The sequence below is a fragment of the Nycticebus coucang genome, chromosome 5, assembly GCF_027406575.1.
Source record: "Nycticebus coucang isolate mNycCou1 chromosome 5, mNycCou1.pri, whole genome shotgun sequence".
Taxonomy (NCBI): domain Eukaryota; kingdom Metazoa; phylum Chordata; class Mammalia; order Primates; family Lorisidae; genus Nycticebus; species Nycticebus coucang.
The window spans coordinates 111,938,581-112,082,759 of record NC_069784.1 but is presented as its reverse complement, the minus strand read 5'-3'; the positions used below and the strand labels follow the sequence as shown (position 1 = coordinate 112,082,759).

At 35.8% G+C, this 144,179-nt stretch overlaps 1 protein-coding gene and 2 non-coding genes across 5 annotated transcripts; 2 read left to right on the top strand and 1 right to left on the bottom strand.

The window, feature by feature from the left end:
- Window positions 1-35,967: 35,967 nt before the first annotated feature.
- On the top strand, window positions 35,968-134,859 carry HBS1L (HBS1 like translational GTPase). Of its 3 annotated transcripts, XM_053592754.1 has the most exons (20): window positions 35,968-36,201; window positions 41,962-42,027; window positions 50,613-50,738; window positions 54,820-55,014; window positions 56,208-56,423; window positions 86,245-86,382; window positions 93,653-93,761; window positions 98,206-98,459; window positions 98,887-99,052; window positions 102,225-102,342; window positions 105,582-105,728; window positions 107,780-107,854; window positions 108,442-108,559; window positions 116,367-116,435; window positions 119,158-119,262; window positions 122,979-123,069; window positions 123,468-123,576; window positions 130,012-130,112; window positions 132,820-132,964; window positions 134,221-134,859. In XM_053592754.1, exons 1-20 carry the CDS (start codon window positions 36,159-36,161, stop codon window positions 134,230-134,232), a joined length of 2,403 nt encoding a protein of 800 aa, XP_053448729.1. In that variant the 5' UTR covers window positions 35,968-36,158; the 3' UTR covers window positions 134,233-134,859. The 3 variants fall into 3 exon arrangements, with proteins under 3 accessions (XP_053448729.1, XP_053448731.1, XP_053448730.1); XM_053592755.1 differs by lacking the exon at window positions 56,208-56,423 and having other exon boundaries at window positions 36,014-36,201; XM_053592756.1 differs by lacking the exons at window positions 56,208-56,423; window positions 86,245-86,382.
- Window positions 52,943-53,049, top strand: LOC128586939 (U6 spliceosomal RNA). Its single transcript, XR_008380395.1, has one exon. It is a non-coding gene; the product is annotated as a U6 spliceosomal RNA (small nuclear RNA).
- On the bottom strand, window positions 54,478-54,614 carry LOC128587040 (small nucleolar RNA SNORA61). The gene has a single exon (XR_008380471.1). It is a non-coding gene; the product is annotated as a small nucleolar RNA SNORA61 (small nucleolar RNA).
- Window positions 134,860-144,179: the final 9,320 nt, after the last annotated feature.

The following is a 144,179-nucleotide window of genomic DNA, read 5'->3' as shown; positions in this document are numbered from 1 at the left end:
GCAGGGCACAAGTGTGATTTGGGGACAGCCAGTGGAGGATATGCCTACTGGGACCTGCTGTGGGAGAGCCTCGCTGCTTCAAACCCCAGGCACAAAGCTCACACTAGGGGGCACTGGTTTCTCAGGTTTACTGGGATGGGGAGGAGGAGGGCCTGGATGTGTTCTGTCATCTACACCACATGGTCCAGCGGTGTTACTCTCCCCATCAACTGTCCTCATGTTTAGCTCACAGCACTCCCACTAAGTTTCATAAAGGGATAGAAAGTTCTAGGTCTTCATTCTTATGACCACGCCATCACCATGCCAGTAGAAGCCAGTCTTTCTACACAGTGAAGTACCCTGCTCTGGCACATCACCACTGTCCACTATCACAAGCAGAAAGAGACTCTCTTGATACCGATGCCACTTGCGTATTAAGTATATTCTGTATACCAAGTAGCATAGTTCAACCTTCATGCTGTCATCCTTGCAACAATGACATGAGGAGGTGTCATCTGCCCTTTATACATAAAGAAATTGAAATGTAGTGATATTAAGTAGTTGAATAAAACACACTTACCCAGTAGAGGTGAACCTGGGATTTGTGTGTGTTACAGTCTTTCTACTATGCTAAAATGACGTTTTTGTTTCTCTGGGTTTTCTTTTCCTTTCCTTTTTTTTTCTTTCCCCTCCCTCCGTCCTTCCCTCCCTCCCTCTTTCAGTCTCGCTCTCTCCCCCTCCCTCCTGCCTTCCTTCCTTTATTCTTTCCTTCCTTCCTTTTCTTTCTTTCTCTTTCCTTCTTCTTTCTTTTTCTTTCCTTCAACTTGATCTAGTCACTGTGAAGAATTTGGAAGAAATTATTTGGTTGCTCTTTTTTCAAATCTCAGACTAATTTTCTCTAGTTTCAACCATGAAGTAACTTCAGTAATAATCAAGAGATGCAGTTCAGACTAATTCTTCTTGGCTTCTTGTGTTGCCAAGAAGTGGTTGAAGTTAACAAAGGTGCTCTTATAGGCCACGTGTAGTGGCTCCTGCCTGTAATCCTAGCACTTTGGGAGTCCAAGGTGGCAGGAACACTTGAGACCAGGAGTTTGAAACTAGCCTGGGAAGCATAACTAAATTAAAAAGTTTGCTAGATGTAGGGGCATCTCCTCGGGAGACTGAGGCAGGAGGATCTCTTAAGCTCAGGAGTTTGAGGCTGCAGTGAATTAAGATGATACCACTGCACTCTAACTTCAGCAACAGAGTGAGACCCTGTCTCCAAAAAACAACAGCAAAGTGCCACTGTTTTTATTTTTTAACGTATCGTTTAAGTATAAAGATCTTTAAGGATTTTGAGAGCCTTGAATATTAAGTGAAAGTTACTCTTGTTGAGTTTTTGCTGATGAAATATTTTAAACAGAGCTGCTGAAAATGACTTACAGTAACTATCTTTGAGTCTTTAAAAACCGGAGAGTGTATAACCACAATAGTAGTAACAGACACAAGGTGTGTAATATAGAAACACAAAGTTCAGAGACGTTACCAAATTCATATAAATTTAGAACCCAGTCAATCTGGAAGAAATTATTACATAAACAAAAATAGAAAATACACAAGAGAACGCCCTTGTGTGAAGGCAAAGTGAAAGCAGTTGAATTTGTCGTTCTGCAGTATGCTTGTGTGTGCAGGAGCACTGTAATGCATCCAACTCAAATTAGTTGATCTTGACCAAGTTCATCCCTAAGGTCAATCCTTGGCAGCACATCAGTCTGTGTACACAGCCGATGATGACTCCAGCAAGAGGTGTGGCAGAGACGACAAATGGCCATTTAGACTCTGCTGCTGAGGGACTTCCCTGTTGCCCCCAAGAAATAGTAAAGTAGATCCTATGGAGTTGGCTAGAGGTTCCTAGGCATTAGCCAAGAGCTTTATTTTTAAAGTCTTCGAGACATTGAAACAGACACAAACCTATTGTTGTTGGTATCTTTTTTTCCCATTTTTCAATAATTGACTACAGACAGGTGCATTTCTTGTTATACAGATCATCTACTAAACAATTCCTTTAAAAGCTTACATTCAGGCTCAGCACCTGTGGCTCAAGCGGCTAAGGTGCCCGCCACATACACCTGAGCTGGCAGGTTCGAATCTAGCCCGCCCTCCAAACAACTATGATGGCTGCAAACAAAAAACAGCTGGGGCGTTGTGGTGGGCACCCATAGTCCCAGCTACTCGGGAGGTAGAGGCAGGAGAATTACTTGAGCCCAGGAGTTGGAGGTTGATGTGAGCTGTGATGCTACTGCATTCTACCCAGGGCGACAGCTTGTGGCTCTGTCTCAAAATAAAAAGCATACATTCAAAGTAATTTGATTAAATTTCTGCGTTCAGTGGAAGTAATTTTAAAGTCTGACTTGTGTAGTTGGGGATGTTGACAGCTTGATTCAAAAGCATGTACCAAAGTTACCATTCTAGAAATGAGCTGTAATCATCATCCTTCACCTCTTATTTACTCTGGATAGTCTTTGCTTTGACAGCCCAAAGACAGTCACAGGTTCCTATTCTTTTTTCTTTTTCTTTTCTTTTCTTTTCTTTTTTTTGAGACAGAATCTCACTATGTCACCCAAAATAGAGTGCTGTGATGTCACAGCTCACAGCAACCTCCAACTCTTGGGCTTAAGTGATTCTCTTGCCTCAGCCTCCCAAGTAGCTGGGACTACAGGTGCCCACCACAACACCCAGCTATTTTTTCTTTGGTTGGAATTGTCACTGTTCTTTAGGGGGCCTGGACTGGGCTCAAACCTGCCAGCCTCGGTATATGTGGCTGGTGCTCTACTCACTGAGCTATGGGCACCAAAACTAGATTCCTTTTCTTTAGTAGGGTTTTCTTGTTGAAATATTTATAACACATACAATTTTTAGAAAAAATTCCTTTAAGGGATCATGTTTTATGTGGCTCAGTGAGTAGGGCGCCAGCCCCATATGCCGAGGGTGGCGGGTTCAAACCCAGCCCCGGCCAAACTGCAACCAAAAAATAGCTGGGCGTTGTGGCGGGCGCCTGTAGTCCCAGCTGCTCGGGAGGCTGAGGCAAGAGAATCGCGTAAGCCCAAGAGTTAAGAGGTTGCTGTGAGCCGTGTGACGCCACGGCACTCTACCCGAGGGCGGTACAGTGAGACTGTGTCTCTACAAAAAAAAAAAAAAAAAAAATTTGCAGCATACACGATTCCATTCTTAATAGGTTGTGTAGTGTGAAGGTTGAATTTAAGAATCCATCTATCCACTGTAGCTCAGTCGCTAGGACACTAGCCATATGCACCGGAGCTGGCACGTTCAAACCCAGCCCAAGCCTGCCAAACAATGACAACTACAAACAAAAAATAGACAGTCATTGTGGCGGGTGCCTGTAGTCCCAGCTCCTTGGGAGGCTGAGGCAAGAGAATAGCTTACTCCCAAGAGTTTGAGGTTGCTGTGAGCTGTGATGCCACAGCACTCTACCAAGGGTGACATAGTGAGACTCTGTCTCAAAAAAAAAAAAAAAATCTATCTTATTTATTTGTTTTTGCCATTCTTTACCAAATTTTGTTTTCCTGTATACAACTAATACTCTAAATAATACTTTTCATTAAGTTCTTATGACTATTATAGGCAAAATACCAGATCTGACAAGTTTGCAAACCCATTCTAGAAAAAGTGCTATATACCTCATTGCTGAATATTGCTATGATCACCTTTGAAGGATTCCCTTTGGGAAGCTGTGAACTGATACCTGCACCTAGTCCACCCTTCAAAGCAGTTTTAGAATTATTTTTCTGGAATGACCACCAGAGCTATCTTTGTATCAGGTCAGATAATTAAGTTCCTGAACTTGTCACCCTGTGCTTACATTGGCAGCACTATACAAACAACTCAGTAAGGTTGCATAACCTTGGTATATCCGTGTCTCACAGCTGTGTTTGTGTTCACGTGTGTCTTGCTGAGTGGCATTCATTATTGTTGTGGCATGTTTTTGTGTGCCATATGACAACAGCTCTGAGGGTCATTCCAGAAAAAGAGTTCCAAAATTGCTTTTAAGGATGGACTAGGCACTGGTGTTGGTGCATAGCTTCCCAAGTGGAGTACTTTGAAGATGACAGTAAGGATATTCATCAATGAGGTTTGCAGCAATTTTTCTAGGATGAGTTCATGAAATTAATTGTTAGACTTCATATACTGATTTTTAGTAAGTATTTATTTGGGACTTGATTTCTGAATGAATGAAGGGTTGAGTAGTTGTGAGCATATCCTGCAATATATTTAAGGAAATATTTATTTTTAAATCATCATACTTATTGAAATTAGCTAGTTATACTAATTAAATGTATGAGAACACTCAACAAATTTTTAATTGTAGATTTCCTTTATAGCAAGCACCAAACCAATATCTTTGTTGATTAGATTGAAGGATTACTTTGCATATTAGCCCAATGCAGTTGATCTTTATTTATTTATTTATTTTTGATAGAGTCTCACTTTGTCACCCTTGGTAGAGTCCCATAGCATCACAGCTCACAGCAACCTCAAACTCTTGGGCTCAAGCAATTCTCCTGGCTCAGCCTCCTGAGTAGCTGGGACTATAGGCACCCACCACAATGCCTGGCTATCAGTTGATATTTCTAAGAAAGGACACCTTATAGTTGGGATTGTTGAAGAAGGTAACTTAGCACTAGTAACTAAGATACTAAGGAGCTAAGTTAACACAGAATTGCAGTTAATTCCTATATAAATTCTTTGGTTCATGGCAAAGTATGGGGGAAATATTATATTATAAAATATTTCTGAGAATTGACTTTAATTGTAGGAATTCAAGACACTGTAAGCAGATTAAGAAAATTCCAGGCAAGGGGGTGTCAGGTAAAGAAAAAATAAAAAGGGCTTTATTATAATTATAGATTTTTTTTATTTTTTATTTTTATTTATTTATTTTTTTTGTAGAGACAGAGTCTCACTGTACCGCCCTCAGGTAGAGTGCCGTGGCGTCACATGGCGCACAGCAACCTCTAACTCTTGGGCTTACGCGATTCTCTTGCCTCAGCCTCCCGAGTAGCTGGGACTACAGGCACCCGCCACAACGCCCGGCTATTTTTCTGTTGCAGTTTGGCCGGGGCTGGGTTTGAACCCGCCACCCTCGGTACATGGGGCTGGCGCCCTGCTCACTGAGCCACAGGCGCCACCCAATTATAGATTTTTTTTAAATAGAAGAAGAATCAAATAATCATCTGTTTCCCTCAGTGCATGCTGTATGTTCCTCTCTAACGAAGCCAGACAACACCAGCTTGAAGCCCTATTTGAAGCATTTTGTTACTGCCCTGTCTTCCTTCTTTATCTGATGCTTGAAATGATTTTTTGTAAGAGCTTAAGCCATAGTCTCTCCGGTTAACGACTATGCAAAAGTGGTTGACTTTTTGAGCCTCTTTATGTCTTTGTATGTTTTTCTCTCTGCCAGGTCCTTAGGATAGTAGTTGTTCCAAGAATCTGCTGTAAATCATTCCTTTCATATGTCAAGTCTTAGGAAGATAATCACAGTACGTTGTTGATGGGCTTACAGAAGATGTGACCATAATACCCCTTTACCATTTTTACTTTCACTTTTCATACGAAAGTATTTGTGCATATCTCCAAGAGGTAAGAAAATCTAATAGCTATACAAATAGATGCTTAATGTGATATGGAGTGATCCAATGAATAATTTCAGATTGCATCCCATACTGAAGGTATGTATGAAAGAACATGGTGGAAAGAGATAGGTAGAAATTGTGGTAATCTGATAATCTCTATCAAGATAATGTATCTTCATTTTTGCTTGTTTGTTTTATTTTGCAAGGAAATAATAGAGGAGTGATAAACAACCGAGTTTTTAAAAAGTGAGTAGTAGGTTCAATAAATACATTGAACGAGTTCTGTTGCATAAGTTATTAGAATTTTCTGGCAGTTGAAGAAGAGATATTGAGTATCTGTAGCTGCATGCCCATTATGCAAATCTGAAAGGACTGAATATTTGTTTTGCAGACTGTGGATAACTTTTCTCATAGGAAGACAAAGCTTTAGAAAAATGGTTCTACTGAAGAGGAAAAGATCGTTAAACTTTTTTAGTTTTCAGCAAATATATGATCACATCTGGAAATAAAATATTATTTTGGTGTTATATAGTCTTTTGATGAAATAGTTTTTTACTGTTAGTCTAAGAAACCTATCCCATGCAGCTTAAACATAGAGGGATGTACCACCCGTTAACCACTCACCTGTTGGTGATCGTTCACTTCATTTCCAGGCTTCCACCCTTACACATGAAGACTGCAATCAACATATTTGCACATAAATCTTTATACTGGCAGTGAGTGAGATTGCTGAGCTACGGTAAGACTGTCTCTCTCTCTCTTTCTACACACACACACACACTCTCACCATGTATATGTGTGTGTATATATTTTTTTCTTTAAGAGTCAACATCTCAGTCTATTTCCCAGATTGGAGTGCGATTGTGCAATCATAGCTCACTGTAACTTTGAACCCTTGTGCTCAAGCATTTCCCTTTCTTCAGCCTTCTGAGTAGCTGGGACTACAAATGCATGCATCATCACTTCTGGCTAAATTTTTAGAAAACTTTTTTGTAGGGATGGAGTCTCACTATAGTGCCCAGGGTGGTCTTGAACTTCCAGGCTCAGTTAATCTTCCTGCTTTGGCCTCCCAAAGCTATAGGATTGTGGGCATGAACCATTGTGCCTGGTCTTGTATATTTTAATTTAAAATTTAATAGACCTCTTAAAACACTTTTTAAAAAACATTTTAATAATTCATATTTCCAAACACAATTTCCTTGCATCCCCTTCAGTATTAAGCATTAATACATTTAAATTTTAGTCTTATCTGAAAGGGTAAAATGAAATTTACAAAATACTGCTGGAACTAGTAAGTGAATTTATCAAGGTCACAATATACAAACATCAATGGAATGAACTGAATTTATGTTAGCAATAAACAAGTTGAAAATAAATAGATTATAATAGCATACAAAGCTTAAACTATTTGTGGGTAAATTTAACAATATATTTTTAATATATATAATGACAGCTACAAATCAATTCTCCTCAAATTGATCTATACAGCCAATACAATCCCAAATAAAATATTAACTTGATGGTAGTAACCAGAGTTAAATCATTGTAAGTAATTTATCACAATCAGATTGTACCAGAATGCTAAAACATAGGATCTAATTTGCCCTAGAAAATTAGTAGCAAAATACGAATACAATGCAAACTAAGTTGATTGTTTAAGATATTTTTTCTTTCTTTTTTTTTTCATTAAATCATAGCTGTATACATTAATGCAATCATGGGGCCCCATATGCTGGTTTTATATACAATTTGAAATATTTTCATCAAACTAGTTAACATAGCCTTCCTGGCATTTTCTTAATTATTGTGTTAAGACATTTATATTCTACATTTAGTAAGTTTCACATGTACTCTTGTAAGATGCACCGTAGGTGTGGGCCTATTAATACCCTCCCTCTACCCATCCTCTCCCCTCCCCTCCCCTTCCTTTCCTCTGTCTCCTATTCTTAGGTTATAATTGGGTTATAATTAATTTCACATGAAAGCTATAAATTAGTTTCATAGTAGGGCTGAGTACATTGGATACTTTTTCTTCCATTCTTGAGATACTTTGCTAAGAAGAGTATGTTCCAGCTCCATCCATGTAAACATGAAAGAGGTAAAGTCTCCATCTTTCTTTAAGGTTATATAATATTCCATGGTGTACATATACCACAATTTATTAATCCATTCGTGGATCGATGGGCCCTTGGGCTTCTTCCATGATTTAGCAATTATGAATTGGGCTGCAATAAACATTCTGGTACAAATATCTTTGTCATAATGTGATTTTTGGTCTTCTGGATATATACCTAGTAGAGGAATTGTAGGATCGAATGGTGGGTCTAGTTTTAGATCTCTAAGTGTTCTCCAAACATCTTTCCAAAAGGAACCTATTAGTTTGTATTCCCACCAGCAGTGTAGAAGTGCTCCCTTTTCCCACATCCACGCCAACATCTCTGGTTTGGGGATTTTGTGATAGATTGTTTAAAATACTTTAACTTTTAGGCCGTTTGCTACTATAAACTCAGCACTCTGGGAGACCAAGGCAGGTGGATTCCTTTAGCTCAGGAGTTCAAGATCAAACTGAGCAAGAGTGAGACCTATAAATAGAAAAACTAGCCAGGCGTTGTGGTGGGCACCTATAGTCTCAGCTACTAGGGAGGCTAAGGCAAGAGGATCTCTTGACCCCAAGAGGTTGAGGTTGCTGCATGCTGTGGTACCATGGCACTCTACTGAGGGTGACAAAGTGAGACTATCTCAAAAAAAGACAAAATAAAATAAAATACTTAAATTTTTAAAAGTAGAGCAATTTTATGTCCTAGTTAGCCAGGGACAGTCCTACCGTATACCTTTTATTCTGATATAATTACAAGTAATGTCCTCTGTCACCCTTAAAGCTACTCTGATTTGTATGATAAATTATATCATCTTACCTAATAAGAACTCAGTGGCCTAATTTCTCAACTGTAAGCCAGAAAGATGAATGAAATATGTTAATTACATGCTTTTGTGTTAAATTGGTATATTCTTGTATAACATTTTCATTCCCTATTGTTTCTTTTATTATTTTGTTATTTTCTTAATAGTTGTACCCCAGTGATTAAAAATACCATATAAAGGTAAAACAATCTATTCGTATTATTGGTTAATTTAAATAGCATACAATATGTTTGCTCTAATATAGCTCTATTCCCCCCTTATTGTGCTATTATCATACAAATTACATCTTTATAGATTATAAGCCCATTAGCACAGTATATAATTTCTGCCTTACAATTGTGTTTTACATCAAATAGGAGAAAATAGAGTTATCAAAAAAATGCATGTATGCTACTTTATTTATTTATGTAGTTTTTTCCAGTGGTGCTTTTATTTCTTCACATAGAGTTGAGTTATTGTCTAGTGTTCTTTCATTTCAGGTTGAAGGTCTACCTTTAGTATCATTTCTTACATTTTGTTTATGATGTAAAGCCTTAATTTCTTCATTTTGGAAGGATAGTTTTGCTGGATATAGAATTTTTGGTTGATAAGTTTTTTTCTTTCAGCGCTTTGAATCTCATCACACTGCCTTCTAACCCTTATGATTTCTGATATGCTATTCTCTTTCAGGACACCTGGTACATGTGTAGTCACTTTTTTTTTAAATTATTAAGTCTTTTGTACATAGATCATAAATACATTTATGCCTATTTCAGTGTGTAGTCACTTTTATCTTGTGCTTTCCAGATTCTCTGTCTTTGACAATTTGATAATGCATATTTAGGTATTGATCTCTTTGAATTTTTCCTACTTGGAGTTTATTGAGCTTCTTGAATGTGCAGATTCATGTTGGAAATTCTTGACAAACATTTTTTCAAATATTTTCTGAATATTTGTTCTTTTTTCTGTCTCCTTGCTCTCTGGTATCTATATTATGTTTGTTTGGGACACTTGATGTTATTCCACAGGTTTCTGATGCTCTGTTAATTTTTCTGTATTATTTTTGTTCCTTAGGCTGGATAATCTCAGTTGATGTATATTATGATTCACCGATTCTTTCTTCTGGAAGTTCAAATCTGCTGTTGAGCTTCTTCAGTGAAACTTTCATTTTAATGATATTGTACTTTCCAACTCTGAAGTTTCTGTTTGGTTCATTTTAAAACAATTTCTACCATTTTATTTTTTTCTTTGATGAAAGATTTTTCTTGTAATTTCTCTTAATTATTTAGCCATGTTCTCCTTTACTTTTAAATGTATTTCTAATAGCTGATTAAAGTCTTTGTCTGTGCAGTGCAATATTTATAGTTCCTCAGGGACAGCATTTATCGACTACTTCTTTCCTGTGTATAAGCCATACTTTCCCATTTCTTTGTGTGTCTTGTAATTTTTCTTTTGGTCAAAACTACACATTTAAAATACTATGATGCAGCAACTCTAGAAATCAGGTTGTTTGCCCCCAAAGGTTTGTTTGTAGCTGTTGTTTGCTTGTTTAATGGTTTTCCAAACTAATTCTGTAAAGTCTGTAATTTTTTTGTTGTGTGTGGCCACTATAGTCTCCACTTGGTTCGTCCTCTTAGTGGTCAACTCATGATTGGTCAGTGATTTCTTTACTGCTGTGTGTTTTCATCCTCTGCTGAAGGGCTGTGTGTGTGTGTGTGTGTGTGTGTTGGGGCACCCTTTCAACTCTCAGGTGGAGAATGTTTATTCTGTAAAAAAGGAATTTCTTTTTCCACCAAATATCTCTTGTTTCGTAAGTTAAAAACAATGTAAAATCCCCAAAACATTTTTAAACAACTTAACCAACGCTGTTTCTCTCTATTCTCTGCATAGTATTTGTTTTCGAATTAAAATAAAAAAAAAGACTGCCTTGCTGTGCTCAGACATCTTCAGCAATATGTAGCAATGCTTACAAACACCTTCTTTTCACAGTAAAATACTGCTGTTCACAGAAATAAATGTGTCAGGCTTACATTAGACTTAGAGTGTAAACAATTGAACAGGCAGAAGTCTTGAACAGACTGTCTGCTTAAATATCATCGTTAGCAGAAAAAATGTTACAGTGAATCCACACATCCAAAAATTCACTAGAATACTGCAATATGGGTTCCGGCATATGGAGTGGCAATATTTCAGAACATTTAAAACATTCTGTTATTAAAAAAAAAAACATTCTGTTATATTTGATGTCTTTTTGTGTATACCCTGAAGCATGATTAAACATTTAGTGTTCTTTAGAATTAGTGAAACTTCTAAATACAAACTATGAAAAGCATCCATAAAGGCTTATTTGATCTAATTTAAGATTAAAAGGTTTTAAGGAAAGTTCATGGTTATAATTTGGTGGCACGGTGTCTACATTTCTTTTTAGAGATCTTAGCACACCACTTTTTGTAATAATAGTGAAACATAATGCTTAACGTAAGAAAGCTGCTGGTTTTCATGGTTCCCAACCTGAGAGAGGAAATGGGAGAATAATCTTCTGAAAAATAAGGGATGTCATGAGTATAAGCACAATGTTAAATTAGATGCTAAATTAGTATTATATTATAGAATCAAATTATATATTAAATATTAAATTAGTCTTCATATTTGTGACTTGAACTTCCCATATCTCACATAATTAGTAATGTTTAATTCAACTAGCACATATTTTACCTGAATCAAAATTTCTTACCAATAATTGGATTATTAATGAGTAATTATAAAGGATTTTGAATCTTACTTGAGTCTGTTATAAACTGAAAATATCAATAGCTGATCAATGAATACCTCACTGAGAAATCCAAGTGTAACTTCACAATCCATTCGTATGGTAGAGAATGGTGAGGGAAATATCTAGAACTTGTGCAGAAACTTATCTTCTGATATCTCTACCTTTAATTCTGTTCCTATTGGACACTTGCTTTTTATGATTTTCAGCACTGTGTGCTGAGCACCACTATATACATTTGAGCTTTTATTGTGACAGTGTGACAATGTGTGTATCTCTAAAAAGGTGGTACTCATTTCTACAATTTGTGATGAGCTTTGATGTCGGATGTAAGGAACATCCCTAGTGTCTTATGCTTTACAAAGACCCTCATGACAATAGTGTCTTAAGCCTGTTTACAGTCTCTCCCCCCAACCCCAGTGTTCATAATTTATCAAAGACACCAGGCTGGGAATCAAATGTCATATTGTGGTCTTTATTCTCCAGTCTTTCTCCCTAGACATTTGGTCATCCAGTTCCTTTTTCCGAAGCCCCAAAACCTATATCCCCATCTCTGAGCTAAAACAAAGAAATAAGCAACTAGATAAACAAACCACCAAAATAATAAATAAATATATCAACTTATAAAAATTGATTTCTCTTGGGTCAGTCACATGGGCTTAGTAAATGAGCTCAGACACTCCTGGGCCACAGTAGTGGACACGGTCAAGACTGGAACTGAGAGTCCTTCTACACTGTACCAGCTGGGCAGGGGCCCTCTTCAAGGCCTGAGTCCTTCCTCTGGATTTCTAGGTTCTGACAACCCACACCTTCCTTTTTCCCCTCTTGGTGGTAGTTGCTTCCTGGAGTTACTCATCTCTGTTACTCAAGTGTTCCTTGTCTCTTTTTTTTTGATTATCTAACACCTGATCGATCTTTCATTCATTATATTACATGGCCTCTGTTAATATACCTAGTGTAGTTTCCCTGGTGGTACCAGCATAGGGGCATTATAAGGCTGACCCTAGGAGTCCTGGCAAAGGCGGGAGACATTACGTCTACCAGCCTGAGGGACTTCTGCTGAGAAAGCATGAATGGTGCAGGAAACAAACAGAAAGGAGGAGATTCTTCAGCTATAGCCTTCCTGCCTTCCTTCAGCGTCTTCCATTGACCAAGCCCAGCAAGGTGCCAGATGGCAAGGGAGAAATGTGCTTTGCCGAGTATCAGCTCTAGCATCACAAAACAGATGGGTTTGGAGCTAAGAGACCATAGCTTCATAGTTGGTACATGTGCCTTTGACCTTTGCTGTTAAATTTTAGTGACTTCAAATGGACTTTTGATGAATGCTGGGGAACCAAAAGAAGAGAAGCATTTTACAGTACTCAAAGCATTAATTTTTTTGGTATATAGAAATGTACTTTGTTATTTCTATCTTTTTTTCATAGCAGCCTACCTTTGAATATGTCCTTTTTCTTTTCTTTTTATTCCAAAGATGGTGTCCTGCTCTGTCACCCAGGCTGGAATGTAGTGGGGGAGTTAGAGCTCACTGTGTCCTTCAACTCCCGGGCTCAAACGATCCTCCTGTCTCAGCCTCTCTGGTAGCTGAGACTACAGATGCGCACAGCACGTCTGGCCAATTTTTGTTATTTTGTGTAGAGGTTAGAGGTGGAGTCTCACTGTATTGCTCAGGATGATCTCAAACTCCTGGGACCCAGTGATCTTCCTACACTGGCCTCCCAAAGTGCTGGGATTACAAGTGTGAGTCACTGCACCTGGCCTTGTTATCTGCTTACTGATAGTAAAGAGGAAAGTGTGACTATGTGCCCATACTTTCCAAGATAACTTGATACTTAAATAATCTAAAACTAGGAATTAGGGCGGCGCCTGTGGCTCAGTGAGTAGGGCGCCGGCCCCATATACTGAGGGTGGCAGGTTCAAATTGGCCCTGGCCAAACTGCAACAAAAACAATAGCCGGGCGCTGTGGTCCCAGCTGCTTGGGAGGCTGAGGGAAGAGAATCGCCTAAGTCCAAGAGCTAGAGGCTGCTGTGAGCTATGATGCCACGACACTCTACCGAGGGCAACAAAGTAAGACTCTGTCTCTAAAAAAAAAAAATAGCCGGGCATTGTGGCAGGCGCCTGTAGTCCCAGCTACTCGGGAGGCTGATCGCCTAAGCCCAAGAGCTGGAGGTTGTTGTGAGCTGTGATGCCATAGCACTCTACCGAGAGCAATAGAGTGAGACTCTGTCTCTAATAAATAAATAAATAAATAAATAAATAAATAAATAAAACTAGGAATCAGAAAGTAATGAAGATGGAATTGTAGAACTTTCATTGTAAAATAGAGTGGCACAAAGACAGCAGGCAGCACGTTGTCACAGGGGAGTCATGACATTATCATATTTTTATCTTTGCCCTAAAAATATTTTCCTAAAAATGTTACTCTACCTGTTTATTAAGGTAAGGCACCTACAATGGACCTAAAATGGGCAAGGTGTTGAGGATATGGTAGCAAATGAAGTCAAGATGTTTCCTGGCTTTAAATCCCCAAAGATAGACATTAAGCAAGCAATGCAATAAAATTGTGGGATGAGGGAGTGAAGAGGAAGGCGGGATGGTTGTGAGTGAATTGAGAAGGAGTCAAGAGAAGGAAGGGTGGAGAACAGAATAGATCATATTTAATGTCAATATTGTTTTCTCTGGACTATGAACTCTTGTTGTATCATTTTTAAAATTATTATTATTTTTTTATTTTTATTTTTTTGCAGTTTTTGGCCGGGGCCGGATTTGAACCTGTCACCTCCTGTATGTGGAGCCAGCGCCCTACTCCTTTGAGCCACAGGTGCCGCCCTTTAAAATTATTTTTATATTATTTTTCCTTTTCCCATTTTGTGTCTCCAGTTCCTATTGATAGACTTGTCATATGGTAGGTGTTTAATAAAAATATGAAAACTGTATGAGTGAATGTGTTCTTCCTTTTCCCAAAATACTGAAACTTGTTGATTTTTCTGGAAACTGAGGATCCAACTAGAAGGCATTTATACTTTTAGGTTCAGATATATTGGTTTTAGAAAGCTCAGTTTAAAATCCAAAGATCCAACCCCCAACCTCCCAAAAGAAATTCTGCATAGACTCACATGAAGTCAATACATAGAAAATTTTGGGAAAATACTAGTGTGTGAGGTTCACTGAGGCACTGGAGGTCAAGGACATCTCAAGAGAAAATCAGATATTATTTTGTTGGGCTTTGCTTAAAACATTCAAATATAAAATATCAATAATATTTGCTGTGTTCTCTAAAATGAAATTAGAAAGCATTCATTTAATTTATTTAGTATTTTTTATGTTCACATATTAAGTGGCCATTGACAGGGAAAGCTCTACCCTGTAAGCTGTCGCCCTGGGTAGAGTGCCATAGCATCACAGCTCACAGCAGCCACAAACTTTTGGGCTCAAGCAATACTCTTGCCTCAGCCTCCCGAGTAGCTGGGACTACAGGCATCCGCCACAACGCCCGGCTATTTTTGTTATTGTTGTTGCAGTTGTCGTTGTTTTAGCTGGCCGGGCCTGGGTTTGAACCTGCCAGCCTTGGTGTATGTGGCTGTCACCCTACCCACTGAGCTACGGGTGCCACCTATACATGAATTTTCTAATAAAATTTTTAAAGAGGTGACACTTGATTTTTATTAATATAATAATAAAATAGCATGTGAGTTATTTCACATATCTATAGTCACATCCTAATTGAACTAAATGAAGAAGCACAAACACACAATAACCAATATAACAAAAATGTTAAAAAACAAAACAAATGTTTTAGGTGAATTTCTAACTTCTTAACTAAAGTAAATAATGAGAGGGATAAAAGGAAGGAAGAAAAATAGGCAGGAAGGAAAAATAATTTCTATTTCTGCCATCTAGCGTCTTGGGAAGGTCAAGCCAAGGTAAAGCACTAGTGAGAAGAGTCGATTACCATTTGCAAAGTACGAATAGAGATCCTCATTTAGCATGCAGTACTTAAAAGAAACTTCAGGGCCAGGAGAGATGGCTTATACCTGTAATCCTAGCACTTTGGGAGGCCAAGGTGGGAGGATCACTTGAGGCCAGGCATTGGAGGTTGCAGTGAGCTATGATAATGCCACGTCACTCTAGCTCAGGTAATAGAGTGAGGCCCTGTTTTAAAAAAAAAAAAAAAAATTAAGTTCTGAGACTAGCAGAGTACCCTGACCAGTATGTCAGATAGTCTAATACTCTTTTGTTTGACTATGCGTGCAATGATCTTGTCTGTGAGGTAGGGAGGGACTGGTCAAATTAATTAGGAAAATGAGAGCTAGAACTTACAAATTTTCAAAAATATTTCTACCTTGAAATTGTTGAATTGGGTTTGTGAAATTGGACATAGTTAAATTAAAATACCCTAATGAAGTATTAAAGAATGGATAAAAATCAGCTTTCATTTTCAATTACAGGCCATTGAACTTGACCAGTGGTTTTTACAAGTAAAATCATATTACAAATACATTCACAAACAACCAAAGTCTCTGGGGCAAGAAAATAAGGAAAACTAGGAATGGTAGGAGGATAGAATGCTATTTAGGCAAGTAATGTTAAGAGACAGCCCTTCCTTTCTCCTAGTACACAAAATTGACTATGATGTTTGAAAAAGTTAGAGGTATGTTCCCCATTTTATTTAAGAATAGGTCAGTGATTGTACGGTGTGTACAATCACATTTTGAAAATAATAAAGGTCAAAGTAAATACAATTTTCTTAAGATTTCTTATTTTTTTCAGGTAAATTGAGTTTGTCTCTTTGTACTCATGTCATAATGTCTGAAAAAACTCATTAGACAATTTTTTTTTGTCTGGAACTTTCTTTTAATGTTTCTTCCTTTCATTTTGTGGCTAATGTTTTTCTATTATCAAGACTTTGCATGCTTTTTAACACCCACCCAGCCACATTATATATATATGTGTATATATATATATATATATTTATATTTTTGTTGTTGTTGTTGTTGAGGTCTAAGTGACAAGTACATTGATATAACAACTGAATCATCCTTCTGCAGGCATGTCTTTGTTGTCAGATTGGTTTTCAAGTAGATTTAAAATTTTAAAAGTGCATCCGTTGAACAAGATTAGTCTTTGCAAGATATGACATTTATCCTGCAATGGGTGACAGAATTTTTATATTTTCGACATGTGAACCAAACTAGATAGTAAGCTGACACATTGTTAAGTAGTTCTTTTCTTCCTGGTTATCAGATTAAGCCACTAAAAAGAAGCTGAAAGAGTGTTATCATGGAAGTTATTGGATGAGGGCCAACTTCCCACCCTCCTATGATGCCAGGATTTTCCAACAACCAAAAGCCAAGTTAGGTCTTGCCTTGATATAAAGAGAATTCAGAAAAACTGACAACTGAGAGGTGAAGTAAAGAAGCAAGCAGAAGTTGACATTTTCTTGGATTTCTTTGGTGAGCTTTAGAAACAAACATTTTAAAAACAACCATACAAAATATAAGAAAAACTGGAGAGATGCATTATATCAGTAATTTCGAGAAGATGTCACATTGCTATATAAAAATAATCCTATTAAATTATATTCCTTAATCATGGTCCTTCATAAATATTTATTAATAATGTAATAAATATCCAAAGTGTTATTGCTGGGAAAAATGCTAACATCCAAAATTTGAAGAGCCTTTTTAGAGGGATATAAAGAGTCTGTGGCTGTTTAAAAGTCTAAGAATCACATTATACCACATAGTGTTGCAGGAAGACGGGGCCCAATGGAGAGAAAAAGCACCCAAACACAGTGTTTAAAAGAGGAAGGGCTTTGTTTCAGCCTGTGGAGCGAGGCACTGAAGAATTCGAAATGGCTGCTCAGCCTGACTGCCTCAGTCTTCGCCTTTTTATCTCTAGTCAAAAAGTTCTGGCCCATGGATACCTTTCTCACTGGTCAGTTTGAATCAAGCTGGAGAAACAGGTCCTGGCTTTTACAGAACCCCTGGGTTACGGAACCAAGGGCTTTTACAGAAGCAGAAGCAAGTGTCAGTTTCCAGATCCCAGGAAGTCAAGTTTCTATAAATTCCTAAGAGCTGAATCACCACTGGGAGGACCTCACAGATGTATCCTTGGGGTCTTCTTGAGAAGACCTTAGACCTTAGGTTCTCTTAGACCTTATTCTTTTCAGGTATCCTGTCAATAGTATAATAGTACAAATACTTCTAGACATGTTTTATTACCTTTTAAGAAAGCGGAGTGAAGTATGACTTCCCTCAATTAAACAACAGAGGGTTTAGGTAGGTAGAATGAAAGTATTTGACATGGAATTTAACTGGGATGTAGGGATATTAGCACACCTTCCCCCTGAAGTAGTATAATCTTTAGTAAGTACAGATGTGTACTTCATCTTGGTGAAGTAATATAGATCTTTTGAAAGTTCTGTCTCTTACCTTCACACCAACTCTTCACATTTCCCTTTCAACCCATTTCTCTCAACTTTTCATCTTCCTCTCTATCCCCTCAACACATCTTATTGACATAAATTACACACACACACACACACACACACACACACGGTCAACAATTTAGCCGACATCTTTGTCTTTTCCCAACTAACTTGCTATAATCTCAACATCAATGGATGGCTGTCTACTTTTAGCATTGTGCATGTTTTAAAATCATTAGCCACATTTTACTAGGAGAGCTTATCAGTTTTGTGATTTGTTTTCCATTTAATCTGTCAACTTCCTGTTGTATTTTGGATCAAGTCCCCAACCTTCATCCCAAAGGTCAAGATGCTTTGTTATGCCTGGCTTACTCTCTTTACTGTAAGATGAGTAAAGTTCTTTCCTATCCCATACTCTCTTTTCTCCTCAATTCCCCATGGATAGATGATTATTTTCCCAATGCTAAGCTTTCTTTCACTCTCTATTTTGTGCTTAAAATGTTCCCCTGCTTTTATTTTATTTAAGTAAAAAGAGAATTACAGACTAGACAGAGGTGCATTAACTCTTTTTTTTTTTTGAGACAGAGTTTCACTTTGTCATCCTTGGTACAGTGTGTTGGCATAGTAGCTCACAGCAACCTCTGATGCTTGGCCTCAAGTGATTCTCTTCCTTCAGCCTCCCAAGTAGCTGGGACTATAGTCACCCACCACAATGCCCAGCTATTTTTTTAAAGATGGGGGTCTCACTTTTGCTCAGTCTTGTCTTGAACTCATGACCTCAGGCAGTCCACACGCCACAGTCTCCCACAGAGTGCTAGGATTACAGGCATGAGCCACCATGTCGTGCATGAACTCTTAAAAGGATATCTGATCTAATCTCTTCCCAAATGAAGAAATATTCTTAAAATTTTCTCAACAGGATACTTTCTATAATGGGAAATTTAGAATTACCTGTGTGCAGGAAACTTTGTTTACATTGTCCTCATATTCAATTGAGACTTTTGTCCTTATAAAGCCCACCCTTCTAAGACGACGCAAAATAAAGTGATTCTATAGCTTTCAGGACAGTTCTTAAAACATTTGATAATAGCTGTCATGTCATCCTTTGGTCTTCTCTAGGCTAACTTGTGACCAGTCATTTAACCATCATTTTCTATAACATGGTTTCATCTCTTATATCATCTTGGTCCCTAACTCTCCCCAGTCTTCATGCCCTGTGAGTATAATCACCTGATTCTTGTGGCTCCCAACCATAGTCCATTCAGGCTGCCATGTATAACCAATATATCACAGATTGAGTGGCATGAACAAAACTAATTTATTTGTCACAGTCCTGGAGGCTGACAGGGTCCAATGTCATGGTGTCAGCAGATCTAGTGTCTGGTGAGGATCCACTTTCTGTTTCATAGATGGCCATCTTCTTCTTGTGTACTCACATTTCAGAAACAGGGCTGGGGAGCTCTATGGAATCTCTTTCATAATGATGTTAATCCCATTCATGAGGGCTGCACACACATGACTTAATTACCTTCCAAAGGCCCCACCTTCTGTTACTCTCAGATTAGGGGTTAGAATTTTATTTATTTATTTATTTATTTATTTTTATTTGAGATTGAGTGTCACTATGTTGCCCTAGGCAGAGTGCCATGACATCACAGCTCACAGCAACTTCAAACTCTTGCGCTTAAGGGATTTTTTTGCCTCAGCCTCCCAAGTAGCTCAGACTGCTGGTACCCACAACACCCAGCTATTTTTCTGCTGCACGTTGTCATTGTTGCTTAGCTGTCCGGGGCTGGGTTCAAACCCACCAGCCTTGGTGTATGTGGCTGGCTCTGTAACCATGTGCTATGGGCACTGAGCTAGGGCGTTAGAATTTTAATGTGTGGCGCCTGTAGCTCAGTGAGTAGGGCGCCGGCCCCATATACCGAGGGTGGCGGGTTCAAACCCAGCCCCTGACAAACTGCAACAAAAAAATAGCCGGACGTTGTGACGGGCGCCTGTAGTCCCAGCTTCTCGGGAGGCTGAGGCAGGAGAATCACTTAAGCCCAGGAGCTGGAGGTTGCTGTGAGTCCTGTGACATCATGGCACTCTGCCGAAGGTGGTAAAGTGAGACTCCGTCTCTACAAAAAAAAAAAAAATTAGAAAAAAAAAAAGAATTTTAATGTGTGAATTTTGAGGAGACACAATCAGTCTATAATGTTTCCTTTTATCAGCTTCCCAGCTTCCCAGTAAGCATTTATTTTACCATTAACATTTATTTGGCTGTGTCTATGTTTTGAATGTATTCTCCAAAAATTCATGTGTTGGAAACATAGCCTCCGCCATCACAAACGGATTAATGTATTTATGAGGGTTCTGCCCTCATGGATGGATTAATGTCACTATCATGGGAGTAGGTTTGCTATACAAGTGACCTTTCTCTGTCTCTCTTGCTCTCACCATGTGATGCCTCATGACACAGCAAGAAGGTCCTCACTAGATGTTGGTGCCATGCTCTTAGATTTCCCAGTCTCCAAAATGTGAACTAAATGAACTTCCTTTCTTTATAGATTCCCCAGTCTGTGGTATTCTGTTATAACAACTGAAAATGGACCAAAACACAGTTATTTTACATAATTTTTTTTTTGTGTGTGTGTGTGTAGAGACAGAGTCTCATTGTACCACCCTGGGGTAGAGTGCTGTGGCATCACAGGACTCACAGCAACCTCTAACTCTTGGGCTTACGCGATTCTCTTGCCTCAGCCTCCCAAGCAGCTGGGACCACAACGCCCGGCTATTTTTTTGTTGCAGTTTGGCTGGGGCTGGGTTTGAACCCGCCACCCTCGGCATATGGGGCCGGCGCCCTACTCACTGAGCCACAGGCGCCACCCTATTTAACATAATTTTTTACATTTTATCTAACATCTACATTTGTACATATTGCTTGTAAGCAATTTTGGAACAGAGGTTATGTTATCCTTTACATTTAATTTGTATAATATGTATTAAAAGACAGAGAAAATGGGCACAATTTTTATTCTAGAATAATTATCAAGATACATATCAAAATAAGAAACATTGCATACAGCTTCCTATACATAGAAATTATAATACAGTTATTTCCTATAATCTATCAGCATTTCCTTCTAGAAAAATGAGGTTCCACTGGCATTTTGTTGGCTTTTGGAAGAACTATATTCCTGTAAGTACTAAAGCTAGAAATGTACTTGTATTTTTAGACCTAGTGAAGAACCCTACAGATGTGTTTCCTGCTTTTACATTAAAAGATGATAGATGCTATATATGCTGTGATTCAAAATCACGGAAATGTTAAACCAGAAAGAAACTTAGAGGGGATGTAGTAAAACCTGTTTAGAAGTAAACAAACAGAGACAGGCAAAGTGAGTTACTCTGAAACAAATATTACCTGGAAAAGAACTAAAGTTCCTAATTTACGACTAGATATTCTTTGCCTTGCACCAAGTTGCCTTAAAAGAAGGCAAAACAAAGGGGCCTTCCTGAGCATTTTTCATTATAAATCTTTCTTCAGCCACTGCTTATATTGGTAAGTGAAATACGTTCTGAAATTCTTCATAGCCTCACAAGGATCTAGACGCTTTCTAAATTCCCAATATATCCCTTGTTCTCTGTTGCCCAGGCTAAGACACATAAAGAACTTTTAAACTTCTCTCTTTCTGGGACACTCCTTCCCTACACATCAGCATTCCCCTGAAAGGTTCTTTTCCCTAAGTAGAATGAGAAAATCAGAAGGCAAAATCTCTACACAAGAGGTTTGGAATTCATTAAGCCAATCTTCCCAAAGTCCAGAGTTGAGAAGAAAGAGGGACCAATATAAAGACCAGTCCATGTTTGTTATTTCCAAGGTTCTTGTTAACCAAATTGTGATTAAAAATCACAATTTTAAATATAATTTTCCTCTAAAGCTTTTTATTGTTTTCTCTTTCATCGACTGTCAATAGGCTATGACTAACAGACAAAGCAATGCTTACCTATTTACTCAAACAGATTTTTGTACACTAGTATGTGCTGAGTTTGGGAACAAAATTATCTCAGCTTTCATAAGATCTAAAACCTCTGAGAGAAGATAATTAATTCTCAAGCATTTTACTGAAAGCTTAAAAATATTCTTACGGAGACTGTTCTGTTTATTCAATTTGATTATGTCTATCCTAATAACCATGTGGTAACCTGACAGCACACCTTGTGTATGCTGCTTAATTTCTTGCCCTTTTTTCTCATTCATCAACCAAAAAAAAATTAATAATAATAATAATAACTTAAGGAACAAACAGTCCTTGGGATAAGTCTGAATCACTTATCAGTGCAATTGAAATATAATAAACCTATAGTAATTTAAAAAAATCTTAAATGAGCCACATTACTGTTACTTAGGAAGAGGATATTTTATCAAAAGTTTCCTTGTTGTCATTTTTTTTTTAAAATATAAAATCTTGAATACCATATTTGTTCCTTAAAACTTTTCAGGCAATTAATGTGTTGGGTAACATGTGAAGGAGTGGGGACTACAGAATTTCATAACAAACTTTCTACTCAGAAAATTAAATCCTTGTTACATTGAGTCATTTTAGTAAAAAATTTCAATGGGATGGAACAAAAAGATCTTTTGTGATTATTTATGGTATACCTAGGAGGCAATTTTCAGAATTGTGACTAGTGACAAAAGAAAATGTCACTAAAAGCAGACTTTGTGAACTTTTATTCTTTCTCATATAAATGGTCACAATCAATAGTATTTATTACTAACTTTATTTAGCTATCCTTAACCTTTTTATGTTATGATAATTATTCTGGTTATCTATGGCTGCATAGCAAATAACTCCAAAATTTAATGGTTTAAAATAAAATAAAGATGATATTGATATTTGTTCACAATTCTGAAACATGTATAGGATTGGTGAGGACAGATTATCTCTACTCCACTGAGCACTAGTTGGTGTGTCTCAAAGGCTGGGTGCCGGGATCATCCGAAGCCTCCTTTATGCACGCATGTGGTCATAGATGCTAGCTGTCATTTCAGCTAAGGCACAGCTAGATTACCCATTTCCAGCCTTTTCATGTGGCTGTTTGGCTTCCTCACGATATGGTGGATAGTTTCCCGGGGTGAGGATCCCAAGAGGACCAGATGGAAGCTGTATCAATTTCATGGCTCAGCCTTAGCGTGCACACGATGTTGCTCCTGCTGTAGTCACAGGTCCGCCAATTTTTTGTTTGTTTGTTTCTACTGACAGGCTATCATTCTGTGGAGTAGTCCTTCCACCTTGGCCTCCCAAAGCTCTGGGATTACAGGGTTGAACAACCATGCCCAGCCTCAGTTTTAAGTGTAGGAAATATCTCTCAATGGAGGAAGGTCTCTCAAAGGAGAAAAGCCTGAACCTCTCACATGGTACTGAGAGAACCAGACCAACGCCATCTTAAGGGTTCAGCCATTTTGTTCAAAACTGATGAGTCACCGTGAATTGCTGGTTTTCCTCCTTGAGTCATCGGTGTCCAATCAGAAACTGCCTTCTGGAGTGGGCCATATGGCAGGACCAGTGGCAGCCAACCCAGAAGCAGTCCCTTTGTTTAACTTGTATACACCTACTTTGCTGTGCTATACTATAAAAACACCCCTGTTACAGAGCCCGGGGCTCCTGGCTTGGATCCATTGTAGCGGAGTCCCTGGGAGCCCGAGTTCGAACTTGCTATAAATGGCCCTTTTGCTTTTGCATCAGACTCAGCTCCCTGGTGGTCTTTGTGGGGGATTTCAGGATCTGGGCACAACAGTACGAAGATTGCATTGCATGGGATCTACTGGTGTGGATATTTTAGTAAAATGATGAGAATCTATAGAACTTATTTTCGCTCTAAGTTCTACTTCAAGAGGACTAATGCCTATTCTGTTTCTCTACATGTAAACAAAGCTATAAACCTTCCACTTACATCAGTGTGATTAAATGTGCCTTAACCAGAGTCAAAAGTAACTCTTGTCTAGTTAAGACATTCCCTAGAATTACAAGCTAGGAAATAAGGAAAATATAAAGGTATAAGAAAAAATGAGTAGTCATATTGAACCGTTTCCTGAGAGAAATGGAAAGAAAGACCCAAAATCTTCTAAATTATCATGGGAAAAATTATATAAAAAGCAATCAGTATCAAGTAGATTCTTCCCAGTATGATTTTTTTCAGAACTGCTAATGAATTTTACGGGATAGTTTGCAAATTTTGGGCTCAATAAACAGGCAGCACTGTTGTGTAACTGACCCATACCCTAGTTTTACAAGATGAGCAAAACCTCCAACCCTGTTCACATACTGCAGTGAGGAGGGGACAAGTACCTCCCTTCTGCTTTTCCAATTCTCCAACTTGTCCTTAAGATTATCTAATGAGAACCATCTCAAGTAGCTTAAGTGGTTTTGATGTAAATTATTTTACTCTTTTTCTCGAGTTTTTCTAGATTTAGGTTTGTAAACAATACATTGACACTGGAGTTCATCTTCTGGCTTTTCAAAGATGGTAGAGCATGACAGGGCGAGGAAGGGAAATTCCTCAGACAGTTCACCGTTCTACATGATTTCTTATGGTTTACCATTTCAAAGCCTACCTTTTATGTTTATGCTTTTTCTGTTTTAAATTTGATTAGCAAATTTCCTTTGCTTTGAATTTTCCCTTGGGATTTCAAAATGCTTTGCCCTTTGATTTGTCATTGATATTTCGCTGGTGCCTGGGAGCATTGTGTACTGTGGAGACACCTCTTTCCTGTAGCTATGTATGTGCCCCTGAGAAGTACAACATAGGGAGTACTCAAGATGATACCCGGAAATAGACAGTTGATAGATCCTAGATGAAGTTGTGCATACACTAGTGATCTATAGTTGGCAAGTCCGGATTCAGACCAGGATGAACCTAGGAAATAGATATTTCATCTTTTCCCTGAAGAACTCCCACTGGATTTTCTTTCTTAAATAATATTTTGTTCAAAAATGATAGTTCTTTCGACCAGAGTGGGAGCTATTGTATTAAAAATTTCTGGATGGGTTGGATAAATCTGGGAATATTGGAATCTGTGATCTGATCTTTTGAATAGAGCCTGGAGAGGCTACGAGTTCCTCAAAAAAGTCTCCCCCTGGTATGGTGCAGAATCTGGTGTTGAGGGTTGAGCAGGAGGATGGAACAGTATTAGCAGGGCAGGGATGAGAGCAGTGACTGTGAGCAGACTCACTGCGTGTTCCACGCAGCAGGGAGCTGAGAAACACTTGAGAGTCAGTCCTACCAAGGGGCAAGAAAGTGCTAAAAGCTCTGCTGGACCAAGAGACCTGACGTAAAAACTGAGGCAGTGGTAAAGCCCACGGGGATTGGTGGTGACGTCAGCACCAACACGCCAAACCAGACTCACCCCATTCATAGCATTCAAGGCCCAGATAGAACCTGCTCTGCTACAGAGGAAGTCCTTGGGGCTGAAGGAGAATACAAGTGTTGCTGCTCCGGGTGCTTTCAGGAACTAAGCCATTCAGATCCTGATTGTTTCAGGTAGAACAATTTTTGTCTTCCATTTACAGTGTGATAATTAAGGTACTGAGAAGAGAAACAATTGACCCAAGATTACCCAGATGGTAAATGTCAGAACAGGACTTGTAACCACTACAGTGACTTGCCATGGTGGCAGAAGTTTCTCCTCTGCCTCCAAGATATGGAAGCTACAGGAGCTTCTCACTGCAGCCATTTTTCTCAGGTGTGGAGTTCTCTGCCATCAAATGGACTGGATACTTATCTGAAAGAGGCTAAGTTTGACTGAAGAAGACTCTTTCTTTAAGAAAAAAAAACAACTTTATTTATATATAATTAATGTACCATACCATTTATCCATTTAAAGTATACAGTTTTTAAAGTGGGTTTTGGTATATTTACAGAATTGTGTGACCATTACCACAATTAATTTTAGAACATTTCCATCACCCAAATGAAATCCCCCACCCATGAGCAGTCACTCCCCATTTCCCTCCAACACTCCCAGCCCTTGCCTTAAGCAACCACTAACCTACTTTCTGTCTCTCCCAAGTAGCTGGGACTACAGATGCCCACCACAATGCCTGGCTTTTTTTTTTATTCTTTTTTTGGTTGTAGTTGTCATTGTTTTTTGGCAGGCCCAGATTATATTCAAACCACCAGCTCCAGTATACGTGGCTGGTGCCCCAGCCGCTGAGCGATAGGCGCCGAGCCAGTACTTCACTCCTTTTTATTGCTTAATAATATTCTGCTCTATGGGTATCCACATTTTGTTTATTCATTCATGGACATTTCAGTTGTTCTATTTTTGTGTGTGTGAAAGAGTCTCACACTGTTGCTCGGGCTTCAGTGCAGTGGGGTGATCGCAGCTCACTGGCGCCTTAAACTCCTGGCTCAGGCAGTCCTCTTGTCTCAGTTTCTCAAAGTGCTGAGATCAGAGGCATGAGCCACCATGCCCGGCTTGTTTCTACTTTTGACCATTATGAATAATGCTGTCATGAACATTCATGTACACATTTGGGTTTGGATATATGTGTTTATTTCTTTTAAATATAAATAAGACTCCTTTTAATCTAGAAATTTCTACTCCTGGCCTCCTTCCATTTTCACCCACCACCCCCCCACTCATTCCTTGCAGTTTCTTTCTCTAGAATCGTACTGGTATTAATGTCTCCCAAGTCATGAACTTCTTTTTACAAATATATCTAATTTGTATGTCATAAATGTATTTAACCATCATTCGACAAAATTTATTTTATTTATTCCAATTTTATGGCAGCCACTATACTGGATGCTGAAGATACAGGATAAACTAGAACACTTCTACCTGTAAGAAACTTATACCTAGTTGGGGAAGTGGTATTCCCCAACTTATACCTAGTTGGGGAAGAAAATTCGAGTATTATTAATATATATTATAGCAGAAACAAGCAGTATGCTTCAAGGACGTAGAGCAGGGACGCTGATTCTTCACTCAAGGAAGGTGTCATAGGATATGTGGTGCAAGTGGGGCTCTGTTGAGCAACAAAGAAGACATGGAGAGAAATGGACATAGCCAAAAGACTAGAATGTGCTCATGCCCTGAGGCAGAGAGAACATGGCTGGACTTGAAACCATAAAAGCAGGAACTGTGGGATAGAGTGCCTTGGTAGGGTGGTAGAGAGGTCAGGGGAGATGGGAAACCAGCAAGCGACTACATCATAATGAACTCTCATATCTTTGTAAGGGTTTGGACTTATTTAGTAAGTAATGGGGTTCCACTGAAAGATTTTAAGCTGGAGGACTTAATATATTATTACTAGAGCATTTAGAACAACATGAACCTTTGAAAAAGTGAGGCTCATAAAGAACTCCTGAAATATGTGTATTATTATATTTCATGATAAAGTGCTTGACAGCCAGAGAGCCTAGGATTGACTGATGAAAGAGTCTACCTGTGGAGGAAGGTTTTGCTCAGGTGTTAATGTTTTGCTGGTATTCCCCATTTAGCAGTTCATGTTTCAATACAGAGCTCTCTGACTGCTGTTTTGTTCTTGCAGGGAGTCACTCTGCCTTATGAAGTTCATGACCCTGCCATCACCTTTCTGAGGTTTTGATATGTTCTACATTAAGCTCCATAATACCACACAGAAATTAAAAATCACCCACTGAGTCTTCTTTGAAGATCTGTTTCAGCTTCCCTGAATACCTTCTTATTTGTTTGGTTATATTGTCAACGCTTCTGTCAAACGGAGAATCCCAGATGGCCCCAAGTCCTTTGGGGGCAAAGTTTTGTCTTGATGAAGGATGTGTTTACAGGATTGTGCCAATTTTCACTGAGTTGGATTTCTGCCTTGAAAGGAAAGAAAGGAAGTAAGGAAAAAAGAAGGAAAGAAAGGAAGGAGGAATATGTGAGAAAAGTCAAGGGAAATTCCATCAAGAAATACATATAAGAATATCATTATATTCTTATATAATAGAGGGTTCTAAAATTTAGAAGATCAGCAGGAAAAGTCATCTGTTTATACATTTCACAGATTTTGCCAGCAATCATCAAGATGAATACGTTTAGCAAGACATGATTGCAAGAGGGACTTTACCTAACAATTGCAATCAGTGTAACCTGGCTTATTGTACCCTCAATGAATCCCCAAAAATTTAAAAAAAAAAAAAGATGAATACGTTTAAGTTATCAACATATGATCACAAATCCTCAAAAAAAAAAATCAAGAACTCTAGAGGACCCCCAAAAAGGATCTTTCACAAATCCATCCACTGTACTACATTTTATAGTATACTTTGTAGCATAAGCCATATTTCCTAGACACCTATTTAGAACATTCTAGAACTTTTGTCATATGTCACAATTACAACTATCCTCCCTTTCTCACTCATCCTTTCTTAATGACTAAGATCAATTTCTTCAATTCATTGTAATAATTATTGAGTACAGAAGTCAGTATAATTTATTTACCAAACCTCTATGAGTATTTAAGTAAGTTACCAAGGGTAGTGCCATTTCAGGAACAACAGAAAATTTTTAAGTCTAAATGGTTAATTGTTAGAATAGAAAATAGAATATAGGCTTGGTGCCCATAGAACAGTAGTTAATGGAGCCAGCCACATATGCCATTATAAGTGTAAAATCTTATAATCTTCATGCAGGTGAGTTTATAGAACATGTCTAGGACTTTGGAAAGCTCCCTGTAGTTCTGTCCCCAAACTCATTAATATCCATCTCAAGGTAGCCACCATTCTGACTTCTGTTGTCATTGAGGAGTTTTACTCGCTCCAGAATTTCATCTAAAGCAGCGGTTCTCAACCTGTGGGTTGCAACCCATAGGAACTGTATGTAAGAATTGCAGCATTAGGAAGGTTGAGAACCACTGGACAGGGAATCAAACACTTTCTGTTTAGGTCTGGCTTCTTTTGCTCATATAACGTCTATGAGAGTCATCTGTGTTGATACGATATGTACATATACATATATAATTTGCAATGTCTGACTTGAGAGTGTAGATCCTTCAACTTGCCTCTTTTTTTGAGATTCTAGGTCTTTGCATCTCTATTTACATTACAGAATATAACTGTCAATTTCCACACACACACAAACCTGCTAGAATTTTGATTGGCATATCATTGAATGCAGATTAATTTGGGGGAATTTGATATATCTTTTATTTAACCTAGTAATACTGACTTTCCCAATCTATGAACATAGTATAATCTCTCCATTTAAGGTGATTTTCTGTATTTCCCTGAGCAATGCTTTCTAGCTTTAGTTTAGGCTTCGTACATCTTTCCTTACACTTACCTTAGGTATCCTAAGATGATTTTTTTTAATTAAATCATAGCTGTGTACATTAATGCAATCATGGGGTAATATGTGCTGGTTTTATATACAATTTGAAATATTTTCATCAAACAGGTTAACAGCCTTCACGGCATTTTCCTAGTTATTGTGTTAAGATATTTATATTGTACATTTAGTAACTTTCACATGTACCCTTGTAAGATGCACCGTAGGTGTGGTCCCACCAATCACCCTCCCTCTGCCCATCCTGACCTCTCCCCTCCCCTCCTTTTCCTTCTTTCCCCATATTCTTGGGCTATAATTGGGTTTCATGTAGGGCTGTTTCAAGTTTCATATGAAAGCTATAACTTGGTGATGATTTTTTTTGTAAATCTACCCAGGATGATACTTTTGTGCTAATGTAGCTAATTTTTTTTTATTTTTCTCTATATAAATTATATATGTTATATAAAAATCATATATGCAATTTTACATAAATTATATAATGTATAAAATATAATTTTGGGATTGATAATGCTAATTAATTTGTTAATTTTAATTGTTTAAGTGTATAGCTTTACCTTGACATTTTAAAGCATAGTATTTATAATAGCATCAAAATACATATGGAGGGAGGCCAAGGCTGGAGGACTTTTTGAGGCCAGGAGTTGAAAATACATATGGTATACTTAAAATGAAATGTTCAAATGTTGCGCAAGATCAGTGACTTAAATATAGAAACGATCACTGACAGAAATAAAAGAAAATGTATATAAATGGAGAGACATATGATATGCTTGTGTTGACTCAATGTTAAAATGTCAGTTTTCCAAAATTCATCTAAAAGTCAACAAAATACTAGTTAAAGTCCCAGAAGGAGTAATCGCAGCAGTTGATAGCCTCATTTTAAAACTTCATATTAAAATTTCAAGGTCCTAAAATAGCTTAAGAGAACTTTTGAAAAGTAGAGCAAAGTTGGAGGATTAACACTAATTTTAAGATTTATGAATCTACATTAATCATGATAGTATGGGAATGGTGTGAAGCTAGATCAGCAGATCAACATATCAGTGCATTGGGATAGCAACAGTATAAAAATAGACTCATATCAGACAAGTGATGTTTTATAAAATTCTGATGGAATTCAATGGGGGAAAGGACCTTCTTTTCAACAAATGGTGCTGTAACAAGAGAATATCCATATGTAAGAAGTGAACTTTGATCTAAACCTTTCACCATATACAAAAATCAACAGAAAATGTATCATAAACCTAAACGTAAAATCCCAAATTGTAAAACTTATTACAAAAACCAGGAGCAGAGCACTATGGTGTGTGCCCATAGTCCCAGATATTTGGGAGGCTGAGGTAGAAAGATTTCTTGAGTCCAGGAGTTTCAGTCTAGTCTGGGCAACAGAATGAGACCCTATCTCAAAAAAATTAAAAAAAAAATTAGGAGAAAAATTTAGTGACCTTGGATCAGGCAAAGAGTTTTAGATACAACAATAGCACAATTCATTAAAGAAAAAATAAATTGGATTTCATCAGAACGAAAATCTTCTATTCAAAGACATTGTTAAGAGCATGAAAAGGTAAGTCACATAGTAAGAAAAATATTTCTGAAGCATGTATCTCATAAAAGATACAGCATATAAAAATAACTTTCCAAATTAAAAAATAAGAAAACAAACCCCCATCCAAGACTCAAACACTTCACCAAAGAGGAAATAGAAATGCCAAATAAGCACATTTTTAGACCATATAGAGTGTTGGCAAAGATATGGAAAAAATGGAGCTATTATTGCTGGTAGGATTGTAAAATGTTACAACCACTTGGACAACAATGTGGCAGTTTCTTTAGAAAGCTAAAGATAACCTGTCATATCATCTAGCTGTTCTGCTCCTAGATCCTCACCCGTGAGAGCTCAAAGTTTATGTCCATACAAAGATTTGTTTATGGGTCTTCATAGCAGCCTTATTTGTAGTAGTCAAACTTGAAAACAACCCAAATATGTATTAATAGGTGAATGGAAAAATAAATTGTGGTGTATTCATAAACTGGAATTCCCCAAACAAATTGCAGTATATCCAAATAGTAGACTTCCCCTTGCAATAAAAAGGAATGAACTATTGATTAACGCACTAACATAGTTGAATCCCAGAATAATTATGTGGAGTGAATGAAGATAGGCTAAAAAAAGAAAACATACTATATGATTCCCTCTATATAAAATTTTAGAAAATACAAACATACCTATAGCGAGAGAAAAGTGATCATTTGTTGCCAGGCTCCGTGGTGAGGAGGCCATGAGGGTCAGGAGGGAGTCTTGGGTGATGTGAGATCTTATATTCTGCATATAAGGTACTTGAGGAAATGTTGGGAGTCTGGATATGTTCACTATCTTGAGCTGATCATTCTACTGGTGTATACATAGGTCAAAAACTTATCAAATTGTACCTTAATTATTTTTTTGACATAGAGTCTTACCCTATCACCTTATGTAGAATGCTGTGGTATCATAGCTCACAGCAACCTCAAACTCTTGGGCTTGAGCAAGCCTCTTGACTCAGCCTCCCTAGTATGGACCACAGGCATGCAATAGTATGCTCGGCTAGTTTTTCTGTTTTTAGTAGAGATGGGGTCTCTATCTTAACCAGGATGGTCTGGCTACCTGCCTCGGCCTCCCAGAGTGCTAGGCTTATAGGCGTGAGCCACTGCACATGGCCTCAAATTGTACTTAAAATATGTACAATTTATTGTCAATTATAGCTCAATAAAGCTGTTAAACTTTTTCCATACTGTAGTTATGCTACTTTCACTCATAATTTTTTCACAAATCAACATAAAAATGAATTATTTACACAGTTATTTATGATACTTTAGCTCTTAACAAGAGAACATCCCTATATTTCTTTTCTTTTATTCATTAATCCATTTAGCAAATACTTAAAGTTGAGACATTAGGTTGCTAGAGAAACAAAAATAAAAGTTTCTAATGAATGGGATAGAGGCCTGCCATTTATTCAGGACTTACTATGTAATAGCTACTGTTTTTAAACAGTGCTTGCTTTTTATAAAATAGAAGACATACATTTTTAGTATATCTAGTTTACAAATTAAGAAATTAAGCCTATAGAAGGTGACAACCCAAAGTAAGAGACCAAAGCAAAGATCTTAATCAATGGAGTTTTATTAAGCCAAAGTTTGGGAACACCTGTAATTTTTCTTTTTTTGAGACAGGGTCTACCTTTATTGCCCTGGCTAGAGTGCAGTGGCATCACCATAGCTCACTGCAACATCAAACTCCTGGCCTCCAGGGATCCTCCCACCTCAGCCCCTAAGTAGCTGGGACCAGAGGCACAGACCACAAAACCTGGCTAATTTTTCTATTTGTCGTAGAGTCAGAGTGTCACTATATTGCTTAGAGTGGTCTTGAACTCTGACCTCAAGGGATCCTCCTGCCTCAGCTTCCCAGAGTGCTGGGATTACAGGTATGAGCTACTATGCCCTGGCCAACCACAGTATTTTTAAAAGGAGTTGGTCTTCAGAAAGAAAAAGGAGCAGCAGGGCGGTGCCTGTGGCTCTAGGAGTAGGGTGCTGGTCTCATATACCGGAGGATTCAAACCCAGCCCTGGCCCAAAACTGTCACAAAAAAAAAAAAAAGAAAGAAAGAAAAATGAGCAGCGGTGGGGAAGGCAGTGAGGCAAATGGTTACATTCTTTGAGGCCCCCAGAAATCTACATTTTACATGAGATGAATGTTTGAGAAAAAAAGGGAGCAATGGAAGGACCAATTATGTAAATATGCTTGGAGAGATGGAAGAATGACTGATCTTGTCTGTGTTCTGTGCCTGGATAGATAAACTTGTAATCAACATAAGTAGTGTAGAATTAATAGACTTTCATTTTAAAAGCTACACTCAGACTGCAGACTTAAAGTTATAATTTATATGTCCTTATTTATGGGAAGCCAGCAAAGCATTTCCTTATAAATGATCTGTGAATTTAGTCCTGAGGCCTTTTACCTTTCCTGGAGGTCTGACTGATGCATAATGTTAGCACAGTAGAACTTCTGTAAATTGAGCACCCACAGGATTGTAACCAACATATGGAGGTGTTCAAAATAAGGAATTAGGCCTACTGTGCTGATACATACATATACTTTACCTTCTTACATAGCTTTTAGGTCAACGTAAGGAGGTGGGCAATGTAGGGAGGTCGTCACCTGTGGAGGTTCTACAATAAAAGCTATTTATTTGGAAAGTGGTATTGCATGACCCAGCTTCCAGGCTTGACCTCTTTTTAAACAAGGACCTTGAAGGGGGACAGTCCCGTGTTTTTCGTTGTTTTTTTTTTTGTTTGTTTGTTTTGCTTTTTCTTTTACAACGTTAACAAACAGAAAGCAGAAAAACTTGTACTGAAATCCAATTTTAAGGGAGTGCATTATAGTTGACCCAGAGGGAAATTAAATACTATCTCTCAGGCAGAACTAATGTCTTATTCTGGCTCCTTGGTTTACTCATGGCCAATTTATAATTCATTCACTTCATATCTCAGCAAGTTGTATTTACCCTTGTAATTGACAATTACAGTGGAGTGGAAGCTGCCATTTCTATTTTAATAATAATTTTTTTTTTCAATTTTCAAGACTATATTTTTATTATATGAGTATTTTTTTCCTTTTAATTGCGTTTATTTTCACATATACATGTGTTCATTAGGTTTCTACTTTTTGCCTTCCCAAAATTAAAAAGGCTTAAAATTTAACAGCGATAACAATAGGGACCAGAAACAAAAACCTTGCAAAGAATGAACGAAGACAAACACATTCAGAAAAGAAATCAGACGATTGCTGCAATGAAGTATTAAGCAATAATAATAATGATAGTAATGCAAAGAAACTAACATTCACATTGTCAGATAAGAGTATGTCTATTACAGAATGCTTTGACTCTGAGGTTCAGTATGGAGTCATCAATTAACTACTTATTATTTTTTTCCCAAAGTATCAAAGAATAGACAACTAATATTTATAAATAAAGACAAAAGATAATTTCAAAAAATAGATCATGCCAAATCTTATAGACAATAGAAAAAGAAGAAATACTTCAAAATCATTCTACTTAATCTGGATACACCTGATATTAAAATTGGAAAAAATATATTATTATAAAGGGGAAATTACAAACATAATTCACATATAAATGAGGATGTAGTATCCTGTATCCTAAACAACATATTAACAAGTTGAAGTAAAAGTTAATGTTTAAGTAATGTACTTTAGTCAAAATCAAATCCAATTTATGTGAGAATTAGTCACTATTTTCTTTCTTCTTTTTTTTTCTTTTCCTTACCCTCGCCCCCTCCGTCTTTCTCTGTCTGCTCACCCGTTACCCCATGCCCGACCATATCATTGATTTTCATTAATTGTCCTCATATCAATGTTGAATACATAGGATGCATACGTCTCTATTCCTGTGATGCTTCACTAAGGATAATGTGTTCCACCTCCATCCAGGTTATTACAAACCCTGCAAAATCTCCTTTTTTTTTAATAGCTGAATAATATTCCATGGTATATGTATACCACAGCTTGCCAATCCATTCCTGGGTTGAAGGACATTTAGGCTGTTTCCACATTTTAGCGATTGTAAATTGGGCTGCAGTAAACAGCCTATACAAGTATCTTTATAATAAAAGGCTTTTTTTCCTTCTGGATAGATGCCCAGTAATGGGATTGCAAGATCAAATGGGAGGTCTAGGTTGAGTTCTTTGAGGTTTCTCCATACTTCCTTCCAAAAAGGTTGTATTAGTTTGCAGTCCCACCAACAATATTTTAATAATATTTTTATGCATCTACTATGATCTGTGGTAAATCCTCTTACACAGATAAATTATTATTTACAAGTCTGAGTTAGTATTATTTTTATTTCACAAAGAAACAGCCTTTGAAAGTATAAAATAAAAAGCCACTTAAGCCATATAAAATCAGCAACTATCTGTTTTTGTATAAAATTTTGTCTTGGAGCTACATTAAAGAGCAACGATAGTGCAGAACAACCAATCGGTAGTCAGACATAATGAATGTATAAATTACAATCCAAGCCACTTACAGATATGAATTAAATTTATATTACTCTTATTATTTCTTTCTACTGTGGGTAATAAAAAGCTGAGTAAGCTTTTAATTCATTTCTGGAATTTGACATTTGCCTTTCATGTAAGTATCATTTCAAAAACACAAGCTACAACTGAGTAGTTTGTTCAGTATGTTAATGAGGTTGGTTTTATACATAGCATTATTAAGTTTATGTTCTAAGAAATGAGGGTCTTTAATACAAGGTTATAAATTTATGTAACAACATTCCTCATTGCCACCGAAGGCCAGGGCTACGTCTAAAAAGCTATATTTAATATTCAGCATGTTACACACAAATATGTGTTCATTGAACGCCTTGTGAATCCTTCTTTATGATGCTGGTAAAGATCATTTACACAGCTAAAACCGTTTGTTTACATAGCTAAGTGCTGATGACAGTTGTTTACTAGAGGTATTAATAATGCAGCACCCCACACATAAAGCCATGAATTGCACGAAACCATTAGTGATCTATTGTAGCCAACTTCTCAAATTAACTATATAAACCTATTTAAAAGTAACTTTTAAAGTATGAACAAATTCTAATATCAAATTTACACAGTAGTTTGTTGACTGTCTATGGTGAGCTAAATTTCAAGATGAAATTGGATAAAACAAGGTCCCTGCTCTTATTAAGCACACAGCCTTTTCAAAAGATTTAGAAACCAATTTGGAAAATAATCCGGGACACTGGTGTAGGTCAAAGAACCCAGCTTGCAACGTTTGGCACAAACCAATAAAGTCCAGTTGGACGACTTTCCCCAGTTTAAAATCTCCTTCAGTCAAACGCCTGTGGGCGGGGCCAGGCCTAAACGCTTCCCAGCACGCATGCGCCAGAAGAGAGGCGGCCTGTGACCCTGAGAGGTTGCCGTCGCGCAGTGCGTGGATAAGTCGTCGCGCGTGCGCAGACGCTCGGAGTAGAGGCCTGCCGGAAGCCAAGATGGCGCCTACGTGGTGTTCAGGCCGCAGTTGGCGCCTTATCGGTATCTAAACGGGGTGTTTTGGAAGGGACTGAGGCAAACGCCTTCTCTGCCGCCATGGCCCGGCATCGGAATGTCCGTGGCTATAACTATGATGAAGGTAGGTGGCAGGGACATAGCGAGACGTTATATTCACTGCTCCAGCTGGCATCTCAGCCCGTTGGCATCCACTTTGATCTGAGAGTTCCTAGTCAGTGGTGCCAGGCTGTAATTCGGAGACACCCAGCTGAGAAAAATAACCTGACATCTGAGGGCCACCCAATGGCGTTACTTTAAGTCTTAATTTCTTTCTGTGATTTTCTTGGGGGGAGAGTTTGGTGTCTTACGGCGTCGTATGGGAAGGACGTTTGGTGAGGTTGGGATCCGGTAATAGTTATGCATGTAAGCGTTGTCACCTCTTCCATTGTTTCCTCTCAGGACGGGCACTCACGTGTCTGCTTCTAGCTCCTCTTCCTCAAAATCCCTTTCAGAAATGCTTACGAAACGTTGCTTATCTGCAAAACACAGATTAACTTAATGTTTACATTCAGGTGACCTGCTGTAACTGTGAGTTTGATTTATGTGATAAATCTTTGTGCATGTTCATACACACTCGATGACAGAACCTAGCTTGAGCTAATTTATCTTTTAATGAATTTCAAATTGAAAACTTAGGTGACAGTACCATAGACACACATTAAAAAGAGCCAAAGAATATGTCCATCAGGTGATCTTGAGGTGTATACTCAATTCTGGCTGGTAATGTGGGATATAAATGTGTTTTAAAATGGAATCAAGTAGCAGTACTAAAGGAAAGAGGGAATGGAAAAGGACTTTCTGGTTTTAAAAATGAAATTAAAAAATGCATATGAACTCCACGAGGTAAAAAAAGTTGGAATTAGTTTTAGGAGGAGCAGGTCTTTTCTTCCTGCAATGGATAATTATAGGCATCAACCTTATACAAGCTAAAAATATAAACAAACATGAACTAATGCAGAAGAGGAATACATTAAAGATCTATTGCTTTGTAAAGTGCAGAGCATATAGTGCCTAGTATATTGCTGGTAATCATTGGCACCCTCAATAGATTAGTACATCAGTATGCCCTAGCCATAGTGGAGGGGATGTGACCCAGTCCTCCTAGCGCATGTTAATTTCCTGAGGTTCACTTTAAAATGGAGGCCTTTTTTTTTTTTTTGTAGAGACAGAGTCTCACTCTATGGCGCTCGGTAGAGTGCTGTGGCCTCACACAGCTCACAGCAACCTCCAACTCCTGGGCTCAAGCGATTCTCCTGCCTCAGCCTCCCGAGCAGCTGGGACTACAGGTGCCCGCCACAACGCCCGGCTATTTTTTGGTTGCAGTTGGGCCGGGGCCGGGCCTGAACCCACCACCCTCGGTATATGGGGCCGGCGCCCTACCGACTGAGCCACAGGCGCCGCCCAGAATGGAGGCCCTTTTAAATAATTATTGCAGTGGATGTGGGTATTGCACGTGGACCACTGTCACCTGAGAAATGGCTTTAGACTGGAAAATATTTTTGGAAATATGAAATAAAGTACACGATAGGCCTAATTACTAGTCATTTCTTTAATAATCTCTTATTTCTTCAACCAATCGTATTTGAGTGCTTAGTGTACTCTTCTAAGCTTTGGGAACTGACAGTAAGGTATTTGGGGTTAATATAAAAGGAGCAGCTAATACAAGTAACATAGAGATGTTACAAAAAGTACTGACAAAATGATTTGTATGACTTTGTAAATGAGAATACGTAATTCATACTAAGTTGAGGGAATTTAAACAGGGTGTCTGTGCGAAGGAATGCTTCATGGCGGAGAGATGCTAGGTTTATGTGAGTGAGTGGTAAATATCAGCTTGGTCACCTGAGATCAGAGTCATGTTTCTTTGGAACAATTGGTGACATCATAACCAAGCTGCTCCGTAGCAAAGGAGGTTCACCCTCTTTTCCTATTTATAAAAGTTCTATCTGCAGGGTTCTGTTTATTTCTCCCCTTGAGTTAGGTACTCTTTTTCTTCTGTGGATTCTCAGAATAGCAATTTAAAAATTCTCAAAAGTAATATAACTTCTTTAGGTGTTCTAAGAGCTTTTGGTTCCTGTGTTTAACTTCCTCTTTGTTTTTCTCTGTAATTTAGTCTTTACATGACTGCCTCAGCTACTAATTTAAAAGCTCCAGGAAGGCAAAAATCTATACTTTGATTTTTTTTTTTTTAGACAGAGCCTCAAGCTGTCGCCCTGGGTAGAGTGCTGTGACATCACAGCTCACAGCAACCTCCAACCCCTGGGCTTCAGCGAGTCTCCTGCCGCCGCCTCCCAAGTAGCTGGGACCACAGGCACCCACCACAACACCTGGCTATTTTTTTGGTTGTAACCATCATTGTTGTTTGGCAGACTTGGGCTGGATGCGAACCCGCCAGCTCAGGTGTATGTGGCTGGCACCTTAGCCGCTTGAGCCACAGGTGCCGAGCCCCATACTTTGATTTTATATTTACTCTAGTAGCTGGCACAATGTTCTTTAGATTTGGTAAATACTCTAAGATTTTTTGTTGAGGAAACAAAACACTTAACAAAAATCACAGGAAATATTTATTTTTTTATATTGTAGCACTTCAGGGTCAATTTCAGTATTGACAAACTGACCAAGTTAAAAAAACATTCTTTAATCTCTAAAAATATTTTGTTTGTGAATGGCCTCTCATTTATTTGCTAATAAATTATTATAATCATAACTTATGATTATGATCTAGTGATTTGTTGAATGTTGCACTGTAACTATAATGTGTTACTATTTTTATCCAGTAGTAGCACTTATTTAATATTTTTCTGCCAAAAGTGTTTGGTCGCAGCCTTTAAGCATGCATTTCTTGCTGCATGAATACCATTAGAAATGAGCTGATTCTATCCTTTGGAAACTAGATTGGGTAGTTACACACAATTAGTGTAACTAATACCCAGGTATTATATTCTGGAGATCTTTCTCTAGCCACCTCACTCAGTACTTGTCACATGCTTTTAAATTGTCTGTGTTCCTTGTCAAATTTTAGGTTTGATAAGTGCTGAATAGTGAGCTGGTGTCTTAGACATGTTTTTGTTGAATGAATGAGTAAATACAGTTATGTAAATTTATTTGTGTTCCTTTTGGATTTTTAGTTTTAGTAAGTTTGGTACATTAATTTGTAACAAAATAAATATTAATTTAGTGTCAGATATGTGCCAGGTAATTGGCTAAACTGAGTCTTACCCAGAGGAAGCTGATGGGCTTATGGAATGAAACAGATGTAGTTCTTTAAGGACAATACTGTAAATTGGAGGAATATGCTTGAAGGTAAAGGTTGGGGTGGAGGGCATGTTTGCACTTTTACCCAAAGTGGTTAGGAATGGCTTCTTCAAGGAAAGTGATTAGAAGAAAGAAATATTCTAGGAAAATCTGGTCAAAGAGCATATTCTAGTCAGTTGGGAGTGAGCACAAGGGAATTTAGGGTAAGCTGGTTTATTAGAGGTTACTTAGGTCTAAATGAAGAAAAATTACTTTCACGATCTACAGTGTGTGTTAGTCCTATGGAAGAGAAGTACTTTGGTTATAGAGAAGCACTTGAAGAAAGAAAATGGATACATGACTTATTTCAGGTTTTTGTCAACACTGGAAAGACAATTCAATGCATTTTTTTTTTAATTTTTTTATTAAATCATAACTGTATACAATGATATGATTATGGGGCATCATACACTCACTTCATAAACCATTTGACACATTTTTATCACAGTGGTTAACATAGCCTTTCCGGCGTTATCTCAGTTACTGTGCCAAAACATTTACATTCTACATTTACCAAGTTTCGCAAATACCCCTGTAAGATGCACCACAGGTGTGATCCCACCGATTCCCCTCCCTCTACCCACCCCCCCCTTTCCCACTTCCCCCTATTTTTAAGTTGTAGCTGGGTTATAGCTTTCATGTGAGAGTCCCAAATTAGTTTCATAGTAGGGCTGTGTACATTGGGTATTTTTTCTTCCATTCTTGGGATACTTTACTAAGAAGAATATGTTCCAGCTCCATCCATGTAAACATGAAAGAGGTAAAGTCTCCAGTGGAATCTCTCTGTTAAGTTGACCAACCAAGGAACTGTAACAAACTGATCAACATAAAGAACTAGGCCTATGTACTGATACATACATGTAATGCATGTCTAGTCTATGAAAATAAGGTCTTTTTAAAGAGGTGGTCAACAATGGAGGTTCCACTGTACTATTTTTCGATCACTTAAGGTGAATTTTGGAGAACCTTGATAAAACCCAATTAGCTTAGAAACTGACGAATCATGGGTTTCTGCCTGTGGATGGAAAGTCTCTCTTCCTACTGCTGTCATGTCTAAGTCAGAGTCTCCTAAAGAGCCGGAACAGCTGTGGAAGCTCTTCATTGGAGGGTTGGGCTTTGAAATGACTGAGAGTCTGAGGATCCATTTTGAGCAATGGGGAACACTCAGAGACTGTGTGTTAATGAGAGATCCTAACACCAAGTGGTCCAGGAGCTCTGGGTTTGTCACATACGCCACCTTGGAGGAGGTGGATGCAGCAATGAATGCAAGGCCACACAAGGTGGATGGAAGAGTCGTGGAACCAAAGAGAGTGGTTTCCAGAGAAGATTCTCAAAGACCTGGTACCCAATTAACTGTGAAAAAGATCTTTGTTGATGGCATTAAAGAAGATACTGAAGAATATTACTTAAGAGACTATTTTGAACAGTATGGGAAAATTTAAGTGATTGAAATCATGACTGACAGGCAATGGCAAGAAGAGGGGCTTTGCTTTTGTTATGTTTGATGACCATGATTCTGTGGATAAGATGGTCATTCAGACTTACCATACTATGAGTGACCACAACTGTGAAGTAATGAAAGCCCTGTCAAAGCAAGAGATGGCCAGTGCTTCATCCAGCCAGAAAGGTCAAAGTGGTTCTGGAAACTTTGGTGGGGGTCATTAAGGCAGTTTTGGTGGCAATGATAACTTTGGCCGTGGAGGAAACTTGAGTGGTTGTGGTGGCTTTGGTTGTGCGTGGCGGTGGTGGATATGGTGGCAGTGAGGTTGGCTACAATGGATTTGGTAATGATGGAAGCAGTTTTGTAGGTGGTGGAAGCTACAAGATTTTGGCCGTCACAACAATCAATCTTCAAATTTTGGACCCATGAAGAGGAAATTTTGGAGGTAGAAGCTCTGGCCCTTTTGGTGGTGGTAGCCAGTACTTTGCCAAACCGTGAAACCAAGGTGGCTGTGGTGGTTCCAGAAGCAGCAGTAGCCATGGCAGTGGCAGAAGGTTTTAATTATTCCCAGGAAACAAAGTTTAGCAGGAGAAGAGAGTGGAAGAAGTGACAGGGAAGCTACAGGTTACAACAGATTTGTGAACTCAGCCAAACACACTGGTGGCAGGGCCTGCCTGCTGCAAAGAAGACATGTTTAAGACAGTACTCATGTGTATGGGCAAAAAACTCAAGGACTATTTGTGACTAATTGTCTAACAGGTTATTTTAGTTTCTGGTCTATGGAAAGTGTAAAGCATTCCAACAAAGAGTTTTAATGTTTTTTTTGCACTCATGCTTTTGATTGCTTAATGTAATAGTCCGAGCATGACACTGAATAAATGTATCTTTAAAAAAAAACCAAACAAACTGAAGAGTCATGTACGCCTTAATAAATATTGAATGTTAGTAAATTACCTATTTTGTGGGTGAAATTCTTAGAATTTTTTTGGGAAAGTAAATATTCCATGTTCCTTTAATTTTGATAAATAATTAATTTTTGGAGAGATTTGAAACTTGTCAATATAAAAGGAACTTGTAAATGAATTTATCTCTTTGTTTTTATTTTAGATTTTGAAGATGATGATCTCTATGGCCAGTCTGTAGAGGATGATTATTGTATTTCTCCATCAACAGGTGAATTTTTAAAAATAATTTGATATCCTTGATTTTGATGTTTAAAAATATCAAGTAAATAATTAAATGTAGAATATCATTGTCTTAATAAAATAACTAAGAAAATGCCAGGAAGACTATGTTAACCAGTGTGATGAAAAATTGTTTATAAAACCAGTGTATGGTGCCCCATGATCGCATTAATGTACACAGCTATGATTTAATATTAATAAAAAAAATCAAGTAAATATTAATGGCATTCTAAGATTAGAGTATTCCACGAGACTGTAATATGTAACATTTACAAAGATAATTATATATTAATTTCTATTAAATTTTTGTATAAAATAATTTCTTTATCTGCAAATAGAATAGTTTTTATTCTGTCCTTTAGTTTTAAACAATTATAAAAAAACTCTGAAGACTTATCTTTTTTCAATGTTCTTTGCAATATGCAGTTAATCAAAATGAAAAATCACTAAAATCGTGATTTAATCGATAATGAAATTCTAAAATCTCTGGTGTTAGGCTGCAGTTAATTTTATATCCTCAAGTATCTTTTGAATATTAGGAAACATTGAAGTGTTATGCATAGACTTATTTTATTTTATGTTATGTTATGGTATATTTCATTATATCATGTTGTGTCATGTTATTTTATTTATGCTATCCTTCAGAAATGATTCCCTTTATATAGTACTTTAATCTATTTTAAACAGTTTGGTAAATAAACCGAATACATATAGTTCAGAATTCTGATGGAGCCCAGAGGGATTAGAGTTCCTATTTATGTATGATTCCACATCAGAGCTGCACCTTCTAGCTCTTGTGCCCTAAGATTTCTTCTCAATCACCGTACAAGGAAAACATTCATGTGTTCTTTTGGCAAAGACTGAGTCTTTGATCACAGTCTTTCTCTCCTTTCTCTAATGATATATTTGTCTGTAAATATCAGACTGCTATATATACAATTGGTAAAATGCCCTGCTAAATTTTAGAATGGTGTACAGAGGGGTACAATTTGCCTGTAAATAGGCATTGCATAAATATAAGTCATAAAACTCATTTTCCGTAAGTTTAAAGGTTAATGTAAAACATTTCCTTTAGTGTCCTCTGCTGTGGTCTGAATGTTTGAGTCATAATTCCTATGTTGAAATCCTCATCTCCAAGGTGATGGTATTAGGAGGTAGAGTATTTGGGAGTTGATTAGGTCATGAGAGCAGAGCCCTTAAAAAGGAGGCCCCCTCTCCCCTACCTGGTGAGAACAGAGCCAAGTAGGTGCTGTCTGCAACCCCTAAAGTAGGCCTTTGCTAGATGCAGAATCTGCTGTGATCTTGAACTTTCCAGTCTCTGAATGTGAGAAATAAATTTCTGTTGTACATAAGCTACCCAGTTTATGGTATTCTATTGTAGGAGCCTGAATGGACTAAGACATCTCCCTTGTTTTAATTACCCTTTATAAATTTACCTGCTTTAGTCCCATTTTTACCCTCTGAAAGCCAAATATGTTCCTCCTGACTTTTATAATTCATTGTTCTTTATAAAGGTGTAGGTGTTCTTTAAGTTGTCTTTATCATATCTATTCTGTCAGCTTTTCTCCTGTTACTTGTTTTTCTGAAGTGCATCTTGCTATTAATTTGTAGGCATGTTCTTCAGGTCATGTACTTTCCTCAGGTAGTGTAATCATCGCCTGCCTTCTCTTCCTTTAATGTTTCACTGATACAAGTCAATATTCTGTTAGATTTAACATGAAATCTTGTTAACCAGGTATTACAGAACAAAAAATGCAAAAAGGGCAACCAAAAATATTAAGAAGGTAGTGATTTCAATAAGCAGTTACCCTCCCTAGTGCTTATGGGTATAAATGGACAAGGTTGAGACCTATATTGTAGAAGTTTATGGGGGCTACTTGAACCTGGGACTTAGACCATGAGGTGAGGGTTCTGCTTTGCTGCTTTGCCTCTGAAGTTTATAGGAAGTACTGTGAGCTGAGACCTCTGGGGAGGGAGGCACTGTGTGACTGATGTAGTGCCTCTGAAGAGATGCTTTGTAGCTGGGATTCAGTCTTTTGAAGAGGGGATTCCAACCTGCTGGCTGGTCATGGTATTTGGGGCTAAAGAGGCAAGTTGAAGCTGTTTCTGGAAGTTTTAGAAAAACTGAAAACTGATATTAATTGCTATTTACAGGAACAGACTGCTTCTGCAAGGTGAAGTGTTGCTGGGGTGACACCTGAACAAGAAGCAAAAAGGAAGGACTGTGTGCCTTCCTCTTTCAGCTCTCTAGTTTTGCTTTAGCATCTCCTAATGCCTGATCCTAAAAGGGAGCCAGGTGTCAAAGAATTGTGCTTTACAGAGTCTTCACTCTGGTATCATGTAGCTGAGAAGAGAATGATAGGCTAAGAAATGGCTAAATTCCTTTAAAGTTCTTTATTCAGGGTTTCAAAAGAAGACATTTTATAGGGATTTAGAAATAAAGGTAAGTTCACATTTCCCAAGGTGCCTCCTATGTATTTGCCCTTTGGAGCTCCTACAATTCAGCATCACAGTTGACTAGATAACTTAAATTTTATAGGTGACAAAGTGAAATCTTGTAGCACTATCCCTATCACTCACATTCTAATAAACATGATAGACAGCATGGCATGTTCATGGAACTGAGAAGACGATGTGGGCATAATGTTAAATTTGAGTTTTAAAATTTACATGATGAGAATGGATTAAAAGTGGCATGTGAATGGGTGTAAGTAGACTAGTTAGGAAACTGTTAGATACATATTTATCTAAAGGAGATGAAGGTGTTTGGGGATAGTATCCTCAAAGTATAGTCCCTGAACTGTTGCATCATTCAAGAGTTTCTTAGAAATGCAGTATTGGAGGCCCCACCCAAAAGTCAGAAACTTTGGAAGTGAGGTACAGCAGCTGTTTTAACAAGTCTGCTAGAGTATGCTATGACATGCATGGGGAACCATTTGTTTAGGGCAGGAGTGGTGGCATTAGATTTAGAAATAGATTAAAGAAAATATCTGCAGGAGTTGAGGTCTTACAGGATTGGGAAGTTGGTCGAATATGGCTTGCAGAAGAGTGGAACACTTCATAGAGGGATTATACAAAGACACTTTAGTATTGCATGTTAATGTAGTCATTTATTTGGGCTTATCTGGATAAATAATGTTTTATTTTGAGTAATGAGCTAATAGCACACACGGTCAGATCTTCAGAGGGTGTTTTTCTGAAATTTGCATTTATGGCCTTGCTTTTTGGAGGACAGCCTGTTTGTGTGTCTCTCAGAGGTCTTGAGGTGTGTCTTGCATGTGTTTATCTTCAGGACAGTCTGACACTGAGTTACTTTTGTGCACATCAAAAAGTCAACCAACATTTTCGGGCGGTGCCTGTGGCTCAAGGAGTAGGGCGCCGGTCCCATATGCCGGAGGTGGTGGGTTCAAACCTAGCCACGGCCAAAAACCAAAAAAGAAAAACAAGGTGCAAAAAGTCAACCAACATTTTCAAAGTAGGAGATAAATGGTTTCGAGTTTCTTATGTAACAAACTGGAATTTTTAACAAAAGCATGTGACTTGGGATTTTTTATTTTTCAAAATATTTTAAAAATAGCAGTAACAGCAGATCAGAAACTTACTTTCCTCTTTAGTGATATCTTTTTCTGAGTAATTTTCAATAAAAAAATGAATAGTTTTAGAAGAATACTTTCTGGTCTTAATGAACCACTGTCACTGAAGAGCCGATCATACTTGTGGTATAATGAAGTCTGGTAATTGAGTAAGTTTACCAATTAACAGGAATTTCTCTACAAAATTCACCAGCACATATTTTTCTTTGAATTTATTAAGCCCAGTTTTCCTGATGGAAAGGCAGTTTCTAAATGTTAACTTTTAACATCTCCTTTACATAGATGGACTTTGATACTAAGTATTGAATCTATCTTCGAAAAGTAGGGGTAGCAAAAGAGTGTATATATTAAACTTTATTTGAATGGTTATGTATTTCATTTCAACTAATATGATTAGAAATAATTTCATTTCATTCCAATTTAGAACTTTTGTTGAACATCAACTTATGTGTAAGAAAAACCCTATTCTAATAAGTTTATAAATTAGTTTGTTGTAACATAGCTTGTTTAAAGTCTTGTTTGAATAGCTTGCTTTAGTAGTATGGTGGATGAAGAAAATAATCCTGACTAAAGTGTCTTGGAAGACTTCTGGAAGGAGGTGTGGGGTTGGGGCTGATAAATGTGGAATCAAGGATGCCATCCCAGGTAGAGGAAACAACATTGCTTAAGCAGTGACCTGTAAGTGTAGCTTGTTCGGGGAGACTCCCAGGATTAGTGCAGATTTCTGAAGGAAAGAGGGCTAGGAACAGAAATAGGAACCAAATTGTAGAAGACAGTTTTTTTTTTTTTAATTATTTATTTTTATTTATTTTTATTTTTGCAGTTTTTGGCCGGGGCTGGGTTTGAACCTACCACCTCTAGCATATGGGGCTGGTGCCCTACTCCTTGAGCCACAGGCGCTGCTGCCCCAGTGGAAGACAGTTTTTAATTTTAGTTTATAATGTCAATTTACTGGAGGTTTTTCAGTAAGGAGGTCATTAGTTTGGGCAGGTAACTGATGATGGTCTAAAAGTGGACTACAGGTAGGAAATTTGTAGGGTGGTATGTCCTGACCTTTCTTGATGCAAATTAGGTTGGAGTGATTCTTGAAAATACAAATGTCTTAATCAATTCCAGCACTACTAAATCAGAATTTTCAGGGAAAGTAGCCTAGAAAGTTTAATTTTTAGTGAGTGCCTCACATGATTTTTATATTAAGGTGTTTAGGAAATAATTTTAAGTAATTCCTGGAGTTTGGTTTTGACTTCTTTTAACTTTTATGTTTGTCAAAATTCCTAAAATTAAAAAAAATTACTATCGGTGTCCATTTTTTCATAAGGCACTTCCATCAAAGTTTGTGATTTAAAATTTTAGGGAATAACATATCCATTTATCCATTTTCTCTCCATTTTTATTATATCTCGCCTTTTTGGCTGTCTTTTCATTTTCAAACATTTGGACTATTTTGTCCCTCCCTAGATGCTATTTTTATTATTCCTTGGAGGATTTTGCCTACTATTCTCTTCCATGTAAACCCAACCCAAAAGAATAGCCATAGAATAGGTCTCTGAGTTATGGAGGATTTATGTGTGTGTGTGGGGGGAGGGGGTTGGAGGGTGGTGTGGTAATAGTAGGAAAACCCCAAAGAAACATAGCTTCTAGGAGGTAGAGTACCTGTACATTGAGAACTTCCTCTTCTCTGTCAATATTTTCTAGTGAAACTTGTTGAGGAAAGCATCTGATTTCATGCCTCTCTTAGTATTTTCATTTGTCTTAGGTTTCTTCCTCACAATTCATGCATGAAAGGAAGTTGGGGAAAGTATATTTGTAATTTTTAGGCTACACTAAGTATAATTTATTAAAATTAAAGCAATTTGTAAATCACCAGGTGGAAAAGGGCCCAATTTTTATTTTTTGGTTCTGCTACATTTTATTAAATCTAAGATGCCATGGATTGTAAGGCATATTATTTTATGGACTGCTTTAAAACAAAAGGCTGTCAATCTAAATATTAGATAATGCTAAGATGCCATTTAACTATAAGACACATCTCTAATTCTGAGATTTTAACATGTGAAAAAAAAGTGGTCCTCTTAGAAAATTTATGAAATAAGATGTCTCTTTCTGCTGTTCAGCCATGCTGACTATAATACCAATGTTACTGTCTCCTTTCCCAAGAGGGGGCAAATTAGGGATTATACAATATAATATATGCATTCCTGAAAAACTTTGTGGTCTTTAAAATTGTGTGCTAAAAATAACAACTTAAGGGTCAAAATAAGATTAGAATAGACCACTCAAACTATAGAGTACTGACAAAAATAGTAGTCATCTTAGTAAAAATGTTTGCACATTTATTAAGATACATTAACTTGTAATAGTTTAGTAAATATAGGACTTTATATTAAAAAAGGTGAATGCTTGATAGAAGGAGATGTAAGAAAAGGTTAAAACTGAATAATGTTGCAAAAGCAAAATTCTCATAGATCTTGGAGAGGCAGGCAGTAAGGACTCTCAAAACAGAGTACGTGGCTGAACTGAGCCAAGAGGAGATTGTACTACAGTGCAATTACAGCGTAATATTCCTCTGTGGTTGGGCGGTGCCTGTGGCTCAAGGAGTAGGGCGCCGGTCCCACATGCCGAAGGTGGCGGGTTCAAACCCAGCCCCGGCCAAAAAAAAAAAAAGAAAATCTACAAAGACTCTTAAAAACATAAAACATTGTTGAAAAAAAATTAGGGCGGCGCCTGTGGCTCAACGGGTAGGGCGCCGGTCCCATATGCCGGAAGTGGCGGGTTCAAGCCCAGCCCCGGCCAAAAATAAAAAAAAAAAACACAATATTCCTCTGTGGTTGTGCCTGTTGTTATTACATGGTAATGTAAAACATTGAAGTATTGAGAGAAAAGTTTCAGAAACCAAAGCATCTTCAGCATATACCCTCATCATTTTGCTATTTACCAATAAGTATGAACTAATTTGTATTAAGGAAGCATGCGTTATGGTAGATGAGATTGAATTATCTCAGCTGTTCTGTATTTATTTATTTAGAGACAGAGTCTCACTATGTCACCCTCAGTAGAGAACTGTGACATCATAGCTCACAGCAACCTCAACTCTTGGGCTTAAGCGATTCTCTTGCCTCAGCCTCCCAAGTAGCTGGGACTACAGGCGCTCACCACAACGCCCGGCTATTTTCTGGTTGTAGTTGTCATGTCGTTTGGCAGGCCTGGGCTGGATTCGAACCCGTCAGCTCTGGGGTATGTAGCTGGCACCCTAGCCGCTGAGCTACGGGTGCTGAGCCATCTCTCTGTATTTCTGTATTTCTCTTACTCTGTCAGCAGTTCTCAACCTGTGGGTTGTGACCCCTTTGTAACAATGAAAATACATCCTGCATATCAAATGTTTACATTATGATTCATAACAGTAGCAAAATTACAGTTACGAAGTAGCAACGAAAATAATTTTATGGTTGGGGGTCACCACAACATGAGGAACTGTATTAAAGGGTTGCGGCATTAGGAAGGTTGAGAACCACTGTACTCTATTTTCCTTGTTCAAGATCTCTTCCACTTCCCAGGTTTTCCCATGTTCTTATCTCCTTTATTAGAACTTCTTCAATCTTCATTGACGACTTCATCTTCTCTGCTTCCATGGCACTTGTTATCAGTATTACTCATGTGGCTTTTAAAATATGTCATTACGGGTTTCTTCTTTATCTTCCCTGCTAATCTTTAAGAGTATTGATAGACAGTGATTAGAATGGACTTATGCTGTGGCCTTCTGAGTGCAGGTGTTACACATAGGCCAGATAATTTTATGCATTATCTGTAAATTTTGAATGTAGTTTTTTTAAACAAATAATGTCTTCCTGGTAACATGTACAAAAGTCCATGGACTTAATTTGTTTTATGCTTTTACAGAAAGCTAAAACCCCAACTAATGCCTTGCCTTTTGAATATTATATGTCTGTCCTTTAATTTTGTTCCATCATGATTGAACAACTTCTAGGATTGAGTTCTATAGCCATCTGGTAGATGTGGAAGTGTCAATACCTTGGGCATGTCTTATGATTTTCTCCTTTGCTCACTTGTATTTTATTTATGACACTCAGGCATATATTGGCACTTTGATGGTCTGTCTTTCTTCCCTTTAAGAAAATACAGTAGAATCTCTGTAAGTGGACCACCCAAGGGACTGTAACGAACTGGTCAGCATACAGAGGTGATCAACATTAGCAGCTAGACCTGCTGAACTGCTAATGTGCATTTGGTGCATGTCTGGTCTATGAAAAGTAGGCCATCTTAAGGAGGTGGTCAATGTAAACAGGTAGTCAACGATGGAGGTTTTACTGTATATAATGCTTAGTTATATATCAAGAAGGACACTGCCGGTATTGTAGTGGAGCATAGATATCTGAGAGTCAAAGTTAGGTATATGACACTAGTTCGTAATATCAGTATATGACTGAAATTACGAATCATTCAAAGGTTAAGGCCTATGTTTTCAGTGAATTCCTGAATTCAGGCAAAATTAGCAATTTTTGGAAAGTGAAAATTAATTTTTTCTTAATTAATTATGCAAATACATTTTTAGTTTTTTATTAATAGTGCAAATTAGTAAGCTTCATATATGGTTTGAGTTATTCGTACCAAAGGAGAAAATTTCAGGGAATGCAGAATAGACAGGGATGTAGACAGGGATGAGATGTTAGTTTTTGAAAACAACGTCTAAGAAAGTAAGCTCAGTAGAATGGTCTTAGAGATCGGGGGAAAGAAGGAAGTTTATGAAAGGTTAATAAATTAGTTAAAGACGTTTGGACATTTGACTAGGATTTTGAGTATGATATATTCTGTCTTACGTAGTTCATCCATTGTTATGGAATGTGGGTAACTGACTGTGGGTGCTAGATCTGAATCTTTAATTTTATTTTAACTTTTGTAAAAAAAAAAAAAGTTCGTGGGAAATGGCTATATTACAGCATCCTTTGATCATTTTATATTCTAGCTGCTCAGTTTATTTACTCACGACGTGACAAACCTTCTGTTGAACCTGTAGAAGAATACGATTATGAAGATCTAAAAGAGTCTGCCAATTCTCTTTCTAACCATCAACTGAGTGGAATTGATCAAGGTATAAGCAAAAAATAGTATATCTATATTTCTTACCTGAAAATGATTAATAACCAAATACGCCAGAATTTATCAATTTTGTGATTGTTCATAACAGTAAGTATAGATTAATGATAAAAACATGTCTTATATCTTCAGGAAAATTTGTTTTATTAAGTATATTGTGTAAAGGATGTATGTAACTGCATGGCTGAAAAATTGTACTAAGTATGACTATTGCTTAGTAACTAAAATTTTTGATTAAACTATCCTAGTCTTTCATTTTTTCCATAGGAGAGAAACTTCCATGATTTGTTATAGGAACTTTTTCCAGACTGTTGTTTAATAAACTCTTATAATTAGAGTTTATATTTAGAATACAGAAACTCCTTTACTAAGAAGGATGTTAGGTCCCTGGGCGACTCCTGTGGTTCAGTGCGTAGGGCGCCAGCCCCATATACCCAGGGTGGTGGATTCAAACCCGGCCCTGGCTGAACTGCAACAAAAAAATAGCTGGGCATTGTGGCAGGCCTCTGTAGTTCCAGCTACTTGGGAGACTGAGGCAAGAGAATCACCTAAATCCAAGAGCTGGAGGTTGCTGTGAGCAGCGTGATGACACAGCAGTCTACCGAGGGTGATAAAGTGAGACTCTGTCTCTACAAAAAAAAAAAAAAAAAGAAAGATTTTAGGTCCCAAGAGGTTTAAAAAAAGTTGAAGTCTAAAGTAACATTATATAAGTGTCTGGATTGTTTATTATCTGTGTAAATTAAGTTTCAAGATAGAACTTGTACATGATAATGACATTGGTTCTGAATTTGCTTTTCAACTCTCTTAAACATTTTAACAAAGATATTTGTATTTTTGCTTTATTCTTTTATAAGTAAGTTTCAAACATGACATTGCTTTTGATATTAGGCCATAGATTGATAGATCTAAAATGGCCAGGTGTAATGGTAATGTCATCTGTTGATAGTGAGCACGGCTGAGTCAAATTTGCTCTTTGTCTAGAGCAGCGGTTCTCAACCTGTGGGTTGTGACCCCTTTGTAACAATGAAAATACATCCTGCATATCAGATATTTACATACGATTCATAACAGTAGCAAAATTACAGTTATGAAGGAGCAACAAAAATAATTTTGTGGTTGGGGGTCACCACAACGTGAGGAACTGTATTAAAGGGTTCCAGCATTAGGAAGGTTGAGAACCACTGGTCTAGAGTATGGCTTTGTTCTATAAATGTTTTTAAATTGTACATTTATAATAATTTTAAAAATAAAGAAATTTATGAAATCTGGGAGCTGATCTTTGAATAAATCAACAAAATACAATATTTTGTTGTACAGTATTTCTGTATCAGTTGCTAAAATGATGAAAAATGGAGAGAAAGCATAAATATAAAAAATTAGAAACAGAAAGGCAGACAACAGATACAGAAGAAATAAAATGAATTTATTTACTAATTCTGCAAGTTGAAAACCTGTATAAAAGTTTGGAGATGTATGAAATTCTCAATACTATTTAATTGTATTTTTAAAGAAAATGTTACAGTTAACATTGTGTGCTGAGAGAGTAGGAATAGGTAGAAGTCTTGTTCTTCTGTGCTTTAGTGGACGGTGATTAAGAAGTTATAAAATTTGAAGTTACATTTGAGAATGAAAGTTAATCATTCCAACCTGAGTTAATTGCATGATGACAGTAATAATGATTGTGGTTAGCTTTCACTAAATACTCTCCAGGTACTGTTATACATACCGTTTAGGTGTTAGCATCTTTAATCTTCACAACAGGGGAAGAAAACGAGACAGAGCAGTGACTTGCTGAGCAGTTACTTATATCCACAAGGAAGTGGCATTAGGATGTGAACCAAGCCAGTCTAATTCCATAACCTCTACTTTTAACCCCCTCAGCACGCTGCCTCTTTGTGTATGTGTAGAGAATAGTTCTTATAATTAGAAGAGGCCCTATGCTATGTATTCTGTTCCATTTTCAGTAATTTATGTATTTATCAAATAGGTATTATTTTTCCAGTATAGCTTATCAACCTTTTAAAGTTAATCTTGGATTGAATCAAAGCCAAATGACCCAAATATTTGATGGATTTATTTTTAATAATTAGAGCAATGGAAAAAAGTATCAAATAATTTTTTTTTAAAGAAGGAAGAGTATTGCCTGTAGAGTCTTTGTTCAACGTGTAAGGATGTACAATGAAATATAAATTGCATTCTGTGCTTGCTTTGGCAGCACCTATATTAAAATTGGAATGATACAGAGAAGATTTGTGTGATCCTTACGCAAGAATGACACATAAATTTATGAAGCATTCCATATTTTTTATACCCCCTTAATATTTAGAAATTAAAAAAATTGAATTCTGTGAAATGGTTTTGTTTAGTAGTCTAAGAACTTCAGTTCTGTGTTGATTATGGCTAACTTAGTGCCATGATTTTCAAATTAAGTTAGAATTTACCCTATAGATCTAGCTTGTAGTGTTAGGAAAATTATGAAAGGAATCATATGAAAGTTCTGTGAAAATTATCAAGTGTAGCTCATGCTTATAGCTCAGCAGCTAGAGTGCCAGCCACATACACTGGAGCTGGTGGGTTCGAACCCAGCCTGGGCCTGCCAGACAACGATAACTACGACAAAGAAAAATAGCTCTGTGTTAGTGGCATGCACCTGTAGTCCCAGCTACTTGGGAGGCTGAGGCAAGAGACTCGCTTAAGCTCAAGAGTTTGAGGTTGCTGTGAGCTGTGATGCTACTGCACTCTACCTCGGGTGACATAGTGAGACTCTGTCTCCCAAAAAAAAAAAAAAAAGGAAAAGAAAGAAAATTATCAAGTGTTAGACAAATATATAAATGAATATATTCATTTTTAATTATTGGCTACTAGGTTCTAGGGATACAAAGTTTCTGCTCTCAGGGATTTTCTGTCATTAATAAATGTGAAATAATAATTACTTTTTTATAATAACAGTCATCAGAAAATAAAAGTCCATAAATAGTTAAGATAATTGTAGGTTTAAATTTTTTATTTTTAAAATGAACATCGTTAATACTGAACAGCCTCATTTTAATGGTATTTTTACATTAGATTATCTTTCCTGTATTTAAAAGCCATTAGGGTGATTTAGTTGGCCGGAAAAAACTAAAGTTAGCCTAAAAGAACACTTAAAGTAGTAATTTAAGAGTAAGAAATAGACTTAGAGATTAACTGGGTTCACCAATGAATTAGAAATAGTACCACACTCTCCCCTATTTTTTGGTACATGTGAAAAATGATCAGTGCAGATACCATCATCATTGGTGACTGAAAATTGTTATTAGTATGTACTGTGAAATTTAGTCAGAATTATTCAAGAGACTTTTTCATTGACTGAAAATAGCTATTTATGTATATAATTTATACATTTAAAAAAATTTTTTTTTTTCGAGACAAGAGTCTCACTGTGTTGCCCTCAGTAGAGTGCTGTAGCGTTACAGCTCACAGCAACCTCCAACTCTTGGGCTTAAGCGTTTCTCTTGCCTCAGCTTCCCAAGTAGCTTGGACTAGAGGCGCCCGCCACAGCGCCTGGCTGTTTCTTTGTTGCAGTTGTCATTGTTGTTTAGCAGTCCCAGGCTGGGTTCGAATCCGCTAGCCTTGGCGTATGTGGCCGGCACCCTAACCCACTGTGCTCCTGGCGCTGAGCCTATATTTGTTAAAATTATTAGTCATTGTTTTTCAGGAGGCATGTAATCTAGTGATTTTTTTTTAAATTTTCACCTTGTTTGCAACTCGCCCACACTCTATATACCACAGTACAACACAGTGAGTGAGGCCAGCTTCGGTATTACTTTTCCTCCTTTTACGACCACCAAGACCAGTATTCAGATCTGATGGGAAGGGGAATCGGGAGAATTCTAGTGCTTTCTTAAATGAATTTTCTTGTGGTAAGGGAAGATAGGTATATTGTACACAAAATATGATCATTATAAGTAATTTTTGCCAAGGAGAAAGGAGAGTTGAATATTCTAGTATGGTTTCAAATCTTTCTCAGTTTTGAAGAGGAAGGGTTCTTTCCTGGCACCGTTTAGTGTAGTTTTGATCACTGTTGTCTGTTTTAGCTCGACTTTATTCATGCCTTGATCACATGAGAGAGGTACTTGGTGATGCTGTGCCAGATGAAATACTGATTGAAGCAGTTCTGAAGAACAAGTTTGATGTGCAGAAGGCTTTGTCCATGGTTCTGGAACAAGATAATGTGCAGAATTTGAAGGACAAGAGTGAGGAGGCATTATCTACAGGAAGGATAGAAAAAGGTATGCCTGTACTTGTTCTCTTCTAGTTTTACATAATGTTTAAAGAGAGGCTTTACTTTGCTTCAGCTTTTAAAAAAAACTTTAATTTGCTCCAACTGTTAAGGAAATCTTGCATGTTGCAGTTAACTCTTGATAATTACCAGTTGATCATGTAGTTTGTGAATTTTTGGGTGACTATTGTTCCTTTCCTTCTGTTATAGCTTGTTTTTTTGTTATTTCATTACTTGTTTTCATATCTACCACAACACACTGGAAATAAAATTAGATAAAACAACACAAGGTATTTTTTTCTTCTTGCTAACAGCTTAGAAAAGTTTTTAATTGTTGTTTTTAACTCTAATGAAATAGGAAATAGAAATGAATAGCCAGCCAATTAATGCTAAAAAATTCCTTTATCCTTATATTATGTATAAATATAATTTCATTTTATTTATTATTAAATATGAGTATCATAATTAGACTAATTTTGCATTTTATATCCAGATATTTAATTTTAAATTTGTAGAATTTAGAGCTAAATTTGGAATTTAGTGGATATAAGGGGAACTGAGCTAGTCCCATTGTATTAATTGGTTGATAGATGTTAGTATGAATATGGGGATTTGTTATGAAACCTGTGGGCTAGATTTTTGCTACAGCAAGGTTGGATATAGTCTGTTACCATGTAATAAGAGTGTTTTGGGGAGAGGTGGGGAGGCACATGTACGTGCTTTTAATTGACCATTATGAGAATAAGTCTGTCATCTTACAGTGTTTCTTAGTTTGCAGTAGAAATGGCAGGGTGTTTGTTGTTTGTTTGTTCTTAGTGCATTAAAATACAGAAGAAAATGAACCTAATTATTTTCCTTTTATTTTAAGAAGTTTTGAATTCGAGATAATCCTGACTATAATTTAATTACTGTAAAAGCTCACATTGTGAGAATTAGAACATTGACTGGCTTGATACTTAAATTTGTATTTATCTGTGAGCAAAGTATGAAGTTTAGGGTGTTAACGGAAGGTAATACTACTTTATTCTTGTTTTTGAGTGTTCACTTAATGTTTAATAATGATCAAATATCACTTTTTTCACGTCATAATCAAAAAGCATTTAGTAATTAAATGCCTCATTTATGTTTCCTTTTGGTTGCGGTGACTGCCTTCTGCATATGTCTACTTATTCATCTGAAAATTAATGGCTCTTGTAAGGTAAGGAGTCTTATTTTCTTCCTCTGACATTTCAGCCAATAATGTTCAAAGTTCTTATCCTCAAACAGCAAATCATTTGGATTGCAATAGGAAACCCTTTGATTTTTCTAGCTCAGTAGCAAAATATGGATTATATCATAATTCGTTAGTTCCAAGTCACTATTTACATCATAGAAAAAAGAAACTTGACAGACCTAAAAGTGAAAAGAAACTAGAATCATGTAAGTTAACAAAAGACTTTTCACTAGCTGACTTAATTCATGATATACCAAGAGATTCTTGTAAAAGTCAGCGATCAGTCAGATTATCATCCACAGATAGTTTGGGAACTCTACTTTCAAAGGACCTAGATGCTGATTTGTTAAGACCTCATGCATCTGAATGTGTTTCCAAAGATGATTCTACATTAAAAGAAACACCAGATTTAAAGTCCTTAATGATAAAGAGCACAACACCGAATAATTCTTTATTTGTTCAAAATAATTCACTACCTGATTTCCAAAGCATTCCAGTACAAAACAGCTTAGGAAGTTCAAATAATTCTTTGCACTTAACTAGCTCATTGGAAAATACAACTCTTGATAATTTAAATGCTAGTAAAAAGACTGAAGTTGGAAGTGTTTCTTTAGGTGAACAAAATGCCAAGAATTACATTTTAAGTAATGACAACTTGCAGTATTTTCATCGTGAAAATCCATCCCTAGCTGAACTGTTTCAGGAACACAAAGAAAACAATCTAAGCCAAGGCTTTACTTTATCTGATCTTTGTAACCAGTCATCTGCCAGTTTTACAGATTTAAGTTTGGGATCCTTTCCCCTGTCACAACTGGCAAATCGCTCTCAATCTTCAGCTGGAATATCAGAATTAACAGGATCTCTGTCATCTTTGGCATTTCATAATGCTTCTCCCACAAGAGACCTTGACAATTTGTCGCTTTCTGATTTGATTGCAGAAACAATTGCTGTAGACAACTCTCCGATTATGAAAGATTCCTTTGAGCTCAGTTTATCTGAAATGAGGTCTCCTAGAATAGATTCAAATATTGATCTTAGTGTCCTTATAAAAACCACAGATTTTGCTCCAAAGCCTTTAGTAGACCCGTCAGTTGCTCCACCATCAGGAACTAAAGTTCCAAGTTCAAAGTTAGGGAAAAATTCCAATTTTCCTGAGGATAATAAGAAAAACAATAAGGGCCCTTTGACTAGGAAACCACCTTTTTCTCTCTCTTGGACCAAGGCCCTTGCTGCTAGACCTTCAGCTTTTGCTTCAACTTTGTGTCTTCGTTACCCACTGAAAAGCTGCAAGCGACGCACCTTTGACCTCTATAAGACTTTTCTTTATAGTAGACAAGTTCAAGACATAAAGGACAAAGAAATAAGTCCTCTTGTAGCAATAACACCATTTGACTTCAAATCAGCATCTCCTGATGACATTGTAAAAGCTAACCAAAAGAAAGCATTTGCTAGAGAATAGTAACAAAAGGAAAGCTTGATCACTGTTGTAGAGCTTTTTATTTTTAATTTAATGTCTTTATAGGATCACTTTATATTATGCGATTCAGGTTGTGATTTTTATATTAAAATTGTCTTAAGCCAGTTGATAACAACTTCAGTTGGTATGTATTTTTGCACTGAATTTTTTTTTTTACAAACTCCTTTTAGTGATAACTGATAGTTGATAGTCTATGATGAGTATATGTTTACGAAGTGCATATGAAAACTTGATATTGTGAAATCAACCCTCAGATATTTTTATTTGAAGCATTCAACTTTGTAAGTTTTTACGATGAGATTTTTTTCTATGAAATATTTTTGTGCTTTGTTCTTAAATATACCAGCACTTGTGATTATTATAGTTCAGTGTGAAGATTATTCTTATGATATGTGGCATAGGATAGCTGAGACATAATGTAGCCTTGATATCATTCCTAGTTTCATTATTTTTCTGCAGGTAAATACTAAAATTTTTCTATTAGAAAATCTTAAATTCCAGTCTTTTGAGAGCATTATGGAAGCTGTTGCAATATATTTTTAATGATGATATAATAAAAATCTTTGAAGGGACCATGTCAATAGAGAAGTTGGATTAATACATGAATTATTTTTATACATTTTCAAAACCATTTGTCCTAAATGTACCCTTTAAAATAAATATATAGAAAGTATTTTCAAGTATGGTTGTATGTTCTTTGAACAGACGTTTTGCCAGGTTTCTCTAACTTTTTCTTTACAATAACTTATGAAATGTGGAGTTTTCCTTTTTATTACTGATAGCTGTGTGCCCGACAGAGTTTCAGCTATGGTGGATTGTATAAGAGCCCTTGTAGTCAGTAGAGTAAGTAGGTGACTATTCTCTCAAAGCAGTGGTCCTCAACTAGCAATCATATCACTGCGGGAATTCTTTCAAGAAAGGTGCTATGGCTTTACTCCAGACATGCTGAGTCATTCTCTGGGGGATAGCACTTGGGAATATGTATTTTCAAAATGATTCCTAGGTGACTCTGATGGATACTTCTGCTTGAGAAACACTGTCTTATAGAAAAGAAATTAAAAAAAATACAGAATTATTAATGCGAAGGATAACATCTGACCAACTTGAATTCATAATTTCTAGAAAATACCAAGGAAAATTGCTAGTTAGAAATTATGGTCTTTTGTGTGATACAATGAAGATATTAGTATTACTTACAAAAAGAAAATAGTTGTATCTGAAATGTTATTTCTTAATGAGAATAAAATAGCTGGCCTTTTCCTAGTAAAGAAATCTTTTTCTTCAATAGCTACTCCATTTTACATTTGATAAATTTTTTTGTATCACTTGTGTTTATTTTCAGAAAGACATTCCAATATTTTTAGCTTTGTTTGATATTTTTATGTTCATTATTTGGTAGGAAAAGTTAGAATGGCATATGCCTTCATTGTTTTAAATGCTTTCTGATTTTTTTATGATGTCTTCAGTTTTGTTTTTAACTGCATATTTCAATGTATATCCGATTGATTAACATTTTCTGATTTCTTGTGGTATCTTCAGGTTTTGTTTTAAACTGTATATCAATGCACATAATACCGATGCTTAGGGAGATTCACAAGTTGTCTTTTCTGATCAATTTTAAAATTTGAATTACCCCAACTGCTCAGTTTGTTTTTCTAGTCTTTAACCTTGATCAAACATGTTAGTAATTTTAAACTAAGGAATGTGACTCATAAACTAGATTTGTACGGGGCCAGTCTCTGTTTTAGAAGTGAATATTCTAAGAATTTGTAACTGATAATAATTCCCGATTAAGTGCTATGTACTAGTGGTCCATTTTGCATATGAATACTTTTTTAACCTGTATTATAGTTGAATTCTGGCACTATTCTCTTACTTTCTTTTATTAACAGTAATTTTCAAGTGAAAATACAGTACTTTTAGGGCCAAGTGGCAGATCTTGAACCGTGAACTCGCTCTCCCTTTGCTAGCTAATCATGATTGTACCTACCTTTATGAGATTCTTTTTGTGGGGAATAAAATTACATTGTATGGTGATAAGGGAAAGCAACAATATTTTAAGTAAGTTTTCAGGCTTCTTATTTCCCTTGTCTTGGCTGTTAGCCTGTCAGGCATGTTACATGATAAGCCCTGTTAACTGAGGGAATGTCATAGTCTCTGAGATTCTGAGGGTGGAAACAAGAAGATCTCTCTTCCTTCCACCCTTGGCCATTAGGTCTTGGTAAAAGGATGGGTACCTGCTTATTCATGAATATACTCCTCATGACCGATGATTGTACTAAGTGCATATTATGCACTTGCTGCTGTGTATTGACTGACTACTGTCTTGGTAGCTCAGGTGTGCTGTTATGGTTTACATTATTTTTGGTTTAAATATCAATTTTGAGATTCAAAGCCATTTTTATTTGCATTATAACCAAATGCACTAACATTTTACTTTAGGAATAGAAGTAATATTATAATTATATTCTAAATGGTATAAAATATAAAAGACATTAAAAATTACCATTTTTGTTCATTTCTTTTTTTTAGAATATCTGATATTCATGAATGTTTTGTCCTTTTGCATTCTAAAGTCTTTAGTTGGCTTTTTTAAGATATAGTGTTTTTTTTTACAATTAATTGCCAAGAACCAGGGTTTCATTTCTGCATAGAACATTTTCCTTTTCTTTTTATTTTACCTTTTACCCTTTTCCTAGTTACTAAACTGGCATGTTAACCTCTTTTCTTCCCGTTAGCTTTGAATCCTTTTTTCTTGAGCTTTTCTTTTATCCTTTTTTGCCCTCATAAGTAGTAATAACTATTCTTAGTGTTTTATATTTAATTTTTACTACACAGGGGGAGATCATGTAACTAATCGTCATAATAGGGGTAAAACTCATAAGGTGCTTTTTTTGGTGTATAAAAGGAAGCTCATAAGATAAATACAGTTATGTAGAAAAATAATGAATTTTTATTTTTTTTATTAATAATGAATTTTTAAATTGACCAGGAATCTATATGTGGACCATTACAGATAAACAAATAACACATTGTATATTGAAAAAAGAACTTTGTATCAATAAGTTATCTGTTTTATGTTCACACAAGTATGTATTTGGTTATAAATCAGTTTTGTAGTAGCTTTGAAATTGTTTTAGTAAATCAACAGTGGAACAAATTACAAATAAAGATAATGTTGGCTATACAAGAAGGATTAATAGGAACTTCTATACTTCTTTTCTTTTATCTGTATACTTATAATTACATAAAGCTCAGCTTGTGCAGTTGTATGTTACAATTGTAATTTTTAGGTTGTAAAAATCTTGTCACATTTCGAGTGTATAAATATACTTTGTAAAAGCTATGTTGAAAGAATTTATGATTTTGAGGTTCTCTTAAATCAAGTGTGAAAACATAACTTACCCATTAGGATTTTCTATATAAACTTGATATGTTTGAATGATATTTTAATAATTTATGCTAAAGGTACTGCTTTATGTCTTTATAAACAAATTAAAAAAAACCCCAAACTACCTGGTTGTGAAGAATTTCTTTTAAAATAATTGGCATTTAGAATTCTTGATTTCCATAGGGTAAAATTTTTTATATCCTTTTAACTTTTTAGGACACACAGAAACACTATTAAAGTATAGGTTGGTGAATATTAGCAATGTAATTGCAGAGATAACAGTGGAAGGATCTACAGTCATCTTCATGGCTGTATAGCATTCCATGATATATGTATATATACAGCACATTTTGTTAATCCACTCATCAGTTGATAGGCACTTGGGTTGATTCCACATCTTTGCGATTGTCAACTGTGCTGCAATAAACATTTTGTGCAAGTGTCTGTTTGATAAAATGACTTCTTTTTCTTTGGGTAAAATACTCAGTAGTGGGGTTTTTAGATCAAATGGTAGGTCTACTTTCAGTTCTTTGAGGGATCTCCGTGTCATTTTCCATAGAGATTGTTCTAGTTTGCAGTCCCACCAACAGTGTATAGGCATTCCTTTCTCTTTTGTCCACACCACATCTATTGTTGTTAGAGTTTTTGATAAAAGCCATTGGGGTTAGGTGGTCACTCATTGTGGTTTTGATTTGCATTTTCTTGATGATTAGTGACTAGTAATGTTGAGTTTTTTTTCCATTTTTATTGGCCATCAGTCTGTATTTTGCAAAGCTTCTGTCCATGTCTTTGGCCTATTTTTAATGGAGTTGTTTGATATTTTTTTCCCTACTAATTTGTTCGAGTTTGTTGTTGATTCTGGTGATTAGCCTTTTATCAGATGTACAGTTTGTGAATATGGTTTGTGATGTACGGTTTCTGCAAATCGCCAATTTGTTCTGTTGATTTGTTTCTTGGCTGTGCAGAAGGTTTTTAAAATAATCAAATATCATTTATTTATATTTGTTGTTGCTATGATTGCCATTTGGGTCTTCTTCATAAAATCTTCGCTTAGGCTGATACCTAGACGAGTCTTTCCAACATTTTCTTGTAGAATTCTTACGGTTTCATGCCTTACATTTAAGTCTGCTATCCTTCTTGAATTAATTTTTCTGAGTGGTGAGAGATAGGGATCCTGTTTTGGTCTTCTATACGTGGCTATGCAGTTTTCCTAGCACTATTCATTTAATAGTGATTCTTTACCCCAGTGTATATTATTATGTGCTTTGTCCAAGATGAATTGGCTGTGTGTGGATGGTTTTGTATCTGGGTTCTCTGTTCTGTTCCATTGATCTGTGTCTCTGTTTTTGTACCAGTATCATGCCATTTTGATTACTATAAACTTGTATAATACTTGGTAAAATGATGCCTCCAGATTTGTTCCTTTTGCTTAAGGTTGGTTTGGGTATTTGGGCTCTCTGGTTCGAAAAGAAGAATTATTTTTCTTGTGGAAGTATTTTTTCTAGATCTGCATAAAATGACATTGAAATTTTGATGGGGATTGTATTGACTGTATAAATCACTTTGGGTAATACAGACATTGTAACAATGTTGATTCTGCTGATCCATAAGTTTGATATGTTTTTCCCTTTGTTTATATCATCTGCAGTTTCCTTCCTCAGTGATTCGTAGTTCTCTTTGTGGACACCTTTCACCTGCTTGGTTAAATATATTCCTACGTATTTTTTTTTTTTTTTTTGTAGCTATTGTGAAAGGTATTGAGTCTGTGATTTGATTCTTAGCTTATCTGTTGTTGGTATATAAGAACGCTACTGTATATTGATTTTGTAACCTGAGACTTTGTTGTTTTTATCAATTCCAGTAGTTTATTGGTAGAGTCTTTGGGGGCTTTTTAAATATAAGATCGTGTCATCAGCAAAGAGTGATAGTTTGACCTACCTCCTCTTTCCCAGTTTTCATATCCTTAATTTTTTTCTCTTGCCTGATTGCCCTGGCTAGGATTTCTCATTCTTTGTTGAAAAGAAGTGGTGACAGTGGGCATCCTTGTCTTGTTCCAGTTCTAAGTAGGAATGCTTTCAACTTTTTTATAATTTTGAGATATGTTCCATCTATGCTTATTTTGTTAAGTGTTTTTGTCATGAAAGGGTACTGAATTTTGTTGAATGTTTTTTCTGCATCTGTTGAGATTATCATATGATCTTTGTTTTTGCTTCTGTTTATGTAATGAACCACATTTATCAGTTTATGTATATTGAGCTGTTCTTGCATCCCTGGGACGAAGCCCACTTAGTCATGATAGATTGTTTTTTTGATGTGCTGTTTAATTCAATGTGCTAGAATTATATTGAGAATTTTTGCATCTGTGTTCATAAGGGATATTGGTCTCTGCTTTTCTTTTTTTGTTGTGTTCTTTCCTGGCTTTGATATCAAGGTGATACTGGCTTTGTGGAATGAGTTGGGGGAGGATTCCTTTCTCCTCTATGTTATAAAATAACTTCTGCAGTATGGGTATCAGTCCTTTTAGATCTGATGAAATTCAGCTGTTAAACTATCTGTTCTGGAGCTTTTTTTTTGTTGGAAGTTTTTTTGTTGCTTCCATTTTCTTGTTGATTATTGGTCTGTTCACGAGTTATATTTCTTCCTGATTGAGCCTAGGAAGGTTGTATGTTTCAAGGAATTTGTCATTATCCTCAGTGTTCTTGAATTTATGTGCATAGAGGTTTTTGGAGTATTCAGGTATGATGTTTTATATTTCTGTGGTATCAGTTGTAATATCTCCTTTTTCCCTGAGCTTATTTGGGTCCTTTCTTTTGTATTTCCGGTTAATCTAGTGATGTCTGTCAATTTTGTTTATGTTTTCAATGAACCAACTTTTTTGTTTCATTAATTGTCTCTGTTGTTTTCTTTTTTTTCTTTCTTTCTTTCTTTCTTTTTTTTTTTTTTTTTTTTTTTTTTTTGAGACAGAGTCTCACTTTGTTTCCCTGGGTAGAGTGCTGTGGCATCATAGCCCACAGCAACCTCAAACTCTTGGACTCAAGTGATTCTCTTGCCTCAGCCTCCCAAGTAGCTGGGACTACAGGTGCTCTCCCCGATGCCTGGCTATTTTGAGACATGAGGTCTCTCTCTCTTGCTCAGACTGGTCTTGAACTCAGAACTTGTGAGCTCAGGCAATCCACCTGCCTCGGCCTCCCAGATGCTAGGATTATAGGCGTGAGCCATGACGTCCAGCCTTATGTTTTCTTATTCTCAGTTTGTTTCATTTGATTCTGCTTTGACTTCAGTTATTTCTTTTCTTCTCTTGGGTTTGGGTTTGGTTTGCTCTTCTTTTTCAAGTGCTTTGAGATTATTCATTAGGTAATTGCTTTGTGATTTATTTGTGTTTTTGATGTTGGTGTTTAAAGCTGTGAATTTTCCCCTAGGACTACTTTTGTTGAATCTCTAACTTTTGATAACTTGTATCTCTTTTGTCATTTGTTTTGTGTCTCCTTTTGACCTCACCTGGGAATTTACATGTGCAGTGACTTTTAATTTTTCACTTTCTGCACATGTTTTTGAGTGACTGCATAACTAAGAAAATGCCGTGAAGGTTATGTTAACCAGTTTGATGAAAACATTTCAAATTGTATATAAAACCAGCACATTGTACCCAATGATTGGATTAATGTACACAGCTATGATTTAATAAAAAAATACTAAATAAATAAATCCTCATAACAAAAAAAAAAGAGTAGTGATTAAAGAAATTGTAGTGAGTAGGTGAATTTACAAGGATAGAATCTGTGAATAATAAAGATTGCTTGTATATTTTTTTGTTCTACTACTTTCCATCTTTATTGCTACTTTCTCACTTCAAGGCCATTAGCTTTTGGCAGAATTACCCATGTAGCTAACTAATTTCTTGACTTTTCAGTTTATCTCCCCCTAAGATACTTTCTACACTGTAGCCAGAATAACTTTTAAAAATAAAAATCTAGTTGTATCTCCTTAAGTTCTTTATTTTTTTTCTTTCATTTTCTAAGTTCCTTTATGACAGTGGTTCTTAACCTTCCTAATGCCGCAACCCTCTAATACAGTTCCTCATGTTGTGGTGACCCCCAACCATAAAATTATTTTCATTGTTACTTTATAACTGTAATTTTGCTATTGTTATGAATCGTAATGTAAATATCTGATATGCGGGATGGTCTTAGGCGACCCCCAAAGGGGTCGCAACCCACAGGTTTTGGCAGAATTACCCATATGAACTTTATGAACGTGTTTCTCTTTGTGACTTTCTCCTTACCCACAGCGACGTTAGAGCACCTCTACCTGCGTTTCCTCCGCTTCTGTAGGGTTGTCTACCCCCGGCTCGTTGCTCTTCAGGTGTACTTAGCTATTACTTGATGCCCAGTTGTGGGGTGGACGGGGCCTTAGTGTGTGCCCATAGTTCACTGTACTTCTTTATCACTGTCCTGTATGAATCACAATTCCCTTCATACACATATATATATCCTTTAACGTGTAACCATGGGTTATTGTTCCTCACAGCACTTGCATCATCTGACATTGTGTGTGTTGTATACATAGCTTTTTTTCTTATATGTCTCCTTTGTTCTCCCCATTCTCTCTCTTCCATGTAAATTCTAAAGATGTAGGAATTTTGTGTGTATCCACTGCAGTATCCCCAACTTAGAATGTCTAGTATGTAAATGTAGGAAAGGAGTTTAAATAAAACTGAGTCTTTCCTAATATAGTCCCACAGTCTTGTTCCTTAGGGGAAGCCCCTGTAAACAAATTATTTCTTCTTTTTAGGAGAGAAGAATGTATGTGAATGTACATATACATTTTTACACAAGTGGAAGAATACTATAAGACATATATCTGTGTCACTTAATAACAAGTATTTTATAGGATCTTTCTTTACTGGTATATACAGATCAGTCTCGTTCTCTTTAAAAGCTATGTAGAATTCTGTAGCATTGCACTATAATTTATTTAAACAACCTCTGTTGATGAACATTTTAAGTGTTTCCAGTAGCTATTGCTAATGAAAAATGAACATCCTACATTTCTCGGAATAGAATTTATATACTTAAACATTTTGGTTAGATACTAACTACCTAAGTGCCCTTAATAGGGATTGTACTAATTTCCTTCCCATGAGTTTGTGAGTATTTTTGTCCAAATTTCTACAGATATGGGTATTACTTTTTTTGGTATTATGCCAGCCTGGTAATTGCTGACTGCCTTGTATATTTAAATTTATATTTTTCTTAGAACTCTCTGCTCTTAACCTTTGCCTGTTTTTGCTGGTTTATCTTTCATTTTATAATTTTTAGGAATATATGTATGTGTGCATGTGTGGATCTACGTATGCACATATACATATATACATATTTTTATACTAAGGAAATTAGTCTTCATAAAAATTGTTCTATGGATGGAAAATACTTTTTGTGAGTCCTGGTTTGTCATTTCCCAGGTCATATGTTATAATAGAAAATAAATTTTAAATTTTATTAGTCTTTTTTTCTTATGGGTTTTTGTTTGAAAGTGCTACTCTCCTATAAGATAATTTTAAGAAATTATTATTGTTTCTTCTAATACTTTTGACAGATTCATATTTTTATTTTTGTATCTTTGATCATCTAGCTGATATTAATGAATCTGGTTTCTCCATCAACATCTTTTCTTTTAAATGAAAAGATGGATTTATCACAATACCTTTTGTTGAATTATACAGTCTTTTTTTTTTTTTTGAAATGTCATCTTTGACATATACAAATTCCCTTCCATTTGTCTGTATTTTGGTATTTTGTACAAATAAATTACTATTATTTTTTATTAATGTTCAGTTTTAATATTTTGTAGGCTGCCTTGTATTTTTCTTTTTTATAGTTTTCCTGAGTTATCTCACATAGCTCTTTTTTCTATATGAAATGTAGAAATAGCTTGTCAAGGTACTGAGAAAAATCTAATTATAATTTTTATTGTTGTGTTTAATGATATCAAGAGATTTTTTGGAAGGGAAAAATGCTGTTTCCATACATGCTTAGGTAATATTAAGAATTATGTTATCTTAGTAGATTTTCTAGTGTTGATCTAGTCTTATAAAATCTTCGGCTTGTCATGGTAGATTGTTCTTTTAATGTAATAGATTTTATTTGCTAACATTTAAGATGATTCTGTCTCTTCATAAAACTAATATATAACAGTGTGTTTGTGCCCGCTCTTTGTAGGATTTGTTTTTTTCCTTGTGATGGTTATACAGAAAATTCACTGTGTTTTTCTTTATCCTTGAATAATTTAAATAGTATTGAAATTATTTGTTTTATGATAGAATTCATCTTTCTGAATATTCTGGAGTCAGTTTTGAAAGGTTTAAATTTCTTAGAAAACTATCCATTTCATCCATGGTGACAATGTATTTTTGTTGCGCATTATACCAAATGCCCTACTCTTTTAGATTCTTCGGTATTGTTTTCTTTCCTCTACTCTTCGCGTTCCCCTCCACTGAGCTTTTTTCCTCCTTGATTACTGCCTTGCAGTTCATCTTGTTTTTTCTTCCCCAAAGGTTGGCTCCTAGATTGATGATTAGTTCTACTGGTTTTAATTGACTACTACTTCTCTGAGCAGAATATTTAACTTAAATGCATTTTTAACTCTTTATCTTAAAAGTTAGTTTTAATTTATGAAATTTTAAAAAGAAAAACACAGAAAATAATATAACAAATATCCATGGAGCTACAACTTTAACAGAAACTAACATTTTATTACATATACTTAAGGTTTTAAGAAATTAACTATTAGGTTGGAATCTAGCCCTATACTTCTCTCCTTCTTTTCTCCTACCTTAAAATTGGTATACATCAATTTACTGACTTATATCTCTATAGCTCTTATTTTTCTTGTGAATAATGCATTTGCTGTAGCTTATGGGTTTTTGTAAAGTTACTGTTATTTTCTGAATAATACACAATTTTGATTTTGATTTCCTTAAGCCAAAAGTCTGAGAGAATTTAAAAATTTTTAGGTTGTAGGGAGAGTTTTGTTTACTTTTGTTGTGATTACTGGTTTTATTGTACTGTTAATCAGAGAATGTGATTTGTGCTCTTTACCTTTTGAAGTTGATTTTTTCTTTGTGGCCCAGTGCAATTTTATAATGGTTTCACAGTCAATTGTCAACTGTACTTTTTTTTTTTTTTTTTTTGTGGAATACAAAATATGATGTGCAATAGAACTCCATAGTTGACAGCCTCTCTACATTGACCACCTCCTTAAGTTGACCTAATTTTCCTAGACCAGACATGCACCATGTGTATGTGTATCAGTGCATTGACCTAAATCCTTATGTTGACTACCTTCACGTGTTGACTAGTGTGTTCTATTCCCTTTGGTGTTCATCTTACAGACATCCTACTGTATTTCTGTTAGTTAATTGTAGAATTGTTAGAAAGTTCAGTATTTTCAGTTATAATCTATTTCTTAGAGTTTCTTTGATTGGTTACAGGGTGAGAGTGGTTACTGTATAGCATCTTTGCAATTTTATTTCATCTTATTTCCTACAGAGTTTACTCTGTATAAATTTTGATAGGTAAAGATATATATGCTCATTCTATGGATTTTAATTTTTCATTAATATAAAGCTTTCTTTTTGCTAGTTTTATACTATTTGCTATAAATTCAGCTTAACATGTCGTGATTGCTACTTTCTCTAAGTTTTATTTGTCTATCCTTTTGCTTTCAGTATTTTGAGACACCTTGGTTTAGTTGTATCTCCTTTACTGGTGTACACTTGGGTTTTTCAGAGAATCTTTGTGGGGTTTTTCCATGGTTGGGATTGCTATAATAGGTGTAATACCCTCTGTCATTTTTTAAAAAGTTGCAGTCTTTCATACATACATATTTTGAGATATGATTTAATCTTTGTTTTGGTCTTCATATATAATCTTTGATAACTTGGAAATTTTATAGTTAATAATTTAAAAACATACTTTAACTTTTTAAGAATTTGCTAGCATTAAACTATGTGTTGATCTCTCACTATAAAAAATGAAGAAATTAACATATTTGTACTTCTCTATTGCTCTTAATTTTTGCTGGTATTTTAAGTTCTTAGGTAAGGTTTACTTTTGATAATATATTCACACTTTTGTTAATTGAATTAACTTTTAAACAGTTATTTAATAAGTCCTACCTTTCAAAATTAAGCTCATCAAGAGTTGCATTTTCTTATACTTGCTGTCTCCCACTTTATCTCCTGAAATTTTTAGTCATATCATTTATTTATTGTCAGGATGTATAGTATTTTCATTTTATTCTGTAATCAAAAGTTTCTTAGTTTTAATCTGTAGTTATTTTAAAGGGAATCTCATGGTTGTCTCTGATTTACTTTGACATATTGATCAACTCCTCACCTTTCCCTTTGTCTGAAATATGCATGTGCAAAATATTTCCTGAGTTATTAAATGCTTGAAAGTGCTTTTTGTGGCCTGTATTTGCATGAGAAATTGACAAATGATAGTTGAGAGTTCTCTTCCCTGGAGGACTTTGCACGTATTACTCTGCTGTTTTCTGTGACTGCCTGTTGCTGGCTAGCCTGATTCTGCTGCCTCTAGTGTGGCTTTTATGTGTGTAGTGGTTCCCTGCTCCCCTTCCATCTTCTCCTGAGCTCTGCAGGCTTACTTTTCAACTTTTTCTCAAGTCATTTGTCACTGTTTCTTTTCTTTCATCCTCTGTGCCTCTTCTTCTTAAAAAGAGAGACTGTATTTTTTTGCTGTCTTTGACATCATCAAACTTACCAACCCCGTTCTTTTCTCTTTCATCTGCTGTGTATTTATCATCTGCTTTTTACTTATTTTTCCACTGTTATTCATTCTTATAGTATTTTTCTTTAGCTTCTATGGTATCCTGTTTGAATATTTCTCATATATGAAAAAAAGGGGAATTCTTTTTTTTTGACAGTGTATTATGGACAATGATACAGGGAGAAGTGAGGTGATTGAGTTTGGTCCATCTTTTACTCTTGAACTTGGGGCATACTTTATGCATACTTTGTCCTTAGGTCATGTTTCAGCTCAGTTTTCTCAGCATTGCTGGTTTTACCCCTTTGAGGCAAAATAGAAGTTCTAAAAGACTGTGAAATTCTTTTTTGAAAATTTTTGTGATTTCCTTGTCCTTGGTGTAGATGGGTTCTGACATTACTCCTCAGCCTTCGCACATCTCCAGATCTTGCTGTTTTCACAGTGGCTCCTTGGGTGGATCCTCTAGGTATGCCTCCACCTTGGGAGAACTATGCCTTCTGGACAAAATCTGCAGTTATAAGTAGCCTTGTGTGCTTTTAGTTTGATAGATGCTCTTCCTAGTCTGTTTTTGTGTTACAACTGGTTCCTATTTTTGTTGAAGGTGGAGTGTTCTATTTCTCTCCACCCCTCTGCCTTTTCTTGTTTTGTTTTGGGGCTCTAGGTGAGAAGAATGGAAACAACTTTGTTTTTTTTTTTTTTTTTGGCTGGGGCTGGGTTTGAACCCGCCACCTCCGGCATATGGGACCGGCGCCCTACTCCTTGAGCCACAGGCGCTGCCCGGAAACAACTTTGGTTTGGCTCTTTAACTGGATATTTTTTTCCAAGGACACTTGATAGATAGCCCCTTTTCGACTGTGAAATCAGACTGGTCTGAGATCCTTGTAATTTCCTTCTAGGTATGTGATGTGGCAGACCTTGCATTAAAGGTTTATTAGGAGTTTTGGTATAGTGATTCCAGTGTTTATATCAACCTGATACACTAAACAGTTTGGAAGGAAATTTTTTTTCCTTATTCAGAGAGTTTTTCAATATTTTTATAAATGTGGAATGAGAACCTTTTAGTATCTACATAAAATTAGCCTTTTATGGTAATGAATTGGAAATCTAATTTCTAAAATAATACCTTAATTTAACGTGTCTTCTTAATTTAGATAACACTTATATCATATGTTCATTTTATTAACATATATTGAAAGTCCCCAATAGCTAATACACATAACCTTAGAAGGAGTTATCATTACTTTTGTTATACATTCATGTGAGTGAACTGCTGAAAGGGCATGTATTTGTCAAGTAAAATATGAAATAATCTTGTAGTTTTCTGATGTTATTTTCCTTGCTATGTTAAACCTACCAAGAGTTTCTCGAACTATAAAACTGAATAACATACTCTTTGTTTTCGTCTACAGAAAAATTCAGAAATTAAAGTATGTATACTATTATTGTTTTAAAGGAAAATCTTAACAGAAAAATTTTATTATGAAGTCAGCCTAAATAGATGATTGTTAACTGAAGTTTCACTTTTATGGTTGTTATTGAGCCTTTTCCTAACATTGAATTTAGTTTGATTTAGAAAAATGGTTATTGTTAATAAAAAGTAAGCATTGAGAAAAAATAGTCAGTCTGTAAATCTGACAAAGAACCATATATAATTTAATATTATTTAGAGTTCTCAAAATTGGTATTTATCAGAAATAAAGCAGCTGACAAATGTTTATAATAAACAGATTTGTTAAGAAAATTGATGTTTAAGTGTAGGATTTGGAGAAATAGACTTCAGTATTATTTATAATTGAACTATTTTTGATATGGTTTGCTTTAAGCAATACTAGTTTGCTTATACAGGTTAGAAATCTATTATATATTTTCTTTTCCTTTAGAATTTTATCTAGCTTTTTCTTTGAGTTGTTATTTAGAAAATAGAGCCTAATTTACATAATGAAGATAGTAATTATTCTGTTCTAGCATTCTTGCTATTTTTGTAGTTGTATACACTGTATACAATGTAGGTGTATACATTGGCATACACTGTTTGAATATCTTTGTAATATTATAACTATACTCAGATGATGATTGCATCAAATTTTTGTGTCCTTAATGGCAGGTTGTTCTTTAGACCAGATTCAGGAAATTAAAAAATAAAAAAAGATTGAGCTATGAACATTCAGAACAAGATCATTTTTCTTTGCCTGCTTATTGTGCTGTATTTGTTTCTTTTGTAGTTATTACCTTTGTGACTAAATGTGATGTTAGATTTTTATGAGGAGATGCCACCTCTTCTTTCTCCCTTTGCAGGTCAAATGTATTTTTGAGATTTTATTCTTATCTTGGAAATAAGTTTTATGATTACTTTGTAAAGTCTGTATTATAAAGGAAGATTATTAATATGAGATATTATGACAACTGCTAAATCTGTGTGAACTTTTCAATAATAACTTTTAAAATATATGGCTCAAGGAGTAGGGCGCCGGTCCCATATGCCGGAGGTGGCGGGTTCAAACCCAGCCCTGGCCAAAAAAAAAAAAAAAAAATATGTTTCATTTTACTTTAATCCTTTTTGGTAGGTTGCTAACAGGCATATTCAACTGCAACTTTTTGGGAGCTTCCCCCTTTAAATACATTTTTTATTAAAATTTTTTTCACTAATTTATCCATCATTGAGCATTTTTATTTAAGCAATTAGAGGAATTTTATACTTCTATAAAAAGTTCCAGAATTAATTGGCTTTTTGCTTAAAATGTGGGCTTTTTGAAAAGAAGTGGTTTATTTCAGTGAAAAAACGTTAGTTCAGAATGTTTTCAGGTATGTTTTAAGATTCTCTTTGTATATACACCTACAATGGAAAAACTGAAACACTAATTGCTTAATTTAAAAATAATTTACTTTAGACTCTCAAAACAGCTTGTCTTCTTTATGAATAGCCAGTACCACATATGAATTGGCGTGAATGTCAGATACCGAGTTTTCCTTTAGAACTAATTACCTTATTGTTTTTAACCTTACAAATGATAATCAGATTATATGTATTTGTGTATAGGTATACTTTGTTTCATTCTAAGGCACTTATAAATCCTTTTAATACCATTAAGTCCTTGTTATATACTAAGCATTGCTAAGTACATTAGCAGGGAACTCAATTTAGCCAGCATGCTTTTTATTTTTATTTTTTAATTAGAAAAATATACTAGGCATTGGGACATAAAACTCCAGGCACAAACTTCTTAGGTAAGAGCTTTATTGTAGCTTCTCTGGGGCTAGGTCCTTAGATTTAATAGAAGTACCAAAATACAGCCAAATACTTTCACTCTGAACTTACTACTGCATTTTTGTCTTGGTTTTATGTAAAGTTTCTGTTCTGTGAGCTGCTACCTTTCAAGTGAAGTTAGGGAAGTGGATCAATATATTGAATTTCGACTGTGTGTCAGGCTTTGTATGTTCTTGTGTAGTCATAAGTATCTTAAGGGTAAAATTGAATTTCTTATTAGGGAGAACAGCTTTATAATTACTGGGATATTTAAAAATTGTTCTAAAGATTTTTTCTGCTAGTATTACTTACCTAAGAGCCTCACAACATTCCTGTTTGGAGAATTGGCATCAGTTTCTAAATCCCTGCAAATTAATAGTCATAAGAAATAATCTTTTTTTAGTCTATTTAAATTTTAAATCACTTCGTGGTCTTTGATTCCTTACTTAAGGCAACAATTCTATTTACTTAAAATACCATAGAATTTAATTTTTTATAGTTGCTAGCTTGGTGTCATTTTTAAGTATAAAGTTAAATAATAGACAAACAATCCAAATGAACCAATGTAAGAAAAAACACACACCTAATCTCATGCAGAATTTTGAACTATGTAGCATTTTGATACATTTAAGCCGTAATAATACTCTACACTAAATGCTGTACTAAATGTTTTATACTTGCTATCACTTAATATTCACAAGAATCATAAAGAACAGGGATTATTATCCTAGATTTATACCTGGAAAATCTGAACTTAACAAAATGTCTAAACATCTTCCCCAAATCCACAAACTTATAAATGGCAGAACCAACATTCAGAACAATGTTTTTAACACCTTAGTCTTCATTTTTATTACTTTGCATGTGTTTGTATATAGGAGGGTATATTAGTTCTTTTTTTAAAAAATGGGGTCATACCTTTTTTAAACCCATTTTAACTTCATCATGCCCCTGAGAGACACACATTAACTTTTTTTATACTTATAATTTTAGATTTCATAGTATTGCATTGTCTAGTTGTCTGGTATTTTATTTAAGCAAACTTCTATTGTAAAAATTTTAGTTTACTGTTATAAAAATACATCAGTAAACATTTTGTACATTTTCAGTTGTATAAAATATATTGTTCTAGAGTGGTATTGCTGAATAAAAATGTATGGGTATTTTTAAGGCTTTTAGCACGTATTAAGTTTCCCTTCAGAAAGATTTACTTCTTACATTTAATTATTAATCATAATAGCATTGATAGCATTATGTTATACTCTATGGAATGATTTTATATTTGTATTGAAGTTTTCATTCATAAATGAGTGGATAAAAGTAAAAGATAAATTATACAGTTTTTCTTGAGCCTGTTGTGATGGCAGTTACCTGTGCATTCCTGAGAATTGTGTCCGTGATGTATTGAATATCCTGTTACATATTGACATTGCCAAAATTACCATTCATCCATAAGAAAAAAATACATGTTTCTAGAAGTAAAATAACCCACGTGATGCAGTTGATGTACTGTTTTAGCCATGGAAAATGCCCAAGAAATGATAACTAAAGGTAGTTCAAAGAAAGAAAGTATTCTTTCTTGTTTATTTATTTATTTATTTTTATGTAAGGCTTTTGGGGAATATTAGCTACTGCCCTTTTCTCCACGTAACCATTTTAAAGTCCAGTTTATGTTTTTTCCCGTAATCATATATAAAAATACATGCATATAGAGTTCTTATTTTTTTGTAAATAAAAGGTATACATACTGTTTTTTATTTTCTTTGGGGGAGGGGCGTATTACACTGTCAGCTAGAGTAGTCTTATCTTATTCTTTTTGGTGATTATATACTATTCCATGATACAGCTGTACTATAGTTTATTCAAAATTTCCTATCTTGAAACTTACTCATTTTATTTCCAATTTCTGCTTCTTTGAATAGTGCTATTCATAGACTATCTTTGTACATGTCTTTATAAAGCAGAGTTTTTATGAGATGGATCTTCTGTAGTGGAACTGCTGAATCAAAAGGTGTACTGGGCTAGGTGCCCGTAGCACAGTGCTTACGGCGCCAGCCACATACACCAAGGCTGGTGGGTTTGAATCCAGCCCACGCCAGCTAAACAACAATGACAATTGCAACAAAGAATAGCCGGGTGTTGTGGCAGGCACCTGAAGTCCCAGCTACGTGGGAGGCTGAGGCAAGAGAATTGCTTAAGCCCAAGAGATTACCCAATGGTACTCTACTGAGGGTGACGTAATGAGATTCTGTCTCAAAAAAAGAAAAAAAAAAGTATTGTTTACTTTCGGTAGATGAAGCCATTGCTTTATGAAAAGTACTATGGTTTGTTTCTACTCCAGTAGTAAGTTTCATTACTTTTCTTGATTTTGGACTGACAGGTAAGAAGTTAATGTCTCATATTTACTTTAGTGAAGTTGAGTGTTTTTTCATATATTCATCACTTGATTTTTTTTCTGTGAGTTGCTATTTGTATCCATTGCCTATTTTTTATTTTGTTGTCTTTTTCTTAAAAACATTTTTTTGCAATCTATTTTTTTTTTTTTTTTTTGAGACAGCCTTACTTTGTCACCCTCAGTAGAGTGCTATGGCATCATAGTTCACAGCAACCTCAAACTCCTGGGCTCAAGTCATTCACTTGCCTCAGCTTTCTGAGTAGCTGGGACTACAGGTGCCTGTCACAATACTTGGCATTTTTTAGAGACAGGCTCTTGCTTTTGCTCAGGCTGGTCTCGAACTCATGAGCTCAAGCAGTCCACCTGCCTTAGCCTCCCAGAGTGCTAGGATTACAGGGGTGAGCTACCGTGCCTGGCCCTTTTCCAGTCTTTTTGTTTTCCTTATTTTATGATCTTTTTTTCTGTAGGAAAATTAAAAATCTTAATTTCAGTCTTATTTTTTATAATTTACTACTTTCCAGTCTTGAATTAAAGAAACAACAAACTTCAACTTCAAGCTTATACATAGCCTAAATTTTCTGAATTTTTGTATGCATTTTTAATTCAAAATTTAATTATGCATTGCATATGCATTTCATATCTTCAAAGTATTATGATTTATCTTTTAACCCAACATCTACTACATGTATATTATAGTTCCTTAAAGCAACGTTAGTTTCCTTTTCATTTTACTAATTGCTTTAAAATACATTACATCTGTTAGTATGGAGTTATTTCTGGATATTATTACTGAGACTTAAGCTGAATTCAAGATGGTGTTTGACAGTAATTTATTGTATCTGCAGATATATAATATTTTGTTTTTTTCTCTTTTTAAAATTTAAATTTGTTTAAGATTATTCAAATATGTCATGTTCCTGAAAATCCCAGTGGTAAAATTTGGGAGAGAAGTTAAAGACTAGGTTGAAATAGGATTGGGTTGAATCAATTAAGGCCTAGGTATGTGTATTTTATTGTCACTGCAAACATTGTAAATGACCCTGAATAGAATAATAATAACTTTTGTTAATTTTAAATTTGGCTAATACAGTTTAATTAATTTTTATTAATTATCATTTCTTTCTATTTGGAACTATTTTTTGTTTGTTTCTTTTTGAGGCCGAGTCTAATTCTGTTGCTCAGGCTAGAGTACTGTGGTTTCTTTCTAGCTCACAGCAACCTCAAACTCCTGAGTTCATTGTTCCTCCTGCCTCAGCCTCCTGGAGTGCTAAGATTACAGGTGTGAGCCACCATGCCTAGCCTGAAACCCCTGAAGTTTTCAATAAAGTACTTCTAAACCTTTTTCTTTGTTTTCAGCTCATGCATACTATGAAATTTTTATTTCTTTTGATATTTTCATATCTCCAAATGCTCACTTTTTTTTTTTTTTATTTTATGACTGGAGTTGTTGATTCTCACTGCCAGTTTCTACAGTAATTTAGAAGAAAATAGGTTCTTCTGTTAGACTGCTTGGATTTAGATTTCAGGTGAACCAACTAGATGTGTGACCTTTAGCAAGTTACTTAGCACTGTGCCACAGTTTCTTCATTTATAAGGGCAGGGTAAGTGTGCTTGTTTTATAGCGTAGTCATGATGTTAAATGAGCTCATATATGTTAAGCCATTTCTTGGCACATAATAGAAGCTCATTAAATTTTGTCCTGAATTGTTGAGGAAGTATTTCTCAAATATACATTCTTAACTTTGCCATACTAATATCATACCTAAGCTTAAGATAAAGAGGATTAACATGGTTTGTTAGGGAGAGAGTCAAGGGTGGATAATTCCAGGGATGGGAATCTAGATGAGATCTCTCAGAGATTGTTTCTCTAAGAAACAAACGGCCTAGGGCAGAATTGAAAAACACTACTGTATTTGTATAGTGCTTCTTTTGGAAGTATTTAAATACTGTTTCATTCTGAAAAGTAAGAATACTTAGTTTTTGTGATATCCTATTTCTGGTCTAACAAAATTTTTAGTCACAACAGTATTTACTAAGAAAATGTAAATGATTCTCTTTTTTAAAGGAAAATTATTAATAAGAATTTTTACTTATAGAATGTTATAATATCATAATTAAGTTCATTGCATGTATTAGGCTATGAATACCTGTATACTACCTCAAGGTACATAATCCAACTTAATATATAGGTTGAAATCTGTTCATTTAAATTTTTTAAGTTTTAAAACTTTCTGATTAGGCAGTATTTACATAAAATTGGAGCCTGTACCCAGTGATTCTTTTTGTTTTTCTTCTGTGTGGTAAAAGGTGGATGCTGTATTATGGATTTGATGAGACAAATTATGCTATAATGGTGGCTTTAAGTGAAATCATAATTCATGCCAAATAAATCAGTCAGCACAGCTGTACTGTTGGAGTAAGTGGCTTATTCTCTGTAGCCTAGTTAATGTACTTTTTGAATGTATATCTATAGTAACTAGGATTTAAATCTTTAGTCAGATTCAGCAAAATGATTTCATATCTTAAGTAGTTTTTCCATCAAAGATTTTATACTAATTTCTTTGAAATATTTAATATTTTAATTTGCGTGTTAATGTTTATATGTATATGTACTGAGATACTGAAATACCGGAAAAATAATGATCGATGGCAAAAAGTGTACTTATGTGTAAAATCCCAGTTAAAAAAAAAAAACTATTTTTTAAACTGAAGGTGTTTTGATCTGAATGAGTTTAAATTATAAATTCATCTCATGTTAATGAGTATCGTGAATTTACTTTGAATGTTTTTAAACTGTATAGATGTAAAAAAATTCTGCTTTTGAAATTTTTCCAGTCACCCTTTGCAATGTCAAAGTAATATATTATTAACATAGGAAAAGGGAAAAGAGTCACTCATGATTTTCTTACTCTGAAACAACAATTGTCTTAGTGTTTTGCCATATTTTCTTTTTTCTGTCTGTGTGGTATTTTTTTTTTTTTTTTTTTATTGCAGTTTTTGGCCCGGGCTGGGTTTGAAACCACCACCTCCAGCATATGGGGCTGGCGCCCTACTCCTCTGAGCCACAGGCACCGCCCTGTCTGTGCATTTTTATTCTTTATATTACTAAAGTCATGTAGTATATATAATTTTCTATTCTGTATTTTCCTTCTTTTTGTTCTCAGTACGTACTCATGTGCACACATTTTAAAATATGGAATGTTTTTTGGATCCTAATTTGATTCAGAGAATACTTTAAAAACTTTGATTAAAACTTATAAAAGGAATTTTAGGTTTAAAATAAAAACTGGTGTTCTGTATTAGTGTTTTCACATCTTTATTACTATTCAGATTTGAAATTACTTAATGTCACAAGTTTACCTTTTGAAATTATCCATTTGATCTCTGTGTGTGGAGGGATTCTTATAGGCTAAATAGATATTTTTTAAAAATAGGTTTGTAAGGGCAAGAACTGTACAAGAAAAAGATCATCTGAACTAGTTTCCTGACTTGAAGCAGGTCATCAAACATCTTTTTATTTATTTATTTTTATTTTTTGAGATAGGGTCTTGCTTTATCACCTGGGCTAGAGTACAGTGGTGTCATTGTAACTCAGTGCAACCTCAAACGCCTGAGCTTGAGAGATGCTCCTGCCTCAGCTTCGCAAATAGCTGGGACTACAAGGGTGTGCCACCATGGCTGGCTAACTTTTGTATTATTATTTTGTAGAGATGGGGTCTCCCTTTGCTGCTTAGGCTGGTCTTGAACCCTTGGCCTCAAGTGGTCCTCCTGTCTTGGCCTCCCAAAGCTCTAGGATTAGAAGTATAAGTTACCACGCCTGGCGCAAACATCTTTTTAGTTAGGAACCTGAATCCAATCAACATTAAAGGTGTTTATACATAAATTGAAAATGTTTAATTGATGTGGACAAATTATTTAATTTACATGAGCCTTACATTTTATATTTTAAAATTAGTTTTGTACCAGATAAGTAGTTCTAAATCTTTTTCTTTTTGTCTCAGGATACCTGAGAGGAAACATGTCAGCATTAGTGTCTCTGTGGCAATGATTTTCAAAGGGGAAGGGGGCAGGGATGTCCCTGTTCTTTTGATCTATGTGCTTATCCCAGGCTGAGGATCATTGGATTAGGGAATATGTTAACTTTTTTTCCATATATAACATTACATAATTTTATGAAATATTTGAGTGCCTGGCTAGTACCAGGCACTAAATTGGATATTGGGGAAAATATCAAAAAGTAATCTGGCTCTTATAGCTAGTTGGAGATGTAAGGTACATAACTACATATTGATATTTTATAATACATATAGGAAGCAATATAGGCTACATTGGGATACTTAAACTTCTCACATTTAAATCATATCATTTTTGGAACTATAATTTTAAGCAACATGAGATTGTCATGTGTGACCTGAAATTGATAGCATTATGCTGTGATGTTTAGAGCCTAAATCTTCCTTTCCCACCTAAAGTCAGCATGGGCAGAAGGTTAAGAAGACAGTGTCCAGGTGTTTATTACCATGTAGTAGAGGGGACTAGCCTAGCTGCCTACCTTCCCAGGGGAAATTCAAATTGCATTAAACAGAAACTTTGCTGTTATTAAGGAGAGAATGATCTACTAGGCTTTAGTTATATATATTCTTAAAATTTTGAAATGCAAACATTAAACCTTATCAGAATATTGATTTTAGAATTTACATTTATTCAGAAGTATCTGAGTAGAGATTAATGATGATTAGCCTCATTAAACTCACAAAATCATGATCTGGATGGAACATTTAACATTTTTAGAGGTACTTGATTAGCAGTTTTTGTACACATTGAACTTCACAGTGACTTGTTTTAGCTATCTTCAGAACAGTATGACTTATAATACTGTACTCCTAAAGAGGTACAGCCAGAAGACACAGGGAAGGGGAGGGTGCCTTGGAAGCAGCCTGGAGAAAACAAGAGCGAAAGTTTCATCAGTCAGCCATGTGATCTTTGGAAATTTACTGAAATTTTTATCTATAAAATGATGGACTGGACCAAATGACCTTTAAAAATATAGCCTCCAAATGCATGATATAAAAATCATTCTATTTAAGTACTCCTCAAAGAAGGGGGATACTTACCTTGTGTGCCCTCCTCATTATTCAAGTTGCTTCCTGGCTACCTTTTCACCTTTCCTTTTCTGTAAACTATCCAGGTATTTAGTTACTTTTATGTGTTTTAACGATACTCATATTTCTTCTGTCTGTAAACCTGGTTATCTACCGTTTTTCTATGGATTTCTATCTCTGTCTTGAATCTCAGACCCAGTGTATCTGATTCATGAACTGCATCTGGTTTTCTAACATTTAATTCCTCACCTCGTTTTCTTTCATGCTTGTCCCCTCTTCTTTGTTTACTGTGCTGTGCTACCTGTTCAGCTGCAGTCTTAGTCCCTGTGGTCCCCTGCAAAAGTCTCGTAATTTGTTTCTTTTTTCTTTCCATTTTGTTTATCTTGATGTTCATCCCATCCATTAGTACAAGAGCTGCCTAAAAACAGGCTGTTACAAATCTTTGTGTCTTCAGTGATAAGAACATGCTATAATTTAACCTGCAGAAACTCTAAAGACCCAAGATAATATCTTGTGACAGTTCCCATTTAGTTAGGAGGACGAAGTAGAGTTTCTCCATGGACTGCTGTAGTTTTACACTGAGTGAAATGACTATCCAAGAGAAGTAAGATCCTGGCAGACTTCTCTGAGCTCCCTAGAAGGTATTTCCCGTTCATTTCACTGCCGTCTACCCTTTCTTGGCAGAAAAATCTGATGACTGCTTTTTCTCATCCTCTACATTATTCAGGTATTAAGGGTTATAGATTTTATCTTGCTCAGTTGTCTCTCCGTATCTGTAGGGATATGGTTCCAAGATACCCCACCCTAAGTTCCTGATGGGGTAGTGTTTGCATACAACTTATGAGCATCCTCTCATATTTAAATCTTCTCTGGATTACTTATGATATTGGTAACATTGTAAATGCTGCAATAATACTGTATCGTTATTTTGTTTGTATTTTTTACTGTTGTATTTGGATTTTGGGTTTTTTTTTTTTTTAATATTTTTAATCTACAGTTGGTTGAGCCACCTGTAGATGTGGAACCAAAGATGTGGATGGCTGAATAATTCCTTGTTCTAGATATTCCTTTCTCCATCTCTGTTGTTCTGATGTTAGGTCATTCCATACAATTTCTTCCATGTATTTGTATAAAAATCTTCTACCTGCTCTCCTTTCAGTCTTGCCTCTACAGTCCATTTTCCATTCTCTCTGTGTTAGAGTAAGTTTAAAAAATACAATATGATCTGTCACTCAGTGGCTCTTTTTATATTAGTTAAGTGCCCTGAATGGTGAACGTGGCCCTGAATGAGTTACCTGCTCTTCTAACTTTATGTCTCGCCCTTTTATAACTTTGTGTCCCAGCCATGCCGATCTGTTGGCAGTTGTATGCATTGTGTCATATTCTCTGATCCATTTTTCCCTTACTTTTTACTCCAAGATTCATTAGGAGTCTTTTGCAGGACATTTTCCCTTATTCTTCAGTTTGGAGGAGGTTAGTACCTTACTGTGTACTCTCATTTTGCCTGTATTATAGCAGTTTATATTTTAATAATATATTTGAGTGATAGCTCTGTTGAGATCTCAGTTTCTTGAGGTTGGAGTCATGTCTTGTTTTTGGATCTGTTTATCCCAGTATGTAGCACACTGTCACATAGTTGGCATTTCTCTCCTTCCTGTCATGAATGAATATATGATTGCCAGAGAGTAGTTTTTAAATTCCCTGGTATCAAATGAGGAAAAGGAGACAGAGGTTGATTTTGTGGTAAAACAGTAGACCCACAAACTGTGTGCTTTCTGTTTGTGACATGAAGCACTGAGTACTGAATATATGCCAGACTTTTCTCTAAGCCCTTTACAGGTAGTACCTCATTTAATTCTAATCCTTGTTAAGTAGATAAAATTATTTTACAGAGGAGGAAACCCAGCCCAGAGAGAAGTTTATTCTCATGAAAGTCATGGCTTCAAACTCTGGCTATGTGGCAGCAGAGTTCACGTCTTACCTACTTTACTAACTTTCAAGTGGGTGAATTGTAGGCTTTTGATGTTGATGGGTATTGGGGTTCTCTGAGAGTGGGGAAGGATGCATGTAAACTTAGATGTACTTTATTCTGTTGCTGTTTACACAGGGGAAACAATTTAGTGGTCTTTACCTCATAGGCTTTTTGTAAATCTTTGTGGAATGAGTTCAAGTCTTTGATCCTACATTGCTGAAGATGGCTACTGTCATGCATGTGTTATCAAGAAGCTTTGATTTCCTTGTATTAATTGCAGATCTTTCTGCAATAAAATTAAAATATAATAAGATATAATTTTCATGAAAGTAAATGGCATCTGTAGGGAACATGGAAATCGCATGAGCCATAGCCATGCATGCGGGAAAACAAGTGTTTGTGCCAGAGAATCCCAGGTTGCTTATACGAGTATCAAGGAAAAAGATGGGTCTTAAAGGGTAATTCAAGTCTTGTTGCAAAGGGCTATGTACAGATTTTTTTTTTTTTCTGTACAAAGACGCTGATTACACTTCAGCAGGTGAGTGAGATGGTGACAGTCCTAGTGGACAGAGTTTTGATGTGCTAGAGATGGAAAGCAAAGAGACGTCATATCAGACACTGCAGCCATGGGGACCTTAGGGCTCAAGGAGGTGGGAAAGGGAAGGACAAATGTTAGGAATGTTTACAAGGAGAAAGTTAATACAAGTAGTATTAAGTGTATGTAAAGGTTGCATAAGAGGCAATCAGGAATAAACGACTTTCAAGTTTTAAGCTTGACTGGTTAGGAAAAGAATATTAATTAGAGGTTTTGTGGATAAGAGGATGAGTTTCAGGGGTCCTCAAACTTTTAAACAGGGGGCCAGTTCACTGTCCCTCAGACCGTTGGAGGGCCGGACTATAGTTTAAAAAAAAAACAACTATGAACAAATTTCTATGCACACTGCACATATGTAATGTGAACAATTACAATCACACCATCGCATGTGGCCCGCGGGCCGTAGTTTGAGGACCCCCTGGATTTAGAAGATAATGTATATATTTGAAGGATGGTGGTAGGCAGTATGCATTTAATTCTTTTTGCTAATAAATCTTAAGGGCAGTAGTTCTCAAATTAGAGGCAATTTTGCTCCATATGCAAGGGACATTTGCCTGTGTCTGGAGACATTTTGGGGATCCTGCTAAACATCCCACAACACAGAGGACAGCTCCCTACAACAGAGAATTGTCCCTTCTAAATTGTCAGTAGAGCCAAGGGTGAGAAATCCTGCTTTAGAGAAGCTGATGAGGACATGGTAGATTTTATAAAATTCTTGTTTAGTAAGGGGATACATGTCCAAAGAAGTCACAATTCCCTTTTAGTTTTCACTTTCATTCCCTTAGGAATTTATCAGCACATTGTCGGAGCTATCAGGCAATGATTTTATTTGTTCATATATTCAGAATTCAGCGAACAGGTATAAATGGTTTATATCAAATTCTTTGGTTGCTGAAGGCAAAAGTTGCAGTCCTTACTGTCAAGGAGCTTCAGAGTTTAAATGGGGATTGTGCCCATTAGGTGGGAGCACAAAGATAATTAGATCTATAGATAGATAGATAGGCATTTCTTAGCACTTGCAGCCTTACTGCCTCACTCTGAATATAGAGTTGTTGGATGATTAGTGGATGAACTTTGGACGTTTGTTTCAAAACATGAACTTTTTCGATGAGTATTTTCCATATATTGTCTTCAAGATCAGTAATGGAAAGAGTTTAGGTTGGGGCATATTAATTCTAAGTAAGGTTTTACCTTATTAACATGAGGAAAATTGAGCAACAAGTGTTTAGCATTTTTAAATGTCTGTTTTAATATGAATGCTTTTCACTTAAAAACATTTTTATTATAAAGGTAATACATAGTCATTGTATTTATAGCTTAGAAGGGTATAAAGTTTGAGTTGAATAATCACTTCTTCTCTTTCCCAGTATATCATTAACTACTTTTTTTTTTTTTTTTTTTGAGACAGAGTTTCACTTTGTCTCCTTGGGTAGAGTTCTATGGAGTCATAGCTCACAGCAACCTCAAACTCTTGGACTCAAGCGATTCTTTTGCCTTAGCCTCCCAAGTAGCTGGGATGACAGGTGCTTGCCACAATGCCTAGCTATTTTTAGAGATGGAGACTTGCCCTTGCTCAGGCTGGTCTTGAACTCCTAAGCTCAAGCAATCCACCCGCCTCGGCCTCCCACAGTACTAGGATTACAGGCGTGAGGCACCATTCCTTCATTCTCTACTTTTGAAAGTTTACTCTTTAGGTCAAGCATCGGTAGCCCATGCCTGTAATGTCAGCATTTTGGGAAGCTGAGGCGGGATGATTGCTTAAGCCCAGAAATTTGAGGTTGCAAGTGAGCTGTGAGGACACCATTGCAGTCTAGATCAGTCAACAGAGCAAGATGCTGTCTCAAAAAAAATTTTGCTTTTTAAAATCGCTTCTTCTTTTTAACAGTATCACTCCCTAGAAGTAATCACTGTTAGGGAGTTTTATGGATTTTTAAATGCCAATAGCAATAGTGATACAGGATCATTGCTATACAATATTGGCATTGTTTTTTCCTCTTGATGTGTTACTATCTTTTTGTACATGTAGGTCATGTGATTTGGTATGTGTAGCCTGCTATTGTCTTGCTTGTCTGCATCATAACCATTCCCTTAGGATATACAGACAACTTTTTTCTTTGTCATTACCAGAGCACCACAGTAGCATTACTATTTTCTGTAAACCACATTCTTAGAAGTACAGTGCGCTTGGTAAGATTTTTGACTTTATCGCATTTCTCCCTGCCAGGAGTTTTAGCAGCGACGCTCTTGCCATTGTGTCAGACAGTGCTCTTCTCTCGCTTTCCCTTGGAGACACTAGGTGCTTATTGAAAACTAGAAATGCTTCTACTCCCTTCTCCCCTGCTGTCTCCCCCCGTCCATCTCTTCCTCTTTTCTCCTCTCTTTCCGCTCCCCCTTCTCCTGCCCATTCCCTATCCTCTTACTTATCTATTTAATTTGTGTTTATTGACCTGGTCAGTTTATTTCTTGCTTTGATTTTCTAAGTTTTTTTTTGAACTTGTTTGTAGGAACAAACAAGCACATTAGCCCCTCACATGTATTTCCCCACATGCTTCATACTCACATGTGCTATATTTAATCAGGAGAAATTTTTATATCAAATGTGTCAATCTTTCTTGTAGATTATAAATATATTTTTATGTTTTCCTTTTTACTTTATGTTCATATCTTTAATCAATAAGGGATTTATATATGATGCACCATACACACATGATAGAGCCTTTTCCTCAAATGAATTGCCAACATTCTCAGTACTATGTATAAATAACCCATCCTTTTCCCACTTCTGCATATACTGAATTTCTAATCATAACTATATATAAGGCATGTATTTCTATATGTTTTTCCATATACTCATTCCTATTCCTATATAAAAAACATACACATAAATATATTCCTCCTAATTGGCCCATTCGCAGAAGCCCTATTCAAATTGAGTGAGCTACTGTACATTACCCACATTTACATTTATTCCAACTTTATAGGAGGAGGTCTTGATATTGGTAGTTTAGGTCTCCCATCATTATTCTTAATTTAAAAATTTGGTCATTCTTTCACATTTACTCTTCCAGATAAGTTTCACCATCAACTTGGCATGTTTCCCCCCATGTTAGCCCCATTGGATTTGTACTACCAGAGCATTCTTCATTATGTATATTTGAAACAGATTTGCATGACACTTAATTTGAAAACAGTGGGTTCAAGGCCAGGTAAGGTCCCTTCTGTTACTGTCTATTTTGGGACAGTTTATTGTAACACTTCTTGATCCCGTAATCACCTAAAATCACTTAAAAACTATAGGAGGTCAATGGGCACAAAAATATCCAATCAAATCGAAAATATTGGAGTAAACATGTACTGACCACAAACTGTCACAATTATTTGTAAGAGTTTTTCTTCCAAGGATATTTAATTATAGAAATACTAAGATATTTTATAGAATAAAGGTCTGATTTTTTTAGTTTTCTCTGAGAATTTTTAAAATGCTTTTACGTATATAATATAAATTATAACTTCATTGTGGGGTAGATGGTACATTTTGTAGATGGGGTGCACTTAGCCTCTGGAATATTTGATACTAGGTCCAGGCTTAAGTTCTACAAATTTTCTGATGGCAGAGCCTTGTATTCCTAGCCATACTACACTAACTAGAATTGATTGCCCACGGCTAGGCATGGCGGCTCATGCCTGTAACCTCAGTGCTTCGGGAGGCACAGGCAGGAGTATGGCTTGAGGTCAGGTGTTCAAGAGCAGCCTGAACAACATGGTGAGATACTGTCTCTGCAAAAAATAATAAAAAAAATAAGCTAGGCGTGATGGTGAGTGTCTGTAGTCCCAGCTACTTGGGAGGCTAAAGTGGAAAATCTTTTCTCCAAGGAAAGAACTGATTGTTTCTGGGTACAGAAGGCATCTGTAGAATGTAAATTCTAGTGCCAAAGCTTAGGGAATAGCTCGTTAATGACTTAGAAAAAGTCAAGAATTACCGAATGAGACATGGCAACATACTTATTAGAGAAATAATCATTATCATGTATAAAGTTATATGGTTTTTCTCTTAATTTGGCCTTTCCCATTTCAGCAGTTATGGTTCCTAAGAATATTTAATACTACTTCTGTTTTATATTCTGCTGATAAAGTAGAAAAAGGGGTTCTTGAACTTAAATCTACAAAAGATCTTTTTTTTAAAAAAAAAAAAAAGGTTTTTCATTCAAAGCTTCAGTTATACAGGCTTATCTGTCAGTGCCTAGTCTTTTTCATATTTTTACCCCTCTAACGCCTAAGTGTACCTTTTATTATGTTTACCTCTTTTCTCATTTTATTTGTTTAGCCTTCCATAATTACTCAGGTACATACTTTGAATTTCTCTTGCTTATTATCTCTATACCTCATCTTCATAACTCTTATCACTTGTCTCTCAGCATAGTGTATAAGCTTTTGAAAATAGCCACCATGTGATATATATTTTAAATCTAGTTATGTCACAGGCCAACGTTGTATGGCCGCTGGCAAATCAAGCTCTCTGAACCTCAGTTTCTCTACAGTAAAATAGGAATAACCATACCTATTCTGTACGGTTGTGTGAAGATAGAGGACCATGCAAAGCACCCAGCAGAAGAGTATACTATAGAGTGCCCATAGCAAGTGCCAAGTTAACTTGCTAAAGTCCACATGACAACATTAGAAAGTAGCTTGTATTAAGTACAAGAAGTAGGGAAAGAGTAAATTGGGGAGGTCATTGCCTGAAGAAGAGATCTAAAACAAATTGTAAAGACAATAGAGGACATCTTGAGGTTTCAAAATCTAAACCTATAGGGGTTAATCACTAAACTGTTTTTATTGATTGCTTGTTACGGGCAGAACAGTATATCATATGCTCTAGCATGTGATTAAAGTGCTGCCCTCAAAGAGCTAGTTCGTAATGGATGTGCTTAACGACCAAAGGAATGAGTCAGAAGAAGGTAATTTTAAGGATATGGAAGTTGAGGGTTTCATTAAGTTCAGCAAGTGTCTGCATCAATTGTGTGATGCCAGAAAGGTCTAGCATCCTTTACAAAGGAATATACATTGAAAAAGGCTTCAGGACAGAAGACCTAGATCATTTCATGTTCAGGAGAAAACCTTGACTCTTCTATTTAGATCTTAGCCTCAGAAAAGATACAGCAGAGCCCTGGCGGAAGCAGCTCATCAAGGGTAACTGCTAAGGTAGAAGCAGGCAGTTTCTAATTAAGCTTTGTTGCAGAGATGACGAGAAGGTCAGCTGGATAGGCCAGTGAGGCAGTCAGGTTTAAGTGCAGGCTCTGCCACTAAGGTGAAGTTGCTTCCTTATCTTTTGTTTGTGTATTAAACTAGCAGAGTAGATTTGATGAACTGGGTAGCTGTTCAAACAAAAAATCCAACAGATGGTCAGTCCTTCTCTGTTCCACTAGAGACTGAATACTAATCACTAACATAGGAATCTTCACAATGTTTTGAGTGATGGTGATTTGGTGGGTGGGTTTTGCCTGGTTTGGGAGAGGACATTGGTAATCTTACTTTAGAATGGTGCATTTTACTTTTATCTCATAATGGGCTACTTGATTTAAAGGACATCTTAGTGACTTCAGGAGTCATAGGCATGCATTCAGAGGGCTAGAAATCATTTACCTCATCATATGAAGTGGAAATTTACAGAAAATATCAGAGGAAACTGCAGTTAGTGAAATTAAATGAACTGCTTAAGCTGAAAGGTAACAACTGATTAGCAGCAGGACACAGGTCGGGATCTAAGCTCCCCCTTTTCATCCAATACTCATTTCTTGCTGACACATTTTGGGACTTAATGAAGATTTAGTGCTCAATTTTTTGGGATTGTTACACAGTAAATGAATTTCCAGTTGTTCTGCAGAGCATGGGAGAACATGGACACGTTTTACATTGTTTTGGGAGACAGTGGAGTTAAATATATGGTTATTTATATATGTATCTCTTATTGACCCAGGACTGGTTTAGTTATTAATTCATGACTATCAGTAGAGTTTGCCTATCTTCTAGAATAGTGCTGGTTATCAGGGGGTCTTGATAATGTGATAGGGTGAATGGAAACACATCATGTTGCTATTAACAACAGCTCAGTGGGTAATTTACTGAATATACATTTTTATCTTCGTGGATAATATCATTAATTAGTATATTTCCAAAGTAGCCTGAGCTAAGGTTATCTCTTCAAAGGAAGTGTTCTATAATTAGATGTATTGTACTTTTTGAAATAGTATGCAAAATTTTATATGTGTGGTGTATTTTTCTGTCAAGAATACTCCTTGGATTTTGTTAGCTTTTTAAAGGGGTACCTCACTGAAAAAAAAAAAGGTTTAAGAATCACTGCCTTACGCTGGGTGCGGTGGCTCATGCCTGTGATCCTAGCACTCCAGGAGGCTGAGGTAGGACAATCACTTGAACACAGTAGTTTGAGACCAACCTGAGTAAGATAGAAAAATTAGCTGGGCGTTGTGTTGGACACCTCCCAGCTACTTGGGAGGCTGAGGCGGGAGGATGGCTTAAATCCAGGAGTCGGAGGTTGCTGTGACCACAGCATTCCAGCCTGGGCAACAGAGTGAGACTGTCTCAAAAACAAAACAAACAAACAGAAAAAACCCCCACAAAAAACAACACTGCTTTAGTGGACATGGTGGCACCTGCCTGCAGTCCCAACTACTCAGCAGGCTGAGGTAGGGTTGCTTGAGCACAGGGGCTTGAGGCTGGGCTGTGGGGAGCTATGATTGTGCTATTGCATTTCACACTCCAAACTGGGAGACAGAGTGAGACCTGGTCTCTTTAAAAACAAAACAGAACAGAAAAAAAAAAAAGCCAGTGATTTAATGACTGGTCTTCAGATCCATACTTGACCTTCCTCCTGTATTTTCACTTAAGTAACCAGTGTTTTGAAGTGTTGCATCTGGGGCTTGATGTCCTATAGATAAAAATCACCAAAAAGAAAGGCAATACAATATTTATTACATCCTCAGATATACTGCAGGATCACATCACAATTTTTCTCTCTGTTTAAAGGCCTTGGATGCCATTGTATGACCTACATGCTCTTTAAGAAAGTTCTAAATTGCAGTGTTTTAGTGCACCAAATATGTAAGTGGATCAAGTAATGTTTTACATGCAAAATGATTGGAAGATATTCAATGAACTTTAATGAGAAGTTGGGGTTAGTCTCCTGGAGCCTGGATTAAGACATCTTCATGCTTTATGGCTTTACCCCCTATTCTTTTGACAGAGGACAGAATCTCCATGCCTCTTTTCCTTGTTTTAGTCAGAGTGTCTCCTCCCTACCTCCACACACATACACACATTGTCCTGATCATCATCATGCTTGTAAGTATCCGCCTTCCATTGACTTCTCACTCCTCTTCTCCACCTTTGCTGTAACTCTAGGAACTATTCTTCTAATGAAAAGTCCATCCCTCTATAATTCTCAATGCCTTTTCCTACTGTTCTTTGCATTATTTGATTCATAGCCTCTTAAACCTCAAGCTCTGGAAAGCCAGTTTTTTCTCTTTCCTGCTTTTCCAAGTTCTTGTCTTTTGCCTGAATCAGCCTTTTGTTAGTCCTTACCGCTGTCTTCTAGAAAGAATAGCCTTATGGCCATTCTTTCTTATTCATCAAAGATTTTGGCAGCTGCCTAATGATTCTCTTCTCCACCCTAAGCTTATCATGATCATAGCTTACTATAGCATCTATATGGAAAACCACAACCAAGTCCACCATTTTGGACTTTCAGTTCCTTGCTCCCTCATTTCCAATGGCCTTCACGTTTCATCAGAAATTCACTAAAATTTCCTCTTCTTTAAAATCACTAATTCACATATCCCATTCTGATCATAAGCACTTCTGGCTGAGCTTCTTACACCATGCTCTTTTCTTTACCTATAGATCCCTCTACTTTCTCCTAGCGCATCCATACTCTTCCTTTGTCCTTTTATTTATTTATTTTACCCAGCTTAGATTTCTTGACTCAATCCCTGCAGCCCCCACCCCCACTTACCTTTTTGGGGCCACTGTCTTCACCTACCTTGTTGCTTGCTTCTTGCACTTGTTTGCCTGTTGAGTAGAACTTTAACCTGAATGAAGCAGTTAATACCTTCTCTGAAGGGCAGCATTGCTAGAGAAAGTTACACAGAAAGGGCAAATTGATTCCAGTATAAGTTTATCATCCCTAAATCTTAAATGGATCTTCAATAATATCCAACAGTTCTATTTTTTATCTTGTATTTTTTAACCCATTCTGGCTTTTAATTCTCTCGCTTCTTTCAAATGGCTCTCGCCAACTCTACAATGACCTTTATCTAAGAAGATCATGTCAGCAGTGAATGTTTGCAGTCCTTACCTCAGTTGACTGGCCTCAGATACTAGTGTTGCCAGTTCCTTTAAACACTCCATTCCCTCAGCTTCCTTGGCACCACCTTAGGCTGGCTGTCTTTTACCTTTTTGCAGGCTAATTGTCCTCTATCTTGTGATTATATGCTGGAGTTCTTTCAAGGCTTTGTTCTAGTATCACTTCTCTTCCTACTCTGTACTCTTTCCCTTGGTGATCTCACTTACGTCTATGACATCATCAGCTACAATTGTGTGCTGATGAATCACACATAACATGCTCCAGCTTACAGCCCTTCTTGGAGTTTGACCACTGAGTTAACCTGCCTTATTGACATTCCTTTTGGAAATTCCAAATGTGTTCTAGTCCCAGTATTACCCCATTCCTAAATGTTCCTTTATTCTTACCCTTTCTTCTCTCTTTCCCCTTCCCTCGCTTGCTTACCTTTTTTGGTGGCTTCCATTCTGGTAGAACAACCCTGGATCTTTGGTATGGCCTGCAGGTCAATCCTGTCTTGGCTGGCTTTGCCCACCTCTCCAGCTTCACTTACACCGATCTGCTTTTCCTCCCTCTGAAGTAACAGTGCTTACTTCTACAACAGGCTGTTATACAAGCTACTCTCTCTAGTGTGCTCTTCCTTCCTGTGCTAATTAAGTTCTACTTTTTTTTTGCATCTTAGCTCCAATTCTCATTTTCTTGGGAAAGCTCTCTAGCTCTTGTGCCCGTCATCAAAGCTTATGGAACATGCACAGATTCTGTATAACAGTAATAACAGTTTTAATTTTATACTTTTTGATCATTTAGTATGTCTTCCCCACTGGACTTTTTTAGCACATGATGTTTGCTCTTACCATTGTATTTCTTCTTCTTCTTCTTCTTTTTTTTTTTTTTAGTATTACAGCTCACAGCAACCGCAAATTCTCAGGCTTAAGCGATTCTCTTGCCTCAGCCTCCCAAGTAGCTGGGACTACAGGCGCCCACCACAATGCCTGGCTATTTTTTTGTTATTGTTGTCATTATTGTTTAGCAGGCCTGGGCCGGTGCCATAATCACTGAGCTACAGGCACCGAGCCACCATTGTATTTTTTGCATAGTGCCTGGCATGCAGTAGGTAAATAGCAAATATTTTGAATGAATTTTGTACATTAATTTATCTTTTCTGATTTTTTAAATAGTTTGTGTGTATTTTTACCAGTGTAGCACATATAGCTATCATAGTTTTATGTGGATACAATTTTGATAGTAGTCTTTTTGAAAAGTTAAAGATATAGTTTAAAAAATCAGTGAATTACATATACAGAGGCTGCCAAAAGATGTATACATATTTTAAGAAAAAAACTATATTAAAATTGTAATATTCAATATATTTGATAACATTTGTTATCTTGTATCTCGTATCTTTTTAATTGCAGGAGTCAAATGTGACTTCAGTATTACGATTTTTTTCCTTTCTTAAAATATGTATACATTTTTTGGCACCCTCTGTATAAGGATCAAATGCAAAAAGCCTTACTTTAATGTAGCTCAAAATTTATCCCCCCCGTGTTATTTATTTATTTATTTTTTACATTAACATCTTTCTCCATATCCTTTTTGGATATCAGATACCTTACTCAGTCTAGTGTTGTGTGCAAGTATATTCAGTGTTCCAGCGCAATTCAGCAGACTCTCAATTTGCTCATCATAGTTTGTGAACCTCACAGGATTAAAAATAGATGAGCCATCTGCTAACTGACCAAACAACTTTAGCATTGTGAAAGAGTGTGGTAGGAGAGAGAGTATAGAGTCCAGGTATAATGTCAGAACAAGGCTCAGTGCAGAAACCACCTTGTGACCTCTTAATAATGAAACTCAACAGTCAGTTCAAAATTAGGAAGAAATTTGGTAGAGGTTAAGCATAGGAGACTCTTGACAATGGGGTTTTCCCAGAATAGAAGAATAGTGATAGAAGAATTTTTTTCAGCATTTTTATTTCTCACTAATTTTTTTAAGGGAAAAGATATGTGTTTCTAAAGACATAAATCTTGTCAAAATTATCATAATCTTTAATTTATATGTATAATGTATTTTTAGAAATCAACTTTGATTAATTAGCCTTTTATATTTTACTTTTTAATTAGGAAAATCAGTGGGTTCGCAGTCATCTCGAACTGAATCTGAAATTGTGCCGAAAGTTGCTAAGATGACTGTATCTGGAAAGAAGCAAACTATGGGATTTGAAGTGCCTGGGTAAGATTTCAAGTAACCCCCTACCTTCCTGCTTTTCATAATCAGTGTTGTTTCCTATGAGTCTGTAAGAAAAAGACTTTCAGTTTTGTACAATATATCATTAACATCGAAGTATCACATGTCCTCAGTATAGCTTAGTACAAATGGAAGGGATGGAGAAATTAAGCTTGGTTTTAGCCTTATCTCCGTATATTATTTACTCTATCTTACTGTCAATTTTCTCACATAAGTGAAATACTTTATAGCTACTTTAACATTAAAAACTTTATGATTTTGTGAAATCTAGCATGGTGACAGATGGAATTCTTATGCCACTAGGTGGCGTAGGTAAGCAGACTTTGGTAGATGTAAGTCAATGATTAATGCAATCACTAAATAAATTTTTAATAACTAAAATATTATATTTGAAGTGTTTAATATAGAATAAAATGGATCATTACAGCAAGTACATATGAAATGAAACATACCTAGAATTTCAAATGTCTGTGAAAAATGGTAATAAGTCATAACCTTCATAGCACTCATTTGTTCTTTCGTAACCATAGTCTATAAAATTCTTTCAGGAGTTTTCATACACAGTGCTTTGCTTGGAGCGCCAAAGTACAATTTAAAATATTAATTTTTAACATCTTTAAAATTTTCCAGAATTTTTAATCATTTCATAAATCTATTATTTATAAATTGTATGTATTGATATGTTGTCTGCCAAAGTGATGGAAAAAAATACTGTTATTAATTATAAACCATAAAAATACAGAGTTTTTAAAGAAATGTAACCTCAGTAGCCTTATTTTTTTATCCCCTTAACAACGTTATTTTATCTAAATTAATGGAATTATCATGAGTCTTGTTTGGGAGGAGTGTTAATGATCATGTACTTGTAGTTCAGTTCTTTGCTTTTGTAAAAGCAAGACTTTATTCGCTAGATTTCACATTCACTGTGAGAAAGGACTCCATATTTAGGGTACAGTAAGTGTTCAATTTACCCTGTTTCCCCGAAAATAAGGCAGTGTCTTATATTAAGTTTTGCTCCCAAAGATGCGCTAGGTCTTATTTTCAGGGGACGTCTTATCTTGTTTCCCTTTTTGGGGAAACAGGGTACATTAATTGAATGACTGGATGAATGAAAAAGTTCATTTTTATCTTAAATAATTTTAGCCCACTAAAAAAATTTTGAATTCTTATTTAATCACAAAAAGTCTTAATGTATGTCTTTTTTTTCCTTTATAAATTTGGATTGAATTGTCAAAATCATAAAGTACTCTTTTAATCCTTATGTCTTGAGTTCCATTTAATCCTATTTTGGGATTATTTCCATTAAGAGAGATTGAAATGAAAAGAATACATGACTTCTTTTATTAAGGATTTTAGTATCTTTTTTTTTTTTTTTTTCCTGAGACATAGTCTCATTATGTCATCCTCGGCAGAGTGCCATGGCATCACAGTTCACAGCAACCTCAAACTCCTGGCCTCCAGCAATTCTCCTGACTCAGCCTCCCAGGTAGCTGAGACTACAGGCGCCCACCACAACGCCCGGGTGCCCCCCCATTTTTTTTTTGGTTGTACCTGTCATTGTTGTTTAGCTGGCCCCAGCTGAGTTCGAACCCGCGAGCATTAGTGTATGTGGCTGGCTCCATAAACACTGTGCTGTAGGCACTGAGCCAGAATTTTATTATCTTAAATGGAAAAGATTTTTTATAAGTCTTAGAAAGCAACATGCAAATGAACTCTAATAGTAATTAATAGTGTGCCATGTTTGAAGTAAATGCATAGTTCTCTAAATGAATAGTTATAAAGGTAATAGGTAATAATTACCATGACTGTACTTTATAAATATAATGTAGGCCCTTCACAATTTTCTAAAATTATATGCTTCATGATGACAGGGACCGTTTTTGTTCATCATTGTATTCCTTTCACAGAATAGTCATTTAAATATTTATTGATCACAGTCCTTGGGGAAATACATGTTATTTTTATTTTTATTTTTTTTATTACAAATCTTCAGTTTATTTGAAGCAATTTAGTTTCAAAAACTTTAAGTTACAGCAGACACAGAGTAAAACAAGGGAACAGTCAGAAACAATAAAAGAATAAATAAGAATACTGCATTTTTTGTTTTTAACACTGTCATGGCTTTATTCAAAACACAGTTGCACAAAAGTATTAACTTCAAAGTTTTTAAGGAGAGATTCTCAAGAAACTTAACATACTATACGTACATACTACCATACATACATACTGCCATACAAAGAGCATTAAAACAGGACCAAAAACCTCTACAAAATATAAAACCCACCCTTATTTGCACTTGTTATTTTTAAAATAAACTTGCAAATAGTATAAAGGTAAAAAAAAGTAAGGTAGGGCGGCACCTGTGACTCAAAGGAATAGGGCGCTGGCCCCATATGCTGGAGGTGGCAGGTTCAAATCCAGCCCCAGCCAAAAACTGGGAAAAAAAATAAATAAAAAGTAAGGTCAGTCAAACTTATGTATAAATAGTATCACTTTTGGAAAGTAGTTTAGAGAAAGAGACTAGTCATTTTATAATATTAGATAAGATTACAAAATTGAACCAGAAAGCACCTGAAGAAAATTGATCTAACTTCTTTTCATTCATACCATTCTGTAATTATAGGCCTGAACCACAAATGACCTTATCCTAGAGATTTTCAAATCTGCAAACATTGACTTATATTTCATAATAGGCGAAAGTGTTTATTAAATGCAGACCCACCAAGGGTACCTTTCTGATTACTTTGGTTGATTCCCTCTAACACTGTACAATTTTAGGGAATTAGTATTTTACCTACAGTTTGCTTGAAAGGGAATGTTATTCTGAAAGCCAGAGGAAAGCAGATCTTTCATGTAACTGTAAATGAAATAATCAGTCAGCCCTATGCTTTGTAAACTCTTTCTGTCCCAGGCAGCCCCTCCGAGTGCTTCCTGGATTCATGTGAAGCCAGAGATGATAATTTCTCCCAGGTCGGCTCAGAACCAGAGCCTATGGCTAGTCATTCTGGTACAATACTTTTATTATAATTTGTACTTTTTTTTACTCCTCTAAATGCAGAGTTGTCACATTTTGGTTTTAGAACTAGCTGTGGTCATTTAAACAAATGTTTGCAAATATAGTCTTAAGTTTGATTTTACTTAATTTAGCCTGTTAGAATCCTGTATAAGCACAGAAACATTTCCATATACTGATTTTTTTCCCTGATAGTATAAGATTCTGTCTAAGCAGTGCTCAAAAGTGTACACCTAAATTGGTTAGTGGAGATCTGAAAAACAAACTGAAAATGGATATGAGGTTTTTAATCAAGTTGCAAATATAACTTATGTGACTCTTTTCCTGAGGCATAGAATTGAAAGATTGATGTCACCCCTATAAAATGCCCTAAGAAGGGAAAACTAATCTGTTTTTTGTTACAATGAGCTAAAAGAAAATAGATGTTATTCTGTTTACACATTCACACTATGCTGCAATCTTAAGTGGTTGTTATAAACTACTTTCTGTAGTTCTTTGCCAGCTCCTCAGTGAGTTGGGTATATTTGCTTCAGTCTTAATAACTAGCAATTTAACTTGCTCTTTGTCCTAATTCTACTTATTTATAGTTATTAAAGAAAGTAAGGCATGTTGTAGTCAGACTGATTAGGTCACCTTTTTATCACTATCACATTTTTATAACTACCCACTACTAGTACTAGTTTCTACAGGGAATAGTCAAAGAGCTGGAAGAACTCAGGTCAGTGTTTACTTTTGGAGCCATGGTCATTGTCAAGGAAAGAATAAATTAAGCTAGGTAGTCTTGTTTCTATTTAACATATCTGAGGAAACTTTTTCATTTCTATGTCTTCTTCTCAATGTCATTCCATAGAATAAGTTGTAGTTTTGAGTAAAGTGTTTATTAAATGAGTTAAAGCTTGTCAATTATATTTATAAACAATAGACATTTAGAGATATCTCCAATAAAGTTAGAATGAAAAAGATCCTAAGCCTATGTCATTGGAGGGATGAATTGGAGTAAAACTATTTTTTAATACTAATCTTTCTCCGGTAACACATTTTAATACTAATTACATCCAGTAACAAATTTGGTGCCATTTTTGCAAAATATCTTCTTTGTGCCATTGGTTTTGATTGGTTTGAATATATGGCCAAGGCATGGTCTTAGACTTTGAATTTCAGTTATTTTACAGGATATTTTCTTCTTAATTTTTGTAAGCTGTTTTTTTTTTTTTTTTTCTTAGAATTTTTCAAGTCTGTATTTGTGTGGTTTGGGTTTAGTTACTTATCAGTTCCACCGTAACAGACTCTAGCCATTAGCAGAGACCTTTTTTGGTCTGGAGTATAAAGGATTGTGAAGAAATCTTCTCTGCCCTTCTGACATAAGGCATCAGTCTAGTTGGTTTAAAGTACTTTTTTCCTCTCTGCTTTCTGCAGAGTAACTTCTGAAGAAAATGGTCATAGTTTCCATACACCTCAAAAAGGACCACCTGATGAAGATGTTGCTCCTTCTGTTCTTGAGATGATGTCTAAATCAGCACTTCCACCCCACACCATTCAATCATCAGAAGAGCAGAGTTCATCACCAACACCAGTGAAAAAGTCTGGCAAGCTGAGGCAGCAAATAGATGTGAAAGTAGAACTGGAGAAGCGGCAAGGAGGGAAACAGCTCCTTAACTTAGTGGTCATTGGTAATGCCCTTTGTTCCTCGGACTGTCGGTCTCCTCTGCTTTAGCCTGCCAGCTCTCTGGTGGGAGCATGGGAGTTGGTCTGCAGTGTGATGGACATAAAGCAAGGAGGCATTGCATCATATAACTTTCCAGTCATCCTGGGAGAAACCATGCCAAGTCATTAGACTTGGTTGTGGCATTTTCATTTCGTGAATATTTTGAAATTGTTGTGCCTTAGTGACAACTTTAATTTCCAAATATGAGGGAAATTTCTCCATTCTTTGAAGAGATGTTCCTCCCCCATTCAATGCATTAACTATCATTTAATAAAAATTGGCATTATTACTCTAAACACTGACATGGATGTTGAATTACACATTCATGCAATGCCTCAATGTGAACATCTGGAAATGTACCTAGTATTAATTCTGAAATCAATTTTCTTTAGGTCATGTTGATGCTGGAAAAAGTACTCTTATGGGCCATTTGCTTTACCTTCTGGGCAATGTAAACAAAAGAACTATGCATAAGTATGAGCAGGAGTCTAAGAAGGCTGGCAAAGCTTCCTTTGCATATGCATGGGTATTGGATGAGACTGGTGAAGAAAGGGAAAGGTAGGCACTGTATTTCAAAATTTTCAGTCCCTGATACATGTAGAATGTATGAAACAGACCATGAAATACTTCAGAGCAGGGTGTCCAACCTGTGGCCCGTGGGCCATATGCTGATTTTGTGAGGACTTTTTTGGCCTGTCTGTGGTATCAGATATCCTGAAAAATATGCCTGGACCTTTTATGCTAGGGAGCTTTCTTGTTTGTTTATTTAATGTGTCCCAAGACAACCCTTGTTCTTCCAATGTGGCAGAGGAAAAAAAGGTTGGACACTCCTGCTTTAAGAGACTGTTTTTAGAAAAAAGCTTTTAATTAGCAGTGAAATATTTTTATTGTATTTGTCATTGTAGGGTACATACCATTTTACTCTTCTGAATCTGTGAGAACAGAGTACAAAAACGTTTATTAAAAACAAAACAAGGCAAAACCCATGTAGAAATTAATAGTAAAAACCCTAAACAATTATGGGAGAAGTTTCATTTGTTACTTCCCAAGTATATGTCAGATTGTCTTAAATTAAAATTATGAATAAGACTTATTTTATATTTGCTTATAAAGGAAAGGTAACTCTGTGGTAAACTCTTTTTTGTCTGGAGTTAAAATAACTGGTAAATCCAATTTACCAGCCTTTATCCATTTTTATACTTTACATATTATGTTTTTATGAGACAGGCAACAAACAAGTAATTAAGCCTTCATCCTATCGTATAAATAGAATCCAGTCAGTTACTCCTTCTGTCCCTGTTGCTGTGTTCAGCACTAATTTGGGGGGGGATTCTAGCAGGAGAGTGCAGCTACTCATGTATCTCTGGCCAAAGAATTGTATTTTGTTTGACGTCTTTTCTGAGTGGCAGTATATATCATGTTAGGGGTGTTAGGGATGGGAGAAGCAAAAGACATCTTAATAAGTAAGTGAAATTGTAGATATATCAACTGTGTCAACATAATGACTCTAAAGACCTCGTAAAGTCCTGTGAAAGTCTTTCTAATTTAACGAAGAGATTAAACTGTGTTCCCTGATGTTTTCAATTTGAATGTGATTAGAGAATATGAATATATCTGACTTTTCATCCTTTTTCAAAAATGTTTTATTTTCTTGCAGTCTTGGATAGTATAATACATATGGCAATGCTCAGTAAAGCAGGTCTTAATATTCCTTAGCTCTTCAGATAAATAGGAATTTATATCACAGTGGGTTTTTTTTTTCCCTTTTGTAAGTATCATTTAAGTTGTGTATAATATCACAAAACTGTTTTCTATTCTAGCAGGAAAAATTAGCTGGACAGTTGTCAATTTTTAGGAAACAGTGGAATTGTGTATGAAGCCTAAATAATTTTCACCTACCAGTTTAACAAGTCAATTATTTTTTTTTTTTTTGGTTTTCGGCCGGGGCTAGGTTTGAACCCGCCACCTCCGGCATATGGGACCAGCGCCCTACTCCTTGAGCCACAGGCGCCGCCCAACAAGTCAATTATTTTTAAAAATTGGCTTTTTAGTTTTCTTTGTGTAATCTAGTAAGTAGCTAAAGAGTTAGAGAACAGTATCATTTAAGAACGATTTGCTTAACTTTGCTTAATATCTGAATGGAACTAGCAAGTGAGCTAACAATCTATTTGATTCCTCTAATTATCAATCATTTTAGGTTTTTCTTGATAATATATCGGCTGGTTGGCTGCTATGCTTTTGCTGCTGCTAGCTCACATTGCTCATCATGATATAATTTTTAGAATAGTCCATCATTCTGTAGTGAGTAGAAGCTTCCTAGTATATAATGGGAATTTTCACTCACCATTTTATGTTCCTTAATAACATTTAAAAATGTTAATATGTTGCTTATACTACCATGTTAAATATTTCTAAATCCTGTGTTCTGGGATACTAAATAACAGAAATTAATTAATAGAGTGATAGTTAATATCCTTAGGGTTACAAAACCAGATGAGAGCTGGGTTAAAGCAGTCTATGCAGGATTTCTTTATAAGCTTTAGTTCACTACTATTCTTCAGGGACCCATGGTCCCTGAATTATTTGGGAGTTATTAAAAATTAAGAATCGCTTTGGTGGACTTGAATGGCCCATCTTTTCAGATTAAACTCAAATAGTTTGACTGTGAAGAACCTACTTACTGCTAGGGTGAACCTATAGTTAATTATTATAATTGTTGAGAATCTCTTGGTTGTAAAAGGGAGTAGTATTAATTATTACTTTGGATGATCTTGGGACAAACCTAGTTTATTGCTCACATAATTTCCCTATCTAAATTTCTGAGGTTTAGAATGACTGAGTTTCCTTGCAGACTTCCCATGGGCTTTCTTATGCAGGTTGAGAATCCCTGATTGAAAAATTTAAAATATGAAGTGTTCTAAAATATAAAACTTCCTGAGTGGTGACATAATGCCACAGGTGAAAAGTACCATATCTGGCCTCATATGATGGGTTGCAGAAAATTATTGAAAGTATTATATAAAATTCACTTCATACTATATGTATCAGATATGGGTTCCATTCCCAAGGTATCTCATTATATATATGTAAATATTCCAAAATCTGAAAAAATGTGGAGTTCAGATTAGGGATACTCAGCCTGTATTCTAAACTACATTTTTGTGACTGAAAAGAGGTGCACTGTGTTGATCTCCAAGAAGCTGTTCATCTCTCTGTTTTAAAACATTAGGCATCTACCTTGAAATCTTAGGTTTTCTAAGTATGTAATATACCAACCAACTTTGCAAATGAGAATTTTCGAAGTTTATTTTGTAATTAGTGAAGTAAAACCACAGAACATGAAGAAAACTATCTCTTGGTGGTCATTTTTCAGTGTATCTTTTCTCATATACAGTATTTATTTTCTCCCCCATGTAGAGATGTCCCCATATATTTTCTTTGTTCACAGTTTACACTGTTTCTTGCCAAAAAAATAAGGTAATGGAAAATAACTGTCGTTTTTGACTGAGTCCTTTCTGTGTCCACAACCTTATTTTAAGTCTGTGTGAGTTTAATTTTAATATAGCAGAAATTCTAGCCCAATCAATAGCTTAATTATTCAAAAATAATGGTCTATAAATTAAGTTCCCATGGTTACTTAAGAATTTAGATTATCATTTAAACTGTTATTAATCTGATCCCATAGCGCTAATTATATAGTACATTCTAACCATTTTATGTTTTGTTTAAGGGGAGTGACAATGGATGTTGGTATGACAAAGTTTGAAACCAAAACCAAAGTTATTACATTAATGGATGCTCCAGGCCATAAAGATTTCATTCCAAATATGATTACAGGAGCAGCCCAGGTACCAGATATTTCCTTAATTATAGTGCTCAGATGGTAATGTATTTATGTTTTCCTGATGCTGAGGTTAAAATTCTAGGATTTTAACTTTTATAATATTTTAAAATTAAAAAATGTATCCTTAAAAATTTTGAGAAAATAGGGAAATATTGTATTTTTCACAATGTTTTCATCTGTACTTTGTAACCCCTTTCATAATTTCTTATGAAGAAGCAAATGTGTAAAAGCTCTCTATTTGTTCATTAGTAAAAATAATGGTAAAGTAGATATAGCTTTATATTTCACTTGTAGGCTGCAGTGAATATTTCAAAATCTGCTTTATAACTCTATTCAAGTCCTATATCTTTTTTAAAGAGCTAATTTATGCAAAAATGGTGAAACTTGGGGGTTTGCCTGTCAGTTGTTCATTTGCTTTTTTTATAGAATTAAAAAATAATTATAAACTTAACATGATTCCTAAGAGTGCTGCAAAAAATAAAAGATATATACACCCACACATCCCTTAATGACAGGAATACATTCTGAAAACTATGTTTGGTAGCCAATTTCATCGATTATCTACACCATAGAGTGTACTTACACAAATCTAAGTATGGTGTGGGATCAACAGGTTATATGGTATACCTAGGTGACAAACCTGTATAGCATGTCACTGTACTGAGTACTGTAGGCAGGTGTACCACGATGGTAAGTATTTTTGTATCTAAACATACCCAAACAGTACTGTAAAATGTGGTATAAAAGATTTTAAAAGGTGGTACATTTGTATAGTGCACTTACCATGAATGGAATTTGAAGGATTAGAAGTTGCCCTGGGTGAATCAGTGAGTGAATGTGAAGGGCTAGGACATTACTGTATACCACTATAGACTTCATAAACTGTATACTGTACATGTAAGCTGACTAAAATTGTAAAAAAAATTTCTTCAATAATAAATTAGCTTATTGTAACTTTTTTACTTTATAACTTTGATTTTTTTTTTAAACTTTTTGGTTTTTGTGATAACAGCTAAAACCACAAACAGGTCATACAGGTGTACAAAACTGGAAGTTACATAAAGATGAAAAGACTAGCAAATGTGCTCCAAAAAGAGTATACATAATATATTAATATATTATGGAGAGAGATTGGCTTATACTGCTTCATCATCAAAAGCTTTCTTGAAAATATGTGTCCATTTGAGCTCCCGAAGCTATTGCAGAGAAAGAATATTAATAGAGAAGTTGCCCAGTAATTTTTTAGAGATGGTAATACACATAAGAAAGATTAGGTATAGTACTTATGGCCTTAGGCATCTTAATACCCATTCAATGAATTTCATATTTTAAACTAAGAAGGTAAATATAATTTTGCAATTATTTGGGAAAACCTGATGAGAAATTTTTGATTATTGAATGTAGGGTTTAGAAGCTCAGGCCTGGGTACCTTGTACAAATTGTATTTACCCACTAGTGTTTCCGTGAAGTAAGTAAATAATAACCTAGAGAGGGTAGACAACTTGCCTGAGGTCTGAGACCTTTTAATGACTGCATGCATGCAAGAGCCATTTTCAAACCAGTTCTCCATTTTGTACTTTAAACTGAGAATCCTTTATCGAAAGCACTGGGTCTCATTGAAGAAATTAGTGTTCAGCATTGGAAGTCATGAAGGATTGGAACTGAATACTGCACTTGAATAGAAGTAAAAGAGAAAGAGTATTTGGGTAAGAGTAAGAGAAAAAAGAAATAACAGTGTAAATTGCCTAACCAGACAAAGCATATAGATGATACTTCTATTTATTGAAGTATCTGATAATCTTTAACATATTTTATGATCATTTAATTCCCATTATGGTGAAGCGTATATGGTATATTAAATTCTTTAAAACTGGATAGCACAAATGTAAAGAGTCATTGAGGCAGCAGCAAAGAGAAAAGCTGTTGTGGATGCACTTAATGTAGATGAAATATAAAAGCACCCTTGCAGAAAAGGGATTATCATCTATCAGTCTGCGACAGCAAAAGAAGGGAACAACACATTTAGTTGTATCCTGGCTTAGAAAAGTAGATTTCTATAATCGGTGTGTGTTCAAGGCTAAAACTGTAAAGGGGAAAATAGACTATTTTTTAAGAAGTGTTCTGACAGTGCATTGATGGGAATAATTGATAAGAATGAAAATGGAGGAACAGCTACGATTGCACAAATTATTTATTGCAAATTCTTAAAAGGCCACATCCACACGATGCAAGTGGAATCACATGAAGAAGCATCATCACAAAAGAATAGTAGGAACATGTGAAGCTACTTTCAATAAGGCTAACAAGGAGAATGAACTAAGTTAAGGTTAACTTACTTCTTTTTGTGTGTATGTGTGATTTGAGTATGAAATTAGAAATGTCTTTCTAATTCACAAAATAGCTCAGGTTAGAAAACGTTACATGGTTTCTGTTTCAGTAGCTCCAGAGGATGAATATGCTTTTTTGGACAATTCTCAATTTTTCATACTATAAATAATACTCTGATGAGTATTGTAGATCCATAATTATTTCTCTGGGATAAATTAAATGTGGAATTAATGGGAAGTAAAATATGCATAAATAATTTTTAGGTTCTTGATAGTTACTGTGAAAATCTCCTCTGGAAAGGTTGTGCACTTACAGTCCCCTCAGCAATGTGGAGAATGCCCATCTCACTGCCTCGTTGCCTACAGCAAATAATTCTGTCTTTTGAATCTTTAACATGTGATTTGTAAGAATATGAGAGAGGGGGGATATGTCAATGTATTTTTTAATATCCTGTTTTAAAATTTTAGTGTTTAGTGAATTGTTTCATGTTTACCGTTTATATTTCTTTAACAAATTGCTTGCTTGTTTTCTACAGAGTTGTGTCTTTTTATTCTTTTTCTTTTTTGGTAAAGACTATTTTAGGATTGTAACTTACCTTGTATGTTGCAAATGTGTGTTTATTTATGCTTTAATTTGATGTTTTTCCTCCTTTGCCTAGATATTTTAATTGCTGTATAATCCAACATGGACGTTTTAATAGTTCTTTATGTCATTTTTGGTGTCAAGCTCGGACATATTTTTTTATTTTTAAATTTTAATTCATTTGCTGGATTCTTTTGTTTGATTTACTTTGGTGCTTGAGGTCAGGTTAGGGCTGCCTTTAAAAATCTGACCAATATAATTAATTGAATAATCTGTTCTTTGAACTAAAGTGCTGTGACATTATTTTTAAGTTTGATAATTTTTCTTCCTTAGGCAGATGTAGCTGTTTTAGTTGTAGATGCCAGCAGGGGAGAGTTTGAAGCTGGGTTTGAGACTGGAGGACAAACACGAGAGCATGGCCTCCTGGTCCGTTCCCTCGGAGTGACGCAGCTTGCAGTTGCAGTCAATAAAATGGATCAGGTATTGAAGGGCTGTGTGAGAATTTGTTCAAGATGCTAATTGAGAGATCATTCTGCCCACATAGATAACCTCAGATGCTACTAGCACACATCTGTTTAGTAAAGTTGCCATGTCTGTAAAATAAATTCGTTATCCTAATGCTGAGTAAATGCAGTATTAGTAATTTTTAAGCAAAAAGTTATCTTATTTTTAAAATGAGTTTTTAAAATTTAAAAACTACTTTTATTTATAAAAGAATACATGCTTATTATAGTGGAATGAAAATATGAAAACCAGAAACAACCTGTATTGCCAACTTTCTTCTCCCCTGTAACAAATTTTATTTTGTATATCCATCTAATTTATTTTTATAGGTAAGAGTTTTTTTCTTTATAGCATTAGGTTATAATCTGCTTTCTTTCTTTTTTAAAAAGGCAATAGTTTTGTGCATATTTTGTAGTAATTAATAATTCTTGGATAAAGGAGTTATTTTATGGCCCTACTCTAGCCTATCTTAAAGGTATAATTTAATCAAGTAATCCCTTTTGAACATTTTGTGTGTGTGTATAGAAATGTTTCTTCTATGGATATTTATGGGCTTCTGGGTATAAGCTGTGACTTGCTGACAGGATTAAAATGCCCTTGAGAAAACTTTTAGTTATTTACTGTTGGCACATATGGTGAATTCACTTTCCCAAACTCTTAACAGCACTGCATTATTAAAAAATTGTCTTCTCATTTGATATATAACATGTAACTTCTTTTTGAAAAAAATTTACTCTTCTATAAATGTTAACAATATTTAAATATATTTTGTATATTAATTATTTTGTTTTTCCCCTTTGAGAATTATCAATATAATTTGCTCATTTTTAAGACTAATTTTTTTCTCAGTTGACAAGCATGCTTCATTAAAGATATTACCTATATTCTCTTTTTAATGTTTTTTAAAATTATTTTAAAATAAATTATTTTCCCAAAATATAAATTATTACATTTATTATTTATTTGTTTGTTTATTTATTTACTTTGTTGCCCAGCCTAGAGTGCCCTGGTGTCAGCCTAGCCCACAGCAACCTCTTATTCCTAAGTTCAGGCCCACCTCTCAAGTAAGTGGGACTATAGGTGCCCACCACAATGCTCAGCTAATATTTTCAATATTTAGTAGAGACAAGAATCTTGCTCTTGCTTGGCCTGGTCTCCAACTCTTGAGCCCAAGGGATCCACCTGCCTTGACCTACCAGAGTGCTAGGATTTCAGGTGTGAGCCACTGTCCCCAGCCTGTTATTTAACTTTTGATTTTATGGTATGTTTTGGACAGTTACTCAAATTGACAAATAGTTCCTTTTTGACTTTCTTTCTGCTTAGGTATTTTCTTACCCTTGGATCAGATAAATATTCACCTACATTTTCTATTAGTTCTTTTATATCATTATTATATATACTTTTTACATTCCCCCCTGCATTTTAGCATGAAAAATTTCAAATATAAAGAAAAGCTAAAAGATTTTTACAGTGAACTTGCATATTATACCCATTACTTAAGATTCTGCCTCTTTATCACATTTTTGTCTCTGTCTACGCCTGAATCCGTCTGTTAATCCATTTCTTTGGCTTGTGTTTCTGTGTAACTTACTCCTAAATGCTGCAGCATGCGTGTCATTATCTAGAGGTCACATAACATACACCTTTTTAGTCTCTTTGGCTTGGGCAGGAGTGTCAATAATTTTATTTATTCTAACAGTTGATCCAAGTTCAGTTCAACCAAGTATTCCTCCCTTTCCCCCAAATTTTAATTCACTTTGAGCTTATATGAAGAATTCTAAATGTATTACAAATGTATTTACCTTACAGGCTATTAAAAATGTATTACATTACAGGTTGGACAACAGAGTAAATAAATAAATAATTACTTTTAGGTCTTATTAATGGCAAGATCTGATATTCTTGAGTTTTAATTTTAATAGATCTCATATTAAGCAGATATCATATTTATATTTTATTGCAGAAATTTAAATTGTATATATCATGTTCTAAAGCATAGTTTTAAAAATAAATTGGATCTTTATCAGGTTAATTGGCAACAGGAAAGGTTTCAAGAGATTACTGGAAAACTTGGGCACTTTCTTAAGCAAGCAGGTTTTAAGGTGAGATCATTTTAATTTTTACTCGTTATTATTTGCCTTAAGTCATCTACTGATATGAGAGGAAAAAAACCCTAATATTTTGATATGCTTGTCTTACTAAATTCTTTGATTTATTTTTGATCTTATTTTCCCCAAAGAGTACACTATGTACCTATCCCCAAAGAGTATATTATGTGCCTAATATACTCTTTGGATTATTTCACGTTAGAAAACTGTGTTTAAAGTTTGGCTCACTTTTTATGTAGTAGAAGACTTTTCCCCACCTATTAAATGGGATATGTTCAGGGAGGTCACAGAAGAATGTAAAGAGCTGGTAGAGAAGAGTTTATCCAGCAGAAACCTGTAGTTTGCCTCTGTTACTAGGTAAAAGTGCTTGAGTATTTTGAAATAACTTTGCAAGTTTCCCACAAAATCGAAAAAGTAGAAAACTATTGGATCAGATAACTTTGGGGCTATAGTTCTATGATTTCTATTAAAGTACATTGTCATTGATTTTGCAAAGTTGGTGCAGTTATGATAATAGAGGACCCTCTAACTTGTTTCAAAACAACATGTGTTAAGTTTCATATATTCCATCTTTTTAACAGGAGAGTGATGTAGCTTTTATCCCTACAAGTGGTCTCAGTGGTGACAATCTAGTCACAAGATCTCAGTCAAGTGAACTCACAGAATGGTATAAAGGGCTATGTTTATTAGAACAAATTGGTAAGTATAAGTACACTACAATTCGATTTTTAATACATTTTAAGTTTGATATTATTTAGCATTTTTTTAAATTTTGAATTAAGATGAGGGTATACACAATTAGGTAACATTATTTGCATTTGTAAGATAAAGTCCAAAGTCTGAGTTGTAGTTGAATACTTCGCCCAGGAAGTGTGCCATGTACCCCTACATTGTACCAGATAGCTGGGAACTTACTGAGCTCCTGCTTCCCCTACCCCTTGTTGAATTTAATTGCGTTTTTCTCTCATGTGGGCCCGTAATTATTGATCTACTATTTTCAGATTAGTACTCGTATATGGGATACTTAGCATTTTTTTATGGGAGATATTCGCGTGTGTGAAAAAACATAAGATTTGTAGTCAGAGGAGCTAGGTTACCAGTTACATTATGTGCAATATTTAAACTTTCTAATACTCAACTTTTCTTTTTTTTTTTTCCCTTAAATCATTTTTATTGTAATTTTTCTTTTTTTTTTTTTTTTTTTTATTGTTGAGGATTCATTGAGGGTACAATAAGCCAGGTTACACTGATTGCAATTGTTAGGTAAAGTCCCTCTTGCAATCATGTCTTGCCCCCATAAAGTGTGACACACATGAAGGCCCCACCCCCCTCCCTCCGTCCCTCTTTCTGTTTCCCACCCCCCATAACCTTAATTGTCATTAATTGTCCTCATATCAAAATTGAGTACATAGGATTCATGCTTCTCCATTCTTGTGATGCTTTACTAAGAATAATGTCTTCCACTTCCATCCAGGTTAATACGAAGGATGTAAAGTCTCCATTTTTTTTAATGGCTGAATAGTGTTCCATGGTATACATATACCACAGCGTGTTAATCCATTCCTGGGTTGGTGGGCATTTAGGCTGTTTCCACATTTTGGCGATTGTAAATTGAGCTGCAATAAACAGTCTAGTACAAGTGTCCTTATGATGAAAGGATTTTTTTCCTTCTGGGTAGATGCCCAGTAATGGGATTGCCAAATCAAATGGGAGGTCTAGCTTGAGTGCTTTGACGTTTCTCCATACTTCCTTCCAGAAAGGTTGTACTAGTTCAGAGTCCCACCAGCAGTGTAAAAGTGTTCCCTTCTCTCCACATCCACGCCAGCATCTGCAGTTTTGAGATTTTGTGATGTGAGGGCCATTCTCACTGGGGTTAGATGATATCTCAGGGTTGTTTTGATTTGCATTTCTCTAATATATAGAGATGATGAACATTTTTTCATGTGTTAGCCATTCGTCTGTCGTCTTTAGAGAAAGTTCTATTCATGTCTCTTGCCCATTGATATATGGGATTGTTGGCTTTTTTCATGTGGATTAATTTGAGTTCTCTATAGATGCTAGTTATCAAGCTTTTGTCTGATTGAAAATATGCAAATATCCTTTCCCATTGTGTAGGTTGTCTCTTTGCTTTGGTTATTGTCTCCTTAGCCGTACAGAAGCTTTTCAGTTCAATGAAGTCCCATTTGTTTATTTTTGTTGTTGTTGCAATTGCCATGGCAGTCTTCTTCATGAAGTCTTTCCCCAGGCCAATATCTTCCAGTGTTATTCCTATGCTTTCTTTGAGGATTTTTATTGTTTCATGCCTTAAATTTAAGTCCTTTATCCATCTGAATCAATTTTTGTGAGTGGGGAAAGGTGTGGGTCCAGTTTCAGTCTTTTACATGTAGACATCCAGTTCTCCCAACACCATTTATTGAATAGGGAGTCTTTCCCCCAAGGTAAGTTCTTGTTTGGTTTATCAAAGATTAGGTGGTTGTAAGATGTTAGTTTCATTTCTTGGTTTTCAATTCGATTTCAAGTGTCTATGTCTCTGTTTTTGTGCCAGTACCATTCTGTCTTGAGCACTATGGCTTTGTAGTACAGACTAAAATCTGGTATGCTGATGCCCCCAGCTTTATTTTTGTTACTAAGAACTGCCTTAGCTATACGGGGTTTTTTCCAGTTCCATACAAAACGGAGAATCATTTTTTCCAAATCTTGAAAGTACGATGTAGGTATTTTGATAGGAATGGCATTGAATAGGTAGATTGCTTTGTGAAGTATAGACATTTTAACAATGTTGATTCTTCCCGTCCATGAGCATGGTATGTTCTTCCATTTGTTAATATCCTCTGCTATTTCCTTTCTGAGGATTTCATAGTTTTCTTTATAGAGGTCCTTCACCTCCTTCGTTAGGTATATTCCTAGGTATTTCATTTTCTTTGAAACTATGGTGAAGGGAGTTGTGTCCTTAATTAGCTTCTCATCTTGACTGTTATTGGTGTATACAAAGGCTACTGACTTGTGGACATTGATTTTATATCCTGAAACATTACTGTATTTTTTGATGACTTCTAGGAGTCTTGTGGTTGAGTCTTAGGGGTTCTCTAAATATAAGATCATGTCGTCAGCAAAGAGGGAGAGTTTGACCTCCTCTGCTCCCATTTGGATTCCCTTTATTTCCTTGTCTTGCCTAATTGTATTGGCTAGAACTTCCAGCACTATGTTGAATAGTAAAGGTGACAGAGGACAACCTTGTCTGGTTCCAGTTCTAAGAGGAAAAGCTTTCAGTTTTACTCCATTCAGTAAAATATTGGCTGTGGGTTTGTCATAGACAGCTTCAATCAGTTTTAGAAATGTGCCACCTATGCCTATACTCTTCAGTGTTCTAATTAGAAAAGGATGCTGGATTTTATCAAATGCTTTTTCTGCATCTATTGAGAGGATCATGTGATCTTTATTTTTGCCTCTGTTAATGTGGTGGATAATGTTTATGGACTTGCGTATGTTAAACCAGCCTTGCATCCCTGGGATGAAGCTACTTGATCATGATGAATGACTTTTTTGATGATAAGCTGTAATCTATTGGCTAGGATTTTGTTGAGAATTTTTACATCTATATTCATGAGTGAGATTGGTCTGAAATTCTCCTTTTTGTTTGGGTCTTTTCCTGGTTTTGGTATCAGGGTGATGTTTGCTTCATAGAATGTGTTGGGGAAGATTCCTTCTTCCTCAATTTTTTGGAATAAATTCTGCAGTACAGGAATAAGCTCTTCCTTGAAGGTTTGATAGAATTCTGGAGTGAAGCCATCTGGACCAGGGCATTTTTTGGTTGGAAGATTTTTTATTGTTTCTTTGATCTCAGTGCTTGAAATTGGTCTGTTCAGGAGCTCTATTTCTTCCTGGCTGAGTCTAGGGAGAGGGTGTGATTCCAAATATTGATCCATTTCCTTCACATTGTCAAATTTCTGGGCATAGAGTTTCTGGTAGTATTCAGAGATGATCTCTTGTATCTCTGTGGTATCAGTTGTTATTTCCCCTTTATCATTTCTGATTGAGGTTACTAGAGATTTTACTTTTCTGTTCCTCGTTAGTCTGACCAATGGCTTACCTATTTTATTTATTTTTTCAAAAAACCAACTCCTTGTTTCATTAATTTTCTGAATGATTCTTTTGTTTTCAATTTCATTGATCTCTGATTTGATTTTGGATATTTCTTTTCTTCTACTGAGTTTAGGCTTAGATTGTTCTTCGTTTTCCAATTCCATAAGATCTCTTGTGAGATTGTTGATGCGCTCTCTTTCTGTTTTTCGAATGTAGGCATCTAAAGCGATGAATTTTCCTCTCAAAACTGCTTTTGCAGTATCCCACAGGTTTCGGTAGCTTGTGTCTTCATTGTTGTTATGCTCAAGGAAGTTAATGATTTCCTGTTTTATTTCTTCCTGCACCCATCTGTTATTCAACAGAAGATTGTTTAATTTTTATGCCTTTGGGTGGAGTCGAGCATTTTTGTTAGAGTTGAGTTCCACCTTTAGTGCCTTATGGTCTGAGAAGATACAAGATAAAATTTCAATTGTTTTGATTCTGTTGATATTTGTTTTGTGTCCCAGGATATGATCAATTTTGGAGAGTGTTCCATGGGGTGATGAGAAGAATGTATATTCTTTATCTTTGGGATGGAGTGTTCTATATGTGTCTATCAAGCACAGTTGTTCTAGGGTCTCATTTAAATCTCTTATATCTTTGTTTAGTTTCTGTTTAGAGGATCTGTCCAGCTCTGTAAGAGGAGTGTTAAAGTCCCCTGTTATGATGGTATTATCAGATATCATATTGCTCAGACTGAGTAAGGTCTGTTTCAAGAATCTGGGAGCATTTAAATTGGGTGCATAAATATTTAGAATTGAAATGTCTTCTTGTTGTATTTTTCCCTTGACCAATATAAAGTGACCATCTTTGTCTTTTTTGACTTTAGTTGCTTTAAATCCACATGTATCTGAAAATAAGATTGCAACTCCTCTTTTCTTCTGAATTCCATTTGCCTGAAAAATTGTCTTCCAACCCTTGACTCGGAGCTTTAATTTGTCTTTTGAAGCCAGGTGTGTTTCTTGCAGACAGCAAATGGATGGCTTGTGTTTTTTAATCCAGTCAACCAATCTATGTCTCTTCACTGGAGAATTCAAGCCATTAACATTTATTGAGATAATTGATAAGTGTGGTAGTATTCTATTCATCTTATTTTGTGAGAGTCCATTGCTTAGTTTTATCTTTTGCATCAGTGTGGAGGTTAGGTTCTGTCCTTTAATTTCTGAGTTCTTACTTTGCTGCTGATTCATTGTGGTGGTCAGTGTGCAGAACAGGTTGAAGTATTTCCTGTAGAGCTGATCTTTTTGTGGCGAATTTCCTCAATGTTTGTATATCCGTAAATGATTTGATTTCTCCGTCAATTTTGAAGCTTGGCTTAGCAGGGTACAGAATTCTGGGCTGGAAATTGTTCTGTATAAGTAGATTAAAGGTAGATGACCATTGTCTTCTTGCTTGGAAAGTTTCATTAGAGAAGTCTGCGGTCACTCTGATGGATTTGCCCCTGTAGGTCAACTGGCGCTTACTCCTGGCAGCTTGCAGAATCTTTTCTTTTGTCTTGACTTTGGACAGGTTCATCACAATGTGTCTTGGAGAAGCTCGGTTAGAGTTGAGGCGACCAAGGGTCCGATATCCCTCTGAAAGCAGTGTGTCAGAATCTTTGGTGATATTCGGGAAATTTCTTTTATAATATTCTCTAGTATGGCTTCCATTCCTCTGGGGCATTCTTCTTCCCCTTCTGGAATTCCTATAACTCGTATGTTGGAACGGTTCATAAAGTCCCATAATTCTGACAGTGAACGTTCTGCTTTCTCTCTCTTCTTTTCTGCCTCTTTTACTATCTGAGTTATCTCAAGAACTTTGTCTTCTACCTCTGAAATTCTTTCTTCTGCATGGTCTAACCTGTTGCTGATACTTTCCATTGCATCTTTAAGTTCCCTAATTGACTGTTTCAGTTCCTTCAGCTCTGCTATATCCTTTTTATATTCTTCATATCGTTCATCTCTTATTTGATTCTGTTTTTGGATTTCCTTTTGGTTATTTTCCACTTTATTAGCAGTTTCCTTCATTGTTTCCATCATTTCTTTCATTGTTTTCAACATGTGTATTCTAAATTCCCTTTCTGTCATTCCTAACATTTCTTTATAGGTGGAATCCTCTGCAGTAGCTACCTCATGGTCCCTTGGCGGGGTTGTTCTGGACTGGTTCTTCATGTTGCCTGGAGTTTTCTGCTGATTCTTCCTCATGAGTGATTTCTTTTATCTGTTTCCTTGCCCTAATTTTCCTTTTACTTCCTCTTGCTCTTTAAGTTCTCGTGCCTGTGAACTAAGGGTTACAGGACCAGAAGGGTGAGAAGGTTGAAGAGCAAAAAAGGGATGAAAGAAAAGAGGACCTAGTGATAAGAAAAACAAAGAAAAATAGAGAAAGGAGAGGGAGTGGGTAAAAGGAATATTGACAAAAAGAAGAGACGCACAGAAAGAGGAAGACAGAGCAATATAGGTGTACAGTAGTGTACTTTGACACAATCTTAAAAAAAAACCCCCCTTCTGGGGGTGCCCAGTTGGGTGGTTCCCTTGAGGTCAGCAGCTCTTTGCTAACCTGATCAGACACAGTACCCCACCTCCACCAAGTAGAGAGGAAAGACAAAAATGCTATGAATCAAACCAAAACAAGCAAACAGAAAACTTTACGGGATAAAATTGGGTGGAAAACCAAATAATAGCGGTAGAAACACTAGCAAAAATGAAGTTCTAATTATTGAAAAAGGCAGCAATGGGAAATTATAATTAAACTAGGAAAATTGAGAAAGAAAAAGGATCTGTATGGAAAAGGTTGAACTTGAAAAACAAAACAACATCAACAACATCAAAATAAACAAAAAAAACAACCAAACAAAAAAAAAATAATAATAAATTATAATTAAACTAGAGAAATTGAGGGCAAGGAAATTATAATTAAAATTATAATTAAACTAGAAAAATTAGGGCAAGGAAATTATAATTAAACTAGAAGAATTGAGAAAGAGAAAGGATCTGTACGGAAAAGGTTGAAGTTAAAAAACAAAACAACATTAGCAACATCAAAATAAACAAAAAAACCCACCAAACCAAAAAGAAAAAAAAAAAAAAACAGAACCAAAAACAAAGCAGTATGTATATGTTATTGAATATTATCTGGGCAACATATGGTCTTCTGGGGTATGAGATGTTAATCACAGTTCTGATACGACTGGAGGCTGCTGATTTCTCAAACCCCAGCAGGTAGACACCCTAAATCTCTCTTCAGCCCACTTAAAAGGCACTTTGAACTTGTTCACTTGCTGAACAGAAGCTTTCCCAGGAAAGTGCTTGTTGCTGGAATCCCTGCTGAAGTGGCTATCCACTTACCCAGTGTGCCAAAACTGGTCTCACTCTGCCCCTGGGGTTAGGGCTGCAAGGCGGCTCAGACCCCGCCCTTAGGCTACTTGGTTGCTGGGTTACCAGCTCCCACCCAATTCTAGCTCTGCGACCCTGAGGGTGGAGCTTGCCGGGGCAGATCGCTCACAATGGCTCCCTGTGGCCCATAGCCAAACACTATTAGCTCCGTCTGGCTCAGCGGCTCAGACTGGGGCCCTAGACAATGGCCAAAGTTCTCTGCACTCCCGCTCAGGCTCTCCCCAAGGCAGTTCAACTGAGTGCCAAGTCCAATGACACCAAAACAGTTCACAGGTAAGGTCTTTCTGGTTTGCAGTCTCACTGCTACTGAACTTACAGTTGCGGGCGGGTTTAGACGGATTGAACACACGCGACCACTTGCCAGTTTTCCACTGTTTTAGTCCTCCTCTTGGGGTCCAGAAGTCTCTCACTGACTGCCTGTATCCTCGCAGGTGTGATGATAGGCAGATCCCACCAGCCAGAGATGCTGGAGTCCTATCTCTCCAGACTCACGGTGCCCAGATGCAAGGAAGCTGTTACTTGGCCATCTTGCTCCGCCTCCCTACTCAACTTTTCTTAATTAATGAGTCTAGTTCCTCCCCAATCTCAGGAACTGTTATTGAAATTAAATGATATACATAACATATGTGACTATATTTTATCAGCTACAAAGTATTATAGGTTGAATATCCCTTATCTGAAAGGCTTGGGACCAGTCATGTTGCAGATTTTGAACTTTTTGTATTTTGTAATATATGCATGTACTTACCAGTTGAGAATCTCAAATTCAGAATTCCAAAATCCAAAATGCTCCAGTGAGCATTTCCTTTAGGCGTCATGTTGGTGCTCCAAAAATTTCAGATTTTTGAGCCTTTCAGATTTGGGGTGCTCAACCTGTATATAAATAACAGTTTGCTAATAATATTTATAAAAAAATAATGATTTTCTAAGAGAGGTGAGACTGTAATCAATTTATTGAATGAGGCAAATACTACATTTTAAATTAAACTTTGCCTTTCTCATTTTTTCCCCAGATTCCTTTAAGCCTCCCCAACGATCTGTTGACAAACCTTTTAGATTATGTGTATCTGATGTTTTCAAAGGTAAGTGCTACCTTGGCGGTGCTTTTACAGTATGGCCTCTTTTTTTCCCATTCTTTCCTAACCTCCTTTTCTAGACTGAGTCATTGCGGTATATTGCTGGCAGATTCTCCCTTCTCCAGACCAATCTTAAGGTGCACTGTCAAACTAATCTTAAATGTACTGTTCTGTTCATACTTACTTGCTCTCCTACCCAGAGAAACCTTGGATTTACTAACCATTTCTCATCTTTCAGGCATAAGAAAACCTTAAAACCTTTATCTTTTTAACCTCATAGTTTGCTTTCTCCCACTAGATCTCTTTAGTCTCCAATCACACAGGGTGTTCATTGCCACATACCTACCGATGTTTGCCTGTTTTGCTCTTCTTTCTGTTTACTTGTCCATTTCCTCCTCGCCTGTAGCAGGCTAGGTGCAATGAGGAGTTAAATAAAATGTAAAATGGGACATTTAACATAAGAATTATTAACTGATAAAAGAGTAACTAAAAGATATACAGATACCCTATGGTACCTTAGGGCTGAGGAAGGAAAAACTCGGAAGAGGTCAAACCTTTGTTGACCTCTATGTTGACCAGTATGTTGGAGAAGATATTATATCATATGCCTAAGAATATGTCTATTTAATGGGTGTGAGACCCTATATAGAAAACTATAAAATGTAAATAGAATAAAAGATCTCAATAAATGAAAGGATACATGGTATTTTACATAAATATATATTTATATATGTATATTTATATATTAGAATGATACATACTATAAAGATGTCATTTGTTTCCCAAATCCTGATCACACTGGCAATGGAGTGTAGATTTGGAACTGAACAGGAATAAATTGATAACTGGCATCTTACACACATACCCCAAACTGTCTCTCCAAAGTCTGTGTACCCTCTTTCACTGCATTTTCTTGCACTATTAAAATGGTCTGTGTGCTCTTTATTTCACTTAGACTGTGAACTCCTTGAGGGCAAGTACTGTTTCTTTTAAACTATCTGCAGGACTCAGCCCAGTGCCTGGCACATATTAACATGTTTAATAAATGAATAAGAAACAAGTGAATGAAGGTGCTCTGAAAAAATCATGCAATGAAATTGAAATTTATCATTGTCATTATCAGCTTCCAGTGTACTGCTGGGAGTAGAGGGAATATGGTAATGGTTTCTAAATGTCCATTATCTATTAAAAATGCAAAGAGTGGTTACTTTCTTTTAATTAACATTGTTTGCTTACTGTGCATTCTTCCTTCCTGTTCTCTCAGGCTGCTTCCTGGCTTCTGCCTACACTGCTCCTCTCAGTGTGTTCCTTCCAGGGTCACCAAATGACTTCTTGGTTGCTGAAGTCAATACTTGAATTTGGCATTACTTCTGACGTGCTGTTAGCTATATCCACTTGAAAGTTTCTCCCTGGGTTTCTGTGACTGTCTGTTTCTCTGACAGGTTTATATCCTCTCCATTCTTTCTGTGGCCCCTCTTCTTCTTTCTCTTGCATGGTGTTCTGCTGGCTCAGTCCTCTTCTTACTCTGCATGCTCCTTTTGAACAGACATCATGAATTTCTCTACCTTCTGTGTCTTGATTCTGCCCACACATCCGTATCTCCAACACAAACCTGTTTTCTTATTTTCAGACACAAGTCTGCTGCTGGACATTTCCTCCAAGAGTGTGCTTCTGGGGGTCCCATACTTAGGGAATTTGTGTGGTTGGTCCCCTCGGAATGCAACTTCTTCACCTGTTTGTCTTGTAGATGCCTCAGATTCACCAAGGCTAAATCTTGTTCCTTAGTTTCTTATCTCAAAGTTAATGCATGATCATCCTCTCAGATTTCTCCCTTTTGGTCATTATCTTTCATTTATCTTATCTCTCTTAACTTGTCATTCCTTATTCTCGAATTTTTGAATTGATTCCCTTCCTGTAGTCAGGATGTGATCTTCCATCAGCCTTTCCTCTAACAAAGAAACACTGTCACATCATTTCTCTGGTCACGGTTCTGCACTGGCTTCTCATTACTTAACTGCAGGATGAAATTTAAACCATAAGCGTGATTTCTTATAGGCCCTCGCATTATTTCTCCCTTGCCTACCTCTGTTGCCTCCTGCCTTGCCTGTCCTCTTATTCCATATGGTCCTCCCCACCCCCATAAATGACACATGGCTCTTAGCAACGCCATGTTCGGTTATGCCTTTGCACATGCAGTTTCCCGGGTCAGCAGTGTGTTCTTTCCCCTGCCCGTACATATAAGCTAACTGGTCAGCTTCTGTTCCTTCTTCAGAATGCACAGATTAAATGTCTGGTCTCCCCATCGTGGATTCATTGATGCATGGTTCTGTTTCTCTTGTATATTTTAAATAGCATTTCTATCAGGGCAATGTAATTATTTTCATCTGTCTTTTCATTAGTGTAAAATCCACATGTGTAGGGAAATATATTTTCATTTCTTTATCCTCAGAGTTTAGCATAGTACATGGTTCTCAAATACTTATTATTTCTCAATAAATAATTGAGCAAAGAATGAGTCCCTATTTTTTGTTATATGAATATTTTTATTTGCAAGTAAAAGTGTAGTATGTCATATTTAGTAGATATGTTAATTCTGAAATGATCTTAACTTAATAATGTCTATTGAACTATTGGTTTTATATAATTACTTGGGAACTAAATATAGTTAATAGTGTCAATCATTAGATAACTTTGCTACATGAACTTAAGATTTTAACTTATTTTGCAGATCAAGGATCTGGATTTTGTGTATCTGGTAAAATTGAAGCTGGTTATATTCAAACTGGTGACCGACTACTAGCAATGCCTCCTAATGAAACTTGTACTGCAAAAGGTATTTATCTGCAAGATTCTTTTGCCAAACGAGCCTTGAGTTGAGACAGCAGATTTTTTTCAAGTAGTTTAGTTATAACTCCAGAGTAATCTCTTACTGAAATTGTAACTGACTTGTCAAAATGATACCAACTGTTGAAGATTAAAATGTCAAAACATTAAACGATTTTTTTCTGTTGTGACTGTGTGTGGGTATATATATATACAAATAATATTCAAGCTCTGGTAGCATTCCTTTTTTGACATGGATTCAAGAAGTCTGGTTAGGATTTAACCAGATACTTTACAGATATATTCAAAATCAGATTCTGTAGCAGAAATGAAATCTAATCCCAGCCTGACAGTAGTTAAGTGGCAAAGCAGCCTGCTACAATCTGTTGTTTTGAAATGCGTATTTCAGAATATGTTAACAGCTTTGACCATGTTTATGCCAAAAATATATATGGATTTTATAGAAAGGCCTAAGAAAGAAAGAAAGAAAGATACAAATGCAGAAAAACCCAATGTTGAAAAGAGAAATAGAGGCAGTTGAAATAGCCACAGTCCCTGCTTCTGCGCAAAGATTCTAATGTGGTTAAATAGCTGGTAATTATTTCTGTCTTCTAATCATTCACCTGTATGTATTCATGCTATATGTTACCTGTATTTGTACATGTCATTTTTTTTCTAAATTCTGATTTAAAGTTTATATTTATCTTCATATGACTTCTAACTAAACCTCTCACTTCAAAGTAAAATTGAACAGATGTTTTATACTCAAAAGTAATGTTATTTATAACAATTTTACACTGAAATATAAGCTATTGGAAATGGAAAAGAATCTTTTTTTTTTTTTTTTTTTTTTGGAGACAGGGTTGGTCTCTGTTACCCAAGCAAGAGTGCAGTGGTGTCATCATAGCTCACGGCAACCTCAGACTCCGAGGCTCAGACATGATCCTTCTGCCTTAGTCTTCTGAGTAAGTGGGACTAGAGGCATGTGCCCCCACACTCAGCTAATTTTTCTATTTTGTATAGAGTCTGGCTGTATTGCGTTGGCCAGTCTTAAATTCCTGGCCTCAAGTGATTCTTATGCCTTGGCCTCCCAAAGCACTAGGACGACAGGTGTGTACTATTACACCCAGCTGAAAAATTTTAAATTTCAGTATTTTTACCTTTGTCACTCTTAATTTATAGTTTATACCTAGATTTGTACTCAAGTAGATTATAAATTTGGATATACATTTTGTTGTATTGTGTCTTTCTCTTTTGGCTATGATCAAGTGTGGATGTGCATTTTGTTTGAATTAATTTGCTTACTTTACAAGCAGATTTCTTCAAAATTACAAGAAATTAATGAGTATGTTCGTAGGTAACATAGTTTAAAGATGAATAAAGGAAGAAAGACTGAAGTTATTTTCATTCAATCTTTTTCTTTCTGCCTGCCTAGGGATCGTGAAATTTCTGTTTAGATAAAGAGTAACATGCACTTTAAAAATAGGGGCTATGCAGCAGTGACTCATGCCTGTGATCCTAGCACTTGGGGAGTCCAAAATAAGAGGACTGTTTGAGGCTGAGGTTTAAAACCAGCTTGGGAAATATAGGAAGACCTTGTTTCTGCAAAAGAGTAATAAAAAATCAGTTGGGTGTGGTAGAATACACCTGTAGTCCTGAGATGGGAGGATTCGTTGAGCCCAAGCATTTGAGGCTGCAGTGAGCTCTGATCTGGCCACTACACTCCAGCCTGGGCAACAGAACAAGATTCTGTCTCTCCCTGGAAAAAAACATTAGTGTCATTTTCCAAAGATCTGTTAGTTGTTTCCAGGTATAGCTCTCTGCTTTTGTTTCTTGAAGTGATGAAGACCTGTAATATTAATTTCTTTGTATATTAATGAGCTTTTTCGAGCATAAGAATTTTTTTATAATCAAAAGCTATAATTAAAAACCATTATCATAAAATGATCACAGACCTTAAGATTGGCTCCCTTGCAACCTCTAAAATTCTTACTCTGTCACCTGTGAAAGTCTCACATTCTTTACCTTTCTCTTTTCTATTCCTTCCACAAAGAGAAACTCCAAGCATTATCTTTCATCACTGGTTCTTAGAAGAGAAGTCTTATCAGAATCATCAGGAAGGAAATACCATACTCATTTACAGCCAAGCTTCTAACTTAATTGAGAGGTTCTCAGCACTCAATTTCTAACCCTGTTGCTTTTGCTTGGTTTATTTGATTGTTTATCTGAACACTGTAGGTGCTCCTCTGGCTGAATCTATTTCAACAGATGGAAATTCTAAATTACTTTTCTATTTTATTAATATGTGAAACCCATAGAATATTTTAAAAGAGTCTTCTTTTATAATGTTTATAAAAAAAACTTCCTTAATATTTATCCAGTAAGAAAAGGTCTTAGGAAGATAAATATAATATATGGGAATGTGTAATATGGTTGGGTAGAAGGAAGAACCAGGTAATATAATTACGTTTGGAAAATTTTATATTGTTAACTTATAATATGAAAACTCTTCAAATTCTCAAGCCAAAGGTAATCTCTATTGTATTAAGTATCTGGCTCCTGTTTTCAAATTCATATTTTGTAGCAGAAATAAGATATAGTCATTTTTAAATTTACATTTAAAAACTAAATTTATTTAGTTGCTATTTAACACACACTCTTTAACATCATAATTGTTAATATTTGGGGACTCAAGAATCCCTTTGATACTTATAAATTATACTTTCTCTTCTCAGCTTAACGCAGATGTGCACATGCATGGAATTTTGCATAAAAATGTAAGAGAGCCCTGAAGCTCTCCTTAAATTTCCTAAAAACCAGAAACTGTTTCTGCTGCATGGAAAAATGAATATTTTCAGAAAGATATAATTGAATTATAATTTTTTAAAAATATGTCAACACTGTTAATCAAGAACTATACCTCAGTGGTTGACCTACACATTGTCTTCATCAAAAGGCCCAAGTTTCTATGTCTAAAAGGGACTTAATCTATAAATGTATCCCATGAAATCAGAAAATATGGCATCTCTTTTAAGAGTCTTTGAACATGGTAGTGGAGTACTGCCTTGGGAACTGCTCCTAAGGACTACCTTCAGGACTATCTAGGTAAATAATTCCTAGTATATAGCAACATATCGAATTTTCTTATCACTATTTCCTTAATCTTTTTCTTTTCATATAACCAGTCATCATTATGTAGATGTCTCTCTGGAAGAAGTTCTTTTTGAGCCAGAAATAGTTAAGAGGACTTCTGAGCGACCATCTGAAGTTCTAACTGAGCATACTTCTTGTCTCCTGGATTACTTGGAGAACAACTATTACTTGTTCAGGTGGTTGTCTAATTAAATGTAAAGCTCAAGAGAGTTAAATACTCATAGGCAACTTCCCCAATCTCATCTTTTATGTCATTATGAATAATTTGATATCTTTTATATACCAGTTGTATAAGTGAGTTTAGAAATTTTGATTAAATAATCAGAAGCCAGCCTTTTATGGGAAAATATTAATATAAGTCACTTTATGTTTAGGGTGGTGTTCTAGAAGAGTCATGTCTAGAGGAAGTGTGTTTTCCTCAACGCTCACAGTTACACTTCTCACTATCAATCCATTCATATTGAAAATGATGAGTAGTGACTGAGGAAGCACAAATCAGCCATATTCTCTTGCTTGTTATGGTTTGATATTGAGGTGTTTTCACTGTATTCTTTGGTTCTTACTCATTTCCAGGAATCACGCTGCACAATGAACCTGTTGATTGGGCGGCCGCGGGCGATCATGTTAGTCTTACTTTGGTTGGGATGGATATCATCAAAATCAAGTGAGTGAGAAAATGAGTTTAAATAACTATCATTTTGGATATAGGACCTCAAAACACATACATTCTGCAATCTACTAGTTCAATTTTGAATCTCATTTGACCAAAAGTAGATAGTTGTGAAGGTTTAAGCAAAATCTACTTAAAAGTGGAGTTAATGCATGTCAGCATGGGCACTTGGCATATTCTTTGAGTGAAAACTGTAGTATGTATGAAAATAACGTAAGGTTAATAATGGTTTGAAGCCATGTTTCAGCCCAGAAGGGAATATTTTTAAAAAGTCCCTAATTTGTTTAATTGTTTTACTTTCTTTATAAATTGTTTTAGAGATATTTCTCTTTGATATAAAAATATTTATCCCCAAACTCTCTTCTCTCTTGTTTTTTTTTCCTTTGTTACAGTGTTGGCTGCGTATTTTGTGGTCCTAAAGAACCCATAAAAGCTTGCACTCGTTTCAGAGCCCGAATCCTCATCTTTAATATTGAAATTCCTATCACTAAAGGATTTCCTGTAAGTTTCAGAATGTTTTGTTGTTCTCATTTTTATAAATTCAAGTGACTTTATTCTAAAAAGTAATGACTTTCTTTACAAGTGATGATGATATATTTCTTTTCAATTAACATCTTACTACTATATCTAGAAAAACATAAACTTAGAATTTGAAAATTATTTTTATTTTGTTTTCTATTTTGATCCTTGAACCTGAGAACTTTTTCAGAGATGCAGTGAGAAGATATTTTATAATCAGTACGATACAAAGTAATGCTAATAATGAAACTCAAGCAGAGGGCATTAAAAAACAGTAAAACTCATCCAGGGAAGATGATAGATATGTCTCCACTACGTTCTGAAGTTTATCTGACTAATCTTTTTAGATTGGATTGTTTGGGCTTATTGTTTTATTTGATATACTTATTTGTAGTTCTTACTGTAAAACTATAAGATTATTTTAGAAAATTTTGAAAACCTTAGAAAATAAAAAATGTCCTATACTTGTATAATCCATAAATATCTACTCTCCATTTTTTTGTGCACATTTTATGAACCCAGCATGTACACATATTGATATTTATTCAATATATATTGGTGTCCTTGTCATGTCATAAACTTTAATTGTGCTGAAGCTGCTGTTAGGTTGGTTTGCAGGTCATTGTTGATCAGCACCGTATTGAACATACACGTTTTATGGAAAGAGGGTGATTTCATACTGGTGTATTGTTTATCTAGGAAAGGCATTGCTTATGAATAGCCTGGATTCCTTGTTGTATGTCTAATTTTTTAATATAAATTTAGGACCATACTATAAAAGTAAGACAGTAATAGTAATGACCCTTAAACTTTTTAATGTCAGTGCTTTAGAGTTTGGGAATAAATTTATTTAGCTCATTTAAATTCATTTATATTTGAGATAACCATGTAGTTTGCTTATAATTCTTTTATAATTATTTCCATGCAAATTTGACAAAATACAATAAAAATTCTATTTGTAAGATACTATTTAGGTACCTTGCTTTTATAATTATATTCCATTTTTTCTATACCCCAAGAAAACAATAAAAGCATCTTTCCAAGAAAATTGTGATAGCTGAACATATTTCAGTATTCAGGATATATGTATTGTTTGGACTGTAACTACAATCTAATTGTTATGAGCAAATGGAATTCATTCATAGAAAATAGTATGTCCTATGGGGAGAAGGTGGAGAGGTTGGTTCCTGCATGTTTTTACTCATGCAGTAGTAATCTTTGCCAATGGAGAGGTAGAGAGGTCAAGAGGTCAGTAGTTACTTTGAATAGTAATACTGTCTTCCTGTCTAGTTTGTTCAAAAAAAAAAAAAAAAAAAGCATGAATTGAAAGTTTTTTCAGTGTTGCTTTATGAGATTCTACCTGAGTATGTTGTGTTTTTTTTTTTTTTGGAGACAGTGTCTGACTCTGTCACTCCGCTAGAGTGCAGTGGCATCTTTGTAGTTCACTGCAACCTCAAACTCCTGTGCTCAAGTGATCCTTCTGCCTCAGTCTACTGAACTCAAGCTGGGACTACAGGCATATGGCACAATGCCCAGCTAAGTTTTCTAATTTTTTTTTTTTTTTTAATAGAGACTGGGTCTTGCTCAGGCTGACCTTGAACTCCTGAGCTAAAGCAATCCTCCTGCCTCGGCCTCTTAGAGTGCTAGGATTGCAGGCATGAACCACCTCACTCAGCCTCTACCTGTGTGTATTAATTCACAAATACCAGGACGAAATTTGTTTCAGAAAAAAAATGGTCATATTTTGTCAGTGAATTCATTCTCTATGGGAAGAAAACTTAAAAAAATGATTTTTTAACCAAGAAAAGGCTTCCTAAGCAATTAAACTTTCACTATTAGGGATTAGTTCCTTAATGGAACATATATATGTTTAAATTACCTAGCTTATATGGTAAACTCTATTTTTTAAGAGGTAATAATAGGAAAGTAGATTAGACTTTGACCAAATTTATAGTTGATTGTTTTTGTGATGAGATACACATAATATAAAATTTATCTTTTTAAACAGTTTTAGATGTACAAGTCAGTAGTACTAAGTATTTCTACTATTTTATGCGACCATCACCACTGTCCATCTTCAGAACTTTTCGTCATCCCAAACTGAGAATCTGAACTCATATCTGAAACAATAATTTCTCCGTATTCCCTTCTTCTGTCCTCTGGCAACTGTTATTTATTCTATTTATCTTCTCTATGAATTTGCCTATTCCAGGTCCCTCATATAAGTGGGACTATACAATATTTGCCTATTCTGTCTGGCTTATTTAACTTAGCATAATGTTATCATGGTTTATCCATGTTGCAGCATGTATCAGAATTTCTTTATGAGGCTGAGTAACATTCCATTGTATGTGTATATACCACTTTCATTTATCCATTTATCCGTTGATGGACATTTGGCTTGTTTCTGCGTTTTGGCTATTGTGAATAATGTTACTATGAACATTGAGTATCAGGTATCTATTGGGTCCCTGCTTTTAATTCTTTTGGGCGTATGTCTAGGAATGGAATTGTTGGATCATATGGTAATTGTGTGTTGAATTTTGGGGGGGAACTGCTAAGCCGTTTTCTACAAGGGCTGCACCATTTTACATTCTCACCAGCAGTGAGTATATGGTGTTCTTTTTCTCCACTTCCTCATCTACATTTGTTAGATAACAAATTTGGTGGGGGTTGGGGGAGAAGAGGTGTTGTTGTTGTTAATAATAGATAAACTAGTGGGTGCATAGTGGTTTTGATTTGTGTTTCTCTAATGATTAGTGATGTTGAGCATCTTTTCATGTGCTTTTTGGCCATTTGTATGTCTTCTTTGGAGAAATATCTTTCTAAGTTCTTTGCCCATGTTTGAATTAGGTTGTTTTTTGTTGCTGAGCGATAGCTCTTATAAATTCTTAGTATTAATCCCTTATCAGGTATGATTTGCAGACACTTTCTCCTGTTCTCTGGGCTGCCATTTTATTCTCTTAATATTGTCCTTTGCTATACAAGGGTTTTAATTTTGATGAAATCCAGTTTATTTTTTTCCTTTGTTGCCTGTCCTTTTGGTGTAATATCCAAGAAATTTTTGCTAAATCCAGTGTCACGAAGCTTTTGCCCTGTATTTTCTTCTAAGAGTTCTATAGTTTTAGTCACATGTTTAGGTTTTCGATCCATTTGAGTTAATTTTGGTATGTTGTATAAGGTAAAGCTTCATCTTCTTTCTTTTGCATGTGGATATTCAGTTTCCCCAGCACCGTCTGTTGAAAGTACTGTCTTTTCCCCATTGAATGGTCTTAGTTGAACATCAGTTGACCATATATTTGCTGGTATTTAAAAATATAGGGTACCTAGAGGTTTAAGGAAAATAGCATATTCTGCCAGCTAACAGATTATATAGCCCATTATAGTTTATAAAACACTAGATAATTTGATTCTCACATGAAGTACAGAGTTCAAATCTTTACCTGAAATCTTTTAGGCCAGTGTGTTCCAGAATGTATAAATGTTAGGATTTTAGAAAGGTAAATGATGGATGCATATTATATAAAACCTCTAACAGAGAAGGGGACACCACCCTGTAATCAAACATATTGATGACTATGTACCAAAAGTTATTAATGGTAAGTGAGGTAAATAAGGATTGTAAATTGCCTAACTTAAAGTCTGGGTTTGCTGCTTAAATGGTTTTATTACAGACTTAGGAAAAAACTTGAGCTTTTTAGTCTTCCAGGATTCTGGAATTACAGATAAGAGATTGTAGACATTAGTCTTACTCCCATTTACAGATGAGGAATTGGAGACCTTGAGAGATTATGGCAATATAAATAATAAGTAGTTAAGCCTGGACTCATTATTTATTATTTTTACCCTGAAATCTAGTGCTTTATTTTTCTACTTTCCATGAAGCAGTGCTTCAGATTGCTTTCAATATATAAATTAAAGTGTTATGATGGTATTCAGTCATTTCTCTCTTATTTGCATATATATTTTTTTCACTCATGTGTTCAACAAGTGTTTTGTTTGAGTTGCTATTTGTAAGATGCTGAAGAGATAGGCAAGTAAAACCTAACCCATACTACCAGTATCCTTCATCCACCCTGATTTTACCCTTGAATCCACACATAGCTCACAAAGGATAGGTTTGTTTGCCTCTTTTAAATTGGGCAGGTGAGACCAATTCTAGTTCTTCACTCACACCCAAGCTGAGTAAAGCAAGTTTGTTACTAAAGAGTTGTTCCTTAGATATTTAGACGTACATTTATATACATTGGTACTATTTAAGACCTAAGTCCACTGAATACACAGAAGTGTTTTTCCCAGCTTTCCCATGCTTTGTACCAGGTTTTGGAATCTTTCCACTTCACACCCATCAAGGGCCATTGAAAGAGAAAAACACTTTGCCTTTTCAGATTAATGGAGGTTTTTTTAAATTGAATGATTTAGTTTAGAAAGTTCTCAAAGTTCAATATTGTGCCTCCACAGTCTTCCTAGCATTTCTGTTTTCTGAGTGTGCAGACTGTTTTAGCTAGGAAATTCCGGAATAAAAGTGCCAGTGTTTCTACACTCAAAGAGTGTGATATGGTATTTACTGACCAATTAAACTTTGATAGCTTTGCCACTTTCTGGGATTTGGTATTTCCATTGTACCCAAACTATAGACATAATGTATGCTTGATGCTTATTATCTGAATGGGAATAGTCAAGTCTTAACTGTGTTCTGGTTTGGTTTGGATTAGGATCTTTTAAAGCTGTTAGGGTTGGGAGCTCATGAAGTGCTCATGGCACAGGTAAGGAAAGAATTTCTCACTCAAAGATGAGAATAGTTTTAAAGAAAGAAAGTTTTTTTACTTCCCAAAAGTGAGAAGGCATGACACGGAAGGAAGGAAAGAAGGATGGAAGGGAGAGAAGGAGGAAGCAGTGTTGATGCAGAGAGGGTATGGGATTTGTACTTTATCTGGGGACAAAGAGTGAGAAAAATAGTGATTGCAGCCAACTCATGACAAAAATGGCTGTGAAACTGCTGTGTGCGCTTCTTATTCTATTTTCTTTTTTTTCCTTTCTCTGTGAGGCTGGCTTATTAGATGTCCTTAAAATCTGGTCTAACAGGAGCTTAGGACTCTTCAAGACTGTGGCACAAACTCTTAGAGATAATGTTTTAAGTCCCAGGTGTTTAATCAAAACAAAACAAAGGGCAGTTGTGGCATGAGTTTTTCTTTAAAGGGGCAATTAGCTTTGAGTTTATTTCTCTTACTTTCTGTTTGAAAGTTTATGTTTATCTGTTAGCTAGTTCATTAACAAGACCATCCTTTCAGAAGCCTTAGCTGCTGCTTTTATAAACTGGAAGGTTCTGTTTATATGATTTCTATAGGCCACTTAGTAAGCTGAAGTGGGAGAGTTTGGGATTTGTAGTCTAAAACTAAGATGACACATAGCAACTTGGCCACATTCAATTACTTAAGTTTTTTGACATTAATGTTCCCTACATATAAAACATGGTCAATGATAGCTAAAAATATAAGATTATCTATTAACTGAATTTTTACCATGTACCAGGCACCACTTTGAAATAATATTGTATGATTTCCTAATTTTAGTGATAAGAAACCTGAGCCTGGGGGCTGAAGGGCGGTTAGAGGATTGTTAAAGAATTTGCTCAGAATTCTCACAACTAGGAGGTGATTGGAACCCAGGTTTGTCTGACTGCAAAGCCTATCTAAAGAATCATAGAAATTAGATAAGTAGTACGTATAAATCGCAGCACACAATGCTTGACACTCAGTGGAGCTTACAAATGTTATTTTCTCTTTCTCTTTACCTCTATATAATGTTTTATTATCATTAGCTAACAATGAATGTGACATTATTCACCTTTCCTCATTTTTATGATGAAACAAGTCACTTCATATTTGTTGAACATCTAATATGTCAGACACTGTGTCTGATCCTGTTATCATCACAACCCTGTAAAAACCTACCTGTTTTACATCTGAGGAAACTGAGACACAGATTAAAGTGAAAGAATTGGAATTCAATCCCAGGTTCTTTCCCTGTTACTCCTTACAATGATAAAAAGAATGTAATAGTAACAGTAGCAATAATAATTGTTATAAATGACACATTCTCTTACTTAATCTTTACACCAACCCAAAGATGTTCTTATCCTCCATCTCTACAGAGTAAAATGCTGATAGGAAGGTTATACAGTTAACTAAAGTTTACATAGCAAGTGGTGGGGGAGAAACTTGAACTGCCTCCCGTGACCTTTAACCCTAAATACCGCCTGGTTAGAGTGCTGGGAGCTAGAGGAAGCCGCTGGAGATCCTGAAAGACTCCAAGCTGTAGTGCTGAATTGGAGATAACTCAATGTAAGTGCCAAAAGGATTAAGGCCAGAGATGCCATGGTAAGCAGTTTTTTAGTGTTGCAATTTTTTGTTTTAGGTGCTGTTACACTACCAAACTGTCAGTGAACCCGCCATTATTAAACGATTGATTAGCGTCTTAAACAAAAGCACGGGTGAAGTCACAAAGAAAAAGCCTAAGTGAGTGTTTTAATGCAGAAATCAAAAACAAACAATTTAAGCAAATTCTTTACAGGTTAACTCATTTGTATAGTATTTCTCTTTGTGGTAAGTGAAATCCATTTTTTAACTTGTTCTAGAAATTATTTTTTCAAGTGCTAGATTTAAAAAACCCATAAAAACAAGCTTTTAAGTTCCTATTTAGGTATGAGTGCTAGATGTAATTTCTGTTATGTATGGTTATATAGTGGTGGGGGATGTGAATTGTAAATAAATGTAAATATATATATATGTATGTATGTATGTATGTATGTATGTATCAAGCTGCAGATAGCACGTGCTAATGATATAAAAATAAGGGCATTTCAAAAACTAGTCTTACATTTTAAAAGATGGATTTGAATTGTGTGTAGCCACTGGTTTCAAATTTCAGTTGCATGCTTTTTCTTAACTTTATTGTCACCACCTTAATGAGCATATTCCCTATGCTAAGAAGGTGATCTGTGCCATATTCTGTAGCCCCTGTTTTTTCTCCCTGACTGTAAAGAATTTGTTCTTTCTCCTTGAAATCCGCCTGGAGCTATAAGCTGAGGTGGTCACCACCATGTTGTCCCCCAGGGGTACAATTAATATTCAGATCCTGGGTGTGGACAACTCTCCTTTGGCTGAGATAACGTTGGGATTTTTCAAAGGCCATACTTCCAAAGATGCTAAGTACTATAAATAAAAACAAAATACAAAAGACTAGAGATAAATATTATAAAGTACAGATTTCTCACCCTAATTCAGCTTAAGACTAATCACAGTTTGGCTTGACTGCTTCAGCTTTGGGGCTTTCCTCCATTTCAGCTCTATGGGGAATCCCACCCAAAATCCCCCCTTTTCAGTCCTTGGTGTTCCTCATCTTCTGCACCTGCATAAGAGGCCAAAGGTGCTTAGTGGGTTAAGGGGTTGGCCTCAAGCGGAAGAGAGGCTCTCGGCACTGCTCTAAACCCGGGCTGTTTCTGTTAGGAGGTGAGGGCTACTTACCTCTCTTACAGGTGGTTCCCTATTTTTAACCCGAGTCTTTAGCTTCCAGCATGAGTGTTTGCCATAACGTGCTGAAAAGGGTGATATAACTATATGACTAACATTTCTTGAGAGCCACTGTTTCCTAGGCTCTATTGTGAATGCTTTCACATTATTGATATTCTCAACAGTTGTGTGAAACAGATAGCAAAGTGACACAGAGCTACATGTGGTAGAGGCAGGATTCTAACCCAGTTAGTTGGTTTACATGAATTATATTTTTTTGTGCATAGGAGCCAGGTGATTTGAACCAGAAAATTGATTTGGAGAATTTTCAATCTGAAATTGCCTGATCGTACCTAATCCTGAGTCTCCCCCTCTCCACTCCTGCTACCAAGCCTAGCTCCATTATGCTAGGGTTTATGTTCTCACATTAGTTTTCCTTCTCACCTTATGTATAGATTTGTGCTTACCTCCTATTTTGCACAACAGCATTTCACCTTTCCCCTTTATTCCATTCAGGCACACCATACATCACACACTCTTGATTGCTTTATGCAGATTGGAAATGAACTGTCTAGAAAATAAATTAGCCACAAATTATGGCTATACCATATGCTCTCTTTCTTAAGGGATTGGACTTTGGGATGAAATCATCCAAAGCCAAAAAAAAAAAAAAAGAAGAAAAAAGAAATCATCCAAATTTGGAAATTTGGGTATATTTTTAAACAAATCTGTTGAGACTACAAGAGGGACTCTGCTTAACAAATGAAAACATTGTAACCTAGTTGTTTGTACCCTCACATTAATTTGAAATTAAAAAAAGAAATTCGTTTGGCTTTGTTTGTCCCTGAACTAATCTTTCAGGGAGATAGGTTATGACTTTTGTGCTCTCTGCTTCTAGAGTACATCAAAATTAAATTAGAGAACATTTCCAAAATGTCCCCTTTTAGGTTCTGCCTCTGTCAGTAAGTCTGGGCAAGACTCACACACAGGAATTTTTGCTTGTTTATTATTTGTATGAAAACATATGCAATGTGGCCTATGCCCTAGCTCCCTTTATTTTCTACAGGTATGGTATTTAGAAAAACATCTTACGTGATTGTTGTCCTAAACCCTTGGTAAGGAAACATTGTTCCTGAGAGAGAAAGAGAGAAGGGCAGGGAGGGTTGATTGGGCTTGATTGAGAACAGTCTTGGTACCAAGAGATTGACTTCTTTAAAGATCATTTCCTAACACATATTCCACATATTCCACAAATTAGAACTCTAGTAACAAAGGCATAGGATATTGTATTTCACTTTTAAGGTGCAAATACCTCTGTGAATGATTAAGCCTTAGTATCACTTTCTTTATTAGGTAGTTGAACCTCTCAGTTTCTTGAGGGAATAAAAGGGAAAGCATGATCAGGAAGGGCTCAGAGTGTTTTGGGCTATCATTGTCACCAGGGAGTAGAATTGGATTCATCTTTGCAAGATCAATAAGAATATGTGTGTGTGAACTACCTAATATCTCTTAAATCTAAGATTACTCCTCTCATTTCTTTCAACTAACCCCCCAAATTCAAAGACACATTTTCATTTAAAAAAAAAAATTAGTTTTTAAAAGACTAAGTTGATTTATCAATTGAATATGAAATATTTATTTTTCTGGTTGTCGTTATTACATTTATTTACCTCTGTCACATACCTGTTTGTTCCTTTTTCTTTTTCCTTAATAGGTTGTTGACTAAAGGCCAGAATGCATTGGTAGAGCTACAGACGCAGCGGCCCATAGCTCTGGAGCTGTACAAAGACTTCAAAGAGCTGGGGAGGTTTATGCTGCGTTACGGTGGTTCCACGATAGCTGCCGGTGTTGTCACTGAGGTATTTTGAAGCAACGAGTTATATTATCTGTGATTAAGATTTTTTTTTTTTTTAACCTTCTGAGGATGAGTATTGAGAAGGGAAACACAGTTATGGAATTAGAATAAGAAATTAAAGTTTATATTAAAAATTTAAAAGAGTGATGAGAAGAAAACGTTTCAGTTCTCATAGCAAGACTTACAAACTGTATTCTCCAATGGTGATATTGTTCAAAATTAAAGGACATTTGTTGAAAAATGGGTCTGTAAGTTTGCAACCCAAATTATGAGGGCACAGACTTTAGGAGTCAAATGAATTGGGAGTGGCGATTTTGTTTAATAGAAGAATCCTCATTAAATCTTTTTGTTTTTAAACAATGGGCTCTGAGCACATTTGAAGTGATTTATTTTAAAAGTTCCATTGATATAATAATGTTACATAATGTGAAGTGCAGTTGAATTTTGGAGAAAATAGCCATAGGGAACCAAAATATTTTGGTAATTTAAGTTTTCTTCAACATCATCACAATTGATATGAACCTTACAACATTGTATTTTTAAAGGCGACTTCATTACTTCATTATTCTTTGCACGCCTGGCTAAATTTTTTAATTTTTATAGAGATAAGGTTTTGCTTTGTTGCCTAGACTTATCTCAAACTCCTGGCCTCTAGCAATCCTCCTGCCTCAGCCTCCCAAAGTGCTTGGATTATAGGCATGAACCATGTGCCTGGCCTTATTTTAAGTTTCCAAAGTACCAAGAAACTTTATCTATATCATTTATGTAAAATATATGTGGAAAGCATTGTAGGGTGGAGGTGAAGAGAACAGCTCCAGAATCAAACGGCCTGTTTGTGTTTTTGCTCTACCAATTTACAGCAGCACAAATACATTTCTGTTTTAATTTATAAAAATGAGTTAATAGAATCTGTCTTCTAGAATTGGTGTGAAATGTTTAGTAGTTGGTACACCTAAAGCATTTAGTAAATATTAGCTAATATCATTGTCACCCATAGCACATTTAATCTGTCAAGGCATTCTTAATAAAAGCATTATAAAAATAATACAGAGTTTCTTGTGGAAAACAATGAAGAGATTATAATAAATCTTAGAAATAGCTTAACTAGAGCTGGAAGAGAGTTGCAGGAAAAAGAAAAAGTTTTCCTCTTGATATAATTATTTCATTGTCCTTTTTTTGCTGCTGTTCTTATAATGTGATTGATTAAATTATGGCAAATGTCTGTTTTGAAAATATGGTTTTATCTGTTTTTCTTTACAGATAAAAGAATGATGGGTCAGAATTTCTACTATGTGCCCAAATGCAATGGAATAGCTAACCTCTGTGTTGAAGGATCCAGTTATTAAGTTAAAGGAACAATGTGCAATTAATATTTTTTTAGATAAGAGAGAAGATTTAAGCTATAATTATCTGTTAATAAGCACTCCTGCAAAAAGTTCAAGTTGCCAACGGGTAAACAAAGGCTAATAATGTACTTTCATTTAAAAACCAGCTTTTTCTTTGAAGTGTTAGTAAATGGATTCACTTCCCTGAGAGTTATGGGGAGTATCAGTATTAGAAGATATTGAATTATCATGAAACGAACTCTACTTCCAATCAAACCCCAAATATTTGCATTTTTCTCTTTTGATTCAACTATACTACACGTTTTAAGGAAAAGTAACCATATTGGATTTTTGAGGTAGTTGCTATTTGACCTGAGCACATTTTTAGTTAACTCTAAGAAAAGATTTGTTGAAGGTTATAATGAAGGTATTTTGTGTTGAGTGTAAGAATGTCCCTCCTTTAGGTTAACTTCTGAAAGCTTAATCTGGAATTGGTGGAAGCTGTTCCTTTGGTGACCAAGACATTATTTAAGTTGTAAAGCAAGCAAATAAAATGGCTTAGTTTGAGCCTCATGCAAAATGTGTTTTGTTCCTGAGATCTTTATGAGGTTCTCTACCACTGTCACTAAATGGGATTTGGGAGTTTTGTGAGATCCTTCTCACCTGAGGTTTCATGACCCTTTCACATGAATTCTTGCTTTTCACCTAATAGCAGATCAAATTTAGTCTCATCCATTTCTAATCATAACTTGGTTTTCCCATTTTCACTTTTTGACTGTATCTTTATCTTATATACCTTATAAACTTTAAGTCCTTTGTGAGGAAGAGTTTTTTTTTTTTTTTAATTTCAAACCTTAAGGTTTACTTGAATTAAGTATTTGTTGAGCTGCCTCCTGGGCACAAGGAGCTTAAGAGTAGACTTTGTCCTCAGCCAAATCTGGGACTCTGATCTGGTGGACTGTTTATGATAAACTTTTTTTTATTAGAAAAAAAGTCTGATTTGCCTATGGATCGCTTACCACATGCAACAGCATTTCTTCTTATTTGACGATAACATCCATATGGTAAAGTGCACAGCTCTTAAATGTGCTGCTTGGTGAATGATCACCAGGTAAACACACATACATGTATTTGTGTAGTTGTCACTTCAGAGTTAACGTGCTGAAGTGAGAAAACATTTTATTTCTATATTAGGAATTTAACAGATACTTGTAACTAACGTCGTATGAACTTCACATCACTTAAACAGCAAAGAAAAATTTTGGACTGACATAACTGAAGAATGGAGGCTGATGCAGCTTTGAGTTCATCTAGGTCTCACAGCTCACACAACGTCAGCAAGTACTTATCTCCATTCTGCCCTGTCTAGTGCTGGTTTTATCCTCAGATTCCATACAGAATTTCCCTGCATCACCAGGTTCTTGGTAGAATATGGTGACTGTACACTTACATCCTCAGACCCTCCATCCTGGGCTAAGCTAAAAGAGCATGTCTTTTCCAGAAGTCCTAGAAGCATCTCATCACTGACCGTGATTGAGTTTTCTTTCTTTCCCGGGGATGGCCAGTGGGTGGGTGTAGAGCATGTAGCTGACAGTTGTGGGCGGGGGTTGGAAATTCAGGGTGTTATGAGGGAGGGGAAATAAATTGGGGCTGGAGAGCAAAACCAAGAAACCATCTGTTCTGCTTTGTATCTGTGTATACACACACACACATATAGTATATAGACATGATAGAATTAAGAATTTTAATTAAAAGTTTAGCATTAACAAATAGTGGTAGAAATGAATTTCTAACTTCTTAAATTGTGATAAAATGTGGTCTTTTAATTTGCATACAATTGATTGTTGCCAAAGGAAGTGGTGGTATTATTAAAAGGACAGCTGGGGAGAAGAGTGTTGGCAGTGGAAGGCTGGAGTTAAGTAAGGGGCAAAGAGGTAGAACAGACTGCCCAGGCTTGGCTGCAGTCTCACTTCCCCACCCTGACCCTTCCATCCATACTAGTACGTGCATTTTGTGTGATTTTGCTTCTGGTATGTCTTGTCTTGACCTTTTCATTATTATGAGTTCAATGTTCCTTCATGCCAATGGCTTTGTCCCCTGACTATGACTCTTTGGGAGGTTCTATTGATCAATTATCTCTAGGGTAACTTGGCTTAAAACATTACAGACTGTGTTTTGACTCATACATGTTATTTGACACATTCTTTTATGAGAGTATTTGAGCCTCTCTGATTCATGAGAAATGTTTTAGAGAGCAATTTCTAGTCATTTTCTTTTTTTCATGAATACGCAAATAAATAATTTTAACCATCATTGAAATACAATCATATTCACTTTATAAAATGTGAAAAATACAGAAAATACAAGGAAGAATAAAATTCATCCATAGTTCTGTCACCCAAAGATAACTGCTGCCAATGGTTTGATCTTCTTTTTTCTCTAGTGCATATTTATCTTTTTACATAGTTGTCAAGATCTTTTCATTTCATAATACAATTAAGATTTTTTAATAGAAATATTAGAAGTATTTTTTATTGACATAAATAACAAAATTATTGATGTGTAGAAATTAATCAAGATTGTACAGTTTAACAAAAATCAAGATAAAATATTGTGGGCCCAAGACAAAATACTGAATCATCTTCCGATTTCCCTCTAAAATATCTGTGGAAATATTTGAGAAAAAGATTCATTCCTCTTCCCTCACCTAATTATGGGTATGCTACCTTCCAGGCACAGGAGAAGGACTCCAGGGCTCACTCAGGTCTTCATAGGGTTGGCATTCCAGCCAGGGGGATTCTCAGAGCCGTAAGCTACAAAGGAGAATTAACAGGGTGAAAGCATCCAGGAGGAACATAGCCTGCAGACAATGCAGAGGGACGAGGTGAAGAAGAAGTGCTGTTCATGCTGATGTAAATTTTTACTTATATAAAAGATTTTTCCAAGTCAAGGTAATTATCCTTGTAAATAACACCCTCTCTTTGCCAATTCAGAAACATAGGAAGGTGAGAGCTGGAGACAGGTTTACGTTGGCAAAATCATCTAACAGGGCAGTGGTTGGTATTCAAACTGGCACCATTTAAAATCCCACCAACAGTAGAAAACATTCTTTAGAACCCATCCACCTCCAGTAAGAAGAGCCACACTCCGGTGAGAATCTAGCAGTGGGCCCAAAGCTAGTACAGCTTTGGTCCAAGCAGCAACAAAAAGAGCACAACAAAAACTTAGAACTGCTTTAGTTTGTCCTCTTGTCTGGAGAACTGCAGCCCCAGTTTGGAGTCTTCTGAACTGTGATCCTCTTGAGCCTGGAGGATTCAAATGTGCTCGCATCCCAGGGAAGAAACCAGCAATCAACTGGGATCAACCAGCAAACACTGCCAGGGATCCTGCCATCACTCAAGTGGATTGTGGGGTGGTGGAGGGTAATTGGTACATCTTACTTTCCAGTACTTGTCTTGGATATGCTTCTTTTTACTTAAAGGCAAATAAGAAATAATAATAGGCCCGTGGACATATTTGCAATACATGAAAAGTACTGTGTTCTGAACACATGTAGGGCAAAACTTTTCTTTCAGGCAGGAAACAAGTTTTCTCTAATTGCTGCAGGGTGCCTAAGATGTAAGAATGTCGCTACGTTGAGAAAAGAATTAGGATAGGTTAGAAGAGACTAACCTAAATCATAATAGCTAAACTCAAAATACTCATTGAAAGCTGTAAAGAATAGATTATAATTGCATAAAGTGGAATTAATGATACAGGAATTGACCTTAGGATTGACTCCTCAAAGCAGATGAGACTGAACAGGAAGACTCTTAAGAGTGCACGTTATTTTATGTTAAAGTCACAAAGGAATTATGACCTCCTTTGATATCAGAGATTCAGGAATTGTTAATGTTCAACAGGAGAACACCCATGGCCTAGGCTGTGAGTACCAGGCCAGTTCACTTTGAAACTATTTAAATATGTAAAAGTAAATTAATAGTGTAAATATAGGCATAAAAAATAACGCAAAACAAAAAAAGATGAAATAAGTGCATTAAATTATAGCTCCAAATATGGGGATAAGTAGAAGAAGAAAAAGCATTAAGTTACTTATATTAAGTAAGGGACTACATTTTTTTTTTTGGTTACTCTGATAATCACATAAAACTAAATTTTAAGAAGGTTTACAGTAACCACTAGTGGAATTAGTAAAACTGTTTATATTGATGCAAAAAGAGAAAAGCAAAGAAACAGTCTGTACAGAAAAGATAGAAAGGAAACATTAATCAAATGAAGACAAAGGTAGCAATTATTACAATAAGTGAAATTTTTTAAAAAATGTAGACTTAAACTGCAAAGCTAATATACTATTTACAAAAGATAAGACTAAAACAAAACCATAGATTGAAAGAAAAAGGGCACAGATAACACTGGGGAAGCAAAAATAACTGGGATCAGTTGGGCGTCTACCATGTGCCAGGCAATTTTCATACAATAGTTTGCTTATAAAAAGTGATATTTTTATAATTATATGAGACAGGCATTATTAACATTCGTCTATAGGAAGCTTAAGTTCAGAGGCTGACAGTACCCAATCCAAAACTTGTAAATATGTTACAGGCCATGATTTGAATTTGGATTTAAGTCTGACTGAGGCATGTTTGCTACAATGCCTTTCCAGAAATTAGGAGTAACAATATTAATATTGGGCTAAGAATTTAAAGCCAGCAAATAAAAACATTAAGATAACATATTGATAAGAGGTATAATGCACACCATGTACAAAAATGAAACAATATACCAAGTAGCATAAAAATGCATAGTGAAAATTTATTAGAAATTAAAAATTAAAGGATATAAGCACAATTATTAATGGATTCTCATAATGCCTTATAGATCATGTAAAAATTATAGAGGATTTAAAACAGAAAGAATGAACATACATACAGAGAGAATACACAGAAGTCGAATTCCCTTCAAGAATGTGACGATGAGATAAATAATGCTCTGGAGAAATTATGCTGTAAAGTCAGTTCAGAGGATCAGGCCACAGATACACAAGTTATCTTTCAGCTTCAGGATGGCTTAGCCAGATTAAACTCCCCACTCTTGGACTCTCTAAATATTGGAATTATTGGTTATGGAATATAAAATAGCTGGTTGAAATATTTAAATATTTAATATTTACTTTAAAAAAGGTGAAAATGTAAGCAAAAAGACTGTAAAAATGACTAACCATGTTTTAAAATCAAATACAACTTTTAAAAGTGAAAAATACAATAATTAAAACAAAAATCTGGAATTTAGATTAAACAGATTAGGTATAACTGAAAAATGAGTGATGTGGAACATAGATCAGAAATTTTACCCTGAGATTTGAAATCATGACGAATGAAGAATGGAATGGGAAGGTGTATGTTATATAAAATCAAAGTTTCAGAAAGTTGGAATATGGAAAACGTCTACAACAGTATCCAAAGTCAGATTAGCTGAAATTTTTTTAAGCCAATGAAAGACATGAGTCCACAAATAGAAGAAACACAACTTATTTCAAATATCTACTTCTAAATACATTATGGTGAAACTGCAGAATACCAAAGACAAAGATTCTAAAATTGGTCAGAAAAATCTATAAAAGTTCAGGAATTACAAAAAACTGAAGTAGCAATAGCTGTGAAGAGTTAGAGTCTGTGCCAATCATGAGAGTTTGGTTATCTTTAGAGTCTTTAAAAAGGTTCACAGCAGCAAATGCTGCCCATTCAAAGCCCTGTGTCTCAGGCCATTCCTGCTGCTATAACAAAATACCTTACACTGGATAATTTTTGATAACAGACATTTATTTATTATGGTTTTAGAGGCTGAGAAATCCATGATTAAAGTACCAGCAGATACAGTTGTCTGGTGAGAGTTGTCTGCTTCAAAAGTGTTACCACTTGCTGTGTCTTCACCTGGTGGAAGAGCTGAAAGGATGAATTCACTCCCTCAAACCCTTCTTATAATTCCATCCTTGAGGGCTGAGTCTTCATGGCCTAATCATCACCTAATTGAAAGGCCCCATCTTTTGATGCTAGTGCATTGAGGATTAAATTTCAACATAAATTTTGGAGGGACACAAATATTGAAATCTTCATACCGTGTCTAGAAAAGAAAAGCTCCCTCGTTTCCTTGGCCAGACCAAGGCCCAAAAGGAGGTAAATCCATTGCTCTGAGATAAATTCAAATACTATTGAATTTTTATTCATCTAATATCCTCTCTGGTTTCCTGTTGGTCCTTTAACTTTCTGATTACATCTGAGCTTCATAAGTCTCTGCTTACTGTAAGAATAAACGTGAAGTATGATTATTTGGCAATACAAACAGTTTAATAAGAGGAAGGAAATATGCCAGGAATGAGGACTCAAGTATCTGGGTTTTTAATATACTTCTCCTATAAATAAATTGGAAATAGGTATGAATTACCTATTCATAACATGTTTATAAAATCAGGTTCTAAAGCCCCCAAACCCGATACTGAACCATGGTAACCTCAACCAAACATGATTGATGATGGTCTATGGAGCCACATGGGTGACAGCATGCTGACATTTTCACCTGAGGACTTTTACCTGTGGTTAGGTTTATTTTCTTTAACACCTTCTAAAATGTCTGTTTACAAAAATTGAGAACATTCTTAGCAGTGAAGAAAATCTCAGATTATCACAGCATAATATTCAAATGTTCTATATAATAAAAGAATAAGAGGTTTTTTTTTTGCAGTTTTTGGCCAGGGCTGGGTTTGAACCCACCACCTCCGGCATATGGGACTGGCACCCTACTCCTTTGAGCCACAGGCGCCACCCAAGAATAAGAGTTTTAAAAAATAATACCTTGCTCATTTGAAATTTAAAAGACACTCTTCTAAATAACTTAATAAAGGAGAGAAGAACATTTAAGATTATTTTTAAAAAATGAAAATGAGACTACTATTTACTAACCCTTCAGGTACCTGCATGCTGACTTGACGCTTCCCTCTTGGTTTTGGCTGCTAGGAAGCTTACGGTCCAGGTGCAGCCCCAACACTCTACAGGATCTTAGGCATTTGTAAACTACCCTTATCCTTGTTTTTATCTTCTCTGCAAGTCCTTATTTTCCATTCTTCTTAATATACAACCTATTTTTTTAAGTTGTATTTTTAATACAACTGTGTATTTTTGTTAAGTCATCTCAAAGAATTTGTGGAATACAAAATAATGTAAATAAGTTAGCAAAAGTAGCAATAAAAATATGGGAGTATAATACATAGTAGGTATTACACATGTCCTATGATGCATATATGTATTATATAATATATATGCATGTACATATTGTCTGTATGTGTGTGCACAGCATATATGTATATAATGAAATAGTATAGCTTTTTAAAATTGATCAATATATATATATATATATTTTTTTTTTTTTTGGCCGGGGCTGGGTTTGAACCCACTACCTTCGGCAGACGGGACCGGCGCTCTACCCCTTTGAGCCACAGGCGCTGCCCTGATCAATATATTTTAATTCATCCAGAATTAAATATTTTTGAAATATTTTTTATCAACATAGAAAAATGAACATTTAACTAAAAAAAACTAGAAATGAGACAAAATGGCCTGAAGAAGTACATTCATGAGTTCAGACTGATATAAATAAATGATTGGATAAATAAAGGGGAGTTGAATTCATAAGAAAAGGAGAGAGAAGAAGACAAGTGTCTCTTGGAGAAGCATTCCAAATTTATGTAGATAACTTCACCCTCAAGGGTGCACTCCTTAAGGGTGGGCTGAGCATAGTAACTTCTTTCCAGGGAGTACAGTATTTTCACCCAAAGAGGAAAAGAAGAAGAATTTTATAATGGAGAAGTACTACTTCAGCCAGGTGACCAAGGTTAAGATCAGTAGCGATGTCACATTGATTATACTATATTCCAGTGTGTAATTGTATAATGATATGGTAGAAATGGCACTTTACCTTTTGATCTTCCTCTCAAAAATACATGACACCAGTCTAGTCATGAGAAAAATATCAGGCAAACTCCAGGAGAGGGGCAACTTACAAAATTCCTGACCAATACTTATGGAAACTGTGAAGGTGGTCAAACTCAAGGAAAATCTGAGAAACTCATTGCCAAGAGACATGAATGGGACCCTTCATCCATATGAATAAATTATGGATTTTAGTCACAACAGTGTATCACTCCTGGTTCATTAATTGTGGCAAATGTTCTCTACTAATGTAAGATGTTAATAATAAGGAGAAACTGGGTGCAGGGTTTCTGTAAATATAAAACTGTTCTAAAAAATAAAGACTTATTTCACATAGTTTTTATTTAAGCTTTTATTACAAGCCAAAGAACAGATGTAACTAATATGTAAATTACAAACAATGAAAGACCTATGAACCTCTGCTAGTGAATTAGATACTCTACTACTAAATGCTATTAAAACTACCCTAATCCATCACTCTGCTTTCCCCACCCCTGACCATGGATATGTTAAATATTTCCTTTGTTTTTTAAAAAATTTTTCATATGCGTATGTGTGACATGAGCATACGTTATATGTGTATAATATGAGGTAAGAATCCAATTCCACTTTTTCAATGATGGGTTTTTTAAAAACCTCAAATGAATAGAAAAGTTCCAAGTACAGTACCATCACTACTGAATTGAATATTTCCACAATGAATATTCTGCATAACTCCAATATGTATATAACCATCAAAATTAAGAAATTAACACGCATATTATTGCTACTCAGTCAGCCCCTATTGACATTACACTTACTTAAGCAAAATGCCTCTACCACCACTTTGTCCCTGCTGTGGGTAGGGTGAGGCTGTCCTCTCACTGCTCCTGGGGCCCTCCTGTCCAGGGGTTGGCCGACCACCCTAGTTCTTCAGTGGATGGAGGATCATTGAGAGCATTTCCTCAACTTTTCTGGCTCAGCATCCAGCTAGTCCTTATGAATTGAATCTTAATCCATTTCAAGATAGGGGACTCTTCCTGGAAGACTCTTGTTTGTGTTGCCCCTGAATCCCTCATTTTATCTCCAGTTTGCTGTTCCTGGCACCTTAATGGAGTGTCAGTGTAGATTTCTGGTACCTACCGTGCCCTCCCTTTAGCTGTATACTGGGCAAATCTTCGCCTGTGTCCTTCAGTCATGGTCCCAAGGCCATCGTTTAGGCAGCCAGAGAGAGCTCCCTCTCAATGAATGTGAAAAAATAAGTGAAAAACATGGCCTCATTCCTGGTCAACTGGAAACCTGGACCAAGAAGCCCATATTATAGGCTCTGCACCTCCTCTGTTCCAGATACACTTGACAAATCTTGTTAAATGTCCTGAATAATAAGTGATCACTCTCCAAGTAAAGCTCTTCTTGTGGAAATCAGTCCTTAAAAATCTTTCCTTTGGTCAAATGGGATCTGACCAGGAAGTTGGGAGCCCTGAAATATCCACTGCTGTGTGGGAGCTGAGAGCTGAGGGGTCTGATATTCTGGTAGGTTTTGAAAAGAAAACAAAACAAAACAGTCACACCCAATCTAAGGTGGTGTGGGTCAGAATCCTGTCTAAATACTCTACTTTGCCAAGCAATTCTTTCCACTTACTGTACGATGTACAGTATCATTTTCTCTCATTGTCCTTGGCCATAGGCCCAGAACAACTAAACCTTGACTGATTCTACTGTCTGATCCAGTCACAAACACCAGTGAGGGACTGTGGAGTTAAATGCTAATAGCTGCTTCCACAGCTTGTGACCTTTGTAATATCAACTGGATGTTCCTCTAACTTGGCCTTTACAATCTCAGAGCAGTGATCCCGTGTTGGAAGAGGCGCATATCTTTGCCCTGGGAAGCTCCCAGCTCCTTCCACCGCCTGTCTTCCCTCTAAGAATGTTG

What these genes read in the sequence shown, in the direction of transcription:
- HBS1L (XM_053592754.1), top strand. Translation starts at nt 36,159, where the DNA reads ATGGCCCGGCATCGGAATGTCCGTGGCTATAACTATGATGAAG. An exon ending in TGAAAAGAAACTAGAATCAT is followed by an intron (nt 56,424 to 86,244) that starts GTAAGTTAACAA and finishes TTACTCTTCCAG; the next exon opens with ATAAGTTTCACCATCAACTT. An exon ending in CTATCACTAAAGGATTTCCT is followed by an intron (nt 123,577 to 130,011) that starts GTAAGTTTCAGA and finishes TTTTTGTTTTAG; the next exon opens with GTGCTGTTACACTACCAAAC.